Raw genomic sequence first — 144,179 nt, forward strand, 5'->3', positions numbered from 1 at the left:
CCAGCGAGAGCTGAAGCAGGGCGAGGCATTGCCTCACCTGGGAAGCGCAAGGGGGAAGGGAGTCCCTTTTCCTAGCCAGGGGAACTGAGACACACAACACCTGGAAAATCGGGTAACTCCTACCCCAATACTGCGCTTTAAGCAAACAGGCACACCTGGAGATCATATCCCACACCTGGCCAGGAGGGTCCCACACCCACGGAGCCTCCCTCATTGCTAGCGCAGCAGTCTGTGATCTACCGGCAAGGCAGCAGCGAGGCTGGGGGAGGGGTGCCCGCCATTGCTGAGGGTTAAGTAGGTAAACAAAGCTGCTGGGAAGCTCGAACTGGGTGGAGCTCACAGCAGCTCAAGGAAACCTGCCTGTCTCTGTAGACTCCACCTCTGGAGACAGGGCACAGTAAACTAAACAAACGCAGCAGACATCTGCAGACGCAAACGACTCTGTCTGACAGCTTTGAAGAGAGCAGTGAATCTCCCAACACGGAGGTTGAGATCTGAGAAGGGACAGACTCCCTGCTCAAGTGGGTCCCTGACCCCTGAGTAGCCTAACTGGGAGACATCCCCCACTAGGGGCAGTCTGACACCCCACACCTCACAGGGAGGAGTACACCCCTGAGAGGAAGCTTCCAAAGCAAGAATCAGACAGGTACACTCGCTGTTCAGAAATATTCTATCTTCTGCAGCCTCTGCTGCTGATACCCAGGCAAACAGGGTCTGGAGTGGACCTCAAGCAATCTCCAACAGACCTACAGCTGAGGGTCCTGACTGTTAGAAGGAAAACTATCAAACAGGAAGGACACCTACACCAGAACCCCATCAGTACACCACCATCATCAAAGACCAGAGGCAGATAAAACCACAAAGATGGGGGAAAAAAGCTGGAAATTCAAGAAATAAGAGTGCATCTCCCCCGGCAAAGGAGCGCAGCTCATCGCCAGCAACGGATCAAAGCTGGACGGAGAATGACTTTGACGAGATGAGAGAAGAAGGCTTCAGTCCATCAAATTTCTCAGAGCTAAAGGAGGAATTACATACCCAGTGCAAAGAAACTAAAAATCTTGAAAAAAAAGTGGAAGAATTGATGGCTAGAGTAATTAATGCAGAGAAGGTCCTAAACGAAATGAAAGAGATGAAAACCATGACACGAGAAATACGTGACAAATGCACAAGCTTCAGTAACCGACTCGATCAACTGGAAGAAAGAGTATGAGCGATTGAGGATCAAATGAATGAAATGAAGCGAGAAGAGAAACCAAAAGAAAAAAGAAGAAAAAGAAATGAACAAAGCCTGCAAGAAGCATGGGATTATGTAAAAAGACCAAATCTACGTCTGATTGGGGTGCCTGAAAGTGAGGGGGAAAATGGAATCAAGTTGGAAAACACTCTTCAAGATATCATCCAGGAGAACTTCCCCAACCTAGTAGGGCAGGCCAACATTCAAATCCAGGAAATACAGAGAACGCCACAAAGATACTCCTCGAGAAGAGCAACTCCAAGACACATAATTGCCAGATTCACCAAAGTTGAAATGAAGGAAAAAATCTTAAGGGCAGCCAGAGAGAAAGGTCGGGTTACCCACAAAGGGAAGCCCATCAGACTAACAGCAGATCTCTCAGCAGAAACTCTACAAGCCAGAAGAGAGTGGGGGCCAATATTCAACGTTCTTAAAGAAAAGAATTTTAAACCCAGAATTTCATATCCAGCCAAACTAAGTTTCATAAGTGAAGGAGAAATAAAATCCTTTACAGATAAGCAAATGCTTAGAGATTTTGTCACCACTAGGCCTGCCTTACAAGAGACCCTGAAGGAAGCACTCAACATGGAAAGGAACAACCGGTACCAGCCATTGCAAAAACATGCCAAAATGTAAAGACCATTGAGGCTAGGAAGAAACTGCATCAACTAACGAGCAAAATAACCAGTTAATATCATAATGGCAGGATCAAGTTCACACATAACAATATTAACCTTAAATGTAAATGGACTAAATGCTCCAATTAAAAGACACAGACTGGCAAACTGGATAAAGAGTCAAGACCCATCAGTCTGTTGTATTCAGGAGACCCATCTCACACGCAGAGACATACATAGGCTCAAAATAAAGGGATGGAGGAAGATTTACCAAGCAAATGGAGAACAAAAAAAAAGCAGGGGTTGCAATACTAGTCTCTGATAAAACAGACTTTAAACTATCAAAGATCAAAAGAGACAAAGAAGGCCATTATATAATGGTAAAGGGATCAATTCAACAGGAAGAGCTAACTATCCTAAATATATATGCACCCAATACAGGAGCACCCAGATTCATAAAGCAAGTCCTTAGAGACTTACAAAGAGACTTAGACTCCCATACAATAATAATGGGAGACTTCAACACTCCACTGTCAACATTAGACAGATCAACGAGACAGAAAGTTAACAAGGATATCCAGGAATTGTACTCATCTCTGCAGCAAGCAGACCTAATAGACATCTATAGAACTCTCCACCCCAAATCAACAGAATATACATTCTTCTCAGCACCACATCATACTTACTCCAAAATTGACCACGTAATTGGAAGTAAAGCACTCCTCAGCAAATGTACAAGAACAGAAATTATAACAAACTGTCTCTCAGACCACAGTGCAATCAAACTAGAACTCAGGACTAAGAAACTCAATCAAAACCGCTCAACTACATGGAAACTGAACAACCTGCTCCTGAATGACTACTGGGTACATAACGAAATGAAGGCAGAAATAAAGATGTTCTTTGAAACCAATGAGAACAAAGATACAACATACCAGAATCTCTGGGACACATTTAAAGCAGTGTGTAGAGGGAAATTTATAGCACTAAATGCCCACAAGAGAAAGCAGGAAAGATCAAAAATTGACACTCTAACATCGCAATTAAAAGAACTAGAGAAGCAAGAGCAAACACATTCGAAACCTAGCAGAAGGCAAGAAATAACTAAGATCAGAGCAGAACTGAAGGAGATAGAGACACAAAAAACCCTCCAAAAAATCAATGAATCCAGGAGTTGGTTTTTTGAAAAGATCAACAAAATTGACAGCCCACTAGCCAGACTAATAAAGAAGAAAAAAGAGAAGAATCAAATCGACGCAATTAAAAATGATAAAGGGGATATCACCACTGACCCCACAGAAATACAAACTACCATCAGAGAATACTATAAACACCTCTACGCAAATAAACTGGAAAATCTAGAAGAAATGGATAATTTCCTGGACACTTACACTCTTCCAAGACTAAACCAGGAAGAAGTTGAATCCCTGAATAGACCAATAGCAGGCTCTGAAATTGAGGCAACAATTAATAGCCTACCAACCAAAAAAAGTCCAGGACCAGATGGATTCACAGCTGAATTCTACCAGAGGTACAAGGAGGAGTTGGTACCATTCCTTCTGAAACTATTCCACTCAATAGAAAAAGAGGGAATCCTCCCTAACTCATTTTATGAGGCCAACATCATCCTGATACCAAAGCCTGGCAGAGACACAACAAAAAAAGAGAATTTTAGACCAATATCCCTGATGAACATCGATGCAAAAATCCTCAATAAAATACTGGCAAACCGGATTCAGCAACACATCAAAAAGCTTATCCACCATGATCAAGTGGGCTTCATCCCTGGGATGCAAGGCTGGTTCAACATTCGCAAATCAATAAACATAATCCAGCATATAAACAGAACCAAAGACAAGAACCACATGATTATCTCAATTGATGCAGAAAAGGCTTTTGACAAAATTCAACAGCCCTTCATGCTAAAAACGCTCAATAAATTCGGTATTGATGGAACGTACCTCAAAATAATAAGAGCTATTTATGACAAACCCACAGCCAATATCATACTGAATGGGCAAAAACTGGAAAAATTCCCTTTGAAAACTGGCACAAGACAGGGATGCCCTCTCTCACCACTCCTATTCAACATAGTGTTGGAAGTTCTGGCTAGGGCAATCAGGCAAGAGAAAGAAATCAAGGGTATTCAGTTAGGAAAAGAAGAAGTCAAATTGTCCCTGTTTGCAGATGACATGATTGTATATTTAGAAAACCCCATTGTCTCAGCCCAAAATCTCCTTAAGCTGATAAGCAACTTCAGCAAAGTCTCAGGATACAAAATTAATGTGCAAAAATCACAAGCATTCTTATACACCAGTAACAGACAAACAGAGAGCCAAATCAGGAATGAACTTCCATTCACAATTGCTTCAAAGAGAATCAAATACCTAGGAATCCAACTTACAAGGGATGTAAAGGACCTCTTCAAAGAGAACTACAAACCACTGCTCAGTGAAATAAAAGAGGACACAAAACAAATGGAAGAACATACCATGCTCATGGATAGGAAGAATCAATATCGTGAAAATGGCCATACTGCCCAAGGTAATTTATAGATTCAATGCCATCCCCATCAAGCTACCAATGAGTTTCTTCACAGAATTGGAAAAAACTGCTTTAAAGTTCATATGGAACCAAAAAAGAGCCTGCATCTCCAAGACAATCCTAAGTCAAAAGAACAAAGCTGGAGGCATCACGCTACCTGACTTCAAACTATACTACAAGGCTACAGTAACCAAAACAGCATGGTACTGGTACCAAAACAGAGATATAGACCAATGGAACAGAACAGAGTCCTCAGAAATAATACCACACATCTACAGCCATTTGATCTTTGACAAACCTGAGAGAAACAAGAAATGGGGAAAGGATTCCCTATTTAATAAATGGTGCTGGGAAAATTGGCTAGCCATAAGTAGAAAGCTGAAACTGGATCCTTTCCTTACTCCTTATACGAAAATTAATTCAAGATGGATTAGAGACTTAAATGTTAGACCTAATACCATAAAAATCCTAGAGGAAAACCTAGGTAGTACCATTCAGGACATAGGCATGGGCAAAGACTTCATGTCTAAAACACCAAAAGCAATGGCAGCAAAAGCCAAAATTGACAAATGGGATCTCATTAAACTAAAGAGCTTCTGCACAGCAAAAGAAACTACCATCAGAGTGAACAGGCAACCTACAGAATGGGAGAAAATTTTTGCAATCTACTCATCTGACAAAGGGCTAATATCCAGAACCTACAAGGAACTCAAACAAATTTACAAGAAAAAAACAAACAACCCCATCAAAAAGTGGGCAAAGGATATGAACAGACATTTCTCAAAAGAAGACATTCATACAGCCAACAGACACATGAAAAAATGCTCATCATCACTGGCCATCAGAGAAATGCAAATCAAAACCACAATGAGATACCATCTCACACCAGTTAGAATGGCAATCATTAAAAAGTCAGGAAACAACAGGTGCTGGAGAGGATGTGGAGAAATAGGAACACTTTTACACTGTTGGTGGGATTGTAAACTAGTTCAACCATTATGGAAAACAGTATGGCGATTCCTCAAGGATCTAGAACTAGATGTACCATATGACCCAGCCATCCCATTACTGGGTATATACCCAAAGGATTATAAATTATGCTGCTATAAAGACACATGCACACGTATGTTTATTGCAGCACTATTCACAATAGCAAAGACTTGGAATCAACCCAAATGTCCATCAGTGACAGATTGGATTAAGAAAATGTGGCACATATACACCATGGAATACTATGCAGCCATAAAAAAGGATGAGTTTGAGTCCTTTGTAGGGACTTGGATGCAGCTGGAATCCATCATTCTTAGCAAACTATCACAAGAACAGAAAACCAAACACCGCATGTTCTCACTCATAGGTGGGAACTGAACAACGAGATCACTCGGACTCAGGAAGGGGAACATCACACACCGGGGCCTATCATGGGGAGGGGGGAGTGGGGAGGGATTGCATTGGGAGTTATACCTGATGTAAATGACGAGTTGATGGGTGCAGCACAGCAACATGGCACAAGTATACATATGTAACAAATCTGCACGTTATGCACATGTACCCTACAACTTAAAGTATAATAATAATAAATAAATTAAAAAAAAAAAAAAAAAGAAAGTCAAGTGATGATTTCTCAGTTTTCAAATGGGGAAACTGAGTCTCAGACAGATAAAGAGATTTGCTTAAATTCAGCATGTAAGAGCCAAGGTGGAATGTGTAAAACACTTAGTTATGTCTGTATGTTTATATCTTATTGTCATTTCTCTTTGATCTCACTTATTAATAAAAGGTCTGGATTAGAGGCATCTGTTGGAAGAAGTAACAGTATTTCAATTAGGCCATATTAGTCCGTTCTCACAATGCTATAAAGAACTGCCAAAACCTAGGTAATTTATAGAGGAAAGAAGTTTAATTGACTCACAGTTCTGCATCACTGAGGGTGGGGGAGTTCAGGAAACTTACAATCATGGCAGAAGGGGAAGCAAACATGTCCTTCTTCACATGATGGTTGGAAGGAGAAGAATGAGAACCAAGCGAAGGGGGAAGCCCCCTTATAAAAACATCAGATCTCATGAGAACTTGCTCACTATCATGAGAATAGCATGGAGGAACTGCCTTCATGGTTCAATTCCCTCCCACCGGGCCCCTCCCATGACACATGGGGATTATGAGAACTACAATTCAGGATAAGACTTGGGTGGAGATGCAGCCAAACCATATCATTCTACCACTGGTCTTTCTCAAATCTCATGTCCTCACATTTCAAAACGCAATCATGCCCTTCTAAATGTGCCCCAAAGTCTTAATTCATTCTGATATTAACCCAAAAGTCCATGTTCAAAGTCTCGTCTGAGACAAGGCAAGTCCCTTTTGCTTATGAGCCTGTAAATTCAAAATCAAGTCAGCTACTTCCAAGATACAATGGGGGCACAGGGATTAGGTAAATGTTTCCATTCCAAATGGGAGAAATTAGCCAAAACAAAGGGGCTACACGTTCCATGCAAGTCCAAAATCCAATAAGGCATTCATTAAATCTTAAACTTCCACAACGATCTCCTTTGACTCCATGTCTTTGACTCCAGGTCACGCTGATGCAAGAAGTGGACTCCCATGACCTTGTGCAGCTCCACCCCTGTGGCTTTGCAGGGTACAGCCCCCCTCCTGGCTGCTTTCATGGGTGGTGTTGAGTGTCTGCGGCTTTTCCAGGCACAGAGTGCAAGCTGTTGGTGGATCTAGCATTCTAGCGTCTGGAGGATGGTGGTCCTCTTCTAACAGCTCTACCAGGCAGTGACCCAGTGGGGACTCTGTGTGTGGGGGGGTCCAATCCCACATTTCCCTTCTACACTGCCCTAGAAGAGATTTTCCATGAGGACTCTGCCCCTGCAGCAGACTTCTGCCTGGACATCCAGACATTTTCATACATCCGCTGAAATCTAGGCAGAGGTTCCCAAACCTCAATTCTTGACTTCTGTTCCTGTGCAGGCTCAACACCATGTGGAAGCTGCCAGGACTTGGGGCTTGCACCTTCCAAAGTCACAGCCTGAGCTATACCTTTACCTCTTTTACCCACAACTGGAGAGGCTGGGATGCAGGGCACCAAGTCCTGAAACTACAGAAAGAAGCAAGGCCCTGGGCCTGGCCCAGGAAACCACTTTTTCCTCCTAGGCCTCTGGGCCTGTAGTGGGAGGGGCTGCTGTGAAGGTCTCTGACATGCCCCGGAGACTTTACTTTGTCTTGCTGATTAACATTTGGCTCCTTCTCTATCGCATCACCAGGCTGCACACTTTCCAAAGTTTTACACTCTGTCACCTCTTGATTGCTTTGCTGCTTAGAAATTTCTTCTGCCAGATACCCTAAATTATTTCTGTCAAATTCCAAGTTCCACAGATCTCCAGGGCAGGGGGAATATGCCACCAGTCTCTTTGCATAGCAAGAGTTACCATTATTCCAGTTCCCAACAAGTTCCTCATCTCCATTTGTGATACCTCAGCCTGGACTTCGTTGTTCATATCACTATCAGCATTTTGGTCAAAGCCATTCAACAAGTCTCTAGGAAGTTCCAAACTTTTCCACATTTTCCTGTCTTCTGAGCCCACCCACATCTCTAGGAAGTTTCAAACTTTCCCACATTTTTCTGTCTTCTTCTGAACCCTCCAAACTGTCCCAACCTCTGCCTATTACCCAGTTCCAAAGTTGCTTCCACACTTTCAGGTATCTTTATAGCAGTGCCCCACTCTCTGTGGTACCAATTTACTGTGCTAGTCTGTTCTCACACTGCTGTAAAGAACTGCCTGAGATTGGATAATTTCTAAAGGAAAGAGGTTCAGTTGACTCACAGTTCCACATGACGGGGGAAGCCTCAGGAAACTTACAATCATGGCAGAAGGAAAAGCAAACATGTCCTTCTTCACATGATGGTTGGAAGGAGCAAAATGAGAGCTGAGCACAGGGGGAAGCCTCTTATAAAACCACCAGATCTCATGAGAACTTGCTCACTATCATGAGAATAGTATGGGAGAATCCACCCCCAGTGATCAATTACCTCCCACTGGGCCTCTCTCATGACTTGTGGGGATTATGGGAACTACAATTCAAGATTAGATTTGGGTAAGGACACAACCAAACCATATCATAGGCTTTGTATTAAATATGATGCCAGTAAACCTATTCTTTCCATAAGCCCTAATATTTTTTTAATCAATATAAAGAAACAATAATGGCTTAGAGCTATACATTCATGTAGTAGAACATTAGTGTTGGAAGGGACTTTTGAGATTTTATTTAACCTCTAATACACAACAGAAGCATCTTCTAGAGTATTTCTATGAGATGGTGGTCCTGGATAGTCCATTTATAGTGTCCACCAGTTATTCCCTCTTAAGAACTTCCTTCATATAGGTTGCAGTGTTTGCTATCTTGTGACCCTAATGTTCTGGTCACAGCTGAGAGGATTATGGCTGGGTAGCTGCTACAAAGGCAACTATTTGGAGAAAGAAATTTGTAAGATGGCCTGGTGAGAGGAACTTAAGAGTGATGCACTGTATTTGATGTTGACAGGACAATTAAATAAGATTATCTAGTCTGGGTGTGGTGGTTCATGCCTGTAGTCCCACCACTTTGGGAGGCTAAAGTGGGTGGATTGCTTGAGCTCAGTAGTTCGAGACTAGCCTGGGTAATATGGGGAAGCCCTGTCTCTACAACAAATACAATAATTAGCAGGGTGTGGTGACATGCACCTATGGTCCCAGCTACTCAAGAGGCTGAGGTCGGAAGATCACTTGAACCTGGGATGTCAAGGCTGCAGTGAGCCTGCACTCCAGCCTGGGTGGCAGAGTGAGACCCTGTCTCAAGAAACAAAAAAGATTATCTAGCAGGGCATTTTAAAGTAAGTCATGGAGAAAAATCAGCAGATAGCAGAGATGTCAGAAGACAAAACACCATAGGAAAAAAAAAAAAAAAAAAAAAAAAAAAAAAACTAGTGTGGAGAAGTCATGGGGCAGGAGAAGCCTAGAATAGGAGTAGCCATGAGAAGCAAAGATGTCAGTTGCTTGTGGGGCAGTTAAATTATTTAGAGCAGAAAAGAGAAGTGAGATCTCAAGCGTAGTTGATGCCATTGAGTCAAGACAGCAGTTCTTTGATGACCAAAGATGCTATTGAATTATGGATATCCATCCATACATTTCCATTTCTTCTTTAAATTCATCTATGAGATTTCTGATATTTCCTTTTTTACTAATAAATTTCCAGGGTAAGTAAGGTAAGTTAGGTAACTGGACAATGCCTCTTTTCTGTGGCAAGTTCTAAGAGACTATTTAATTTGATTGGATTTTCACTAATTTTCATCAGCCTATTTTCTTCTGAGACAGCTTGTTGAAACATTTTATTTATGTTAAACCTAAACTTAATTCCTTATAATTTGTTAGTCCTAGTCTAGGACTCTAGAGAAACACCAATTAAGTCTACATCCTTATTTTAATGGCGATCTGTTAACTATAGGAACATAAGTATCACATCTTAGATACCCTTAACAACCCTAAACCAGCCAAGTATTTATGTCAATTAAAATATTATTTCCAGTTTCTCCAGTAATATTATATAATATCGTTTCTATAACTTTCAACTTAATTGCCAATGTCTGCTCCTCCTTTTATTTGTCAACACTCTATTTAAAGGCTTAATTCAGAGCCAGACATAAATCTTAACTTCCCTTGATATAGACAGTACACTTCTATTAATTTAGCCTAAGATTTAATTAACCATCAGTTTCATCATCATCTTCTGACTCATGGTAGCCCACCTCCAGGGCATTTAAAAGGCACTCTTGGCCTGAATTTTGTTCTTGAATAATGGGACTTTAAAAATATCAATGCTAGATTTAAATTTGTCTCTATTAAATTTAGTGTTAGTGATTTGGCTCTATTATAGCTTTTTGCTGTCTTTCCAAATTGTGTTCTGTGGAAGATTCATGTCCACAAAGGTAGTAATTACACACACACATTTATACACACATGCACACATACACATAGTTCCCACCATGTTATAAGTTTGATAAGTTTTAGGGTAAAGAAGGATTTAAAAAGTTATTTCTGTACAACCTTAGAGCCTAATCTCTAGCTGAGAGAAATAGTGTTGGCTGTTTCTCAAAAATTTTATTATGGAACTATTTTGTTGAATGCCTACTAATATTTACAGGAACAGAAATACCCTTTTGGCCTTAAACATGCTATGAATCTTCCTGAATCATAGCTTCCTAATCCATAACATGGGGATAATATTTGTCTCATAAGGTTACTGGGAATGTTAAAGGAGATGATGTATTTGAAGCACCTCTTTTAGTGCTTGAGCCATATAAAGGGCTCAAACAATGTTTATTCTTATTACTATCTTTTAAGATTTTTTATTTCACTATGTGATTTTTCTTGCTATATTTTTATATTTTGTCATCAAAATTCACAAAAATGCTTATGTACATCTTCATTTTTAAATAAAATTACCAGACCTCTTCTCTTCTAAATTATTTATTTATTCTTCATATTATGTACTTTTACGTAGAATTATCTTAGTCTCTTATTCAAATACCAAACTAAAATTCCAGTTTACCAGCTAGTTTTGATTAAGTTCAATTCAACAGCTGTTTCTTGAGAATTCTTGTCATTCACACTGACCTTGGCTTTCTTTTGCTATGCCTCATAAATCTTTCCTCTTTTCCATCCTTTTTCTCACTTCTCTCGGTGTCATCACATCGGGTCTAGGGGTTTTTAGATTTTGTTGACTGTCTCAACCCAACCTCTAAATCAGACACACAGCTTTTGCCTACTGAGCCTGTTGAGATGATGGCTGTTTATAATAAATACTCCAAATGAGAATTCAATCTCAAAATAATCTTTTCTGATATTTGCAAACGTTTTTCAGTTTAAAAATTGTTTTGTCTCTTGCTATTTTGCCTGTGGCAGAAATTGAAAGAATTAAAGAAATATATGAAAATGACACCAAGATTAGGACCATATTTGTAACTTCTCTGTTTCGGTGTGCCCTTTCTTCATGCAAAATAGTAATGCCTCCCCTATATCTCTCCACTTAGATGTCTGGGGGTAGTCCCAGGGAATACCCTAGCTGCCTCTTTCACCTGTGATGTGAACTGACCCAGAAATGGAAAAGACAGGGAAGAATAAGAGCTGGTGGGGAAAAATATGTGGCTAAGACAGAACATTTGTTTTAGGCATCTGTGTCAGGAATTGGAGCCCATGGGGGACAGAGCTAACACTAAAGATACTGAACAAATAGAGAGGGCAGAGAGAAAACTATGGCTTTTGCCTTTCTTGCTCTCTGTGTTCCAGCAAACCCCTATCTGTATAATTCAGCTGACATAGAAGCCTAGGACATGCAGCCCCAAGTAATCCAGAGCAGGGAAAGATGAATACATTTGAAGTCAAATAGGTTCAGGACTTAGCACAGAAGTCATTGGCAGGGTACATAGACCATGAGTCCTCAGGTTCCTCATCTATGAATTAGGAATAATAAAAGTACTTGCTCATGATTAAGTAATACTATATACAAAAAGGTTCTGAACAGATTGTGTAACCTGTAATGGTGATACAAATAATGTAATAGAGTACCTAGAGCAGACTAAATTTTAATTTTTGTTGTGTCAGGCTATTCGTTATTTTGCAGGCTTAACTTTATTAAAATTTGTTACTTGGGAGGTGAAAACGGAATCTTTGAGGCAGAAATTGCATTTATTCTAGGAAGGATTGCCATAGTGAGCCTGGCAGATGCAAGTCATGCATGCATCTACTCATTGCTTTGGGAAGACTGAATCAGTGAAGTCATCTGAGTGTTGATGTATCACAGAAATGTTGAATCCTACTTAGTAATATAGATAGCATACATTTTAGCTTTATACCTAAAGACTTAAAGACACTCCTTTCCTAAGTCTTGATCTCGTCCACCTTTTGACTAAAATATTTGTTTGTTCTGTGGTGATATGTGGGTCTCTGCATTCAAGTCCTCAAGATTTGGAGGTAAGTCTGAACACCATCTGAAAGATGTGTTGCTTACCATCTCTCTGTATCAATTCGAAGGTTAAAACAATCAAGTAAGCCAGATAAAACTTGACGTAATACAGTGTGATGTAATACAACTAAATGTTTGGTACATCTCACTTGATTGTTTAAGACTAAGACTGGGAAATGTGCTGTCATATATGATGATTTTCTTTTTGTCTGGCCTGGAGTAAAAAACACACTGTAAATACAGATAGTGTGTGATTTCCTCTAAAGGAAATGGACATTCCCATTGTCAATCATTTTAGAGCAAGAAAGAAAGCAAGTCTGAAATCAGGATGTAGACTAACCTGCTTCTCTGTCTGAGATTTACAGAATTATGATCAGGACCCTACTATGGAGGGATGTCTGGATATTCCCACTCGTAGGGACAGAGTGGACTCCCTGTGACTTGGAACAAGCCAGATCCTAAGCCTGGAGAGGGAAGTTTGGTGAAGATTGGTAGTTCTTTAAGAGTACTTATTTTTTTCTCAGGATATTAAGCTTCAAGCATTTTCAAGCTTTTAATAAATATAGCCTGGGGAATTAAGAACTGAGCCTCATTCCATGTTTTGAAGGCAGGACAGTGCAAACAGCATTTGTTTTGAAGACTTCATTTACAAAATAGCAAAGTGAGACCAGTGGGAAAGCTTGAGTTGGGTCTGAAGGTGCTAATCAATCACACCACTCTCTGTGCCAATCTGTCCCAACTAAGAAACAGTCGCAGCAGTAAGACAGGCATGAAAAGATCTACTTCATTGTTATTATATAATGGAGAATGTGTCTTGAATCAAAGGCCAAATACGCTTCTTGCTACCTTCTCTTGAATTGAACTTACATACCTAGGTAGAAGCAGAACAGCTGGACAGCAGTAAATTTCCTCTAATGACAGGAACAGAGAGAGAAGAGAGAGAGGTGTAAAGGAAGAAGGATTTGGAAAGAAGAACATATTCAGTCTGCAAGAAGGGAAGGTCCTGAAGTAAGAGAGGAGAAAGGCAAGAATAGATTGGGCTACACATGCTTAGTTTCATCTCCTCGGTGTCAACAATAAAGGCATTCCTCCAGAGTGAGTCATGGGGGAGAAGATAAGGCCATCCTCCCAAACTGCTTTCTCTTAGGAGAGGTATGGAAGTTTGTTCTCGATGGGAACTGAGGAGTGGTGGTAATAAGCTGTCCCACTAAACGATAATGATAGTGGGCTTTCTTTCTCCTTACTATTTTGTTAGTATTTCTGAAAACTGCATCCTAAGGACTTTTAGAACTTCATAAAAGCATTCTTGGGGTAGGAGAGCCTGTTGTGTTTTCTCCTAACGCTTTGTTTGTTGGAAGTGTGGCACAAATGTAGAAAGGAAAGTGTGGCACAAATGTAGAAAGAGGGTATGTTTCAGAGAGTAAACAGAAAAAGAATTTGACTTACAGATACTGTGAAGGAAGAAAACTTTGTTCAGAGACATGAAGACAAAAATAATCTGAATATAAAATGAACATACTCTAGAGTGCCTCTATCTGCAATAAGGAAATGACAACATGCATTGCTGGTCAGAAAATTTCAGAATCACTGATTTCTGTAAGGAAGCTTTTTTCAGACAGCCAATTATTCCAAACTTTGTTTTCCTCTAGATGGAATCTTGTCATCTTTGAGCAAGCCAAAAGGATCATAGGATATTTCTCCACGACCTGGTTATACACACATGGGGGAAGTGATATTTGCAGAGTGCTCAGGCTTATTACATTTCCAATTGCTGTTGGTCGGTGGGAAGTGTTGTTAAAGAGCTCCAGGAGGTGCGACTTTCTTGAACTGGATAAAAAAGCAATAGTCAAAAGTTAGTGGTAAAAAGAAACCACAGAAGGTGAATAGAAAAGCAGAATTTAAACAGCAGTTTAGGAGTCTGAATGACAGACCATTATAATTGGAAGCCCTTTTTTTTTTAATGGTTTCTGGAGAAGGAAAAAGGCATAGTATCCATCTTTCATTCCCATCATATATATATAAGCATACCTTGGAGATATTGTGGGTTTTGTTCCGGACCACCACGATAAAGCAAATATCACAATAAAGTGAGTTGCACTTTTTTTTTTTGTTTCCCAGAGCATATACGAGTTATATTTACACTATACTGTAGTCTATTAAGTGTGCAAGAACATTATGTCTAAAAAATGTACTACCTTAATTCAAAAATACTTTATTGCTAAAATGCTAATGATCACATGCAACTTCAACCTGAGTTGTAATGTTCTTGCTGGTGCAGTGTCTTGCCTCAATGTTGATGGCCACTGACTAATCAGGGTGGTGGTTGCTGAAGGTTGGTGTGGCAGTGGCAGTTTCTTAAAATAAGACAACAATGAAGTTTGCCGCATCAATTGACTCTTCCACTCATAAAAAATTTATCTTTAGCATGTGATGCTGTCTGACAGCATTTCACCCACAGTAGAATTTCTTTCAAGATTGGAGTCAGGCCTCTCAAATCCTGCCACTGCTTTATCAACTAAATTTATGGAATATTCTAAATCTTCTGCTCTCATTTCAACGATGTTCACAGCATCCTCACCAGGAGTAAATTCCATCTCAAGAAACCACTTTCTTCACTTATCTAAAAGAAGTAAGTCCTCATCTGTCAAAGTGTTATCATAAGATTGTAGCAATTCACTCTCAACTTCAAGATCCACGTCTAATTCTATTTCTTTTTCTGTTTCCATCACATCTGCTGTGACTTCCTTCAATGAAATCTTGAATCCATCTGATATGGTTTGGCTGTGTCCCCACTCAAATCTTATTTGAACTATAGCTCCTATAATTTCCACATGATGTGGGAGGGACCCAGTGGAGATCATTGAATCATGGGGGCAGTTTCCCCCATACTGTTCTCACAGTAGTGAATAAGTCTCACAAGATCTGATAGTTTTATAAGGGGTCTCCCCTTTCACTTGGTTCTCATTCTCTCTTCCCTACCACCATGTAAGAAGGGCTTTTTGCTTTCTGTCTTTCTGATTATGACTCCTTCCCAGTCACATGGAACTGTGAGTCAGTTAAACCTCTTTTTCTTTATAAATTACTCAGTCTTGGGTATGGCTTTATCAGCAGTGTGAAAACGGACTGTTACACCATCTAAGTCATCCAGGAGGGTTGAAATCAATTTATTTCTAACTCCTGTTCATGTAGACATTTTGACTTTCTCCCATGAATCACGAATATTCTTAATGGCACCTGGAATAGTGACTCCTTTACAGAAGGTTTCCAATTTTCTTTGCCTAGATGCATCAGAGGAATCACCATCTATGGTAGCTATAGCCTTATAAAATACATTTCTTAAATAATAAGACTGGATACTTTGAGAGGTCAAGGCTGGAGGATTGCTTGAGCCCAGGAGTTAAAGACCAGCCTGGGCAACATAGTGATGCCCTGTCTCTAGGAAAACAATTTTTAAATTAGCTGGGTGTGGTGGCAAATGCCTGTAGTTCCAGCAACTCAGAAGGCTGAGGAGAGAGGATAGCATGAGCCTAGGAGGTCAAGGCTGCAGGAGGTTGATAATAATACTTTCGAGTCAAAATTACTTCTTGATCTATAGGCTGCAGAGTGAATGTTGTAGTTGCAGACATGGAAAGAACATAAAATTCCTTGTACATTTCCATTAGAGCTCTTGGGTGAACAGGTACATTGTCAAGCAGCAGTAATGTTTTCAAAGGAATCTTTTCTTCTGAGCAGCAGATCTTAATAATGAGCTTAAAATATTCAGTAAATCGCTGGGTGTGGTGACTCACATCTGTAATGCCAGCACTTTGGGAGGCCGAGGCAGGCAGATCGCCTGAGGTTGGGAGTTTGAGATCAGCCTTACCAACATAGCGAAACCCTGTCTCTACTAAAAATACAAAATTAGCCAGGCGTGGTGGTGCACATCTGTAATCGCAGCTACTTGGGAGGCTGAGGCACGAGAATCACTTGAACCCAGGAAGCAGAGGTTGTGGTGAGCCAAGCTCATGCCGTTGCACTCCAGCCTGGGCAACAAGAGCAAAACTCCATCTCAAAAAAAAAAAAAAAAAAAAGAATCAGTAAATTATGCTATAAACAAATGTGCTGTCATCCAGGCATTGTTGTTTTATTTATAAAGCACAAACAGAATAGATTTAGCAAAATTCTCAAGGGCCCTAGAATTTTTAGAATGGTAAGTGAATACTGGCTTCAAATTAAAGTTACCAGCTGTATTAGCTCCAAATAAGAGAGTTGGCCAGTCCTTTGAAGCTTTGAAGCCAGACGTTAACTTCTCCTCTTTAGCTATAAAGTCCTAGATGGCATCTTCTTCCAGTGAAAGTCTGTTTTACTTCCTTATCATTCATGTTTTGAGTGGAGTAGTACTTTTAATTTTCTTCAAGGTATTTTCTTTTATATTTACTACTTGGCTAATTGTTTGGCACAAGATGCCTAGCATTTATCGGTCTTGGCCTTCAACATGCCTTCCTCACTAAGCTTAAGTATTTCCTGCTTTTGATTTAAAGTGAGAGACTATTCCTTTCACTTGGACACTTAGAGACCAACGTAGGGTTAATTGGCTGAATTTTGATACTGTTTTGTCTTGGAAAATTGTGGATGCCCAAGGAGCTGTTGGGGGAGGGGAGAAATGGCTGGTCAGTGGAGTAGTTAGAATACACACAACATTTATCAATTAAGTTCACCATCTTATACAGGTACAGTTTGTTTGTGGCACCCCAAAACAATTACAATAGTAACATCAAAGATCAGTGATTGTCCAAGCGTGGTGGTGCATACCCTGTGGTCCCAGTTACTCTGGAAGCTGAGGCAGGAGGATCATGTGAGCCCAGGTGGTTGAGGCTGCAGTGAGCCATGCTTGTGGCACTGCACTTCAGCCTGAGTGAGAGAGTGAGACCCTGTCTCAAATTCTCAAAAAAAAAAAAAAAAAAAAAAAAAGCAAACAGACAGTAAAAAAGATCACTGATCACCATAACAGATATAATAATAAAGATAAACTTTGAAATATTGCAAGAAGTACCAAAGTATGACACAGAGGCAAGATATGAAGTGAGCACAGTTGTTGTTAAAGAGGTGCTGATAAACTCGCTCCATGAAGTTTCCCCAAACCTTCAATTTCTAAGAAATATCTGCAAAGAGCAATAAAGTGAGGAACAATAAAACAAGGTACGCCTGCATGAAGCAACAGTAGCAGCATTTGAATGTTGGAGTTGTTTTATCATCAAAAGTTGCTGGAGATGATATTTAACAGCTGTTAAGAGTTGAGTATCTGATTGGACAGATGAGGAAGAATAGTGGCTTCCTAAAGCAAGTGATAAGCTGATATTAAAGACAAGTTAATATTTCTTTTACTATTCTCAAGCTTTCTTAAGATTCGCTTTTTGAATAACACCATTATGGAGCTGGCTGGTATAGTAGAAAGAAATGGATTTTCCCATCCTACAGACTTGAATTTTAACCACACCCTGCCCTTCACTAGTTCCATGACCTGGAGCAACTTATTTAATTTTCTAAGCTCAGGTTTCCTACTCCATATGATACAGTTAATAAGACCTATCTTATTGGGCTGCTGGGAGGATGATGGGAGAATTCATATATAAAGGGAAAATCAGGGCTTGGCTTTTCCCAGATTTCTTCCTGAGGGCAGATTAGATGGAAGACTGGTTGAATGTTTGAACCATCAGCTGGCAGTCAGCCAGCCTGATAGTCAAAAGTTTCAAAATCTAGGCTCCAATGGACGACCTAGCAAGCCAGACAAATGTTAGAATTTTGGATTCTAGCCAATTGTGTATGTATAAGTATGTGCTTGTCAGTCATCTGTGCTACTTTTTAATTAAGGGCTTTAACACCAAGAGTCAGAGATAAAGGAAAAGTATAGAACTAGTTGAGAGGATTACATAGATTTAGAGAAGATGCTAATCAAATGGAATTGGTGTGAGCTCTACAAACACAGCTTCAAGGGCAGAACATTTTAAATCTACTGTTAACTTGCTTACTTCTGCAGCCTTTGGGTTCCTCTTTAGATATTTTAATGGTAAATAATGTTTCTCATGAATATTGAAATATCTCACTCAAGAATTCTGGAAACATTTTGCATACTGTATTGGGCTTAGGACTTTGAACAACTTTCTTTGTGATCAGAAGGTAAAGATATTATTTTCCCCTTTCTATTCGTTATATAGAATGTAAGTTCTTCAGACATTAAAATATCAAGAACTCACAGGCAGAGAAAGTGGATGTGGATAAGATCCTTGAAGAGAAAAGTCAAAAGGTCTCATCTCATGACTGTTGGTAAAGACTCTCTTTATAGGATGTGTGTTGTCATGGCATTGGAGACCAGCGACTGAATTGGGAAGAAATTAAAGACATTACACTGTGGTAAAGGGACTTAGCATATATAAGCTATGGAGAAAATTATATTTCCTTTATCTGGTCTTGACATCACACAGCCAGCTTACAGGATGCTGGCAGACATTACGGAAATGACAAATAGCTAAAGATTCTGTGATTCAGACTGGTCTCCACATTATCTCAGCTATAACTTCAGAGTTGAGAGGGAAATTGGGTGGAAAATGCCCTGGTAGTGTTAACAGCTGGAGGTTCTTTGAGAAGAGCAGGGGAGGCACACATACATCAACCACAAACATTTTTGACACACCTAAATGTCAATTCAGCACATTTGAATATTTACTTAGAAACACTTGTGCACTCAGCCTTCTAATAGATGCTGTAGAGCATATAAAGAAGGTAGATATTACCCCTAACCTAGAGGAAATAAAAGTCAGATATCAAATGCAAACTTTCTTTTTATAGTGAATCTTTTAAAACTTCTGTATGAGAAGCTTCGAGAATCATGCTTAGGAACCTGTAAAGCACAAATTTTTCAAAGACTTATTTTTTAATAATAATTAGTAAAAATATAACTTCATTGATAACAGGCAAAGAGATTAAAAAATATGTATATTATATTTAGACTGTTTCCTCAATCTTCCATATACTAACTTTATAATTTTTGCCAAACCTCAAATCACCTGTAATACATTTACTTATTATCTAAAACAAGTTATTTCTTTTTATTTAAATTAATTCATTTGAAAAAGAAATGGGAGGCAAGAGCATCGCTTGAACTCGGGAGGCGGAGGTTGCAGTGAGCTAAGATCATGCAACTGCACTCCAGCCCAGGCAACAGTGCCAGACTCCGTCTCAAAAAAAAAAAAAAAAAAAAAAAAAGGGAACTTGAAAAGAAATATTGTCTGCCATAATAAAATATAATTGTAAAAGTAAGTACAATTAAAACAAAATAATGTAATTCAATTCAAGAAAAATACTTCTGCCTGCTGAAGGAAAGCCTGTTACCTACTCTTCCTTTGCTTAAAAGGGAGAATAGTAAGTGCTAGAAAGTGTGAAACCATACTGGCACCAAATAGGGATTTTCCTTTTTACGTAATTACAAGGATTAAAATAAAATTGAAGTAATTTTCATACCATGTGATTTAATATTATTGAATACATGTCCAATAGTCATCTAAAATCATCATGTTCCACACTTTGGTATTCACTGCCTTAAGGCTTCCAAGGTCAAGTGTATGTAGTTAATTTTGTTTAGCCTTACAAGAATAACAACATATTCATTTATTAATCCAATTTTACAGATGAAGAGACAAAGGCACAAAGAGGTTAAAAGGCACCCATCTGTGTTTAATCAGTGGTAGATATGGACACAAACCCAGATTTTGGAGGGACAAAAGTTGTTTCCCATTATACAATCATTATATCATTATGTTACATACTATTATGTCTTATATATTGTACAGCTATTATTTCATGCAATTTTATTATTAATGAACTCAAATAAGTGAGTAATAACAATTACTGAATTTTTTTAATCAAGCTATAGGGAGCTGATTTTTCCATATTTTAATACCCTGATGATAAGCATTTTATTAATTAGAGAAACAGCCTCTGCTAATGGTGTGCTTTAAGAGGGATGTAGTTTGGTAAGTAAATTTTATTCATCTGTTTTTGTATATTGTAATGGATATATGGAGAGGAAAGAGATGTGACCCTGGGTGGCAGTATAGAGAATGAACTCCAGTGACCTCAGATTTAGAGCAATGGAAATGGGGTCTCCTAATGTTGAAAAATACAAGGCAACTATAGAGGGAGAAGCAAAGAACTGAAGATAAGATTTAGGAAGACCAAAGTATAAAATGGGTTGCAACTTTTGATAAAGCCAATGATAATCAGAAGACCCTAGTTACATTAGGGTAAGAATAAGATCATCAAATGAATAAACTCAGTGCTGTGGTTTAGAGTGTAAAGTTTGATGGCTGAAGTAGGAGAGAACTCTTTAATCTCTATTTTGCTTTGTCTTTTCTCTTAAAGAGACTGATTTCAACACTAAGCTGTGTAGAACAAACATTGATTGGGAGGAACAGAAGATGAAAATGGGATAAAATATTATAAGAGATAATCCTACTGCTAAAAATGAGTTCAAGTTTCATCCTGTGAGCAAATTTAACCCCAGAATATAATATTCTAGGGTGCAAATGAGGACAGTGATAGGTGAAGGAGAAAGGGAAAATGGAAAAGAGGAAAATGTAAATGTAGATTCACATTTTAGAGGATAAAAAGATATATGTTGCTATTCAGGACTAGAGAGCTTTAAGTTAACCCTGGGCAAGGTCCTAGAATGAACTATTAAAGACATGATTCATAAAAATCTAGAGGAGATCCAGCAAGAGATCACTAAGATTACTTCACAATGGAATAACATCATTTTGTTCTTTAGCAGGAAATAGTGACTGTTGAATGAGTGTATCTGATATTCCACAGGCATTTTGGGAACACTTTCACGATATTTCTGGAGAAATCATGAAGAATGGGTTTAATGCAATAATAAATACCCAATTGGAAGATGGTTCCTATGTATATGAACAAGGTCTGCTTAACAAAATGACAGCATTCAAAGAGGAGGTTCTTAATGTTGCTTCCCAGGATTTTTCCATGTTTAAAATTTCTTGCAGGCTAGATCTGCTGGTAATGACGCTTAGTTTTTGTTTGTCTGAGAAAATCTTTATTTCCCCTTCTTTTATTTTTATTTTTATCTTTTTGAGATGGAGTTTCACTCTTGTTGCCCAGGCTGGAGCCTGCCTCGGCCTCCTGAGTAGCTGGGATTGCAGGCACCCGCCACCACGCCCGGCTAGTTTTTGTATTTTTGGTAGAGATGGGGTTTCTCCATATTGGTCAGGCTCGTCTCGAACTCCCAACCTTAGGAGATCCACCTGCCTCGGCCTCCCAAAGTGCTGGGATTGCAGGCATAAGCCACCGTGCCCGGCCTTTTTTTTTTTTTTTTTTTTTTTTTTTTTAGATGTGGTCTTGCTCTGTCACCCAGGCTGGAGTTCAATGGCATGATCTTGGCTCACTGCAACCTTCGCCTCCTGGGTTCAAGCGATTCTCCTGCCTCAGCCTCCTGAGTAGCTGGGACTATAGGCATGTGCCACCATGCCTGGCTAATTTTTGTATTTTTAGTAGAAATGGGGTTTTGTCATGTTGGCCAGGCTGACCTGAACTCCTGACCTCAGGTGATCCCCCCGCCTCGGCCTCCTAAAGTGCTGAGATTACAGGTGTGAGCCACCATACCCGGCTCTCCTTCACTTTGGAAGGACTATTTGGCTGGATATAGAATTCAAGCTTGTTGGGTTTTTTTGCTTTCAAGACTAAATATTTTATGTGACTCTCCTTTTGTTTATATAGTTTCTGATAAGAAGTCTATTATAATTGTTATGTTCATTCATCTAAGGCAAAGTTTTCTCCCCCTCTAGCTTCTTTCATAATATTCTCTTTATGTTTGGTTTTCTGCAGTTTGTTTTGTTTTTGGTATTTATCTGGCTTGATATTCTCTGATATTCCTGAATTTGTGATGTGGTGTCTGTCACTAATTTTGGAAAGTTTTAACCATTACTACTTCAGCTATTTCTTTTTCTCTGTTCTCTTTAAATTTTTTTCTTCTGATATTCCAATTACATGTATATTATACCTTTTAAAAGTGTCTATAGTTCTTAGAGAATACGTTATTTTTAAAAAATTCTTTTTTCTCTTTGCATTTCAGTTTGCTATTAATGATCTTCAATCTCACTGATTGTTTTTTCTCAGTTGTTTTTGTTTTTTATTTTGATCATCTGTTTTGCTTCTTAGAGTTTCCATCTCACTGTTTACATTACTCATCTCTTCTTGCATGTTGCCTACTTTTTCTACTAAAGCCCTTGACATATTAATTATAGATATGATATTGCAAATTCCATGTCTGATCATTTCATCATCTGTGTCATAGCTAAGCCTGATTCTCATGATTGCTTTGTTTCCTTAGACGGTTTGTGTTTGTTTTTTCTTGGCATGCTTTGTAATTTTTTATTCAAACCAGACAGAAAAATAGACAAATAGGCAAGTAGGCCTTTATTGTGAGGATTTATGTTAATCTAGCTAAGTGCTGGGCTATGTTTACTGTTTGCTATTGGTGTGGGTGTCAGAAGCTTCAAATTCTTCCTTAATTTTGTCTCTCACCTTGACTTTAGGCTTCCCTAAGTACTTCTCAGAATCTCTGTTTTGCAGATTTTTCAACTGTAATCAACTGTCATACAGGAGCCCTATTGCTGAGGTGAGAAGGTTCTGGGAGGGAGAAGCATTCCATAATCTTGTTAAAACTCCATCTTTTGGGGGGCCCATGTTTCTTAACTGTCAGCTGCACAAGTGTTTCTCCAGTGTCATAGCTTTTTAATTTTTCCCTTAGAGGGGACTAGAAGGCTAGAGAAGACAGGAGAGAGAGGAATACTTTTCCTTCCTTCCTTCCTTCCTTCCTTCCTTCCTTCCTTCCTTCCTTCCTTCCTTCCTTCCTTCCTTCCTTCCTTCCTTCCTTCCTTCCTTCTGGAATAAGGCCCTGGAAAAGTCTTTCCCCTGCAAAGTAGGCCTTTGTTATGGAGAATTCTCCAAGGGGATTTCATCCTCTTTTCCTGTCAAATCTGGGGGAAGATCTTTCTCACATCCTTACTATGAGAATTTGGACATGTTCTTGGAGGTGAAGCTCACAAATGTGTGAGGGTACCCTTAGAACTGTGGCCCCCCTGAACTTTTTTTCTCACATGAGTCCACACACACAGCCTCCACACAATTGCCTCCAGCAATTTGTCAATATTACCAATATTACCATGCTCCTAACAATTTAAGGCTCCAGCACCTTCTTTTCCAGGTAAGGAGATCCCAACAGCTTCTTTTCCACATAAGCAGATCCCAGCTGTGTCTCTAAATACACCTGTCTCTCCAAATTTGGGGGTAGTGTTTTGCCCTGAAAACTCAGTTATTTGATGGGTCCAAGAAAAGTCATTGTTTTTGTTTATCTAGCTTGTTTTTCTTGTTGTTGTAGGAATGGAAGGGGTGACTTTTCATCTCATTACAGTTATGTGCATCCATGTGAAGAGACTACCACACAGGCTTTGTGTGAGCAATAAAGCTTTTTAATCACCTGGGTGCAGGTTGGCAGAATCCAAAAAAGGAGTCCACAAAGGGAGATAGGAGTCAGTCAGTTTTATGGGATTTGGGGAGGGAGTGGAAAATTAGAATTAAAGGGGGTTGTTCTCTTGCAGGCAGGGGTGGGGGTCACAAGGTGCTCTGTGGGGAGCCCCTGAGACTCATTGTCCAGGAGAAGGAATGTCACAAGGTCAATTGATCAGTTAGGGTGGGGCAGGAATAAATCACAATGGTGGAATGTCATCAGTTAAGGTAGGAACTGCCTATTTTCACTTCTTTTGTGGTCTTCATTTGCTTCAGGCCATCTGGATGTATACACACAGGTCACAGGGGATATGATGGCTTAGCTTGAGCTCAGAGGCCTGACATTCCTGTTTTCTTATATTAATAAGAAAAACAAAACAAGATAGTGGTGAAGTGTTGGGGTGGCAAAAATTTTGGGGGATGGTATGGAGAGATAATGGGCAATGTTTCTCAGGGCTGCTTCAAGCAGGATTAGGGGCAGCATGGGAATGTAGAGGGGAGCTATCAAACTGGAGAAAGATTTTGGGGTAAAGGATAATATTGTGGGGTTGTTAGAAGGAGCATTTGTTGTATAGAATGATTGGTGATGGCCTGGATTCAGTTTTATATGAACTGAGAAACTAAACAGAAGACACAAGATTTGAATAAGAGAAGGAGAAAAACAGGTATTAAAGGACTAAGAATTGGAAGGACCCAGGACATCCAATTAGAGAGTGCCCAAAGGAGTTTAGCATAAGTGTTTGCTTGGTTGGCGAGTTTTGGGGCTCTATCCTTGAGGTTTTTATGTTGTCATATACCAGGCCAGACAGATTTAGGTAAAAACAATATTCTTCATTTAAAAATATACAGAGTCTTCCTTTTTCAGCAATGAGTAAATCAAGGCCTCGGTGGTTCTGGAGGACAACTGCAGCTAAAGAGTCAACCAGGGCTTGGAGGACAGATAAAGTTTGTGATATATCTATAATGCTAGCAGAGAAGTCATTATAGAGGCTGTGGAATCTTGTGACAGAGATTGATATGCCTGGTATTCCAGTTGCAAGTGCAACAGTGGAGGAAGAAAGTCCTAGACCCACAAGTAAAGCGATTACTGGGATGACTTTTTTGTTATGTTGGTGTCATGAGGGGGACAGGAAGTTGTTCATTCCCATCTGCAAACTGGATTTTGGGGGTAAGGAAGACTAGAGTACATGTGCCCATCCAGTTGGCAGGTAGGCACATGTAGGTGGAAGAGTCACATAAAAGAAGAGACTTTGTGTCAGGTAGAACTGGAAATGTAAAGTGAAAAGGTGAGAGGGTGTACTGAAAGAGGAGTCCTGCACCCAAAGTCCTAGAGCTCCAGCAAGGGCAGCAGCCATTACAGGTTTTAATGGGGATTGATGGTGCAGCTCATAGAGGGAGAGGTTTGGTTTTCATGGTGTATGAGAAAGCACATTGTGTCTATGAGTAACCTTTCACTGCTATTCATGGGGCTGGGTATAAGAAAGCAAGAGGAGGGGCTAGGAGGAGATTCAGACGAGCAGGGGGAGGGTAGCCAAGGATGGAGATGCAGGATAAGTGTCTTCCTAAGCAATAGTGACTGCCAATGTTTTTTAGTTTGTCAATAATGATAGGGGGCTTATCAGTAATGCAAAGTTGGAATACTCCCATCTGTTTGGTAATGTATGTGGCTGGGTTCTGGAGATAGAGTAAAGGAACATTTGGATGGTGGAAGGTTGCCTAAAGGGATTCCAGTAGGCTGCTGTTGGGAAATGCATAAAGGAGCAGCAAACAGGGATAGTTGTTTGTGTCATGAGGGGTCCAAATATTGGGGGGGTGGAATTGATGTAAGGAGAAAGTTGCCTTTCTTTCCTTTTGGAATAAGACTCTGTGACCTGCACATATACATCCAGATGACCCGAAGCAACTGAAGACCCACAAAAGAAGTGAAAATAGCCAATTCCTGCCTCAACTGATGACATTCCACCATTGTGATTTGTTCCTGCCCCACCCTAACTGATCAATTGACCTCGTGACATTCCTTCTCCTGGACAAAGAATCTCAGGAGCTCCTCACCGAGCACCTTGTGACCCCCACCTCTGCCTGCAACAGAACAACTCCCTTTAACTCTAATTTTCCACTATCTACCCAAATCCTATAAAACTGCCCCACCCCTATCTCCCTTTGCTGACTCCTTGTTTTGGATTCAGCCCACCTGCACCCAGGTGATTAAAAAGCTTTATTGCTCACACAAAGCCTGTTTGGTGGTCTCTTCACATGGACATGCATAACATTTGGTGCTGAAGACCTGGGACAGGGGACTTCTTCAGGAGACTGGTCCCCTGTCCTTGCCCTCACTCCGTGAGGAGATCCACCTATGACCTCAGGTCCTCAGACCAGCCCAAGGAACATCTCACCAATTTTAAATCAGGTAAGTGGCCTCTTTTTATTCTCTTCTCTAACCTCTCTTGCTAGCCCTCCACCTTTCAAACTGTCCCTTTCTTAATTTTGGTTCCTTTCCCTTTATGGTAGAGACAGAGGAGACACGTTTTATCCATGAACTCAAAAATCTGGCGCTGGTCACGGATTTGGGAAGGTAGTCTTCCCTTGGCGTTTAATTACTGCGGGGATGCCTTCCTTGATCCCTCACGTTGGTGGCAAGTACCACCTTCCCTGGGTGGCAATTACCACCTCCCCATCCCCACCCCCCGCACCACGCCCCCACCCTGCACCATGTCTCTACCCTCTCTTTTCTCTAAACTTACCTTTCAACTATGGGCAAACTTCCGCCCTCCATTCCTCTTTTTTCTCCCTTAGCCTGTGTTCTCAAGAACTTAAAACCTCTTCAACTCACACATGACCTAAAACCTAAATGCTTTATTTTCTTCTGCAATACTGCTTGGCCCCAATACAAACTTGACAGTGGTTCTAAATGACCAGAAAATGGCATTTTTGATTTCTCCATCCTACAAGATCTAAATAAATAATTTTTGTCAAAAAATGGGCAAATAGTCTGAGGTGCTTGACGTCCAGGCATTCTTTTACACATTGGTCCCTCCCTAGTCTCTGCTCACAGTGTGACTTGTCCCAAATCTTTCTTCCTTCTCTCCTATCTGTTCCTTCAGTCTCCACCCCAAGCTCTGAGTCCTTTGAATCCTCCTGTTCTACGAACCCATCTGACCTCTCCCCTCCTCCCCAGGCTGCTCCTCACCAGGTCAAGCCAGGTCCCAATTCTTTCTCAGCCTCTGCTCCCCGACACTATAATCCTTCTATTGCCTCCCTTCCTCACACTCGTTCTGGCTTACAGTTTTGTTCCGTGACTAGCTCTCTCCCACCTGCCCAACAATTTCCTCTTAGAGAGGTGACTGGAGCTGAAGGCATAGTCAAGGTTAATGCTCCTTTTTCTTTATCCAACCTCTCCCAAATCAGTTAGCATTTAGGCTGTTTTACATCAAATATAAATACCTAGCCCAGTTCATGGCATGTTTGGCAAGAACCCTTAGGCGCTTTACCACCCTAGACCCAGAGGAGCTAGAAGGCCGTCTTATTCTCAATATGCATTTTATTACCCAATCCGCTCCCGATTTTAGAAAAAGCTCCAAAAATTAGATTCTGGCCCTCAAGCCCTACAACAGGACTTAATTAACCTCGTCTTCAAGGTGTACAATAGTAGAGAAAAGGCAGCCAAGTGGCAATGTATTTCTGAGTTGGAATTACTTGCCTCCACTGTGAGGGAGAGAAACCCTAGCTACATCTCCAGCACACAAGAACTTCAAAATGCCTAAACCGCAGTGGCCAGGCATTCCTCCAGGACCTCTTTCCCCAGGATCTTGCTTCAAGTGCTGGAAATCTGGCCACTGGGTCAAGGAATGCCCAGCCTGGGATTCCTCCTAAGCTGTGTCCCATCTGTGTGGGAACCCACTGGAAATTGGACTGTCTAACTCACCTGGCAGCCACTCCCAGAGCCCCTGGAACTCTGGCCCAAGGCTGTCTGACTGACTCCTTCCCAGATCTTCTCAGGTCAGTAGCTGAAGACTGATGCTGCCTGATCACCTCAGAAGCCTCCTGGACAATCACAGATGCTTTGGGTAACTCTTACAGTGGATGGTAAGTCCACCTCCTTCTTAATCAATACGGAGGCTACCCACTCCACATTACCTTCTTTTTCATGGGCCTGTTTCCCTTGCCTCCATAACTGTTGTGGCTACTGATGCCTAGGCTTCTAACCCTCTTAAAACTTGCTGACTCTGGTGCCAACTTGGACAACATTCTTTTATGCACTCCTCTTCAGTTGTCCCCACCCACCCAGCTCCCTTATTAGGTCGAGGCATTTTAACTAAATTATCTGCTTCCCTGACTATTCCTGGGTTTTGGCACCAAATGTCATGTCTGTCTGTGTGAAGAGAGTCTACCAACAGGTTTTTTGTTACTCTCTTCACATGGATGTGCATGACATTTACATATTAGACCTGAAACTGGAAGTCCTCAATTCTTCTATGTTTAACATTTATGAATTGTCTAGGTAAAGATGTAAAGAATTTGGTCAGCCAGTTGAAGATGAATTAAACCAATAAGAATAGTGACAATATAAGGTGGCAGGTTTGTGATACTATTAAACTGGACAATGACATGAATTTAACCAAATGTATCATATGAAGGATAACTTTAAGTTCCTGCTTTGGTTTCAAAACATATCTTTCATGGATAGGAAAGAGGAGTGGATCCTTAACGATGACATTCATGGAAACAATGTGGGGCTCTGAGTCATCATTTTTATTATCGTGAGTCAACAGTAGGGATTAGCTTCCAATATAATTAAAGCATCAGTTTGCCAAAGTGCTTGTGTCAGAGGTGTGTGAACCAGAGCAACTGTATCTTAAATAGGAGCTAGGTAAAATGAGGCTGAAATTTACTGGGCTGCATTCCCAGACGTTTAGATGGTTAAGGCTTTCTAAGTCACAGGATGAGATAGGAGGTCAGCACAAAATACAGGTCATAAAGACCTTGCTGATAAACAGGTTGCAGGAAAGGGGCCGGCCAAAACCCACCAAAAGCAAAATCACTATGAGAATGACCTCTGGTTGTCCTCACTACTACACTCCCACCAGAGCCATGACAGTTTACAAATGCCACGGCAACGTCAGAAAGTTACCCTATATGGTCTAAAAAGAGGAGGCATGAATAATCCACCCCTTGTTTAGCATATCATCAGGAAATAACCATAAAAATAGACAACCTGCAGCCCTCAGGGCTGCTTTGTCTATGGAGCGACATTATTTCATTCCTTTACTTTCTTTTTTTTTTTTTTCTTTTTTGAGACAGAGTCTCGCTCTGTTGCCCAGGCTAGAGTGCAGTGGCCTGATCTCAGCTCACTGCAAGCTCCGCCTCCTGGGTTCATGCCATTCTCCTGCCTCAGCCTCCTGGGCAGCTGGGATTACAGGCGCCCACCACACACCTGGCTAATTTTTTGTACTTTTAGTAGAGACGGGGTTTCACTGTGTTAGCCAGGATGGTCTCAATCTCCTGACCTTGTGATCTGCCCGCCTCAGCCTCCCAAAGTGCTGGGATTACAGGCGTGAGCCACCGCGCCCGGCCTATTCCTTAACTTCCTTAATAAATGTGCTTTCACTTTGCCCTGAGGACTTGCCCTGAATTCTTTCTTGCGAGAAATTTAATAATCCTCTCTTAGGGTCTGGCTCGGGACCCCTGTCCTGTAACACTTATAGGTATTAAACAAGAAAAAGACCCAATCTCAAATACACTGGGTTAAACCTCTTTCTTTAATGAAGAACTTCTTAGAAACTTTCATTGCTCAATTTCATCCATGCTTTTTCAAGTGAATAAAGAACCTGTATTATTTTTCAAATTTATTTGACCATAAATCTGTTTTGGAATTCTTGTTCTGCAATTTAACAATTGTGAAAACACTAGGCAAGACACTCTGAGGATCTTAGTTAGCTTATTTATAGAGTAGAAATAATGATTCCTATTTCACAGTCTTGCTGTGAAAATTAAATAAGGATAAGGTTAAAAACATGCCATAATGCTGGGCAAATAAGCAGTTCTGAGTAGATGTTGGTTGGTTTTTTTTAAGTTTTTTTTAAATTGATTTCTGGACAAAATATTTAAAAGGATATTTAGGAATGAGTCTGACTTATTTAGTAACTGGTATGATTTGGGCATTTACCAATGAAAAAGGACATTGGTTCAGGAACAACCCCTTGGTTATTGGTCATAATGATGTCAGGAGGGTCCTAAGTGATGGGCATTTGGTGAGAGAATTAGAACTATGGCTTTTTATCAACTTTAGTAAAACCATTTCCATATTTTAATTCACATTATATCTATCCCAGTATGTATCTGTCCACTATCAGCTTTGCATATAGGCAAATAAGAGTATGTTCAGAGAAGAATATTTAACAGGGTGAAGACACTCACTATAAAGGTATATGAGGATCTGTTAAAGGAAGCAGAGATGTTTATTCCAGAAAGGAGAAGACTTGGGGGAAGGGGGTGGGCATGAAAGCTGTCTTCAAATATCTGTCTTCAAATATCTGATTGTCAGGTGGAAGACAGGCTAGACTCATTCTGTGTGTCTCCAAAGGGTTCAATCAAGAACAATCAACGTGTGAAAGCTTTAGAGCATGAAAGTTCAACTCTACACAAGTAAAAGTTTTCAGAACTCACAGTAGTTCAAAGAATAGCTGCCCCCATCAAGTGCTGAATTCCCCATTACTTTAAGATGTTCAAAAAGGCAATAGTCAAAATGCCTGGAATGGATGTTGTAGAGAAGATACAATTATCAGATAGTCAGTTTTATAGACTCAACTCAAAGATCCCTTAGTCCCTGAGCATCTTTGTTTCTATGACCAAAAGGTGGAGGTTCTTAGTGGTAATTCTCTCATTTCTGTAAACTATATGCATTATGTTGAGTTTATTTGCATCTTTAGCCATAAAAAAGAGAGCTAAGAACTACATAAATTAACTAGCAAGACAAGCTGCTGGTAAATTAGAACATGAGTTGAGAGCTTCTTCATTTGTCAGGGCTATTAATCCAAAGAGAGACAAATAAAAACAGTTCACTATCACAGAGGAGTACGCAACTCAAACCCGAGGTCAGTTTATTTTTTAAGGAGAGTTTTAAAATGCCGACATTTGCCTTAATTCTACACATAAACACATTTTACTTACATATTAATACTAGTTACTTTAGTAAAGAAGGAACCAGGCCGGGCACGGTGGCTCAAGCCTGTAATCCCAGCACTTTGGGAGGCCGAGACGGGTGGATCACGAGGTCAGGAGATCGAGACTATCCTGGCTAACACGGTGAAACCCCGTCTCTACTAAAAAATACAAAAAAAAAAAAAAAAACTAGCCGGGCGAGGTGGCGGGCGCCTGTAGTCCCAGCTACTCGGGAGGCTGAGGCAGGAGAATGGCGTGAACCCGGGAGGCGGAGCTTGCAGTGAGCTGAGATCCGGCCACTGCACTCCAGCCTGGGTGACAGAGCGAGACTCCGTCTCAAAAAAAAAAAAAAAAAAAAAAAAAAAAAAAGAAGGAACCAAAGAAGCATAAGAAAGACTCAGAGACATACAGAGAAAGAAGGATGAGAGACACCTAGAAAAAGGAGGGAAGCAGGCAGAAGGAAGTTCTCTTTTATTTTCCTGACTCCCTTGACTAATCTTCATGCCTTCACTGCTGCCTCATTAAATTTTCCACCTCTGTGAAGTCTGGGTCTTTCATCTATAAAAGGAAGCAGATGGGTGTGATACTTTGTTTATTCATTCAACAAACATTTATGAAGTACAAACTTGGTAAGCAGGCACTGTCCTAGCTCTCTGTGTGTGATGCAAAGACACAGGTCTTTGCTCACCCTCAGCTTCTCTAAGCCCATGTCATGTCAATGACAAGACGTCTGTGATCCTGGGCTGCCAGGTGTTGCCTTTGAATAGCTCACGATTGCCTTCAGCCTGAAATGATTTGCTTCAATCATCTCAAATGAATGGCTGGTTGTGAAAGGGCTGTGAAACCTGGAACACGCCATCTGCATGCATATTATTATTATCCGAAAGTCTGTGCAGAAGGAGCATGGGGGCTTAGACATGGGAAAGAAAACAAATCACTTTTGAATTGCCACGAATTTCTTCTTAGGAATGACTGTGAGTTCTGATTCCTGCCATTCTCTTACTTCTTTTCCTCTTTTCCCTCAGGATTTTGGATGGAAAAAGTGGCAAGTCACTCCTTAAAATTTGTTACAAAAGTCTGCCCTAGGCATGGATTTTATTCTTAGGTATAAAATCTCATGAGAACATAGCCTGGGAGATGCTACCCATTAAATGATATTTCTTATTGTAGATGCTAAAAATGAGCTTTAACCTTTAGGCTTTCTGCTGTATGTTATTAATTTCCCTCAAAACTGGCCTTTTATAGAGGTTGTGATAATATAAAAAAAGAAGCAGAGACCATCCTAATTCAGATTAACTAAAACAACACCACACACACACACACACACACACACACACAATGGTAGAATGCATCAGAAAGAGAGTCAGTGACTGCCATATTAGTTACCTTTTCTCCCGGGGCTACCACTAAATAGGAAAGCACTGCAGAAAACTTGGCCTCTTATATGGAAGAGGTCTATGTGATTTGGTGAGGCAGTGAATTCTGCTATATTTTTAATGAAGTACAGATTCGTGTTTAGGAGCATAAGCTCTGAAGCTGGACTTCTTTGATTCAAATCCTGGCTTTGTCCATTTCTATATAGATGACTTACGCAAGGTGCTTAAACTTTCTGTGCCTCAATTTTCTCATTTATAAAATGATGAGAATAAGAGTACCTGCCTCAAAAAGTTGTTGTAAAGATTAAAGGTTATTGTATGAAAAGCTCTTTGACCAATGCTTGAAATATAATAAGTGCTAGATGTGTGTTATTATTATTAGTTATTCCTAGAAGTTTATTGTCACAAGGCTTTAAGTTCTTAAGTAATATGAATGAAAAAAGTTTTGTCTTCAAGAGAGTTGCTTTCATTTGTCTTTGTTTGGGTTGAAAATTGCAAACTGTAGCATTGCTTATTAGGATTTGTACTAGAATCACCTAAGTGCTTGTTTATAATGCACATTTTGGGCCGGGCGTGGGGGCTCAGGCCTGTAATCCCAGCACTTTGGGAGGCCGAGGTGGGCGGAGCATGAGGTCAGGAGATGCAAACCATCTTGGCTAACACGGTGAAACCCCATCTCTACTAAAAATACAAAAAAATAGCCGGGCGTGGTGGCAGGTGCCTGTAGTCCCAGCTACTCTGGAGGCTGAGGCAGGAGAATGGATGGCGTGAACCCGGGAGGCGGAGCTTGGAATGAGCCGAGATCGCACCACTGCACTCCAGCCTGGGCGACAGAACGAGACTCCGTCTCAAAAAGAAAAAAAAAGCACATTTTGGTCTGCAACAAAATCAGAATATCTGGGAGGGTAATCTAGAAACGTGTATTTTAAATGAGGTGCCCAGAAGATCCTGAGGCAAATTGGAGTTTGAAGACAACGGAGTAAAGCAAGCATGGCCGATATTAGCTTAATCACAGCAACAAGTCAATTTCTGGAGGGTAAATTATACACCAGCCACTGGGCTCTTGGGATATAATCTTATTAAATCTTCACAAGAGGCCTCTGAAGGCAGGTTCTATTATGAACTCAGTTTTTCAGATCAGAAATTGTGGCTTTCACAGTATCTGGGTTAAATGATTTGCTCAAGATCTGCTGGTGAGGGGCACATCAGGAATGGAATTGGGTTTACCTGTTCAGAATTGGTATTCCTAAACATTCTGAACATTTTACATCCTGTCTGAACCCAAGCTCCTCCTCTATTGAGGCTTTCTGTTTTGGGGAATGTGACGCATAATATTCACCTCCCAGTTAGTCAAAGATGACACAGATCCACCTCCACATGAATAATACATTAGCCAATGTACATCTTCCTGAGCACCGGCTGTCCGCAAACAGCCAGGAGGGTGGGTGAAGAGCAAAGGCTGGGAGAACCATCTTCTGTTGGGTCGTGGTTTATTTCATTTTCTAACATCAACTCTGCCAGTAGGGGGCGTCTGCTAAATCCACACCCCAATTCTACAACGTAGGAAGCTCGATCCTTAGACTCTGAATCCCTAATATATTTTTTTAAACAGATAGAAACAGATTTATACAGGAAGAATGGAAAATAGGGCAAGGAATATGTTCAGATAAATGTACTGTCACACTATAATGCTGGAAACCTCTAATTATTGCCAACTCAAAGCATATTTATATAACATAAACCATGAACCAGGTGCTATGCTTGTCTACGCTGGAATGCAAGAATGAATCACACAAAGTCTGCAAAGACCTGACAACATATTAATAAGTAGTGCTGTTACTATTATTCAGCTCTCACTAGGTGTCAGGCACTGTACCAGATGATCTACATGTATTTTGTCATGCAATTTAATCCTTTTAAAAATTCCACGAGGTAGGCATTTTCCAGATGCCCTGAGGCTCTGAAAATTTTAAAAATTGCCTAAGTTCAGGTGGCATTTCAGTGGCAGAACTGAAATTTAATCTGAGGTTTTTCTATTGCAATATAAGCTTTTGTGGTAACAAAGTAAGACAATTGCTTAAATAATAATGGAAGACCAAATGATGAGTATCATTAAAACAACATAAAGATAAATTACTAAGGGGGCTCAAAGAAAAGTACAAGTAGAGCCTTTGGGTAAAAGTGTCATGAAGTACATAGTAGAGGTTGTAATGTATGAGCTGGGCCTTGAAATGTGGCCCTGGCTTTGGTAGAGATGGTGAGAAGGATCCTAGGTGATTGTGACGAGGCAGACATTCCAGACATGAGGAAATAATAAGCCAAGACATGGAAATGGAAACCATGTTTGGAGATACAAAAGAGTTCACTGTGGCAAGAGTAGAATAAAGGGACTGGGCAATTTGGGCGATAAACCTAAATGGTAGTTAGATCCTGTTGTAAGGAGTTTGTACTTAATATGACAAGCAATGGTGGAAAGGAAAAAGCTGAGTTTTTAAATGTGTCTGTGTGTGTGTGTGTGGGGGGGGGGAAATTTGGGCAAGTAGAGAATCTTTTAAAAATTATTTTTTTAATCAAACACTATGAACCAGATAATGTGCTATCAGATTTATAATAATATCTTAATTATTTTTTCTTCCCGTGTTTAGAAGCTTGCTGTCAGAATATATGAAACTGGTGGTAGTGGGAATGATGGACGGAGGTGGGGAGAAGGGGATTAGAGATCGGAAGTGGGAGACCAGTTAGATGACTATTACAATGGTGCAGATGACCAATTCTGAGAGCTTCCATTTCAGTTATTGGGTAGATCCCACTGAGTGTGCTGCTCTTCCCACGTTTCTCTGAGTGGCATGACTCCTGAAGAGCATTTCTTGTCTAGCTTCAAGTTCTTGGGGGTGAGTAAGCTAATTATGGAGTATATAGGTTTAAAAATCATTGTTCTCCCATCCAAAATGTCAGTAGAATCTGCACAGCTGTCCAATGTTCCTTTCTTGGATTCAACACAAAAGCTTGACAAGAGATCCTGATATATCTGCATTTATTTCACTCACGGAGAGTGTATGAATTTTTCCTACTTACCCTAAGACAAAGTTTACTCAGCTGAATTTTCAAAGATATCCTAGGAGAAATTGTATTTGTTCATAGTCACATTACTATCACTTTCTTACAAAGCAGGCTCACAGCAGACTTGCTTTCTCTTTTTTTCCCTTAAGGAAAAATGTGTTTAATTATTTTCTTGCCTTTCTCCTCTGAAAAACAACATGTTGCCTTAACTCCTAGTGACATTCAAAATAGTTTGGGAGGAATGACGCTGACAGTGATATCACTTTCCTACAGTTCTGCTTCCCCAGGCGGACTGAAAATGCTTTCAAACGACCAAAGAGCGTGTATGCATATATAATTCAAAATTCTCTTTCTGTGGTTTTATAAATACCCACACAAATTCCATTTCTATCTATTTAACACTTATGGAGTCTCCATGAATAGAGAAACCATTCTTTCTATTTAAAGTGCATCAAGAAATATCCCATTGTAAGTAAAACAGAATTATAATTGCCTAGCTAAAAGCTATAGAGAGCCCAGTCCACTGGGGACACTCCTTTATCCATTTAGGATGATATACTCTTAATATTATGACCAAGAGAGTGAGATGATTTTATTTTATGGGAATTTAGCCTTTCTTACGTGTACAATTGCTCTGCAACAGTTTAAAATACAATTCATTCTCTACCTGCATGGATTCTTGTGAGAGACGGATCTATAGGTCAAGGTCTACGGAGTCACCTCACTATTTTATACTCTCATAGGGTCAGTTTCTACCAAGTCCATGCATTAGGATGTTTGTGGTGGTCACAGGCCAGTGCTCACACACGAACCTCAATCAGAGATGAGAAGGTGAAGCTGTGTTACTTGCCTGGGTGTGTATTATTAGAGGGAATAGATGCCACTCACCATTGTTTTCAGTGACCCCCGACCACAAGCCATTCTAAAGGGTGCCAGTGACTGAAGCTTTCCCCAGGACTACAGCAAGGAACAGGACTGAAATCATATTAGATGTGAACTCCACATCAATGGGCCAGTGTTAGGAGCAGGCGCATCTCTGCAACTACCCTGCTTCTTACTGAGTAAAAAGAGCTCTTTAGTAATCTAACCCTAGACCATCTCAGAATTCAAATTTTAGAATTTGGCTTGTAAAAAGATCCATGAATATGTAGATGAGACATGTGTATCTTATTCCTTCAGGAGACTTTCCTTCTCAAATAGCAATAAAAATAATATCATGTATCCACAGGTCTCTACCATCTGCCAGTCCTGTGCTAGGTACCTTGTGCCTATTAACTTTCATTGTTTTGCTGCAAGGTGTGTGTCATCAGCCCTTTGAAAAGAAGAAGAAATGAGTCAGGTGGGTAAAGTGACTTTCCAAAGTTACATGACTAGGAGTAATAATAATAGTAATTAACAGTAGTAGCAACAGTAACACAATAAAAACACATATTGAAAGAACACCTACTATGCCACATTGTGCTAAATGCTTTCCCTGGACTAATTCATTTCATTTTTACAGCGGTCCTAGGGAGTATATCATATTATCCACCTTTAACAGCTGAGGGATCTGAGTTTGTTAATGTGGTGGGCATCTGCTTCTTTTCAGTTTGTTTATTTTGTTTGTTTGCCCTACAGTCTCTCATTTTCTATGCCCGTTTTTCTGTTCAGGGGTGGACACTGTCCTAGACCTGGACAATTGGAATATTCTATCCTTTGTAGTCACAGCATCTGGCTCGGGGATTAACTCATATCCCAGACTAGCTCAGTGAGGGCCATCCCAGGGACTTGGGCTGAAATTAATGAGAAAGAAAGGCTCCTTTCTTTTGAATCACTAGTTATCTTGCTAATGTAAGCTTAGGGATGCCAGAGGAATATTTGCCATGACCTAGGGAGAACCTACTTGAGAAAAATCCAATATAAAAGAAAGTAGAACAATGAGAGTGGTGAGAGAGAAAGACAGACAGAGAAAGAGAGAGAGAGAGAGAACTTCCCAGAAGCCAGATTAAGTCCCATTTCTGTTTAATCTGTTTTGGATTAAATCTCTTTCACTGTCAACCAATGAAACATTGTGTATATATATAAAAAAGGGACACCAAGGATGGGATGCAGATTACAGATCCAAGGATGGGGCTGGCTCATTAGAGGCACAATGGGAAGCGGTACAAATTCACCCACCCCTGCTTCTGAAAGCTGATCGTAATTACTGTAAACGGTCTTCACGAATCTTGATTCAAACCACTTCCTACTGAAGGGTAAATTTTAGAGACTTGTTGGAAAAATATCAGGATGCTGGAGGGTTTGTGATTTTCTTATACCTTTTATAAACTGTTATAAGTAAGTTTCAGTCAAACCTGGACTGTCAGAAAGCTGAGAGAAAAAACACAACCTTGCAAAGAGAGGTGTTTTCAGTGAACAGAAAGCAATCCAAGATAGCTGAGATTCAAAAATACATATCCTGTAAAAAGTTGGAAAAGCTAAATTTTCTGGCCTTTGCTAGTCCGTGAAAATGAAGGCAGAGGCCGGACAAGGTGGCTTACGCCTGTTATTCCAGCACTTTGGGAGGCCGGGACAGGCAGATCACGAGGACAGGAGTTTGAGACCAGCCTGACCAACATGGTGAAACCCTGTCTCTACTAAAAATACAAAAATTAGCTGGGCGTGGTGGTGTGCACCTGTAATTTCAGCTACTCAGCAGGCTGAGGCAGGAGAACTGCTTGAACCTGGGAGGCAAAGGTTGCAGTGAGCCGAGATCGCGCCACTGCACTCCAGCCTGGGCGACAGAGTAAGACTCTGTCTCAAAAAAAAAAAAAAAAAAAAAAAAAAAAAAAAAAAGAAAAGAAAAGAAAATGAATGCAGAGAAGCAGGAAACTAGTAATTAGTTTCCTATTACTACTGTAAAAAATTACCACAAATTTAGTGACTTAAAAGCAGTACCACCCCATTCAGTTCTGGAGGTGAGAAGTCTAAAATCGAGGTGTTGGCAGGGCTGCACTTCACACAGAGGTTTCAGGGGAGTACATTTCCTTGCCTTTTTCAGCTTCTAGAGCAAAACTTGTCCAACTCATGGCCTGCAGGCTGCATGCAGCGCAGGACAGCTTTGAATGTGACCCAACACAGATTCATAAATTTCCTTAAAACATAAAATTTTTCATGATTTTTTTTTCTCTATCTCATCAGCTAGCATTAGTGTATTTTATGTGTGCCCAAGACAGTCCTTCTTCTTCCAATGTGTCCCAGGGAAGCCGCAAGATTGGACACACCTGTTCCAGAGGCTGCTCATGTTTGTTAGCACATGACCACTTCTTGAATTACTACAACGTCTTGCTTCCGTGTCACATTTTCTACTACTGTCTTTGACCTTCCTGCCTCCCTCTTGTTAGAACTCTTGTGATTATTACATTGGATCCCATCCTATAATCCAGGATAATCTCCCATCCTTAATTTAATTAATCCCATTTGCAAAGTCTCTTTTACCAGGTAAGGTAACAATTCACAGGTTCTGGGGACGAGGATGTGGACATCTTTGAGGGTGGTCATCATTTAGCCTATAACAGTCAGCTAGAGCCATTAGGGACCCTCAGATTCACCCAGGTATCTCCTAATATGCACTTTCTTTGTGATCAAAAAAGACCGGTTACCTGGTACACTGTTTAAATCTTTGTTTTTGTTTTGTTTTGAGATGGAGTCTCACTGTGTCGCCCAGGCTGGAGTGCAGTGGCACAATCTCAGCTCACTGCAACCTCCACCTTCCAGGTTCAAGCCATTCTCCCCTCTCAGTCTCCTGAGTAGTTGGGACTACGGGCACATAACACCACGCCCAGCTGAATTTTGTATTTTTAGTAGAGGTGGGGTTTCATCATGTTGCCCAGGCTGGTCTTGAACTCCTGACCTCAGGTGATCCACACAGCTTGGCCTCCCAAAGTGTTGGGATTACAGGCATGAGCCATGGCGCCCGGTCTTGTTTAAATCTTTGGATCCAAAAAAGTACAAAACCAATTCTGAACTTACCAGTCAAATTAGGTATTGAGTTCAGAGTCTATGATTCTTTGAATTAAGTTTCTGTAATCTCTAACCCAAACGTGCCTGATTTGTATACTTGCCCAAGGTCATATAGGAGCAGGCTAAGACTCTCCTCTTTACCCTATGAGGGTCACTGATGAGAATGCTTGTTTGTCCACTATTCGAAGGGGACTGTTAACTGTCAGTTAGTACTCTCCCTCTCAGTCTCCACTTCTACTCATCTTGGCCACAGGGTCCTATGTTCAGGGCCACACTCTCCTCTTATCCTCACCAAATACTCAGCCTATTTATTTCAGTGCTCTTCTTTAAAATGGTATTCACTGGATCACTGGAAGGCCAGGCTGCAGATGCTAGAACCACAGAGATATACGTTTCCTCAGGTATAAGAAATATTTTATCTTTAGAGGGAGAATAGATAATTCTCCCCTCCCCTGCCTCCAACACTGAAAAGCATGCTTCTTATAAGATGCAGTTAAATTTTGAAATTCTGTTACATTAAATCCTTAATACTCATGAGCTACCCATAGACTTCACTATTGGTTTCCTGGGAGAAACCATTATTTACTTCGGGAATCTGTATCATCAGAATGGCAGCCATTATTCCACTCTTGGCATAAAAGTAAAAGCAAAGCGGGGCCTATCATGGGGAGGGGGGAGGGGGGAGGGATTGCATTGGGAGTTATAACTGATGTAAATGACGAGTTGATGGGTGCTGACGAGTTGATGGGTGCAGCACACCAACATGGCACAAGTATACATATGTAACAAACCTGCACATTATGCACATGTACCCTAGAACTTAAAGTATAATAATAAAAAAAAAAAAGTAAAAGCAAAGCATGAACATGGCACAGGATAATCAATTTAATCTGATTTATACCAGGTGGCAGGCAATTATTGTTTTGTGAAATAAAATATATGGCTGTTGATTGATTTTATTGTGTTATGATAGTCTGTATTTCCGTAGCAGTTCACTTTAGCTGGGATGTCCCTTCAATTTGGAATTTTAATCCATGAAGTGAACCAGTTGGGATGATCCTGTCTCCTCAGGCTTGTTTATGGTTGCACATTCCCTGGGGCTTTGCTCTATTCCTTATAGAAGATTCTGTGGGTTTTTGGTAGGATTGTGACTGTTGCATATCAGTCTGACTAGGCTAAACTATATTTCCTTGAATTTTCTTCCCTGAATGTTTCCTGAAAAAGACACGTGAGCCAAAGTAAACATTGTTCTGTGAACTTGGTGGGGCAGAAGTGAAGCAGCTATTTTGTAGCTGGCACACACTGCTGCCCGTCTGCTGTCTCACCTGGTGCATGGGCAGCAGCTGGGCCTGCAACTGTTCCACCTCCCTGGATCTTCCTCCAGCTTCTATGATTCCTGGGCCCAGCTTCTTTGGGAGGGCATTCCATTTGCTAAGGTCAGAGGCACTGAGAGCCGACACAGGTTTCAGTTTGCCCCTGTGTGTCCAGCTTACACCTGGGAATGCAGTTTATTCTTGCTCCCCGCCTTTATGTTTCTATCCATCTTCCCTTCCCAACTTCCTGCCCTGCAGACTTCAGGCCTCAGCATCAGATGCAACAGCAGACATATAGAGGCAGCTTCACTGGCACCCACTATTGTGTAAAGTCAAATCCCTTCTGACTGATCAATCAATTGATCAATTGATAGATGGATTGCTCCATCTCTTAGTGGTTCTACCTTTCTGTTTCAACCCTAATTGAAACAATACCCCTGTCCCAACTGTGTAAGTCAATGTTTGTATAAGATTGACTTCAAGCTGCCAGGATCAATGTTTTCCTTTTAAATGTATTTCTTGTTTTTATTCAGTACTCTGTGACCATATCTTAGCCATAACATTAGCTTGTGGCTTTTCACATATGATTAAGATTAAAGATCAAGATTTTATGACTTTTCCCCAAATCCTGATTCTGGACCTAAGATAGCCTTAACATTAAGCATTTGGCATTGGACAAATGGAATGTGAATATTTACATAATTTTATTTTGATTCTTTACATTCTTATATGAAGATCTTTTCGTTATCTTTTTTTGACTTTAGATTTAATAATGGCTACATTTGTACAATGTCCTTTAGCATTAAGAATAATAACTAGGGGCCAGATGTGGTGGCTCACACCTGTAATCCCAGAATTTTGGGAGGCCAAGGCAGGCGGTACACCTGAGACCAGGAGTTTGAGACCAGCCTGACCAACATGGAGAAACCTCGTCTCTACTAAAAATACAAAAATTAGATAGGTGCCGTGGTGCACGCCTGTAATCCCAGCTACTCAGGAGGCTGAGGCAGGAGAATCTCTTGAACCCAGGAGGCGGTGGTTGCAGTGAGCCAAAATCATGCCACTGTACTCCAGCCTGGGTGACAAGAGCAAAACTCCATCTCAAAAAAATAAAAAAAAGGATAATAACTAAGGAAAAAGCCACATGATCCAGTAAACTACATAAAACAGTCATGTTTCATACAGTGAATATTCTGCAATTGTATTTAAAGTAAGGATCATAGGGCAAATTCTCACATACTTTCTAAGTCATAGGTTGTTACAAATAATGGGGGACAACTTACCTCGTTATGAACAAAATAGCCTATGTTTATCTAGTAGATAGACTCATCTTGTTGCTAAATGTGTCTCATGTTGCCATCTACTTGCAGGAAAAAATAATACACATTACAAACCATTTACCTGAACTCCATTATTCCCTAGGGCAGCATAAAAGCGTGTTTTTAAATAAAGGTAAACACATGGTTAGCCAAGGCTGACAGAACTCTGGATCATTTCTCTATCTTTCCAAATCTGAAATAATTTTAAGGCCATAAAAAATGTCAGAGCATTGTTTTAGAAAGAAGGCAATCCAAAAATAAAGACACAAATTTCCATAAAAGCTAGGCTATAGGTATGAGGTACGTGTTGCCATGGGGTAACAGAAATCTAGGAGTAGGAGAGACTCTCTCCTGTGAATGAATCTGAACTCTCTCAACTTTGCTATGTCCCTGGATTGAGGTACTTGGCAGCCCCAAGGGAGTTGGGAGTGGTTGGAGGCATGTCCTTTGGAGCTAATGCATTTCTATACTTCTGTGTGTATTGCAGGGCATTTGGTTGAATTAGTGCCACTTCCTGCCCTAAGGATCTCACAATCTAGTATGTCCCTGTTTGTTCCTAGGCTTGGTCTTAGTTTCTGCATTCTCCCATATGATTCCACTCAAGATTTTCTCAGCAGTAAGCTTGCTACTTGAATTTCTTGGGAGGACACTCCCACAACAGGGTCCTCAGCAGCTGCAGTGTGTCTCTGGGGCAGGTCTTGAGACTGCCTTAGGCTCTCTGCTGCTCTCTCCTGGCCACAGCTGTCTCTACTGCCAAGGTGCTAATCCTGAACTCCTGTGGGATCTCTGGTCCAAGGAAACATCAGCACACAGGCCAGGGATGGTGCTTAGCTTCATCTGTGCTGCAAGCTCTCATCAGTAGGCTTGCTGGCTCTATGACCTTACTAGCTGAGCTCCTTAATCTCTCTGCACTTCATTTTTCTAGTCTATACAATGGAGATAACAACAGCACCTACCTCGGAAGACTGTTATGAAGGTTAAATGTATTACTGTTTATGAGTCAATTAGGACAGTAACTTGCACATAATAAGTGTGATATGAGTGTTTGTTAAAACAGTTAAACAATCAAACAAACATAGAATTAGTGTGCTGACTAGAGAAGGGCTGGTGATGACGAGGGAGGGAGATCTAGGATCTGCTAGAGATGTCTTCCAAGGACAAGGGAGAGGGGATTATCCAAGAGTGAGGGGTTGTCCCTGACATAGACCCCAATGGACTCAGTCCTAGACACAATTTTAAAGGTGATACACTTATTACTACTCTCCAACACCTATTCTTCTTCTCTTTAAAAATGATCTGAAATGTATTCTCTTGGGGATAAAATTTATTTTATATATAATTCTTGTTATATATGTGTATATATATAATTATTTGTGTGTGTGTGTATATATATATATATATAAAATTATTTTTATTGCGTGCTATTATTTCAAGTCAGATGCCTAGAGCTGGGGACACATGTAAGCAAGTTAAAATGGCCCCCGGCCAGATGAAGCTTAGATTGTAGTTGGTGAAACAGACATTACAGAGATAATTGTGCAGTTGCTTATTTAGTTACAACCATGAAGAATACTCTGAAGGGCAAAGACAATGTGTAACAGAGTCCTGTCCTAACCCTGTGGGTTAGAGATAGTGTAAAGAGATGACATTTAAGCTTAAAAACAGAACTTAGGGGAGCTAGTTAGCCCAGGGGCTTGGGCTTGAGGAAGAGAAGGGCATTTCACACAGAAGGAGCTGTGTGGGCAAAGGCTCTGGAACCATTTTGTACTATGAGAAATCCAAAAAAGAAAAAGACTTAAAAAGGAAGGAGTGGTCAGTAGCAGTCATTTAACACAATCGCCTTTTTCTCCCAAGGGCAGATTGCATTGGCCCTCTACATTTTACTAGCATCATGCAATATCAGTATGGAATAGAGAGGATTCTAATTCTGATTGGGGGAGGAGAAAACTTCGTGGCGATAATTTTATTAGGGTTTTAAAGGATTGGTTGGGCTTCAGTGGACATAAACTAGAGGACAAAAAGCTGTAGACTAAGTAAATGACTCTGAAATTATAAAACTTTTGGTATTAGCAAGTTGGTAGAATTTGTTTTTTTCTTAGGTCCCCTCTGCAGCCCGCTGAAAGCACACCGTGAAATCTGCAGCCAGAACCATTTACAGTAAAGTTGTCCTGTTTATAGCTTTTTTGATAAGCTGTTTTTATTTTTTATTAAATAAAAAACGATGCCATTGTCCTTTACAAAATAGCTGAGGTTTTACTTGAACAAAATCTGTTTGGAAATGTTAAGCTGGTTACACAGAACTAATATGCCTCAAGGTGGTCATTCTCTCTGGATTAAAGCTGTGGGACAATTGTGGCTCCTGTTACAGGGAAAATTACAATGGGCCATTATGAAAAGGGACAAAAATCTCTGTTCCCAGAGGGGGACTGACAAGCTGAAAGTCCCTCTCTACATGCCAACACAAAAGCCTGATTGCTTCAGATTGTTTGTTTATGTAAATCAAAAGGGTGCCTTTAACTCTGCCAGGGGACTGGCAAGCAACAAAGAAGGTGGTGATTGGCTGGATTCTTGCTCATGGCTCCTGGCAGATCTCACAAATCCTCTTGCTTTTGCTCTAAGCTCTGTCTGGATACTTTTAGGAAAAGAACCGTGTTATTATGTACAAAAGTGAATAATTTGTGCTCTTAGAGTAGGGGTTGGAACTATAGGACTTGAAGGCAAGAGCAGGTATCTTATCAAGGATCTACTCACTCAGTTTCCCTAAAACTCTCTCTCCAAATCAGATTCATCTGCACATCATGACAGATGTTCCAGCTACATTTACCCAAGCTGAATGTAATGGGGATAAACCACCTGAAAACGGTCAACAAACAATCACTAAAACTAGTGAGGAATTGACTGATGTGGACAGCCACCTGCCACACTACAGGGTAGAACCCAGTCTTGAAGGTGTACCCAGCAAAGGAAATCAGGAGGAAAGAAGAAAATTACAAGGGAACATGTTGCTCAACTCATCCATGGAGGAGAAAATTCTAAAAGGTAAAGTGTTTCCTGTCTCCTTAATTTTCTTGTTTTGACTTATAAATTTGCCCTGGATTTTTTTTTTGATAAACTATTATAAGAATGAGCTGGACACCCCAAAAATGTAGCCCTTTATTCTACTATGCATAGCATAAGGACTAAACCTCTTCCTCTGGTGAAATCCAGGCTTGTCTATTTGATAGCTCTGTGACCCCAGACAACTTTCTGTCTCCCGAAGCCTGAGTTTTTTCACTAGAAGAAGACAGAATACTAATAATAATACCTACAAGTGTAGGGTAAGTATTGGCTAAATGTTCACTACTGTTATTTATTATGATAATGGGTAGCCCCACTATTATTTGAACAAAGAGAATTCAAAATTTTTAAATTTCCTCCTAAATATACCTGAAGTCTGAATTTATGGTTCTATATCTTATAGATAGATATATCTTACATAAATATTAAAGGAGAGATTACCAATCAATGAAGTGATCATTAAGTAAATTAATTGAATTGATAAAGAATGAATCTGAAGAGTCAAATAGTAATTTTTAGTGATCAGATTTAAAATTAAAGACATCTAACTAGAGGTTAAATTGGTAACTTATTAACCGTTGAACAGTAAATATTTTAAATGTTAAAATACTAATTTTATTTTTTTTCTAGAAAACTCAGAACAGAAATTCTTTATTGTTCATAAGGCTATCACAGATCTTTCTCTCCAAGAAACAAGTGCTGATGAAATGACATTCAGAGAAGGTAACAAGAACTACAGTTTTGTACACAGAAATTGTTTGACTGAATATGGATGACAGTTTTTCCATGAAATGTTGCATGAATGTGGCATTGACAAAGCAATCCAGGCAATGACTTCAAATTTTCAAAGCTGCTGTAGGCAGATAAGAGAATATAAACTTATCTGTGGGTTCCACCTTATAAAGCATTCCAGACTGTTCAAGGCTGAGGCTGCATGGATTGGCATAGCTGATTGGCATGCCAACGTGATGTCTATCTCTTAAGTTAGTCCACTGAGTCAACCCTACTTTTTGATTTGGTGTGTCCAAATCTGTGTGTGCACCTTGTGAGATGTAAATGTTTCAAAAACGGGTCTTTCCTAAAAGTCTACAATTAACATACAGGTTTATTTATTTATTTATTTATTTATTTATTTATTTATTTACTGAGGAAGAGTTTCACTCTTGTTGCCCAGGCTGGAGTGCAATAGTGCAATCCTGGCTCACTGCAACCTCTGTCTGCCTCCTGGGTTCAAGGAATTCTCCTGCCTCAGCCTCCTGAGTAACTGGGATTACAGGTGCCCCTACCACGCCCAGCTATTTTTTTTTTTTTTTTTTTGGTATTTTTAGTAGAGATGGAGCTTCACCATGTTGGCCAGGCTGGTCTTGAACTCCTGACCTCAGTTGATCCACCTGCCTTGGCCTCCCAAAGTGCTGGGGTTATAGGCATGAGTCACTGTGCCCGGCCAACATACAGTTTAAAGTAATCTCATGAAATGATTTACTTATAGGCCTCTAATGTAAGTACAAAATTGTTAACTATTTCATGCCAAAGAAAGACAGGTTGATAAAGTTAATTTTAATTGTGTTCTTTAAGATAATGGAAGAATAAAAGAAATATTGAAGTGATTATGTTAAATTTTAAATAAACTTAATAGACTAAGAGACACAAAATCCTTTAGATTTTTCTTCTAAGAAGACACCTACATTTAAACAGTTTCCAAATAAAGTGTAGGATAAAATCTATTAATTAATCATTTCTTTCCTCTCTTGTAGCCATACACATCTTATGTCAAATTGAAGTCAGCTTGCTAAACCTAACCAATTTAGCTTTGTTAGGACTTTAACAGGCAAAATATTGAAGAGACTATTGGTTGAAATATTAGAACATCACATAAAATAGTAGATGTCAAGGAGGACAGGAATGTGATTGGCTATTTCCTACATCTGCTCCCTTTGCCTGAACACCTCTCAGACTATGTCTGATTAGCAGTGTATCACCACTTAAGGAAATATGTAGCAAGCAATAGCCAGTGTCAAGCTGTTACATTACCAGAGATAATTTGTAAGACTTAAGACTTCATAATGTGAACTAAATAACCTATTTGCCCTAATTTTTCTTCTTCCAATGTAACAAGCTCTCAGAGGCAGAATCTCAACCTTCTATCATCTAGAGCATCTTTCAAATGTTTGATCAGGAGTCCATTGCAGATAACAGTTGTCTAGATTTTTCATTTTCATCAAATGGAGAATGAAAGCAGTCTGTAGTTTTCAGCTAGATGGTCTTGCCGGTTAAGTTTTCCCTCAATGAATCCTTTGCTGTTTGACGGAGTATGTTTTTCCTCTATAATAGAGGCACAGATTTTGGTGTCTTTTATCTTCACAGTGGCAAACAGCTATAAAATCTTCAAAAAGAATGTTACTGGATTAAAACATATAAAGATGCTAAAAATATTTAGGAAAAACTATAAATTCAAGGAGTAATTTTATATGTGACAATCTCATGCCTGAATCATGAATATAAACAAAATATCACTTACTTTGCTACTTGTGGAAAACAAAATAAAACAAAACAAAGCATAAGATTATAGCAAACATTCTAATGTGTATTTATGGATAAAGTTAGGAACATTGACAGGACACTAGCAACCTGAGAGCAGCTGTGTGTAACAAATTAGGGTGATCACCCGTTTTTACTTCTATCTCTGTAAGTTTACTATGTATTCCCTAGAGTGAGAAAACAACAAAAAATAAAAAGAGAACTAAACACCTTGGATGAAAATGGACTTGTGAACATCTTTCAGAGAGAGTAGAATATTGTGGAGGAAAAAGACAAAAAGGAACGTTGCCTCTCACCTTGCTTATAGACTTTCATGGTGTCAAAAGAAAATGGTGAACTGTGGCCTGACAAGGGGTGTAACCCAGACAGATTTCGGAGTTGTGTACACCACAGACTGAAACTTCCCACAGAAGCCTTGCAGGGATGAAGGCTCAGAGAACAACCTCAGCTTCCTTACAATTAATTCTTACCAAGTTCAATCAATATTGTTAAGGGTATATGATGGTATGATCTAGCTGTTTGAAAAGTGACCAGTCATGGACAGTCATCATTTTCAGTATTGGAAACAAGGATTTTTTTCTTTCTGAAATATTTTTCTAATTTTCCTTGAGGTGTGAGTGTGTGTATGTGTGTGTTTGTGCGCGTGTGTGTATATGTGTGAGAGAGAGATAAGTCCAAACATTTCATTTTATATGTGCACATATCCAGTTGTGACTGGCTAGACAAGATTTTTTTGTTTAAGTGTGTCTCAGGGAATACAAGTCTCACTAAATATACTAGTCCACAACAGAGTTCCACAGACAAATGAAGTTAGGTTGTTGACTTTCTTACAGATTTAAAATACTCATTAACATTTCAAAGGCTTGTAAAAATTCTGAAGATGCTTATTTAACTGTATTTAATGCAGTGTTTTCGAAATTACTTCGACTGTGTAGCCTGTTGTGCAAAACATATTGGTAACCCACAGAATCATATCCCATAAAACACGTGTTGGGAAGTGATTAGCAAGAAAAATTATTTGGAGAATAACAGACTAATGGCTGGGTATTTTGGAATCTCTACACATCTCATCTACCAATTGATTTTGCTACAGGGCATCAGTGGGAGAAGATTCCTTTGAGTGGCAGTAACAAGGAAATAAGAAGACAGGAGAGGATTGCTGAGCAACCTCTTGAAGAGGAAGAAGATGAGGACAGGAAGAACAAAGGTCACCAGGCAGCTGAAATTGAATGGCTGGGATTTCGAAAACCTAGCCAAGCTGACATGTTACATTCTAAACATGAAGAGGAGCAGAAGGTTTGGGATGAAGAAATTAATGATGATGATGATGATGATAATTGCAATGATGACGAAGATGAAGTTCGAGTGATAGAATTTAAGAAAAAACATGAAGAGGTTTCTCAATTTAAAGAGGAAGGTGATGCAAGTGAGGACTCCCCACTGAGCAGTGCCAGTTCCCAAGCCGTGACACCTGATGAGCAGCCAATCTTAGGGAAGAAGAGCGATATCTCCAGAAATGCTTATTCCAGATACAATACAATATCCTATCGGAAAATCAGAAAGGGAAATACCAAGCAAAGAATTGACGAGTTCGAGTCTATGATGCATTTATAAACTAACTGGAACTGAGAAAGTCTCATGCCCACTAAAGGAAAAGCTAATTCTATTGTCCCAGGGTGCATATTTCTATGCCTTTTTTGAGTTATCACCTGGGGGGAGGTGGAAATTGACTCTCTTTTTCACTGTAGAATAATGTGGAAATAACTCTAGATAAAATTCAGTCTGATAACCTCAAATGAAAAAGCTTTAAATTCATTCTTGGGCGTTTCTCTTTTAAAACTTCACTAATACAGCATTGTGTGATCAGCACTAAGCAGTCAGTCCCCTGGGGGAATGTGGCATAATTTGGCTATAAATGTAGCAGTGCTTGGAAAGGTGGTCATCAAATGAGACTATTTGAGGGGACTATTTGAAATGATTCCTGTGTTTCTTTTGGCGTCTTCCTTCCTGTACATTGGAGTGATGGAAAGTCTGGTATTAAAACCTTTCTTACTTTTAAACATGGTTTTACAGACTCTGGCAATAAGCCTTCCAAAATTCTACGCCTTTTCTGTTATCACCAAACAAGATTTTAAGTGGCTTTCCTTGGCATCTACAGAGAGAAAATTCTATAGCCCTCCTTCCTAGGTGTTACCATTCACTGAATCTTCTCACAGAGGGAGATGAGCAATTGTCAGTCAGGAGAATTCTGTTTGCTAAATGTTGCCTTTATGCTTTCAAACTGAATTAAACCCATTGTGAGGTTGACACTGGGAGGGGCTAGAAGATTGGTGGGCAGCAGACTAAAGAGTTATGTTGGATAGTTTTATTTTTGTGGCTGAAAATAAAATCTTGTCTAGCACAGTTAAAGTCATTAAAAATAAAAATGACAGCTTTAGCACAATTTTAAGAAAATGCCCCTCTCTATTACCACATTTTCTCTTATTAACAGTATCTCAGAATAATTTTCTTTCCTTAGAAACCTGAGACAACGCTAGTCATAACTGTACTAGTTACTATGAAAATGGAAATAATTATCTTAGAATATTTTCAAAGTAGAGCGTGAGCATGTATTTTTAGTGAGAGAGCTCTGATAGTTGTTGGGAATATATAATTTACTGGACCTCAGCCCAAATCAAGATGCTTAAAATTGTACTTGTGGAGCTTCACTCAAACCAATGTGTCAAATAACGTATTGAATATTTATGAAAAGAGAGACTATATTTATATTCTTAGATAGTTTGTTCCACAATTTTTCATTTCATGCTTCCATATATATTACCCTGAACTTTCTATCACCACAGATAAAGATTTTGTTTTGCCCTGCAAATAAAAAGACAATTCCTTATTGTCTGAATGTAATACAGTCTTCATTGTACTATTCAACCCTTTGTTTATTTCTTTTTCATTTCGTGAAAAACTCCGGGTTAGTCCTCTTGGATGACTGCTTATTTATGTGTAACATAAATCCCACATATTCTAATGACAACTTCTTTAATCCTTCTGGGTCATATATTATATTTCCATAGTATCACATACTATTATTTAGTTGTTTACAAGACTCAAATTTGAATTCAGGATTACAGTGCTCCTTTTATTCTTTCAAACAGATACCATATAAAAGTTCTGTTACCCTCATTCTATACAACCTATAGATTTCGTGTGTTACAATGTCAGTTTCCAGAATAAAAGTGAGGGAAATCAGATCTTTATTGATAAAGTTAGGGAGATTGATGCAATAGGACAATTTCCAGTTTAATTTAGATCATCTAATTTTTCTGCCTGGACAACCTGTTTTCCGGGTTACTGATAACCCCTACAATTTTCTACTGAATTTCAAAACCTGTTATGTGTTATCTATCACATAACAGGACCATGTTTTTAACCTACTGTCAAGAGCCTGTATTTTGAGTTATTCCAACAGAAATGATGGATTCCTGTAGAAGTAGTGGTGGGTGACCTATGGTTACGTGGCACAGCAAAGCAAGTAGCTCTTATGGGACTCTAATATATGCTAACGCTGGTCCTCTTAGCTCTGTGCTCTCACCAGTCAATGAATGAACTATGAAAGATTTAGTCAACAGAAACTATTTTAGGGTATGTTTAGTTGGTAAATGCTTCACGTTCATGGATGATGCAATGTTTTTGCAAAAAAAAACCCTGAAACTATTCTTTGGCTTGGTGTCCATGGCCCTGTACCGCCATCTTACATGAAAGCCACAGAGTTAAGTGACCTTAGGTAACATAATGGTGATGGTTGGCGATTTGAGCCTCTGTAACCTAGGAAACACAAAGGTCTGATTCAGATTGTGTGGGGGGATTTTTAACATATTTGAAACTCAGGGGGAAGATGATTAATAACACAAACTGTTAGCTACACATGAAGGTTTACTTGAGCTTTTGTGATTCAAAGCTCAGGGGTGGTAAGGACTCTAAAACCAGGGAAGAGGGAGAATTAATATATTGTGCAAATGCTGGTATTTCTTACGTGACTGTTTGCCTTTGTTGCTAGATGAACAGAAACTATTAATAGCTCTATTTCTCTGCCAATATAAAATCTACCTTTCATATAATGCTACATTGAAGGCACAGAATTTGCTAGCATCTCTCTCTCCCCCTACCTACCTATCTATCTACAATTTAAATAAAGAACTGCTGTGTATGACTTACTCTCAATAAAAGTTTGTCTCTATTTCTGGTTTCTAGACTTTATTTTCTTTAGCTGCCTTTTAAACTTTAGAAAGAATCCTTGTATATCAGCAGCTACTAAGATAATTAACGAATGCCTCTTCAGAAATCAAGAGAACACTTTATTTTAATTCATTTGCATTATTTATTTCAAAAGGGTCTTAAAATGATTGTATATAAAATTGTAAAAAGGATTTCTGGTAGGTAGATATGTAATATACATGAAAAATTTTTATTATTTTTTTAAGGAACTGAGATACTGTTTAAGATGCATCTTAACATGAACAACTTGAAAAAAATCTCTGTAATCATCAAAGTAATACATTTAAACTATGCTGACATTTTCATAGTAATTGTTTCTGCATATTTACATGGGACAGTACTTTTGGCATGTTTTCAAATGGAGAACGGACATTTAAGTTTTTCAATGTGATAGGGAAAACATTTAAAATAAGTAATAATAGAAAATTATGGAGAAGGATAAAGCACCAGAGTATAATAAAGAAAAAATATGTTTGACAGTATGAGAAAGGCAACCACTTCTCTTAAAACTTGAACTTTCATCACTCTAAAAACCAATGGGATTGTAAAATGCAATGTTAAAAACTATATTTGCCAACATTAAAATATCAGACAGAAACATAACACAATGAATATGGGTTTCTGATAACCCGTACAATATTCTACTTAACTTAAAAACAGAGTATTGTTTAAAGACAATGAAAATGTGTATATAGCTCACGAAGAACATGAGATAACTGAGCCAGGCAATCAATACAAACACAATGACTTGGGTAGCAGTAAACAGTTGAAGTCACTCAGAACATGGCAAACTGCAAAAGCAAATGATGATCTCTAGTAGCTAACTGCCAGCACAGGAGAATTTTGGAAATGAATTTAGAAAGTAATTTGGGTGTTTACCTAGAATTTAAAGTTACATACTTGATTCCTTCTTTATAATAACTTCAGTTGGTCAGATGCAGAAAAAAAGTACTTAAAGATGTTTAATTCCAACATCCTTTATACTCCATAGTTTTAGTTTTATTCTCCCCTTAGCAAACGTTTTCAGGCAATCCTTAACACAATTCACTTACTTAATCTTTGACTTCTCTTGTTTTTAAGCCAATATATATAAAACTAGCAAATTTGGGGTAGTTGTTTGAAGCAGAAGACGTGTGTAATCTTCAACTAAATAACAAGCACCCTGATAATTGAGAATTTGATTATTCCTTGAAGTTTGGAAAACGGTATCCAGAGTGAAAGTTCACTTGAGATACTTTTGTACAGAAGGCCAGATGCAGACAAAGCTATACAACTGAAAGAATTAAAAATATCCAAAAACATTTAATTTTCTTTACGTTGTGAGTAGAAACTCTTGATATTTCTTTCTTCCAGATCAAAGCATCGACAAATATTTAGATCAAAGCATCGACAAACATATCAAAGCATCCAGATCAAAGCATCGACAAACATATATATATATATACACATCTACACACATACAGTATATTTACAAAAATTGCTGTTTTTGAATGGTCACTTAAAAATCTATTCATGCTATCAAAAATTTTAATTTAACATCTAATATAAAGGCTTTATTATATAGATACTTATGGACAATATCCTTAAACTGGTAAATACCTGTCAATCAATAATAAAACAGAAAGCTCTTGTTTTCAAAGAAATTATTTATTACTTATTTGATGGCAACTCATTATTAGAAACTCAGCATAATAGAAGTTGCTGTATTTGCTGGAAAATGAGAATTTTCCCTTGTGTTTTGTGTTTTTACAAAGCAAAGAATCACATAAACTTGCAAAGGGACCCTAATTGAAATGATAACTCTTGTTCCATTAGGTTGAAAACAGAGGCATTAATTCTGTTTAGTGTGATGTTATTTTTTTTCTTTCTTTGAGATACAGACACCACCAACACCTGGAATACCATCCATTAAGCCTTATTAGGGATATACAATACTTCATATGGCTTATTCAAAACTGTCAAAAAATAAATATTTTGTACAATATCTCTGGCTAATATTATTTTTTCTGATTGTAAGGCATATTGTCTTGTAGCAACTATTGAGTAACCCGTGCAAAAGTTGTTGCAAAACACAGTAGTGACAATCTACACAATCAGTAGAAATAAAAAGTCATGGTTTGTGTTTTAAAGGACTCCAACTTTTTAACTTTTTATTTCTATTCAAGATGAGCAATCTGCTAGCTTTGTTTAAAGGTTGGAGGAATCAAGAGAGTTGGTAATATTAATACAGGAGTCATTAAAAATTTATTTTAGGCCATTAGAAAGGGTAAAATAGTTCTCGGTGAATTTTTCCTTTAATAAAAAGCAGCCCCCAAACCATTTGTTTTCTAACAAAAAGGAGCCTGAAAAATCAAGTTGCAAGCTAGAGGCTCGCATATGTAAAGTTAGCAGCTGTACCTGGAAGCCAGGCACATTGAATATGGCAATTCCCGCTCCCTTTTCCTTGTCACCAGGTGTGTGGGTGTCATGGTGCCAGTCAAGTAAAGCCACGTGTGCAAGGTCATGGTGACAGCCAGGTAGAAGCTGCGTTTGCATAATAAAAGATTAGGGTGGGAGGGCCAGTCTTTTCACTGGCTGTGTAAATAGTACACCTGGTTAAACCAATCCCCTGGGCTCTATGTAAATCAATCACCACCTCCTCAAGCCTCTGTATAAAATCCATCAAATCTTGCCCCAAACATGGAAAACCCTCTCTTGAGCAACTCGCTTCCTCAACATGTGTAAGCTTTCTTGTTCTCTTCTTTATCTATTAAACTTTCCACTCCTAGACCCACTCCTCTTGTGTGTCTGTGTCCTGAATTCTATCTTGGCATGAGACAATGAACCATGGGTATTTCTCCAGAATATGGAGCTGTTTCAATATTATTCACGGAGGAAGAACCTTCCACATGTCCACTTCCTTCTCTCATATTTGGTCCAGGAGATGAAAGAGAATAGGTTCTGCACGAAGTTAAAGAGACAGATCACAGCAAAACATGTGGGGGTAGCCATGGTTATACCTACCCATCAGTTGGTTACCACAGAGAGACCTAGTTTCTTTTTTCTGTTTATGCAACATCCAAAAGAGACCAAAGAAGTTTAATTCAATCTCATTTCAATACTGTGGCGTCAGTAATCTGAGACCAAGAAACTTTTAAATGCACCCACCTGAGATGACAGCCTTATGTAAAGAAGAAAATTAATTATATAGCAGCATGGTATAGTAAGAGAAATGATTTTTTGAGCCAGATAAAATGGAAACTGGGCTTTGTCTCTTACTTGTGGGATGACCTTGGGCAATTTGCCAAATTCCTCATCTGTATATGGGAGTTATCCTTCTTCGTATAACAGGGAGAATGAGACTCACTTCATGAGTTGTACCCATCAGTGAGAGGGGACACATATAGTGCCTATACAAATAGTGCCTACACATACTCAATGATAATTAGTTCCTTTCTTTTTTCCCATCACCCATTGTCATTTTTTCGTTTTTAATCCAAGATTTTGGGGCTTTCTTCTGAGGTAAAAATTCTTCTTCTTCTTCTTCTTCTTCTTCTTCTTCTTCTTCTTCTTCTTCTTCTTCTTCTTCTTCTTCTTCTTCTTCTTCTTCTTCCTCCTCCTCCTCCTCCTCCTCCTCCTCCTCCTCCTCCTCCTTTAGATGGAGTCTTGCTCTGTTTTCTAGGCTGTAGTGCAGTGGCACAATCTCGGCTCACTGCAACCTCCACCTCCCAGATTCAAGCAATTCTCCTGCCTCAGCCTCCCAAGTAGCTGGGATTACAGGCGTCCACCACCATGCCCAGCTAATTTTTGTATTTTTAGTAGAGATAGGGTTTCACCATGTTACCCAGGCTGGTCTTGAACTCCTGACCTCATGATCCACCCACCTTGGCCTCCTAAAGTGCTGGGATTACAGGCGTGAGCCACTGTGCCAGGTTGGTAAAATTTCTTTCTTGTATTCTGAATATAGGAATTCAATCAGAGATGTTAAAACAAAGAAAGATGGTACTCTCTGGTATGTTTAAACCTCATTCTATTGCATGAGTGCCCACTAAAAATAATTACAAGCCATTCATGAAATCAAGGTTGGTTGGGAATATTGGACTCCTATACACTGTAAATGGTATCTTTGCCCCTCTTCAGTCCCAAACTAATACTAGAAGCAAGGTGTTTTAATATCTAAGAGAATGTTTCCAAATTAGTGTGGGGAAGCTAATAATACATTGTGATCATCGCACATGGTGGTTTGCTGTGAGTGACAGCTGAGGGGATGTCAGCAAGCAGTATTAAGCAAATTTGATGCTGGTGATAAAACACGGTTGTACCAACAACAGCTCTGTCAGCTTACAAGAGAGTAGGGCAGAAGTGCTGGGTAACTGTTGAAAAAGAAAGAAATTGTGCAAACTGAAAAGTCTCAGAAGCACTTAGATGGCTTGGTAAGTTGGTTAGTCCTGTCAAATACTATCAAGACCACCCTTGTATTCAAGGTCACAAGATGCATAGACTTTTTTTTTTTTAAAAAAAAAGAAAAGGCAATGACCTAAGCTAATTCAGGGAAAAATCTGTAGCTCCTATAACACAGTCTCCTATTGAAGAATTCAGTACTGATTAGTACCTGTCTCATCCAAAGGTTTATCATTAGAAGTACCAGAAGATCGAGTAGCATTTATACCTTTATTCCAGTCTCCTGAAAAAAATTTAGAAGGTTCTGCTTGAGAAAATGTTGGTAGTGGATTTCATAATAAATCAATACACTCAAGTTTAGGCCCATATAAATTCCCAACTAGTGATCAGTTCCTTGCTTCTTAGAGTAACAGCAAATATATGACAGAAGCAATGTATAAAATTCTATCCAAGAACAAATTTGTGATGTTTGAAAACAATCCTTTGTCATATTGACAATAGAGATTTAAATATAGCTTTATATAATAAGTTGGTCAAGGTAAAGTCAGAAAGGATGTGAACTGAGAGGACTGCAGAAGGTTCTGTTAAGGAAAAAAATCCAACTTCCTTTAGCTGATATACCCAAAGATGAGTGTATTCAAAACACAATTCATTTTTTTTTCAGAACAGAGTTGACTTCTTTGTGGAAAGTATTTTTGGATAAAAAGAGAGCCTATATACCCGGGGGGAAAAAACCTCTGAACATTTTTTAGTTACAAGAAGAATTACGTGAAGCACCTAGCATATTCAGTGTGTCACTAACTCAATTAGTCTTTTGGCAACTGACTTGTGTCCCCCGACCCCCCTTGCCCCATATGGCTCTGTTTTGAAAAGAATTACAGTCATGCATCATTTAATGACACAAATACATTCTGAGAAATGTGTCATTAGGCAATTTCATCATTGTGTGAACATCAGAGTGTACTTACACAAACCTAGATGGTGTAGGTAGCCAGCTACACACCTAGGCTATATGGAATCCCTGTTGCTTCTAGGCTACAAACTTGTACATGTTACTGTATTGAATACTGTAGGCTATCTTAACATCATGGTGAGTATTTGTGTATCTAAACATATCTAAACATAGAAAAAGTAGAGTAAAGATACCATACTATTAATATAATCTTTTGGGACCAATGTCAAATATGTGGTTCATTGTTGACTAAAACATCATTATGTGTCATATAACTGTATCTCATTTTCTAGTCATTCTCTTACTCATCTACAATTTTCAATTATTTGAAGAAAACATCTTAAATATGTTACAAATGTGCAGAAATAGTTCTTTTTCCCATTCTTATAGTTTTGCTTTTACGTTAACTCACTAGAAGTTGAAATTAAATGTTAAACTAGAAGTCAGAATGAAATATATCTAGTTTCACCTTCATCTCAACTGAACCAAGGTTTAACTTAAAAAAAAAATATTAACAAGAATATAGTATGGTTGTCCTCCAGGGACCCAATCCCAGCAAAGAAATTTGTGTACCTCTTTCTAAGGAATTCTGTGAAGCAGATTTGTTCAGGCCAGCCAGTGACCTGAGGCAGCAGAATGAGCCCTGTCTCTGGAAACCTGAATTCTAATCTTGATTCTTTGACTGACTTGCCTGGGTTTTAAGATTTTTAGGTAATTTGTCCTCTCAGCATCAGTTTTCTTAATGAAATAAATGCAAAGGCTATCCTGATTTCTAAGGCCTCTTCTGGTATGTCAATGTATTGGTATACTTAAGATTAGAGGCTTTATTTGGATGAAATCAGTATTTAACTTTTCCCAAATTTTCAGTGTTTTCACTGGGTTCACACTGAGGGCTTTACTCTTTTTTCCTTCATAGAGATACCAGATCCCCTTGCTTCTCTGGTTAAGTCCAGGGGAATTTTTTCTTAACTCTATTCCTAAGACTTGTTTACCTCACTCCTTTCCCGTTTCATGGTGTTTCCTTCACTTTACTTTCACTCTGAAATATTTTAGAGCCCATTTTTAGCATATTTCATTCCTGTGACTGCTACTATATCTAAAGTCGAATTTTATTATTTTTATATAAAAGAAACTTTCAGCAGTTCTATTTCTGCTTTACTCATTTCAACTCCTCTTATTTGGCCCTGCACTAGAGTGCATTCAATGCTTAAATGCATTTTTGGTTACTACAGTGTGTTATAATCCAGCCTTTTTTCATTGCCTTTAAAAAAATCCACATGAATCTAGGAAGTTATTGGTATTGCAAATCTTTAAAATTGTAGTTTTAAAAGCACAAAATGAGCTGAAACAGTGTTCATACCTAGAATTAAATAAGCATTTGAAGCCCTCTTCTTCCTCACTTAAATTTTTTTCCACTGATTCAGATTGGGAAAAACCATTATGTAATTTAGATCAAAATGCTGCCATCAAGCAGGGTTACCGGCAGTAGATCAATCCCATTTCAAACTGTTAGGTAAGTATGCATGTAGTCTGGAGGGATTTCACAAACGTGATAGCTGTGGGCATCCGAGGTATTCTAGCCATAAGAACTCAAGAAATTTTTGTTTGATGAAAAAATCTCCAAATAAAGGACTAAGTTAAGTTCTCATTGATCATTCCTACTTGTGGGCCAGAAGAGCTGATTATTATCAAACACAGTCATTGGGAATACCCTCATGCTTTCTCAAGTCCTTCTGTCTTCATTTCCGGTTACTTGTTAGCTTCATAGAGAAATTTGCAGGATGAGTTCTAGCACAGGGTGGAAAGCAGGCAATTCAAAAGGCCACCCAGTTCTGAAGAAGGACTTCAGTCCAATGTTGGACTGTTTTCCTGAGTTATCTTTTGGTATTCCAAATATTGTGATTTATAAAAAATCTTCCATTCAAATTCTATTAAAATTGAAAATTTAAACTACTGCTGAGAAATACAGTTAACAAGTTCAGTGTTATTTTCACAGTATTTAATGCATTTACTATATAAAAACATCAGTTCCATTTCAGGCTTCATAATATTTTTCAAATTTCCACTTTTGATATGGCTCCACTGGGTCACAGACAGCTACTTTCAGGATCTTTTGAGAAAAATTTCCTTCCAAGCATAATAATTGCTGATTGTTTTCAAAAACAATGTGATTCACCTGGAGAGAAAGAGGATCTGGGAATGAGGTTGAATTTGATAACTGCGATATAAAGAAATGAAAACCAATTTAAAAAAACTGACAGGCAGTTATATTTTTGATTTTTAAGAACTCTTCTGAACTAAATTATTAACATAAACACAGACTTTGAAAAGTATTAAATTTGTCTCTGTCTCAGACTAAGTAATCATCCTCCTCCAAGCTATAAGACTTTTAAGTCCTCAGGAGGCAAAATAAAAATTTTTTGATGATGTGGCTGAGAACTATATACTCTTTAAAGAGAAAACATTACAGATGACATTTATTGGATTTGATAGATGATAACTACTTCATTGACGGTAAAGAAAAAATACATACTGCAACAAAAAGTTAATTAATTTTTAAAGTAGGTGTCTTTGTGAATTTGGATTACAAAATTCTGGAAGTGATGTATTTTATTTGTGAGCTCTTTACCATAATCTCTGACAATTCATAACAACTGATGTCCAAATATTAAATAAAGTTCTATTATTGCTTAATATTTAGTGAATATCCTAGAAATGATAGATAAATTACATAGAACTTACTAATGGCTTATATATTTTTTTATCTATAAATTCTCTCAATTACTTATGACTATGACAAAGACGATCTTAATTACACATGTTGTTTTTAAACCTTAATAAGTTATCAAAAAGGGGTGACTTTCATAATAATTTATTTTAAAGATTGTTCCTCAAAAGTATCGTCACCTTTGCAGGATTTTGGAAATATGATGCTTGAATATTGTCAAGGATTTGTAAAGAAGTCTCATTTTATACTTCTCTTGTTGTTTAAGACTTACATGTACTGGGGGACCTAGGAGGTACAGCATGAAAACTACTGAAAAACTGAAAAAAGAAGAAAGCTGATCACCAAGCTTCTAATCTCCAGGACATTTGGTAACATCAAAAAGGAAACCCAAGACAGAAGGCAGCTGTGTCAAATGTCACAAAGTCATAGGTACAAACAAGGTAGCGAAAGGTTTTCCAATTTTTGCTATCTTAACTAAATTACCTCCTTTACCAAATCAGCTTACTGCTTAAGAGAAATTGCTATGCTTGAACTCTTTCCCAAGATTCAATTCTGGAGATGAAGAATGTGTTTTAGTTCTCGTTCTTATTCATATTCTCTCTCTCTCTTACTCACTTTCTCTCTTTCTCTCCTTATCCCACTCCCCCTTTCTCCTTCCCTCCCTCCTGACTTTGGCACAGGGAGAAGGTAAGATGTAAGTTATTCACTACACTGCATGTATATGGATTTCCTAACACTATGCAAAAATAAAATTAGCAGCATATATGCTAATAATTCCTAATCTTTCTGAATAACTCAATAATAACCATTATTACTAAAGAGAAAAAGACTGTCCAGAAAGAATTGAAATACAACAGAGAGGATCTAATGGGAGAAAGGCTGGAGAACACATTACTCAGGCCCCAGTTTTGGCCTTGAGCAGGAAGAAAAATGTTGAGAAGAGAATAGCCATTGGCTGTGTTGTTAAAAGGAACGGAGGTACCTCGAGGAAGAAAAGGTGCTTACTTTAGGGACAGCCCTGGGCAAACTGAGAGTCTCCAAATACCCAGATATTTACTGTAGACAGTAGATTTGGTGGCTACCTGCTAGAGAGATGGTAGAAAATTTAAGAAGGCAGTTCTGAGACTATTCTCGCCAACCTTAAGCTCCTACACCAAGGCTTATGACTCCATATTCTGTTAAAATGTAATTTGGAAAAATGGAGAGGACTTTTGAGAATGAATACAGTAGACCAGGAATGTTCTGGTAAATAGAATAACTGGACCTTCAGAAAAGTATCCCTGATCCAGTAACATCTTCCAATTTCTGTGGTATAAATACTCCCAATATGGCCAGTTTCAAGCTACCAATGTGGTAGGATTGAATGCAAAGTTAGCAAGTGTACACACAAGCGGCTCCAGCGAGCTGGTGAAAGCTGGGTCCAGCAGACCGTCAGAAGCCCCAGTCTCTGGGTACCGTAGGGGATGAAAAAGTCTCCTTCTATGGAAAGGGGGCAGAATGAGGAACCAGATTCATTCTCAAGTGCAGGACTTGTAGGAGACATGCGGCTTCCTATGCTGCCCATATCCTCTCCTTATAAGCATTTCTGATAACGAGTGGGAACCAGTTCTAGCCTTTAAGCCTAACTTTTGGTGTTGTCGATTGACTGAAGCAAATGATAGCAATGTAACTACAAGAACTTGGTGACTTCTATTTAAAATAATTCATTTGAAATAAATTTTGAAAAAGAAAAAAAAGGACTTGCCAACTTTCAAAAGATACCCATGTATCTCTGTGAGTGAGCTTTTACATAATCCCATTGTCACAAACACACAAAACTTCTGACTGAGGAAGCTGATAATGAAAATTTTATGTCCTATTTGATCAAAAGTCATATTTGTGGTAAAGAAGAGGTACCAATCTTTTGCTTACCAGTTCTGGATGAAAGACTGATGTTGATTTATGCAGCCATTTTAGCTCTTTGTTTCTGTTATCACAAGGGTGCAGGCATATGCCTCCTTTATCAGGGGTGGGGGCTATACACCATTCTCCACATTTAATAAGTCTTAACCAGGTGTAATTAAATTGTTGAAGCTGTGGGGGAAATGAATAAAGGGTCACTTTAGGCAGCAGACACAGGCAGGGGCTTTGTCAAACATTTTTGTTAGCAATAGTTAAGAATATAGGAACTATGATCTGTCATTTTAGATTCAAGTTCTGGTATTATCATTTGTAATTCTGATAGTATGGGCATATTATTTACCCTGTCTAATCTTATTTTTCTAATTTTTAAGTTGGACAGCGATTGTATCTATCTCAGAGGGTTGGGGTAATGACTATCAAGTGTTTAGCACCCAATAAGCCTTCAATAAATGTTAGTTACAATAATAAAATTATTTAGTGCAATTAGTTCTGTCTGCATATGGATGTCATTTCAGTGTTCTGAATCCCAAACAAGCCTGGTGCTTAAAGAATTGGAATGTTCAGTCTACCACATGATTAAGGTTCTAAACCACGGGTGGCTATAGGGAGATAACAGTCACAGCCCTAAATTTCTTGGGTGGATTTTTGATGCTTCCTTGTATAAAACTATCATAAAGGCTTTGTCCAATTGTGGAAAAGGTGGAAGTCTTTCTTTGCTACTAGCACGAGGAATCATCAGGTTGCTACCAGGTTGGCATCCCCCAGTTCATAGAAACTGCTCTTGGAGAAGTTGCCAGTGTCTAAAATAAGCACCAATTCTGGTAATGAAACTACGTTTTTAACCTTAAATATTTTTCTTCAGTTGTTTACAACCTAGTATTATCTGCCTGGTCAATTTACTCTAATGCTCTGGGTCTGTGGGAAATTTATTGTTTTGTACTAACATAAACATATTTGAAAAAATAGGCTTCTGGTAAAATCTATCTAAACCTTTACCTCATGAATCATTTGTATTGTAACTGAAGTTCAACTTTGATTATCAGGTTAGATCAAAGTCATTGTGTTGGAACTTGACATTGGAATGGTGGTCCTTGGACCAACATCCACATCACCTGGGAGCTAGTTAGAAGTGCTGAGTCTCAACCACATCACGGACCTACTGATTCAGAATCTGCAGTGTAGCAAACTCCCTAGGTGATTTGTGTGAACATTAACATGTAGGAAGCATGGAAGTATGGCATAATATAAGGAAGTTATGTGCTACTAAGAGAAGCTAGATGTTACCTTGGAAAAATATGTCTCAACTGCTTGAAAGGTTAATAACCAAGGAGATATTTTAGGTAGAAGGTAAAGGGATAGAGCTGGATGATTCAATCTAAGGGTCTTATTCTTGTTGAGCCTTTTTGGATGAATGTTGTAGTCATTGGCTTGGTATTAAGCCTCATTAATTCTGCCGAAAATGAGTTAACTTCCTCCACATTTCTTTACTTTTTATTACCCAAGCAAACTATGAGAGGCAGAAGCTAAAAATGAGCAACGAGACTAAAAGATGCTGGGGCTTTGTGGAAGGTGAAGGCTGAATAATTTATACTTTTGCCTCCCAGCATCCAGTTGAGAAAGACTCAATGGTCATCAAGAATAGAACTTGGGTTTTCAGATAAAATACTGGTTACTCCGGCACAAAAAGTCCCTGCAATGATCATTCCCCCCTCCAAAAAAAAAAAAAAAAAATGCATAATTTAATACTTTTCCTTTTATATAATGTGAAATAACTGTGGTTTTGTTTTTACAATTTATGACTTTATTTCCTCTTTGTTAGTAACTGAAAGTTATTTCTTTTAATGGGTTTTAACACTTTTTCACTTCCCTTTGACTCCTTTCTTTCCTAATTAAAAAAGAGTGGCCTTGGCTTCAGGTTTACAATTCATAGCTAAATATAGCAACAGAGATACCTTTTCTTCTAGTAGCAGCTTTGAGTTAAGAGGTAGAGATGGGATGCACCAAAAAATATAAACAGTATCTTGAAGTCAAAGCAAAGATGTAAGACTTGACAAGCCTAGATTACTATCGCAAAATAATCTCTGTACCAAAGAACAATCTGCAATTTTGGGAACTGATTTCTACTCATGAATCTATTTTCCTCTGAGTCCTACTTGCCACTCAAACCAATAACTGTTTCCACAAACACAGAACTGTTAGGGAATGTATGTTAGTGAGGGAAGTGTAATCACTCAGAGCTCACCTCCAGCACTGTGGAAGGAGTCTCTATTCCCTGCTTCCTGGCCCTACTCCCTCTACTAACCATTTCGCTCTGAGTTTGTGGAGTTTTCCTATAGACGTTTCTACCATGGATCATGGATTTGGTTATTTCCATTATTCCCTTAAAATGCGGGAGAATGAGGGGAAAGGGGAATGGAATCAGAGAAGAAGACCGCTTCCTTAGAATGATTATTTAGAAATATGTTCTCTCTTTAGTATCTTTACCTATGTTACGCATTTTTTACATTTTTATCTTTATTATTATTACAGCAAACATTTACAGAGCACTAAGCATTAGGTATTGTTCTGCAGGCTTCATAGGTATTACCTAACTCCAGCCTCACACCAGTTCTAGAAGTAGGCATGATTATTACTACCATTTACCCAAAGGTTAATGAATCTGCAGAAGTTAATATGCTTTGGCAAGTGATGGTGGCAGGACTGTATTCTTTCTGGATCCAGTGAGTTGAGTGCAGGACCCACACCTTTATTCCCCCAGTCACTGTCTTTGTGTTTAGTGGTGGATTCTCTAATTACAAAGAAATTTAGAAAATTATTTTTCTATTGGGGAAAGATGAATTTCTCAATTGAGCAATGAATGCGTCATACCCTGCACCTGTCAGCTACCATGAGATAGAAAACAGTTTAGCATACCTCTTTGCTCCCATCACAATCTTCCAGAATGACTGTAGTGTTTTCAATGGAAATGCATTTACCCAAAGCCACATTAATAAGCTAAGAAGCAAAATACGAAACAGGAATTAAAAAACAATTTAAAGTAGAACAAGACATTCAGACACATTTAGAAAATACAGAATATAAAACTATAATAAGGTTAAAAGATAGTTAATAGCTTAACATTACTTAGCACTATCCAGTTTTATTGGTTGCTGTCTCTAACAGAGACATAATGTAATCTTGTAATAGTACAGCTTCAATCTGTTAATTTTGGCCTGTGATCAGCCATAGAGCCAACACACAGAAACTTTTAATTAACCTTTGCCTGGAATGCTAAATAACAAATGAGCAAAGGTGGCAAGAAAAGTAGTTATTTTCTGGTCTTAAGTTTATCTAATGCAGATACTGAAAGTCAATGCACATATAAGAATTATGAGCTATGTTCCCTGACTGACCCCTTCAAGGCTTTTGACTGCTTAAGCACTGAATCATAGATAAATTGAGTCCTTCAAAGAACAGCAGATTCCAGCTGATTCCCTGTCAGAATCTCCTTAATGACTCAAGCGAGCTACAATTCAGTATAGGAAAGTCACGAAAGCTAATCTAGAGCCAAGCATAAAGGCACTTTCTGGCAGGCCCCCAGGTTTTTAATGGATTTACAGGGTCAAATATGGAGGTAGCTTTCTTTAAGTCACCATTTATTGCAGAAAAATGTTGATTTCCTTTCCTCCTTTGACATCCTGGGCAGGGCTAACAAGATGATGGGTTAACAGTGCAACTTAGGGTTTTCAGATTTCTAGAACAGCCGTGCAGAGCCGAATCTATATGACATGTCCCGGGAAAGCCTCCTGAGCTGGGAGGAACTGAAGTCTTTGTTGCCAGGGACACTATTTGTGCCTTTCCGGTTCTATGACGCCTAACAAAGAGCTCTAACTCAGGGTGCTGCACTGATGGCAGCTGGATGCTTACAGAGTTGCCAGACTTCATAAAAGGGCGCTCAGTACGTTGGTCCTCACTTTTACATGCTTAGCTTAGTGGACAAGAAAGTAAAGGACATCTTCAGGGATCAGAATACGCAGAAAAAATTAAAGGCTACAGGGAACCATGCAAAGGTTGGCAAGAAAGACTTGCTCCTTCATATGGATGGAAGAAAAACAGAGGTGTGGGTAAGCCAAAAAGCTGGAATTCAGGTCTTCCACGTAACAGCGGAAAAACAGACCTTCAGTTGAATGCTGCACTAGGAAAAACAATTTGCCCGTTAGCACAGGGAGAAAACAAGGAAGCTGGATTCTCCTTGAGAATCTGGAACTTTACACCAGACTTCATTTGGGTTTGAGATGAATATTTACACCACCTGCTTTGGACAGGAACCATCACAGACTTTCAAGGCATAGAAACAAACGCTAAAAATAGTACCAGGTTGATAATGACTTCTGAGGTGCCTGGCACGGACAGAAACAAAGCAACTATGGAAGGATGGCATCTCTATCAAAAATCCTCAGAGAAAGCTCTATTTGCAATTTAAAATGACAAATATGGGAGAGACAGCTCGTTGTTAGTAAACGTGGGCATCACAAGGCACAGAAGGATTTAGTGCCCCCCAGTCCCAGCCCTGAACTTCAGAGAGGAAGGTGAATAGAAAGACGTGAGGGTAGAATAATCTCGGGGCTTAAAAGAAGGAAAGCATGCTGCAGTTGCTCTCTGTACTTCAGCACAGATAAATATTATATAAGCTCCTATATTTGTGGATCATGCAGAAATATTCTATCTTCAAACAAATTTGGAAAATGCAGGTTTCCACAGAGCTGAACAGGTGGTTCTACTCCAGAACTTCTCAAAATCTTCAGGGTGTGCATGTTCAGCTTGCTGCTCAGAATGTTGTACGAATGTTTCTCAAATGTACTTGACCATGGAACTCTGAGACAGCACAAGTAACATTGGTCAGGACAGTGTTTGAGAACCCCCTGGTTAACTGATATTTGTGTTTATTTTGTATAATCCCTCCAAGAACCGAAAAGCATTGGAAAGAAAGATAAAATTTTCTGTCCCTTACATGCCCCTCTCTCACTTGACCTGAATGTTTTTTTTTTTTTTTCCCTTCTTCTTAGGAATTACCAAGGAAACTATTTAATTGTGGTTTTTGCCACTGAAGGAACTTTTACACCAACCTAATACTTTTCTTCGTATAGACATCGTCTCTGAAGTGCTTTGGAATTGTTATTCTTCATTTCATTATTAACCATTTTTAGAATTTTTCCTTTTTATTTAAAAATAATTGATCCATGTTTTTACTGTAAACCATTTTAATCTTTAAAAAAATCAGGCAGTGTATAAATGTCAAATTATCCATGTTGTATTATTTCACTTTCCAATTTAGGAAGTAGATATTCCCCACAATTTATGACAGAATTGTTAAACATTAGGCTATTTGCTAGCAGTTTAATCCAGTGTAAAAATACATTATTGGTGAGATTCTTTTATTAGCTTCAAATATTGTCGTTTCAATAAGAAAATATTTCTTCTTATTACAAAAAACACGAACTTTCACTGGATTTAAATTCCTACACATGGAGGTTGAAAAAAGGGAAACAGAGCTATAGACTGTTTGCCAGCAGTTTAATCCAGTGTAAAAATACATTATTGGTGAGATTATTAGCTTCAAATATTGTTGGTTCAATAAGAAAATATTTGTTCTTATTACAAAACACAAAACTTTCACTGGATTTAAGTATCTACGTGTGAAGGTTGAAAGAAGTGAAATGGAGCAAGATACAAAAAGAAGTTGTGGAGTTTATTTTCTTGGAAATTTCCAAGATTATCTATCTAAAATAATGATCTACTTAATTTGCTCCAAATTACCTGGAGAAAGGTCCTAATTTTTTAAAAATGGTAATAACGCTCCCTGCTGGTTGCTTCAGAAGGGAGCAAACTACATCTTCACTGAAATTTGTTCAAGGAAACAACAAAGGAAAATAGAAGGAATTTGTTAAAATCAGTTTTTAAACTACTTGCTGCATTTTGATATGTTATAGCGGAGACATCGGCAGAAGGCTGTTTCATTAGGAGAGCTCTTCAGAAATTTCGTAGGAACTCACACAAGTTAGCCTACCAGTGGAGCCAAAACGTAGTTTTCTAGTGCCCTCTGGTGGTTAAAGTTCAGTATTACTCTTACTGAGATTGTGCTGTTGGAATGGGAAAAATTACAATAGTGGGAATTCCTTCTTTCTTTCTTTCTTTTTTTTTTTCTGCTCAGGGGTTGAAATTAAAAATTGTAAATTTATTTTACAGTTATATTTGACATGTTGTCATTTGAACAGTGTGTATATAAATCCAAACTGTTTGATAAATTACCAGGTTGAGCCATCTAAATTAGCTGCCATTCTATTTGGACCTATAAAAATGGCAATTTTATAATATAGTGCATTACCTAAAAAGAGGTCGCATATGTTTATTTATCAGTTGAATTTTGTAAAAAACAGAATCACTTTCTAAGACTAGTTTCTTGTCTTTCATAGCTTTCCTGGATTTCCCTAATACTTTCAAGGGGAGTATTATAATAAGTTTTTGCTATCAGGAGAATTTCCAGATAGAAAGCATGGTATAACCCGCTCTCTAGAAGAACTGAAAAAATTTGGCCTAAAAGGGCAGGATAACTAATGGTCACATTTTAAAATAATTTCTTGGATGAAGAAAAAGGAAGCTGAAATAAAACAAAAACACTGGGGATAGTTATAAGTCAAATCAAATTGGAAATAAAAGATTAGAAATAAGCATGAAAGGCAAAGAACCCCAGCTGAAGGCTTGGCTAATCATATTTAAACCCACGTGTCTTACCATCCTCTTCAAATGCAGCTTCACTCCTAGAATGGGTTTGAAATGGCTTTTCCCCAGCTTTTCCTCTTCCTTGATGTTTTCTTAGTCTTGTACTCTGGCCACCTTATCTGGCTTAGCTTCTTCCCTTCGGATACTATCTCTCATGTCCTGGAATGTTATCTGCTATTCTCTGATATTTTCTGTAATTTTAAGTCCCTCTTTGAAATCTTTACAAATCCTAATTAAATCTTATCACCCCCTTGCTTAACTCTGCTCAGTAACTTCCCACTACTTTCAGAAGAAAGAAGGAAGCAAGGAAGGAAAGATGGAAGGAAAGAAAGAAAGAAAATCCTTACTTTGGTTACAAGGACCTGTGTGATCTGGCTCCTTCCTTCCTCTTCACCTTCTTCTGGCGCCATTCTTCCCTCCTTCACACCCTGACAACAACATTTGCCTTCTTTCCAGTGCTTGGATGGAGAACACTCACCTGTCTGAGGGCTTTACATGACCTTCACCCTCTGCCTAGCACTCTTCTTTAGAGCTTGGCTGACTGACACTTAGTGTTTTAGGCGTGAGTTACAAAGTCTCCTTCTCAGAGAGGATTTCTGTACCACTCTGAGAATTCATCAACTGTGGCCTGCTCCCTAAATGAGAGCTATTATATTTTGTATTTACACTTGACTTGCTTATTTGTTTATAATCTTTCTTCCCTACCCAAATTAAGCTCCACAAGGAAGGGATCAAGTCTGCTTCATTCATCGCCCTGTAATCCAAGTCTGAAATACTCCCAGATCTATGGATATTCAATAGATATCTGTTGAGTTAATCAATGAACATGACCACTTGGTAGCCTTCCTTAAGTTTACCTATATTTAATTCTCAGCTATGCTTTGTCCCATCTATGCTCATACTTGATGTTTATTTATGATGTAATTATTCATTCTTTCCACACATTTTTGAAAGAGATTTTGTGTTTTGTTTTTATGGAGTAAGATTTTAAATTGTCACTTGAACTTACCACACCACTGGCTCTCACAATGGGAGCCTTTAAGTCAGGAAAGACGTTCTCCAAGTACCATTTGAAACTTTTGCACTTCAGTTTCTTTCGCAGCTCCCTTTGCTGGGTGAGGTTGCCAACATCTAGCCCTTGGTCGATGAGGTGGTCTCCATGGCCATAGAACAGCTCCTTATACTCATCCAACCAGACTTCAGCAACCCGCACCAAGTTCCGCTCTACTGTCTTCATCCGGTCTTTGGGGAAAGAATACGGATTGTCATTTCTGAATATATGGCCCACTCGGGAGCAGGGAATGATCTCAATTTCACCACCACACATCCACACCTGGAAGAATTTGATGATAAGCATCAATTATCAAATGATTATCCACAAATCATGGGCACTTAACAATGACAAGAAACCACCTGGCTGGCGACCTTGTATCCCCTTACCTGAAGTAATACTCAACTTCAAACACACTTTTGAAATAGAAAATCAAACTCAACAGGCTTATTTAATTTTGTGTATTGCTGTGGATCATTTTAGGATTAGTGAAATGTAGTTTTTTCATTTCCTAACCTGCAATATAAGTTTTTTATTTATTTGTAAATAAATCTTCACAGAATCCCATTTTGTAAAATATGAGTTCTTGTTTTGGTTGAATCAGGGAAAGAAGTGTAGATGTCCATTTGTTCACATTCCCCTACTCTCATTTTGGGAAAAACCAAAAGGCTTGTGGTACACAACTCAAAACCATTTTTCTTGATCAGCAGCTCCAAAATTATACCCTTTTGCCTACATACAGAACACCCACCCAATAGGAAAGCAATTACTTTTTGGACACTCTCTACTACTGCTGTTGCCAAGGCTTTCTCAGAAGTTAATTGGTGATTGTATAATAGATGGTATAAAGTATCCAAAGGAGCTGTACTATGAGCACACCTGACCTGTCGGTGATCTGCTTTAGAGGTATTTTTATGTCCTTCTGTCATTTGTGTTCTCCAAGATGATCCAATACAGATTGAGTCTATTCCTTCCAACATACTAGACAGATGTCCCAGAAGAGTTATTCTGTATCACATATGACTCCCACAGCATTTACTCTGAGTGGCAGAAAGTCATTTCCCCCATATTTACAAGCAGAAATGGTGTTGTGAAAGACTAGGGAATGCTAATAAATTTCACGACAGCAATGGATTCCTCCAAATTCGATCTGAGATATGAAAAAATTAATCCAGAGACCCTAAAATTTCCGTGAAATTTCCTCTTAGTGGCAGTCACATATCTGATTATAGTAGTAAAATCAAACCATTTAAATTGATTAACTCATTATTGTAAAGAAAATTTGGGAAACACCTGGTAATACCTTGAATGAGAGCTCCATATTTTCTCCACCCCAAACATCAAGGCCAGGGTCGTATGTTCCAAGTTCAAAAAAGTAACTTTTGTCAATAGAAAATAATCCACCAGCCATGACAGGGCACCTACAAAAAGAAAAGTTTGTTTTTTAAACTTACATTTCATGAAAGTTCGACTTTTAGAGTTGGTCCTCTGTACATTTGTACTGGAGGTAGAAGGCTTTTCAGAATAGCTATCCGATGCAGGGAAGCCCTGGGACAGAGTCACAAATAGCGCTTAAGTGATGCCATCCCTGGATCATGGTGGTAGAGCTTGATTAGGTTCAGCAAAGATGCATCCTGGAACTAGTATTATTTGCCCTTTATACTGTGACACAAACTGTCCAGGAATGTTATTTTTAACACTTATTCAGGGCTAAGGGAGTATCAGGCACTATTGTAAGTATTATATACATACCAGCCCAGACTTCACAAAAAATCTTGTGAGTGTGTATGATTATTAAGAATCTGCAACACTGGGCCAGGCGCGGTGGCTCAAGCCTGTAATCCCAGCACTTTGGGAAGCTGAGACGGGCAGATCACGAGGTCAGGAGATCCAGCCCATCCTGGCTAACCCAGGGAAACCCCGTCTCTACTAAAAAATACAAAAAATCTAGCCGGGCGAGGTGGCGGGCGCCTGTAGTCCCAGCTACTCGGGAGGCTGAGGCAGGAGAATGGCGTAAACCCGGGAGGCGGAGCTTGCGGTGAGCTGAGATCCGGCCACTGCACTCCAGCCTGGGCGACAGAGCGAGACTCCGTCTCCAAAAAAAAAAAAAAAAAAAAAAAAAAAAAAAAAATCTGCAACACTGGATGTGAGGGCGATCTGGCTGCGACATCTGTCACCTCATGAATTGCCAGGGTTGATTCGGCTGATCCGGCTGGCTAGGCGGGTGTCCCCTTCCTCCCTCACTTCTCCGTGTGCGTCCCTCCCGGAAGCTGCGCTCTCTGTGGAAGAGGACCACCATCCCCGACAGAGGAGGGCCGGTCTTCCCTCAAGGGTATACGAGCAGCTGCGCTCCCTGCTAGAACCTCCAAGCAAGCTCTCAGGAATCGGCAACACAGAGAAGGTAAGAAACTTTCCCAAGGACAGTTGACACCTTGGGTTTGCTCTGGGCAGTCTGAGGGGACGCTGTGCCACTCACTCCACTGTACTGCCTCTCGCGGTTACCGGAAGGAAGGCCGTGAGTGTGAGTTATCCAGGTTCTAGGTAGTTTGAACAAAGAATTGAACAAAACACACTAACAAAGGAACGAAACACATGAACGAAGCAGCACAAGCAGGGATTTATTAAAGCGAGAAAGCGCTCCACAGGGTGGGAGTGGGCCGGAGCAAACGGGTTACAAAGTTTTCTGAGTTGCGAGTACTCCTTTCGAGGTCCCTATCGGCTGCCCCTTATCTGGATGAAGGATTTGTTTGGCTAATGAAAGGCTGAGGTGAATTGGCGCCCTATGCAGATGAAGGGAAGGTCCCTGCTTGGCCAGTCCAAGGCACCCTCCCTTTCCCTCTGAGAGGTGGTGGAAGGGGAGGGCTGTAGGGAGAGTAGCCTTTGATCCTTTTTTACTCGGATGTGGGGAAATGGAATTTTCCTTCTGGTTTAGCTTTAGAAAGTGGGTGTTATTCGGCCTTCGATCCCCTGCCCCTAGACCCAGGTGTTTTCCTTTTGATCCAGCTTTGGGAAGTCAGCAGGAATTGGTCTTAGATTTCCTGCCCCCCAGACCTTGGTGTTTTTCCTTGATTCGACTTCAGGAGGTCGGCATGAATTGGCCTCAAGGTTCTTGCCTCCAGACCCTATTCTCCTGCCTCACAAGCACACACAAACTTTACCGACAGCATGTTATATGGCAAGCACCTTTCAAAGCACTTTATGTATTATCTGATTCAGTTCTTAAAACAATCTAAGTAGCACCTGCTTTTATGAGTCTTCATGTAAAAATGAGGAAATAGAGGCTGAAGATGAGAAGTAGTCTTTTCAAGCTCATACCACTTCTCAGTAGCAGAGTGGAGATTCAAACTGTCTCCAGAGCCTTCACTAATAATGTTGATTATGGAGAATAGAAACTATATTTTAGTCAGCAGTTAGCGAAGACTGGAATCACTTCCTATGGTGGTCACCACTCAGCCAGCTGAAGTAGTTTCTGTGGAGAGTCTGCTTTGTGCTTAGTGTATACAGTAATCTCAAGGGGGACATAATTCCTGTCCCATACCTCTCTCCCCTCTGCCACCATTTATGTTCGTGTTCTTTCTGCACTCCAATTTTCCTACTAGTCTATCCAGAATGCATTCTCTTCCTAACATTATGTTGAATGTAGTCTGAATTCAACCACTGTATTGGCCCTCAACATGAGAGTTTGGAAAAAGCAGAGGTTCTTTAGGTGTAGGTGCAGAATAAGAGTGTTAAATCCAGGTAGTTCTGGGTTTGAGTCTCAAATTCTTCTTTCATTAACTGTGGATCTCTGGGAAAATTACTTAATGCTTTTAAGTCTCAATTTCCTCACCTCTTTAAGGTGAATACTTCCACCTGCCTCCTAGAGTTAGGAAGAGAGTTAGGTGCCTGGCACAGAGTGCTTAATAAATGGTAGAACCTTCACTTCTTTGCTTGGTAGAACAATTCTGAAGGCATCACACCTGGCAAGGAAGGTGGTATGATTGATTGAGGGGTAAGTTTGGGGAAAACATGCTTCAATGCAGTCTGGGCTTGGCTTTCTCTTGGGGCTGGCTTGCTTGTGTCTGCTTAAGTGGTCACTACAACAGGGAAAATTTAAGCTCCCTGCTGCTCTTTCTGTGGCTGGCTGAATGCTTGTCCTGCAGGCCTAGATTCTGAAGAAGTAATGGGAAGCCTCCACTTCAGCTTCAGGTCTAAGCTGTGTTCTTTAATGCAGTTTCTTGGGAATAAAAGCCCAAACTTGAATTCATATCCAGCTTCTGAATCGATTCTTAAATTTATTCATAGAATTTGGCACTTCTCTCATGGAGGGGGTAGGATTAGGCTGTAAAAGAAAATCCTAACCATTGCTATCATTAGAATGATATTTCTATTACTATTATTTACTTTTAATTTGCACTTATGTTTACTTTAATATTATGTGTGTTTATATAGTATGTATGCAGCACATTTTGCTAGTTTGTGTTTCTTAGGTTGCAAATCCTAGGGGACAGGATAGCATTAGTGAATTTTTGTGTGTTCAGCCCTGAGTAAGGTACAAATGACCAGTGAAGAATTAGTTTTGGGAACAAATTTCTCAGGAATATTGTGTTTGCTTTGGTAATCTATTGGATAGAACTGTGATTCTTAATGTTCTATAGAATAATAAGCTGTTTTGTAGAATTTTTTATGCTTTTACAAAAAGATATATGACTGCTTTCTAGTCTTAAATTGCACACACTTACTTTATTGCATCAGTTTCTTTAATTCTGTTTTTTGCAATGACATCTGGAGGAATTGTTCTCCAACCAAAGTTCATGGGCCACACAAAGATGCCTCTTTGAAAGTTGTCCACTGTCATGTAACTAATCCAGGAAGAAAAAACCAAAGTGTTATCTGGGATTATATAAATCTTTATGTACTTTATCAATTTGGTTTCACAACGTAGTCAAATGAATGAAACAAGTGCTTATGATGATTTTAGGGCACCACCTTTTAATAATAGTTCAAGAACATTTACAAGTACAATTTGCTTTAGTAACTAATTGGCTTGATTATTTGTGCTTAACTTATACTTTTATTTTAATACTGTTCTGGCCAGTTTTGAAGAAAAAAAAAGTACAAGGGCAACTTAGAAGCACATACGTGTTTCCCACAGAAATAAGAACTAAACTTGAGGCAAATAAATATTTGTGGGTTCAGCTAAATATAAAGGGGAAAAAACAGATAATAACTATTAGGATTTATTGGTATTTAGAGTTAAGAATTTGTAGTGACCAGATAGATTATTGCATCAGCAGACTCTGATCCCAAGATATCGACCATGCTTTTCCATTTATTTAAGTAAGCTGTATATGTTTTGGATTTTCAAAAAATGCACATATTGGGCATATACTCAGCACTTTCTGCTGCTTGTGTTTACATATGTGCTTAGAAGTATCTTGTGGAATGTGTCAATATTACCTCATATCCTTATCATTGATGACTTCGATTACTGGACAGGCCACTTTCTTTCTACTTAAATACACTCTTTCCAGAAGAGGTTCCAACCAACCAACGTTACATTCCACGTGAGAATCTAAAAATGTCAACACATCACCTAGAGAGCCAAAAACACAAAAATCTTTGAAAATACAGTATACTGAATGTGTGTACTTCATGTTCTAAAGTATTGATGATTGCTCCAGAAATGTAGCTGTAAATGTAGTAATCTTTTTTTTTTTTTTTTTTCTGAATTCGTGGTCAGCATAATTTCATTTCATACTGAAATGAGAGGAACTTTGCTCCTAGGAGTCCTGTGGTGCAAACATAATTTATGTTTGGAAAAAATTGGTAAGCCATTTAGAATGGGTAAAAGAATCTGAAAAGAATACTTGGTATTAAAGGTAGTTGCTGAAGTCCCCTCTAAGAGAGTGTGCCCATTAACGCTGGGGGTGCAGGATTTGGGACTTTGTTTTTAAGAAGCAGAGAGACTGAGATGACAAGTTTGTCCTTAGGAATGATGAAGAGGAAAAATTACTTCACACAATAGGGATGAAAGAAATTAAAGTAGACGAACCGGCAAGGCTAGGAGGTACTGGAAAAGAGTTACAGGAGACGGGAGTAGGGAATGGGAGGTTGCTGATGAATGGGTATGGAGTTTTATTTTTGCAAGGTAAAAAGAGTCATGTAGACTGCACATCAATGTGAACGTATGTAACACTATGGGCCTGTACACTTAAAAATGGTTAAGATGGTCCATTTTTATATTCTATGTATTTTACACAATTTTTAAAAAGACTTAAGAGGAAGAAAAAGAAAATAAAAGGAAAAGAAACTTGGAGACCAGAAGTAGTATTAAGAACTCTTTTTTTCCCTGTTAGTTGTGTGAAGTAACACTCTTTCCCTCCCCAGTGAAACCTCAGTAGCATCTACATTGCTCCAGAGGATCTTATACAAGTGAAGTATGTGTATGTGTGTGTGTGGTGTGATGTGTGTGTGAGAGAGTGTAACAACCTAGGAAATAAGCTCCTGGTCCAGATCCTATGTGTGATCTTTCAGGCCCAACCACAGGTAAAACAAAGGCTCTACCTAGTGGGGCGCTCATGGGGGAAACCTGCTTTCTCACTCAGACTTGGTGCCCAGCCAGTGTGTTGAAGTCTCTAAAGGGAGTTGTGGTCCAGGACTCAGACCCTCCACTCGGCTGCAGGACTTGCTCTTCTGCCTGTCTGCATTCCTAACCCAGGTGCCTCCATTCAGGCCAAAGCCTCTGCCAGGACCACTTTATTGGAGAGGGAATGGGTCTCGAAGACACTTTGCTCAACTCGGACTCACTCTTCAGTGCTTTCCCACTCCTAGCCTTTCCCTTTCTTACTCTGGATCCCAGGGCCACATAACAGAAGAACCCTTTTGTGCTGCGTTCCTTGGGCAGGCAGTGAGCTGCCCCTCTTGTCTGCTCTGCTCTGCTCTGATCCACTACTCAGCAACATTCCAGGGGGAAAAATGGAACACAGGAGGAGCCAATGCCTTCTCCTCTTCAGCCTCCTGCTGATACTGTTGCAGTAAGGGATTAAGGCTTGACTACTGCTTTCATTTTGGTTTATCATTTTAATTGACTGTGTTGATACCTGGATGCTCAGCTTAGCTCTTGACACACCTGTAAGAGCAACCATCATCTAAGTGCTTGTTCTATGCCAGCCTCCGTTCTAAACATTCTTCATGGATGTTTTGTGTCGTCCTTACAACAACCCTGCAGTATAGAACTAATTTTTATTCCCACTTAAGAGACAAGGAAACTAAAGAACAAAGACCTTAGGTAACTTTTCTATGGTTGCACAGTTAACAAACAGCAATGTGATATTAGAAAACAAGTAGCTCATTCCATAGATTACGTTCCTTAAAAATTGCTAGAAGGAGGCAGAGCTTTGGGTATGGGAAGGCTTAGAAAACAAAATGAGGACAGTTATCTAGATGATAGATCATTATCACCGAAATCTGCAAACTACCTCTCAATTAATGGAATTTAGCATCATATTAATTACTTGGTTAACAATGGCATTTTTGCATCAGGGTAAGGTATTGGTGTGGAGTGTTCTTGAGGAGTCTGTTTAGTGAAACCATCTGTGAGAGGCAACTCCCCCACCATGTAGTCTTCTGTTCTTGGAGACAGCAGTTTCATTTCCTGACCAGGCTGGAAGGGTCCTATTTTCAGGGCATTAATGCTTGTTTGACAATGACAGGGTATTGTCCCCTGCATGGTCTGAATGTATGTGTCAATCCAAAATTCATATTTTGAAACCTAACCCTAAGGTGATAGTATTAGGAGGTGGGGCCTTTGTGATAAGATCATGAGGGTGGAGCCTTCTTAAGTAGGATTAGTACCCATATGAAAGAGGCTGGAGAGTGTTTGTGAGTCCCTTTTGCCCTTCCACCGTGTAAGGTCACAGCAACAAGGTGCCACCTTTGAAGCAGACAGTGAGCTGTCACTAGACACCGAATCTGCTACTGCCTTGATCTTGGACTTCCCAGCCTCCAAAACTGTGATCAAGAAATATATGCTATTTATAAATTATCTAGTGTAAGGCATTTTGTTATAGCAGCCCAAAAGGACTAAGCCATCTCCTAAGGGTGTCCTTTGGGGATGGCACCTTTGGGACAACCCTCTCCCCAGTCATGGGAAGACCCACAGGGTTATGTAGGTATATGAAGCATGGCCTGCTAAAGTCCACTTGGCTAGTGGTATACAATGTGGTAAAAAAAAGATTCCTGGCCGGGCGTGGTGGCTCATGCCTGTAATCTTAGCACTTTGGGAGGCCGAGGTGGTAGGATCATGAGGCTGAGAGATCAAGGCCATCCTGGCCAACATGGTGAAACCCCATCTCTACTAAAAATACAAAAATTAGCTGGGCCTGTGTGTGTGCCTGTAGCCCTAGCTATTCAGGAGGCTGGGGCAGGAAAAGCACTTGAACCCGGGAGGTGGAGGTTGCAGTGAGCAGAGATCGAGGCACTGCACTCCAGCCTGGTGACACAGCGAGACTCCGTCTCAAAAACAAAAAACAAAAAGCACAAAAACAAAAACAAAAAATAAGATTTCTACTTGTGGTCCATTCAGACCTAGAGTTTAAAGAGCAGTGTTTACTATACCACCTGTCCCTATCCCCATAGCAACCTTATGAAGTCAAAGGGGCCTGGATTATCTTTCTCAGTCCCCAGTGGCAGCAGGATGGGTTCCCAAACCTACATTCACTTCCCACCTGGCCCAGATCCCTATGAAAATTCTCATTCATTTGCTGCCAGGACCTAAGGGAAGCAGCATCTGCTCAAAACATAGTCTGGAATTTTATATTGTTTTATTTTGGGGAAGAGGAGAATCCTCCCATGCATGCATGCTATTGCTCTACTTTCAGACATTTTGTTTTAAAATAAGATCTTAGGACTAAGGTGAGAAAACAGGGAGCTTTCTGTGTAGCTGACTCTTGGTGGGATTTCTGATTGGTGTGATTATTGTCTATGGACATTGTACACACTGTTCCTGATTTGGAGAGGCTGAGAAGCACAGTGAAATAAGCATAGCATTAAAGTTACATACAATAGCCTTCAATCCGAGCTCTGCTTTTCCTAGCCAGTTTAGATAAGTTACTTAACCTTTTTGAGCTTTGCCTTGTAAAGATATTTCTAAGATCTACCTCATACCTAAATTCTTTAAAAATGGCTAGTATAATTTACTGTCAGAATAATCAACCCAATCACTTAAAATTTTTAAATTGACACATAATAATTATATATATTTATAGGGTACATAGTGATATTTGATACATAAAATGTGTAGTGATCAAATCAGGGTAATTAGCATATCAATCACCTCAAACATTTATCATTTATGTGTATTGGGAACATTCAAAATCCTCTCTGATAGCTGCTTGAAAACATATAATAAACTATTGTTAACTATAGTGACCCTATAGTGCTATAGAGCACTAGATTTGGAAAGGGTAGGGGAGAGGGGATATAGGGAGAGGTTGGTTAAAGAATATAAAATTTTAGTCCAATCTTGATTGCTACCTGGTAGGATTTTCTGTTTCTAAGGATAGGTCACAATAATACTGGATTGTTTACAGATGGGTTTCATTTGTAACTTAAAAATTTGGAGGGTGGGGGGCAACATAAAACTGTTCAATGTGCCAAACAATTTTGGGTCCTTGTTGAGCATGGACCCCCACTTATATCCAGTGTACCAACCTGGAATATTGCTGCAGAACCAGTTAATGCTGGATGGTTATGTCAAGGGTTCCTCGAGGGATGTTGGCTTGGCATGCCATTTAATTTTACATAATGCCTCCTAAGTAACGCTAAGGAAATAATTTTTACCTGCAGCAGATACAAGTTATAAAAGTTTGCAGAAAGATGTCTACTGTTGCTTTTTAGGAGACCTTGGAGTTTGCTAGGAGTTAGATGTCACCTGTCCAGTTACTTAAAGTTAGCCAAGTGATTATTTAGAATGCTCATAGAAATGTCAGGAATTTTGCTAAACGCCATGTCATGAAGGAAATGAAAACCTAATATTTACTCTGACTCTCTACTGCCTGACTGTAACTCCTCTTGGCAGGGCAGTAAATCACTTGGTCTGTTCCATACTAGGAAGGAATGTGGGTGATCTACTTGTTCCCTGAAATTCATTTACTGCATCTTTTTAATTCTGTTGGCTTCATAGAGTGAGCAATTCTTAGAGATCCATTGCCCCTGGCCTACCTGTCAAATTTTGAAATCCTACTTGGGCCTCTCAACCTCCTCATTCACAGCAAGCAACTGATTGGACCTAATCTTTTTGCCTGAAATAGATTCAGATGAAGAACTAATATGCCCTGGAAACGGAATGCATAGTAGACATCGCTAACGGTAAGGCAGATCAGTGCTTGGCCCCTTATTATTTTGCAGATGATTGCAGACTTTCAGAGAGCCTCCTGCAGACCTTCAGAGAGCCTCATAATACAATGGGACCAAAATAGGCCATCTGACTTCTATTTTTGCATGTCTTTGGATCTCTGGATCTCACCCTTGCCTGTTAATTCCCTTTTGAGTCCTAAAGGGCAAATCTGTAGGGAACAGTTGCGCCAAGGCCTGTCAGGTTCTGGACTCAGATTCTTATCTTTAAACTCTTTGTTTGGTGAGGCATCCTAGAGAAAATTTTTGTCTGCTGTCTTTGCTGACCTCTAATTTACAGGAACTCTTCAGGAGGCCCTTAGTCTCTTACTTATCTCTACTCTTGAGAGCTGTGGCACACCCAGGGGAGTTTGAGAGGACCCACCCCGCCTGCCATCTCTGCTCAATGCCAGTCTCTGAATTACATTCTCTGCTAAAATTGATCCTGCATTGCCTTGAATTCCCCACAGGGGACAGGTGTACTTCCTGGCATTGGATGTATCCCTGGGCAAGGATACATCGAGACACATCTTTCTTCTTTCCAAACTCTCAAGTACCTAAGCTCCACTAATGCTGCTCAAAGTGTAGGTCACAGACCCTGCTGTCTACAGGGAGATAGCAATAGAAATTGAGAACAAATATTTTGAAACTTTATAGCAATTTGCCAAATTTATAAATTTATATATATATATATATATATTTTTTTTTTTTTTTTTGAGACAGTGTTTTGCTCTTGTTGCCCAGGCTAGAGTGCAGTGGTGTGATATCACCTCACTGCAACCTCCGTCTCCCGGGTTCAAGAGATTCTCTGCCTTAGCCTCCTGAGTAGCTGGGATTACAGGCACCCACCACCACTCCTGGCTAATTTTTTGTATTTTTCGTAGAGACGGTTTTGCCATGTTGGGTAGGCTGGTCTCGAACTCCTGACTTCAGGTGATCTGCCTGCCTCAGCCTCCCAAAGTGCTGGGATTACTGGCGTGAGCCACTGCACCCAGCCATATATAATTTATATATAATAAAAATGGGTTTGTGTTTTATATATCTACTTTCCTTTTTGAGTAATTAATATTTGTTATAATTTACAAAGGGGTAGGTCAATAAAAAAATGGAAATTAGGGGAAAAAAGTCCTTTTTAGATAGTTTGGGAAGCATCACTCTACTAGGCAGTGGCAAGCAATTAAGATACACCTAGCTGGGGTTTTTCAAACTGAGAGCTGTAGATCCTCTTAGTGAATCAATCACTAAATCAATTTATTGAGATTGGCCAGGATCTAAAAAATAAATAACATAGAAAAGAAGATATTAGAATCTATTCCACATGTTATTTGATAAAATGTCTACTGTAGTTATATGTGTGATTACACATGTAGTGAATTGTGATGAAAAATTTATTTCTACATAAGTCATCATCAAAATGGTTTGAAAGTTACTGAGCTAATATTCTCAAGGGTGTTAATGAATCTGAATTTACATTCAGATTTGCTAAATTCAAAGAAATTACTTTATGAATGTAACTGCAAACACTTGAGCAAGCAGTTGCAACTGCTTTAATCAAGCTCATAACACCCCTTCTAAGACACGCCACCCATGTCGTCTAATAGTTTGGACTGTGTTGGAGGCCATTACTAGCATACTCTGTGCTCCATGCAGGCAGAGAGAATATTTTTAAATAAGTAATCCATATTTGGTTCTGTATTCTACTTTCTGCACGTGAATATCTAATTTTCATCTCAAATTTATATGGACAAAATCAAAACTCAACTGCAATTCCAAACCTGCTCCTCCAATTTTGAGCCTACCACCCACCAAGCTGTTCAGATACCAGTCCTAGAGTTTGTTTCTGATTGCTCTCATTCTCTTCACATCCTATCTGATGGCAAGTCCTATACGTTCCATGTGCACAATCTATGATGAAGCTGACCATTTCTCCCATTTACCCTGGCACCTCCCTGGTACTTGGACAACTAAAATAGCCTCCCTGCTTCGTTTTTCATCTTCCTAATATCCATTATCTACACAGTGGCCAAAATGAACTTTCAAAATGTACATCAGACAGTTTTGTTCCCATTTAACATTCTTCACTGGCTTCACCTTATACTAAGAATAATGCCTACAATCTTTAAGTGATGCACAAAACTTTAGAAAAACTTGCTTTTTTCTTTCCCCCCAAATGAATCTTTTATGACTCTCCCCATGGTCAGCACCCATGAGTCAAAATGAACTTATTTCTTTACCTTGAATATGCCAAGCTCATTTCTTCATTAGGACATTTGTACTTCTTGTTCCATTTGCTTGGTAATAGTCTTCACCCAGACCTCAGCTCAAAAGTTACCTACTTAAACTAGTTCTTGAGTATCCTATTTGTACATCATTTATAGATAATTATTTTCCAAAGGAAATTAAGCATGGAATGCCATTAGATTTTTCTGAATGCAGTCTCTCATTGAGAATCTTAACTGTCACTGCAATGCCAATTTTGGTGTGATGTATTTGTTGTTCACTTAAAATTTCCTCTACAAAGAGAAGACATTTGTTAGCAAACCAATGAAATGAGAAGAGCTTCAAATATGGGGTCCAGTTACGAGAAAATTAAACTCACGTAAGCAGGTAATTTCCCATCAGAACATGCTTGAATTTAAGCTGGTGAAGAACTGTAAAAGCAGGGCGTACAGGACCGGAGTAGTGACTAAGTGTCTAGAGGCCTCAAGGTGTAGTAGATAAGAGGATGGCCTCTGGAGTCAGGGCATTCAGGTGCCAGCTTTGGATTTACCACTGACTAGATGGGTGAGCTTGCATAAGGCACAGCCTCACTGCACTTCTATATTCTCATATGTAGAATGAGGATGTGATTGTACCCATCTCATAGAGTTATTGTGAGGATTCAATCAGTTAATATATGAAGTATTCAGAATGGCACCTAGCATATAAGTCAGCTACTATCACAGGGCACAGATTCTTCCTTAGAAACTTATGAGCATGAACCCAAATGTTTGATGTTGTTTGTAGAATACTCATAAAATAGACTCACTTCTCATTCACTCACCAACACCTGCACACTAAAAAAAGGAGGGGAAAAGAAGGCATATGGCCTTTGGGGAAGGCAGAAAAAACCTAGGAAGAACAGACATGGGTCAGAGAAGAGAGGGGTGAGGATTGTAGAATTAAAACTTTATGAAATCTTGAAATACTGATTGGTCAGGTCAAAAAGGTGCAGGCTTGAAGAAGCTCCTAGTGACCAAATTTGGGACAATTTGAACACCAACAAGAATAATGGTGATATAATACACATTTAACTTCTAAGCCATAAATCCATATTGGTGAGGGGATGAGAGGGAGGGGAGAGGGAGGTTGAGGGGGAAGGGAGGAAGAGTTAGAAAACAGGAGAGGGAGAGATAGAGATTTTTTTCCTTACACATGAGTGCCAGCTAAATAAAAAAGAATGAATTATAGAAAAGCAACTTTTCAGTCCTCAATGTAATAATTGATTTAAGCAAGGATCATCAATGGATACTAAAAACCATTGGGTAAAACATTGTAAGAAAAACAGAATATTCTCATGGGTTAATGTATCATTCCACAAATTACTTCTTACTCCCAAAGTAAAGATCTAGCTGTCAACATCTTAACTAACTTCTCAAAGTTAGTATCAACAATACTGGTAATATTATGTTATATTATATGACTCTTGATGAGATGTATACCGTTTCTATCACCTATGTAGTAGCATTCTATATAATATTTTCACCCCAAAAACATTTATCCTGCAGGTAACAAGAAGAAATTGAAAATTTCAGAACATGGTCAGTTGTACCAAACAAATGGCATGAACTTAAAATACACACACACACACACACACACACACACACAAATGTTTAAGCAAAGTGTGAGGAGTTGAGTATTCTAGACTAAGAAGACCAAACTATCAAATGCAGGGTATGAAACTTAATTAGTTTCTGAATTTAAAAAAAACGTTTTGCGGCCTGTAATCCCAGCATTTTGGGAGGCTGAGGCAGGCAGATCACGATGTCAGGAGATCAAGACCATCCTGGCTAATGTGGTGAAACCCCATCTCCATTAAAAATACAAAAAATTAGCCAGGCATGGTGGCGGGTGCCTGTAGTCCCAGCTTCTTGGGATGCTGAGGCAGGAGAATGGCCTGAACCTGGGAGGCGGAGCTTGCAGTGAGCTGAGATGGCGCCACTGCACTCCAGCCTGCACTCCAGCCTGGGCGTCAGAGCGAGACTCCGTCAAAAAAACAAAAAAACAAAAAAAATCCAAAACCAAAAAAATTTTGGGAACAATGACAAAACTTGAAAATAGCATATAGTAGGTATTATATTTAGTTATGAAAGCTGTGCTTATTTAAGAGAATGCTCCTGTTCTTCAGAGATGCCTACTGAGGTCCTTAGGGGTGCAGTATGATGATGTCTGTAACTTCTTTTTCAAAGGTTCAGGAAAAAAGTATCTACAATAGGTGTCTATGTGTGTTTATGATAGAGCACATATTATAAAAACTTTAAAACTGATGGAACTAAGTGATGCATATATAGGCATCATTGTGCTAGTCTTTCACATTTTCTGTATGTTTGAGAAACATTTTAAATTAAAACAAAATGTAACATACAAAAAAATGAGTAGCTTCTTACCTGTTGCATTCTGTGCTCCTGCCAGCCTGGCCCTTATTAAGCCATGTCTCTCTTTGAGGTGAAGAATCCGAACTTTTGGAAACTGGGACATGTATTTATCCAAATTATCTTTTAGGTAGTCTACATCAGAGTAAAGATAAACCAGGAACACTTGAATTAGCTAAGTCTAGATAGTATCAGAAGTGCCTTCCCGAAGTCAAATGCCAAAAACTATGACATTACCATCATCACTGAATTTTATTCCTTGGGTCATAATTTTATTTTCTGATGTCATTTTCTTGGAAGGATTCTGTCTCATTTCAATATTCAAAGCTGTCTGATTTTTCAAACCCCAAATCTTTGTTTTCAGTGTTGCAAGGTGATACAGTGGAGGGCACACCTTTCTGAGTATTTGTCAAGGTAGGGGAATATTTGCCTTAAAATAAATGTAGCTCCGGCTTCTGCACAATTCTGCTTCTACTCTCAACCCCACCTCTTGCAAAAGCCCTTTCCATGACCCAAGGAAGAGGCTAAACAATGTGTGCAAATAAGACCCTTTCATTTCCTACTCTGACATCCCCTTCCATTACACCTTTTCTCTCTTATTAGATGGCTATGGAGGGATCCAGCTAAAGGAACAGTTTTCTGGGGGCTTTATGAGCCATGTTTATGTGACTTATAGTCACTTCTGTGTGTAATTAAGCTATTGACAGCTATCCTAGGTCGGAATGGCTTCCAGAAAACTTTCTAAGAAAGTTTTTCTTAGGACCCTGAAAACTGAATAAGCTTCAGGTCCCACAGAATCTGGACCTACCCCTCATGAAGGGACTCTTATCTACTTTCTAATTGGGTGCTATTTTTGTTTATGCTTTCAAGGCCACGTTTTATGTTTTCAGCCAGTTTTTCTCTGTCATCCCACAGTTTCTTGAGCTCAATGTGATTATGGTAGAAACTCTGAAGCTAAAGAAACTTCCCATGTTGCTGTGGTCACAGCTCAAGGCTAAGACTTAGCTTAAGGCTAAGTATATTAGCATTGCCAAGTCTTTGCTATTTTCTAAACTTTTCTGAAAAATGGGTTCCATTTTGGGAATTTGTAATGTGGCTGTCAGACCACCTACATACACAAGTTATTTGACAACCTAAAGAGTGAGATTCTTCACTGTAATAAACAAAAATGAATGTAAAGGCTATGGTGGATTCTTCTTTTGAACTTTATTGGAATCACCTCATCTCTCTTGTCCTATTGGCAATTTGTCTTCTTAACACTTAACTGAACACATCATATGCCTTGCTCTCAAGGAAGAAGCCATAAGACCTCAATTTCTTTGCCTTCCATAAAGTCCAACTGTAACTCTAGTTATTACCAGTAGGCAAGGCCTCCCTTTAATTGTGATTCCATTAAAAGGGATTTATGCAATTGTAGAGGACATCTAAACTCCAGTACTTCAAAGTACCCATCTCCAACGAGCCATAGTTAGAAGATCATTCCAACATGGTAGGAGAGTTACAACTGAGACAACTAACTGAATAGAGCTCCAGATGACTTTTAATGTCCACAGATGCTTAGACTTATGTCTCTGAGGCTCCACGTCAAACAATGCATTTGTACAATGTTTATGCTTCATCAAATTATCTTGTAATTTTGCCATCCAAACTGCTACCAAACTTTGCTTCCACCAAACTTTGAAATTTCAAGAGATAGCCCGAGTGGTTTTCTTACCTTTGGTGCTGAAGTCATCTACCAGCAGAATCTCCTTGATGAGGTATGGAGGAGAGCGATTGAGGACACTGTGAACAGATCTCAGGAGAGTGGACCACACTTCATCCACAAAGCACATGATGACACTGGTGGTTGGGAGGTTATTGTGAACTAGCTGCTCTGTACATCTGGGCCGGAATATAAGCAGAACACAAGAGATGTGCTAAGGAGATCCACAAGATAGTTTTAAAAGTCACAGAGTGTGATGGTGTGCATATACACACACAGTCTGTCATCGATCTGTCTGGTCTATCAATCATCTATTTATATATACCAATGATGATTTTATTATTTATCATGTACCTTTTCTTGAGGAGGGGTACATGCAAAATAAAAAAGCAGAAGGATTACCTGTAACAGTGGTTGTTGTAAAAGGACAAGAGATGCAAGACATGAGAATGTTCCATGGAGACATCACACTGCGGTGGAAAGGACATGGGCTTTACAGATAGTTAGACTCTATTTTAAATCTCATGGCCAATATTTCTCAGGTCTTTAACCATTAATGCCTTCTTTAACTTCTCTGTGCCTCAATTTCCTCGTCTGTAGAATGAGGTAATAAATGGTTCTTATTCAATAGAGTTTTGTAGCCTAGTGATAATGTACATACAAAGCCTAGCAGGGTTCCTGGCACAGGAATTTATGAAATGGTAGTTACTGCTATCATTACTAGTTTATATGTTAGAAGATAGCATTCTGACTTATTTAATGTTCCCAAGTAGTTTATGATTGCCTTTCCAACTGGTCATCTGCCAAGTGCCACGGGATCTATTCTTTTCTCCCATTCTGCTTGTGTATGTACTTATGGCATAATATATATGTGCTAAATAATTAAACTCTTTTCAGCTTCCCTATCTGGGGCTCCCTTGCTGATACTCTGCTACAGAATAGCCACAGTTGAAAAACCATTTTGCTGGCATAGGAATGCAATCCAGGCTACAGTGGGAGTTAGTATTCACGCGGGTTGCAACTGGCCTGGGTTTTTTCCCATGCCCTGCGGAATACACTGCCTCACTGCTGGCATTCTTTCACCCCCTGCCTGTGCCACTCTTCATAGGCAGTGTCTAGTGGAACCTCACAAAATGTATTTGCCATCTTACTAACACAGCTACTGTCAGTAATGTGATCATTAATGATGATGACCATAAACATTATAAGCATTCCATATTATTTCAATGTCGACCTCAAATTACCAGCATCTCTTTCTCTTTCTATTGGTGAATAATCAAAATCATGGAAAGACTAGTCCATGATTCTACTGTTAGTAAATGGCAGAGCGGGGATATGAACACTGATCCAGTCTGGCTCCAAAAGTAACCATTGAGGAAGCCTTAGATCCACAAGAATAGAAGCAGCTGGCAGTAGATGTAGCATTTTGTGAGAGCTGGCACTTCTGCCAAATAACATGGTTACACTTTACTTATTCCATAAATAAAAATAGGTAAGAGCAAAAACCATAGTAAAGCAAATCACATTTGCATGGCACTCTAGTGTTGCCAGAGTGCTATTCTGTACATAATTGAATTCGGTCTTCATGACAACTGCTTGAGATACATATTATTATACACTTCTTCAAATAGAGCAAACTAAATCTTGGGAAGTTAAATGACTTACGCACATCATCCACCTAGAAAGGATATATAAGGAAATGTGAACAAATAATGTTTTCACTTTACTGCTGGTTTTTCTGTAGGAGAATGGGTTTTGGAAATAGATATGTGCTCAAATATCAGTTTTTCTAATTACGGATTTGGAACAGCTTTACTACTTCTTTGAACCTCAATTTGCCAACTACAAAGCTGAAATTAAACATGTACCTGTAAGATTACATATAAATATATGTAAAGCTCATCTAATATATATCTGACACATAGGGAGTACTTAAGAAATGGTAGACAAATCCAGCTATGCTTCATAATATCAATGGTTTCCTAAATGGTTGTTTATCATAACAATTGACAAAGCCTTAGAAAAATATAAATATCCAATCCTCAGCACCAGAAAATCAATGTACAAGGTTTGCAGAGGGCCCAAGAATCCATGTCTTAAAATACAAACAAATAAAACAAAATGCAAAGAAACCAACCAACCAACAAACAAAAGAACGACTCACAAATCATTGATTGGTGAGTTTAAGAACTTGAGCTCGCCGGGCGTGGTGGCTCAAGCCTGTAATCTCAGCACTTTGGGAGGCCGAGACGGGCGGATCACGAGGTCAGGAAATCGAGACCATCCTGGCTAACACGGTGAAACCCCGTCTCTACTAAAAAATATAAAACTCTAGCCGGGCGAGGTGGTGGGCGCCTGTAGTCCCAGCTACTCGGGAGGCTGAGGCAGGAGAATGGCGTAAACCCGGGAGGCGGAGCTTGCAGTGAATAGAGATCCGGCCACTGCACTCCAGCCTGGGCGACAGAGCGAGACTCCGTCTCAAAAACAAAAACAAAACAAAACAAAACAAAAAAACTTGAGCTCAAAATAAAGTTAATTTATTATTATTGTTTGAGGCTAATATTAAAAAAAATAAATTGAGGGCTGATAGAAGCATGTCCTAAATGTTCAAGTGACATAGAATTAAAATAACACATTTTGATTCAGTATCTTGATGTAGTGATCAGGTATCTAATGCTAACTTAAAATAGCAGACTGTCTAAACTAATACTAGTCTACACAAAGGATCCATGCATTGGCATTTCTGAATAATATGAGAAGATATTCCTCTCTTCACTTAAGAGCTTTATCAGTTTACTTTGGTTACCATAACAAATTACTGAAAATTCTACTTAACAGTTCCTTCCTGAATGTATCTATTTTCTCTCACATTTTTACTCTGAACAGAAAGAAGATAACAGTCCGCATCCTCAACATTTTGCTTGGTACTCTCCTCAGCTAAATATCCGAGTTAATCATTGGCAAGTTCTGCTAATTTTCACATGACTATAGGACACAATTAAGCCAAGCTCACTGCCACTATGTAACACGGATCATTTTTCCTCCATTTCTCAATCATGTGCTCTGTATTTCCTTCTAAGCCTGTACCAGAAGTACTTACAATGCTCATATTTTTGCCAACATTCTGCTCAAGATAGCATACATATTTTCAAAGACGACTGATAGAAGCTTGCTTTCTATTTTTTTCTGAAACAGAGTCTTGCTCTGTTGCCCAGGCGGGAGTGCAATGGCACAATCTTGATAGAAGCTTTCTCTACTGTGCCGCTCACTTCCTTCTGAGCCCTCACCAACAGCATACTTGATATCCACATTTCTACCACCAGTGACTTCAGGGCATTCTAGGTTTTTTCTGTGATGCTTCACAGAATTCTTCCAGCCTCTACTTATTACCTAATTCCTTGGTGTATTAGGCCATTTTTGTGTTGCTCTAAAGAAATCCACCTGGCCAGGTACCTGTAATCCCAGCAATTTGGGAGGCCGAGGCAGGTGGATCACTTGAGGTCAGGAGTTCGAGACCAGCGTGGCCAACATGGTGAAATCCAGTATCTACTAAAAATACAAATATTAGCCGGGCATGGTAGCAGGTGCCTGTAATCCCAGCTATTTGGGAGGCTGAGGCAGGGAGAATTATTTGAACGCTGGAGGTGGAGGCTGTAGTGTGTAGTGAGCTGAGATCACACCACTGCACTCTAGCCTGGGTGACAGAGTGAGACTCCATCTATAAAAAAAAAAAAAAGAAATACTTGAGACTAGCTAATTTACAAAGAAAAGAGGTTTAATTGGCTCACAGTTCTGCAGGCTGTACAGGAAGCATGGCTCTGGCATGTGCTCAGCTCCCAGTGAAGCCTCAGGGAGCTTTTACCCATGGCAGAAGACAAAGCGGGAGCAGGCATGTCACATGACAGAGCAAGCAAGAGACAGCAAGGTGAGGTCTCCCACCCTTTTAAACAACCAAATCTTGTGTGAACTGAAGGAGAACTCACATATCACCAAGGGGATGGCACTAAGTCATTCATTACAGATCTGCCTCTGTGATCCAATACCTCCCACCAAGTCTCACCTCCAACACTGGAGGTCACATTTCAACATGAGATTTGAAGGGGACAAACATCCAAACCATATAACTTGGACATTCCTTGGATGATACTTCTGTATTTTGGGGTATTTGTTATAGTAGCACCTCACTCCTTGATACCAAATTTATATTAGTTTCTTCTGACTACCATGACAAATTACCACAAACTTGGTAACATATTCTGTCACATTTCTGGGGGCCAGAATTCTAAAACCAACATGTCAATAGGGCCTCACTCCCTCCACAAGCTGTAGGGGAGATTTAGTTCCTTGCCTCTTTCAGTTTCTGCTGGCAATCCTTGACTTGTTACATCACTCAAATCTCTCTCTCTGTCTTCACATCACTTTCTCCTCTGTCTCTCTCTGGGTGAAACCTCTGCCTGGCTCTCTTTTTTATAAAAGTGTTTATACATGTGATTTAGGGCATTTGGGGCCTATCTGGGTAATTCAGGGTAAATGTCTCCTCTCAAGATCCTTCATCACATCTCTTGCTTCAGAAGGTAATATTTACTCTTTTTCCAGGTGAGGTAACAATCACAGTTTCTGACAATTAGGAAGTAAATATAGTTTTGGAGAACCATGTCTTTTAGCCTGACACAAGGGCTTATTGAGTTAAGGCAAGAAATAGGCTGGGTGAGGTAGCTCATGCCTGTAATCCCAGCACTTTGGGAGGCCAAGGCAGGTGGATCACTTGAGGTCAGGAGTTCGAGACCAGTCCAACCAACATGGAGAAACCCCGTCTCTACTAAAAAATACAAAAAATTGAGGTCTGCTCCAAGATGGCCAAGTAGGAAGAGCTCTGGTCTGCAGCTCCCAGAGTGATTGACACAGAAGATGGGTGATTTCTGCATTTCCAACTGAGGTACCTGGTTCATCTCACTGGGGCTGGTTGGACAGTGGGTGCAGCCCACGGAGGGTGAGCTGAAGCAGGGTGGAGCATTGCCTTACCCGGGAAGCGCAAGGAGTCTGGGGATTTCCCTTTCTTAGCCAAGGGAAGCTGTGACAGATTGTACCTGAAAAAATGGGACACTTTTGCCCAAATACTGTGCTTTTCCCACTGTCTTAGCAACCGGCAGACCAGGAGATTCTCTCCTGTGTCTGGCTCGGTGGGTCCCACACCCACGGAGCCTTGCTCACTGCTAGTGCAGCAGTATGAGATCAAACTGGGAGGCAGCAGCTAGCTAGGGGAGGGACGTCCACCATTGCTGAGGCTTGTGTAGGTAAACAAAGCAGTCGGGAAGCTCAAACTGGGCGGAGCCCACTGCAGCTCAGCAAGGCCTACTGCCTCTGTAGACTCCACCTTTGTGAGCAGGGCATAGGTGAACAAAAGGCAGCAGACAACTTCTGCAGACTTAAATGTCCCTATCTGACAGCTCTGAAAAGAGCAGTGATTCTCCCAGCACAACATTTGAGCTCTGAAAATGGACAGACTGCCTCCTCAAGTGGGTCCCTGATCCCTGTATAGCCTAACTGGGAGACACCTCATATAGGTGGGTGTCCCTCTGGGACAAAGCTTCCAGCGGAAGGACCAAGCAGCAATATTTGCTGTTCTGTAGCCTCCACTGGTGATACCCAGTCAAACAGGGTCTGGAGTGGACCTCCAGCAAACTCCAACAGATCTGCAGCTGAGGGACCTGACTGTTAGAAGGAAAACTAACAAACAGAAAGGAATACCATCAACATCAACAAAAAGGACATCTACACTAAAACCCCATCTGTAGGTCATCAACATCAAAGACCAAAGGTAGATAAAACCACAAAGATGGGGAGAAACCAGGGCAGAAAAGCTGAAAACTCTAAAAATCAGAGTGCCTCTTCTCCAAAGGATTGCAGCTCCTTGCCAGCAATGGAACAAAGCTGGATGGAGAATGACTTGGACAAGTTGATAGAAGTAGGCTTCAGAAGGTCAGTAATAACAAAATTCACTGAGCTAAAGGAGCATGTTCCTTCCCATCACAAGGAAGTAAAAACCTTGAAGAAAGGCTAGATGAATGGCTAACTAGAACAGTGTAGAGAAGACATTAAATGACCTGATGGAGCTGAAAACCTGATGGGCAAGAGAACTTTGTGATGCATTCACAAGCTTCAATAGCCGATTCAATCAAGTGGAAGAAAGAGTATCAGTGATTGAATATCAAATGAATGAAATGAAGTGAGAAGAGAAGTTTAGAGAAAAAAGAGTAAAAAGAAATGAACAAATCCTACAAGAAATATGGGACTATGTGAAAAGACCAAATCTACATCTGACTGGTGTACCTGAAAGTGATGGGGAGAATGGAACCAAGTTGGAAAACACCCTTCAAGATATTATCCAGGAGAACGTCCCCAACCTAGCAAGGCAGGCCAACATTCAAATTCAGGAAATACAGAGAACACCACAAAGATACTCCTTGACAAGAGCAACCCCAAGATAAATAATTGTCAGATTCACCAAGGTTGAAGTGAAGGAAAAATGTTAAGGGCAGCCAGAGAGAAAGGTCATGTTACCCACAAAGGGAAACTCATAGGACTAACAGCAGATTTTTTGGCAGAAACTCTACAAGCCAGAAGAGAGTGGGGTCCAATATTCAACATTCTGAAAGAAAAGAATTTTCAACCCAGAATTTCATATCCAGCCAAACTAAGCTTCATGAGTGAAGGAGAAATGAAATCCTTTACAGACAAGCAAATGCTGAGAGATTTTGTCAACACCAGGCCTGCCTTACAAGAGCTCTTGAAGGAAGCAATCAACATGGAAAGAAACAACCCATACCAGCCACTGCAAAAACAGGCCAAATTGTAAAGACCATTGATGCTATGAAGAAACTGCATCAATTAATGGGCAAAATAACCAGCTAACATCATGACAGGATCAAATTCAAACATAACAATATTAACCTTAAGTGTAAATGGGATAAATGCCCCAGTGAAAATACACAGACTGGCAAATTGGATAGAGTCAATACCCATCAGTGTGCTGTATTCAGGAGACCCATCTCATGTGCAGAGACACACATAGGCTCAAAATAAAGGGATAGAGGAAGATCTACCAAGCAAATGGAAAGCAAAAAAAAGCAGGGGTTGCAATCCTAGTCTCTGATAAAGCAGACTTTAAACCAACAAAGATCAAAAGAGACAAAGAAGGCCATTACATAATGGTAAAGGAATCAATTCAACAAGAAGAGCTAACTATCCTAAATATATGTGTACCCAATAGAGGAGTACCCAGATTCATAAAGCAAGTCCTTAGAGACCTACAAAGAGACTTAGACTCCCACACAATAATAATGGGAGACTTTGACACCCCACTGTCAATATTAGACAGACCAATGAGACAGAAGGTTAAAAGGGATATCCAGGACTTGAACTCAGCTCTGCACCAAGCAGACCAAATAGACATCTACAGAATTCTCCACCCCAAATCAACAGAATATTCGTTCTCCATAGCACAGCATCACACTTATTCTAAAATTGACCACATAATTGGAAGTAAAGCACTCCTCAACAAATGTAAAATAACAGAAATCACAACAAACTGTCTCTCAGAACACAGTGCAATCAAATTAGAACTCAGGATTAAGGAATTTACTAAAAACCACACAACTACATGGAAACTGAACAACCTGCTCCTGAATGACTACTGAGTAAATAACGAAATGAAGGCAGAAATAAAGATGTTCTTGGAAACCAGTGAGAGCAAAGACACAACATACCAGAATCTCTGGGACACATTTAAAGCAGTGTGTAGAGGGAAATTTATAACACTAAATGCCCACAAGAGAAAGCAGGAAAGATCTAAAATCAACACCCTAACATCACAATTAAAAGAACTAGAGAAGCAAGAGCAAACACATTCAAAAGCTAGCAGAAGGCAAGAAATTACTAAGATCAGAGGAGAGCTAAAAGAGCTAGAGACACAAAAAACCCTTCAAAAAATCAATGAGTCCAGGAGCGGGTTTTTTGAAAAGATCAACAAACTTGATAGACTGCTAGCAAGACTAATAAAGAATAAAAGAGAGAAGAATCAAATAGACACAATAAAAAATGATGTCACCACTGATACCACGGAAATACAAACTACTGTCAGAGAACACTATAAACACCTCTACTCAAATAAACTAGAAAATCTAGAAGAAATGGATAAATTCCTGGACATATACACCCTCCCAAGACTAAACCAGGAAGAAGTTGAATCTCTGAATAGACCAATAACAGGCTCTGAAATTGAGGCAATAATTAATAGCCTACCAAACAAAAAAATCCAGGACCAGACAGATTCACAGTCAAATTCTACCAGAGGTACAAAGAGGAGGTGGTACCATTTCTTCTCAAACTGTTCCAATCAATACAAAAAGCGGGAATCTTCCCTAACTCATTTTATGGGGCCAGCATCATCCTGATATCAAAGCCTGGCAGAGACACAACAAAAAAAGAGAATGTTAGACCAATATCCCTGATGAACATCGATGCAAAAATCCTCAATAAAATACTGGCAAACCAGAATCCAGCAGCACATCAAAAAGCTTATCCACGATGATCAGGTCAGCTTCACCCCTGGGATGCAAGGCTGGTTCAACATACACAAATAAATAAACGTAATCCATCATATAAACACAACCAAAGACAAAAACCACCTGATTATCTCAATAGATGCAGAAAAGGCCTTCAACAAAATTCAGCAGCCCTTCATGCTAAAATCTCTTAATAAACTAGGTATTGATGGAACGTATCTCAAAATAATAAGAGTTATTTATGACAAACCCACAGCCAATATCATACTGAATTGGTAAAAACTGGAATCATTCCCTTTGAAAACTGGCACAAGACAAGGATGCTCTCTCTCACCATTCCTATTCAATATAGTGTTGGAAATTCTGGCCATGGCAATCAGGCAAGAGAAAGAAATAAAGGGTATTCAATTAGGAAAAGAGGAAGTCAAATTGTCCCTGTTTGCAGATGACATGATTGTATATTTAGAAAACCCCCTCACCTCAGCCCAAAATCTCCTTAAGCTTATCAGCAACTTTAGCAAAGTCTCAGGATACAAAATCAATGTGTAGAAATCACAAGCATTCTTATACACGAATAACAGAGAATCAAATTCCTATACAGGAATAACAGAGAGCCAAATCATGAGTGAACTCCCATTCACAATTGCTACAAAGAGAATAAAATACCTAGGAATCCAACTTACAAGGGATGTGGAGGACCTCTTCAAGGAGAAATACAAACCACTGCTCAATGAAATAAAAGAGGACACAAACAAATGCAAGAACATTCCATGCTCATGGATAGGAAGAATCAAAATAGTGAAAATGGCCATACTGCCCAAGGTAATTTATAGATTCAATGCCGTCCCCATCAAGCAACCTATGACTTTCTTCACAGAATTGGAAAAAACTCCTTTAAAGTCCATATGGAACCAAAAAAGAGCCCACATTGCCAAGACACTCCTAAGCAAAAAGAACAAAGCTGGAGGCATCATGCTACCTGACTTCAAACTATACTACAAGGCCACAGTAACCGAAACAGCATGGAACTGGCACCAAAACAGATACATAGACCAATGGAAAAGAACAGAGGCCTCAGAAATAACACCACACATCTACAACCATCTGATCTTCAACAAACCTGACAAAAACAAGAAATGGGGAAAGAATTCCCTATTTAATAAATGGTGCTGGGAAAACTGGCGAGCCATATGTAGAAAGCTGAAACTGGATCCCTTCCTTACACCTTATACAAAAATTAATTCAAGATGGATTAAAGACTTAAATGTTAGACCTAAAACCATAAAAATTCTAGAAGAAAACCTAGGCAATACCATTCAGGACATAGGCATGGGCAAGGACTTAATGACTAAAACACAAAAGCAATGGCAACAAAAGTCAAAATAGACAAATGGGATCTAATTAAACTAAAGAGCTTCTGCCTGGCAAAAGAAACTACCATCAGAGTGAACATGCAACTTACAGAATGGGAGAAAATTTTTGCAATCTACCCATCTGACAAAGGACTCATATCCAGAATCTTCAAATAACTCAAACAAACTTACAAGAAAAAAAAAACCCCATCAAAAAGTGGGCAAAGGATATGAACAGACACTTCTCCAAAGAAGATGTTTATGCAGCCAACAGACACATGAAAAAATATTCATCAGCACTGGTCATCAGAGAAATGCAAATCAAAACCACAAGAGATACCATCTCACGCCAGTTAGAATGATGATCATTAAAAAGTCAGGAAATAACAGATGCTGGGGAGGATGTGGACAAATAGGAACGCTTTTACATTGTTGGTGGGAGTGTAAATTAGTTCAACCAGTGTGGAAGACAGTGTGGCAAGTCCTCAAGGATCTAGAACTAGAAATACCATTTGACCCAGTGATCCCATTACCAGCTATATACCCAAAGGATTATAAATCATGCTACTATAAAGACACATGCACACGTATGTTTATTGTGGCACTATTAACGATAGTAAAGACTTGGAACCAACCCAAATGTCCATCAATGATAGACTGGATTAAGAAAATGTGGCACATATACACCATGGAATACTATGCAGCCTTAAAAAAAGGATGAGTTCATGTCCTTTGCAGGGACATGGATGAAGCTAGAAACCATCATTCTCAGCAAACTATCACAAGGACAAAAATCCAAACACCACATGTTCTCATTCATAGGTAGGAATTGAACAATGAGAACACTTGGACACAGGGCAGGGAACATCACACACTGCGGTCTGTTGTGGGGTGGGGGGCTGGAGTAGGGATAGCATTAGGAGAAACACCTAATGTAAATGACGAGTTGAGGGGTGCAGCAAACCAACATAAACCTGCACATTGGACACATGTACCCTACAACTTAAAGTACAAAAAAAAAATACAAAAAATTACCCAGGAATCGTGGCAGGCACCTGTAATCCCAGCTACCCGGGAGGCTAAGGCAGGAGAATTGCTTGAAGCCAGCGGGGCAGAGGGTACAGTGAGCTGAGATCGTGCCATTGCACTCCAGCCTTGGCAACAAGAGTGAAATTCTGTCTCAAAAACAAAAACAAAACAAACAAACAAAAAGCAAGAAATGTGCTGTTTTCAAATAAAAATTTAAAATGGTTTCTCGGCCGGGCGCGGTGGCTCAAGCCTGTAATCCCAGCACTTTGGGAGGCCGAGGCAGGCGGATCACGAGGTCAGGAGATCGAGACCATCCTGGCTAACACGGTGAAACCCCGTCTCTACTAAAAATAGAAAAAGAAATTAGCCGGGCGTGGTGGCGGGCGCCTGTAGTCCCAGCTACTCCGGAGGCTGAGGCAGGAGAATGGCGTGAACCCGGGAGGCGGAGCTTGCAGTGAGCCGAGATCGCGCCACTGCACCCCAGTCTGGGCGACAGAGCGAGACTCCATCTCAAAAAAAAAAAAAAAAAAAAAAAAAAAAAAAAAAAAAAAAAATGGTTTCTCTACCCCTCAACAAAAGGTAGGTTTATTTTGAATTTACAGAATTGTTAGTCATGCTGGTTTTTTTCCTCTAAATTTGAAGCTTCTTTGTAGTTTTAGGAGTTTGCACATTGAAGTCCATGAAAGTGTTAATTGGTGATACCAAATTATGAACTATTATATTGAAACTCAATTTTAGAAAAGAAAGATAATTAGAAAAAAAAAGAAGAAAGAATATAAATTGAGGAGCTTCCAAGAAGTACATAAAAAATTGGTCTATTTGGTTGCATGATTACCAACAATTCCAACAATTAAGGGACAATTTTGGAACTGGACAGACTTTAAACTCTGAAATGTTTTTCATAAGGCAAAAGAGGAAACATCTCCAAAATAAGATTCTAATTCTCAGAATCTCTTGTGGTGAACATTAAAGACCAGAGTGATGAGACTAAAGTTTCCCAACGAGAGATTGGTGGGGCGAGAGCACAATGAACTACAAAGTAAAAGGTAAATGAACAATGAAACACCATCTCATACCACTTAGAATGGCAGTTGTTAAAAAGTCAGAAAACAACTGTTGCTGGCAAGGCTGTGAAGAAAAGAGAATGCTTATACACTTCCATACTGTTGGTAGGAATGTAGTTCCTACCAATTACTTTATGCACTGTACAAGGCAGTTTGGAGATACCTCAAAGAACTTAACATAGAACTACCATTTGAGCAAGCATTCTAATTACTAGGTATATATCCAAATGAAAATAAGTTGTTCTACCAAAACAATTCAGCACTGTTCACAATAGCAAAGACATGTAATCAACCTAGGTGCCCCTCAATGGTGGATTGGATAAAGAAAATATGATACATATATACCATGGAATCCTATGAAGCCATAAAAAAGAATAAAATCATTTCCTTAGCAGCAATATGAATGCAGCTGGAGGACATTATCCTTAGCAAATTAACAGAGGACTAGAAAACCAAATATCACATGTTCTCACTTATAAGTGGGAGCTAAGCACTGGGTACTCATAGACATAAAGATGGCAACGATAGGCACTGGGGTCTACTAGAGAGGGTAAGGAAGGAGGGGCAAAGGTTGAATAACTGATTGTTGGGTACTATGCTCAGTACCTGGGTGACAGAATCATTTGTAATCCTAAACCTCAGCAGAACGCATTATACCCCTGTAACAAACCTGCACATGCACTCCCTGAATCTAAAATGTTGAAATTATTTAAAAAAGGAGTAAAACGTAAATGTGGGAAAGGATAGTATTTTGCAGACAATTTTGGGAGAAAACCTAGAAAAGAAAGAAATAGGAGGGTAGATAGGTGGGATACAAGGAAAATTTGTCATCCCTGTTCTCCCTTCCTCTCTTGAGTAGAAATGGACAGAATCATTTTTATGAGCATCAGAGAAGGTACAGATAGAACTAAGAGTTGAAAAAAAATCAGTAATTGATAGGATTATCAATAAAGCAAGGTCTCCTTATGTTAACCCACCTTACAGTGGCAGTTGATGCAATTAACAAGTCTAGTTTCTTTTGGCCACTGTCCATTTTTAAATTTTTTGTCCCATGAGACACTACACTCTCCTAGTTTTCACCCATCACTCACTGGCTTTTCACCTTCAGTTTCCTTCTCAGCTTTCCTATCCTCTTAACAAACACAAGATTCTCAGAGCTGGGTCTGGGGCTTTGTTTTCTTCTATGTATGATATGACTGTATGAGCCCATCATGCCCACAGTTTTAAGTGTGATAATATCTTCCTAGTTTATATCCAGGTCAGCTTTCCCATCTGAATTGCAGATTTACCTTACATCTAAACAACTTTTGAACATCTCCTCTGCATGTCTCACAGGCATCTCACTCATAATGTGTCTGAAACAGAAACCTTAACTTCACCCCACTCAATCCAACCAGCTCCTTTGCATTTCCCTCATAATGGCATCACCATCCTCCTTGCTGCAGAAATATGGATTCTCGTCTAGAATTCACCCTCTTCCTGACTGTAAATATAATCAATCCATCAACTTCTATTCTGTATATTGCCAACAAATATCTCAACTCTAACATCTTTATACCTCCACAGTTGCCTCCCCTGGCTCTTGAGCATCCATTCCCTTTCTCCAGGATTATTGCTGGAGTCCCATAATGGGACACTACTTCCACAGTTTTTCAGATCAACACCACTCTCCTGTCTAAAATCCTCAGTCTATTTCTATGGGACAAAGTGAAAAGGAAAAAAAAAATCCACATTCTTTAGTTTATAGGACCCCTGCTCACCTTTCCAACTGCCTGTCATTCCACTCTCCCCTCACACACTCCACCTTGGCCTTCTTTCAGTTCCTAGAAGAATGCTCCAGCTTTTGTTATTTGCTTAACTTCTAGCATTTTTGCTACCCTTCCCATATCTTCGTGGCTGGCTGCTTCTGTTCATTTAGTTCCTATCTTAAATATTCCCTTCACAGAGATGCCGTCTCTGACTACCCTCTCAAAATTTAGGTATTCTTTTATTATTCCCTATTGCAGTCACCTGTGTTTCTGTCATAGCATTCATTTATCAATCTTATTTCCTTATCTTCTGCATCCAAAATTTTCTGAGGGCAGGACAAATCTGCCTTGCCTACTGCAGTACCACAAGCTTCCAGCACAATTACACAATAAATATTTGATAAATATGTATTGAATGCATGAATGGATGGATGGAGATGAGATGGAGCTTAAATTTAAAGCCAAAATAGTGGAAGAAATATTTCCCTTTGAGATAGAAAGTACAAAATGGTGGTAATGTATACAAATATATTTATGCACATGGGATGAGAAGTTGAAAATAGCCGTAGCTCATACTGGAGGAAAGGTTATCTGTTAATGTAATAAGCTAGGGGCTTGAGGAGAATGGAGAATATTTTAGACATATACTATGGGCAATGGGAGAGAATACTAGCCAGCTAGCTAGGATTTCAGATGGGCAGTGAGCGCTTTTCTGAAACTGGAGATGCCAAAATTTTATGAAATTTCAATATATGATTTGCTCCACCAGTGCCTGCCAGCCTGAGTGTAAGAAGAGATAAAGCAAATTGCTGGATTAATATGAGTCTAAGGGACATCAAAGCACATGAAGTAGAAAGAGAATGGGTAGTGAGGTTTGAGGGGACTGGTGTAAGGTGGTTGAATATTCTGGGATGAGCTCTGGGTCAGGGAAAGAGGAAGTAAAGCTAAGAGAAGTATAATAGCCTGAGTGAAAGGGAGGGTACAGAAGAAAACAGCTACGGCCTATGACTTCCTCTTCTCTAATTTTAGAATATAAATTAATGAGAAATTATTTCACACATTTCACACTTAAATTTTTTTAACGGTATTTGGTGCTGAAAAAAAATCTAATCAATTCTAAAAAGAAAGAGTCAATTACACAAATTCTGCATAAACCAACAAGCCCCGCTGTGAAGTCCTGAGAGTTGCTTTGTGGTTAAAATTTGGTTGATCTTAGAAACATCCAGTGACAAAAGGAATTGTATGAGAAGGAGTTAACTAAGCAGGCTCATGCAAATGACTCTTCCTATATTTTAAATTAGTAGAGTTTTTGTCTTTTTTAGAAGGAAGTTCTAAAAATTGCTAGACAGTCTGAAATTGGAGGTAAGAAAAACTCTCAGAAATTTGACAGATTTGGGGAAGACACCTCTAATCACCAAATATCTAATCCTCCATTCCCCCAATGTGTCATGGTGCCTTAATTTCACCATTAGTACCCTACATGGGTAGATCATGAGGGATTGCACTAGATGCTAATATCCCAACAAATAAGTAGCACCTCTGCCAATTGTTGACAAATTTATATCTTAGATGTGTTTAAAGAATTACAATGAAGAAAATTCTGTGGAAGATTATATAGTACAGATCATATTAGTGCCTGGTAAAAGCAATATTATAGGATGACAGAAAGAGATGCCAGAGATTTCCAATACAAAGTTTCAGGGTGTGCCTTGCTTTGGGGTCACTGACATGTCAAGGCATTCTAACATTTACAGAGGCCTGTTCTCCTGCATTACTAAACAGATTAAACATGTTTCCGGGTATCTAGAAAAACTAGTGTGCTTGTTTCATTCAAAGGAACAGTGGGAAACCCCAGCAAAGTTTTCAGCATTTTAAACTCTTACTCCAGTCTTTCATACTGGAAGGAAGGTTACTTGCTATTGTAATAGGGTAGGGGCTTGAGGCGAATGGAGAATATTCTGGACAGACACTACGTCATCTAGTTGGCATAGGTTGTAAAAACCATTTCAAGTTATCCTACACCAACTTAATTCAAGCAAGTTTCCTTTATTCCAATTTTCCCTTAATTTCTGCCTATATCGTGGGAGGAGGAATTGCTGCTAAAGTCTAATTTGAATGCCAGATATTTCTAGGTTTGTAACTTTTTTGAGGCTAGGAAATCACATTTATATTCTATATGCCTATTTATTAAACAGATTAGGTATTTAGAGTCTACTGGTCCCATGCTATACTTAAAAATTAATCTAATCTGTTTCGTGTGGGGGGAATCTATGCTTAGATTACTGTAGCCAATCCAAGTTCTAAAAACAAATGGGGCCTCTAATGTGGGGAGTTTCACTATCCTACACTTAGCTGACATACTACTGTGGTGGACAGAAAGACCCTGGACTTGAGAAAGATGACGAGGGACTAAGTTTTCTGTTCATTCTAGCATTTATTGGCCCTATGGCCATGGGCAAGTGAGTTAGGCTCCTAGAACCTTAGTTTCCTCACTTTTAGGATGAAGATTACAATGCCTTCATCACAGAACGGTGATGAAGATTTGATGAGATAATGGATGTAAAAATATTTTGTAAGCTTCATGCTGAAAAACTCATGTGAGAACCTATGATTACCCATAATGCAAATACACACATTTTGACGGAGCACATGAAAGGACACAAAGATAGATGTGTACCTGTCCCCCACCCGCTACACCCTTGTTCTGCTCTCTAATCTTTGCACATACCAGAGATTTCGTAAGTTCTGTGAGTACCTGGTTTTCTGCACGTACCAGAGATTTTGTTTTGCACATACCAGAGATTTTGTAAGTTCTGAGGCAAGGTCACAAGACGTGTTTAAGTAAGATAAACTCTTGCTGCCATAAACCTGCTCTCCCGCCTCAAAGTTTGAACCAAAATATCAGAAATGGCGGGAACCAATCATAGTTAGCCAAATCGCCTTGTTCAAACACTAGCCAATCATATATCTGATTTGTATAATAACTCTATGCCCACTTTTCTTAGACTATATAACACTGCTCGGAGCTCAGTGGGGGAGCTCTCCTGCCCGTCTCGTTTCACGAGCGAGGGAGAGTTCCAGGTTCGAACCTGTAATAAAGATCCTTGCTGCTTAGCTTTGACTCTGGACTCTGGTGGTCTTCTTCGGGGAATAAACGGTCTGGGCATAACACACACTGCCCTTTTCTGAGGCAGTCGTCTAATCTGAATCTGTCAAGTGCTCAATCATTTATCGAGAGACCCAGAAAGTGACGTGTCCCACCCTCCTGGCTTCTGTGTGCTGTATGCTGAGCCACTAACCTGATTTGAATGTAGCCTATCAAATAGAGAAGGTTTTAAATCCTAAGATTGAGAGAATGATAACATTCTCTCATTTCTATGAATTTTTCATTTTATTCCGAGACAGTCAAGATGTACTATGTGGGTCAAGTCTCAGGCTTCACAGGTTTGAACAGAAGGTCAAGGAGAATATTTTCTTAACTTCTATTTGCAATTCAACTACTGCCTTGATGTGAGCCTTCAGGGGCCTTCACTCCCCAAGCGCTGGTATCTCAGGAACATCAGGAGGAGAATTGAGCACACAGCTGAAGAGCTCTGCCTGGAATTGTATTCTTTTCTCCCAGACCTTAGAATTGTTTGGGGCCGCTTTCCCTCTCACTGATAAGATGGTACAGCGATATAAAAATTGTACTTTCATGTTTTGTTCTTTCTAGGGTAGACTATCCGTGACATTCAGTCAAAATCACCTGGCTACTGACTCAGAAAATTTAAGTCACACTCATCACTTCTACTCCAAAGTTCTTAGCCAACTGCGGCCGTGGTTGCCGTGGTAAATGTAGAGTCATCAAAGTGACAGGACTCAGGCTTAGAAATATAAGCCACCAGCATCAACATTCACCACTTCAACAATAGTCTATTTTGAGCAGGAAGCTGTCACAGTGAAATTGGGATGGCAGGGAGAAGAGGAGGAGGTGGTGTGATGTGACAGAAATAGTACTAGGTGGGGATGTTCTGTCTTTCCTGCTGTGTATGACCTTGGGCAAGTCATTTTTCTCCTGGAACCTTCTCTGTAACATAAAGGACTAGATTAGATAACTTTCAAATCTTCACCTAGTATTAACATTCTGTGGTTTTCTATGCAACTTTAGCATTTACCTGTAAGTGCTTTCCTTTGGGTCATAAGTCCCCTGAGAAAAGGCAAATTAAATTGTTATTTCTATGGTTTTAAATCCCTTAATGATTTCCCACTGGCCCTTAGAAGAACTTGAACAAGGTCCTGAGTGATCTGGACTCTACTTACTTCTATGGCCTCATTTACATCCTCATTGCTCTCCTGCAACCCATGTCAGATTTCCTCAGTTTCTCAATGGATCATCCTTTTCACTGTTTTCTCCATTTCTCTGACTCTCTACTCTTTCAGGTTGCAGCTCAAACATTTCTGTCTCTCCCAGTTCAGGTTTAGCCTTTTATCTCCTTTTCCCCAATAGTCCCCTGTGTTTCTGCATCACATTTTGCTGTACATGCCTTGAAGTCTATGACCATGCTCTGATGCCATACTGCGCAGTAGCAGTCCTGAGAGCTTTGTTCACTGCAGGGCTGTGTTATGGCCCAGTTTTAAAGAATCACCTTTGCTTAGTGCTGTATAGGAAATGGTTTTCTATATTTTTTTCTCTGATGAGGTACATGTCATGCAAACTTAACTCCCCTCATGCATCTCTTACCCATGTATAAGGAAGAGAGGTGTTTTAATTTCTGCCAAAGTCATATGACTATAAGGAAACAAAGGAAGGAGGAGCTGTCACCTGTGGAAAGAATTAAAAATTGGGAAATTTTCTTTTGAATCCCAAATTTGCTATTAGCTTGCTGGGACAGTGGATAAATCATTTATTCTTTTACAGTCTCACCCTTCTCAACTGTAAAACATATGAAAGTTAATATCTCATAGTGTTGCTATGAGGATTGCTTAGAATACACACACACATGCAAACGTAAGTCTACATGCATACATATATGCATACACACACATCACTGACTGAAACAAAACTAAGCACTTCTTTTGTGTGTGAAGCTGAGCAGTGGAGGGATTCCCCTTTATGCACAGGGCCTTGGCAAGTCAAGGAGAGGTGCAGGTGATGATGGTCACTACATGGGGAGAGTTGCTGGGGGTGGAGAGGGAACCAGACTGGTGCAGTGGAATTATTACTGAGTGAGGAAGAATCAGAAAACTAGAGGTTGGGTCCCAACTTTGGCACTTGTGAGCTGTGAGGCCTTGGGCAAGTTACATTACCATTTGCTCTCTTTCCCCCTCTCATCTGTTAATAAAGAGACGTAACACTTTGCTAATCTGGCATGGCCAGAAGGATCAGATGAAATAATATGCCTGAAGGATAAAGGCCTCAACTGCCCGGCATGGTGCACCGCTCCTGATTGATAGGCAATGAGCAAATATCATGTGCAATGAAATGAACTGCCACTGTCTGAAATATCTGCTGTTACCTGAAACCTCAGCTTCCTCTGTCTCAGTTTTTCTATAGGTAAAGCCGGGATGATGATAGTATCTACCTTGAGGAATTGTTTTAAGGATTAAACGAGAAGGCAAGTTGTGAAGACCTTTGTAAACACTGTTTCCTCACATTGCTGCTTCTCACACTTGTCCATATTATCAACATTTTAGAAGCAAGGCCAACTGAGAAGGTACGTGAGTTTGGTATGATATAGCTGTTTTTCCAGGAGACTCTAAAAAGCTCCTTTCATTTCGAAAGCAAACAGCAAAATACAGCTTCTAAACATTGCTATTTTCTCTGAATTTTCTGAACCTTGAGCAAAAAAGTTGTTTCTCTCTTGAGAAGCTCCGTTCTGATTGGATCAGCCAGAAAAGCCCAATAGGAAGTTATTTTCAGGGCCAAGAGTACCAGGGCAATATTACAGCAAGAGTTTGATATATTATGCTGATGGTTAAATTGGGCCCTGTGTTCAGTATATGAAAAAGTATACTTCTTTCAAATTCCTGCATTTATTAACTACTCTCTCCCAGGAGTGTTTCTAGGGCTTTCACAGTATTTAGGAGGAAAAGTCAGGAATTCGCTTTAACATTTCTCAGTTTTATATTCATTAGGCACCGTTTAGCTGTTTTCTTCTCTTTGAACTAGAGGCAGAATTGTGCTTTCCATTCTTTTCCTCTGATCTTTGTTGTCTTTGTTACTCCCTTTGTTATAAGGAGAGTGGGATAAAGAAAAGTATTTAAAGGCCCAGTTCATTGTCCCTTGGCCATATTTCACCTTCATTATGTTACAGTCTAGTCTGAACCTTTTAACAAGTTTTCCTTTTTATTTCCTGATCTCCTACATGACTTTTGAGTGAAATAGAGCACTGTGCCCTAACACACAAACACATGCATATGTTCACAAATGCACGCACGTGCCCACAAAAATGAACACGTACACACTATTCAAAAGGCACCACTGCATTGCTTTTACCCATAGAGGTGAAAGCAGGAAGTAAATCCTTTTGAATTCATCTTGTGAGGTTTTTTTTTCCTGCCTCCAATTAGTTTCTCAAGGAGATCTCATAGCTTCTCCAATGAATTTTAATTAATATTCTCCAATCGCTATTAGTCACAAAAGCATGTTCGTTTCATCAATTAAGATTTGTATCCCATCTTGGGATAAAATTAAATCCCAAATTTAAATTTAATTTAACTTTAAAGTTTCTTTTTTTCTCTCAGTCTGATAAACTTTTAGAAGCTCAAAGTTTGGGAGGATACCTGATCACTTTATTTTCTCTCTTCTGTATCCTCCTGCTCCTCCCCTTCCTCCTCCAGTAACTCATCAGTTATAGTTTCTGACCCTACTAGGATCAAAATTAAGGTTCCAGAAAGTTTTTCTTTCCCCTCAGTAATTTAGATTGGTTTGTGGCAAATGCATGGTGCTATCTTTTGCTTTTCAAATGTGCCAAAAAAACCTTTCTTTAGCTGTGTAGGAAGGAATCAAATTATTGGTTGACAGTCCTGGCTCTGGGCTAAGAGAATAAAGACCCATTTTAATTGCTTTATTGAGGGGCTTGCCAGAGTTTTGTAGGGAAAGCAAAGCATTAAATTAAGCAATTGAGTAACATTATGAGGACACAGCAGTGGCAGACAAGCACGCCAGAATTCTTATTGTACTTTAAAAACTGAATGCTGGCAGCAAAAATTCCTTTGAGTCATTTTTCTCTAAATTCAGATTCAGGAAGTGCACTCTTAAAATAAGTTCATTTTTGGAGTTCCATCTTAACTATAGCTTCAGGCCAGAAGACAGACTTCTCCAAGTAGAATTGCCCTGCACAGGATCACATTTTAGCAAAACCTGTGTTTACATATGTGTGTGCATGTGTGTGTGTGTGTATGTGTATGTGTATGTGCGTTGATTGTTGCTGACAGAAACAAACTTCAATCATTAGGAGCAAGAACTGAAAAGATTAGCTTTTAATTAAAAAAAGATTAAATATGGAACTTTAACTGTCAAAAAAGCATTTTATTTCAAGCAAATTTTATAGGCAAAATTTCTAGGCAACAATGAAGTTGTATTTTACATGCTGACATAAAACATTCTTGTAAATAAAATAGGCTTTCCTCTCTTGAAAGCCAAAACATTAAAATTAAGAACCAAAACAATAACAAAAATATAAAATAAGGAATAAACATGAATTAATGAATAGATCATAGCGTTAAACAGAATGTGTTTGCCTTAAATCAGATTTTAATATATTCCATATATTCATAATGAAAAATTAAGAAGTCATTAATAATTTATAAATAGACTTGTTGCAGGTTTCATTTGAATTGCTACCTTTTGATTATTTTCAAGGTAGTATCAATGTTCAAAAATCATTTCAGAGAAACAAATTCAGAGAAACAAATTTTAAATTCATACTGTGTAAACCTGTTGCTTCTGAATGCACAGCACTGTGATCAGTGCTAAAGGAGTACAAAATAAAGCTAAAGACAGAGTTTCCTTCAGAAGCTTATAATTTCACTAAGGAGACAAAACAGACGCAGTAAAGAGTGTTTCAGTAACTAGGATGCCTGTGTACACTAAGAGTAATTGCAATTTAGAGGTCACAGCGACCTCATGGTCCAGGTGGAGGGAAGCCACAGTTGAATTTTGAGTAATGTTGGATTAGAATGTGTGCAAGAGAATGGTGAGGATGGAGGGAGGTTGTGGGAAGGGACCAGTGAATGTAAACTTCAGTGGATGGTTACAACCATAATGGGTGGAGAAGAGCAAAGAGATTAGCTTTTCTCATGCTGAGGGCCCAGCTTGGAGAAAATGTCATGTGCGGGGTGCTATTGCTATACCACCAAGGGGAGAAACATGGGCAGACAGAAAAGGACAGTGTGAGTAACCCTGAGAACAGAAAGGAGTTCTTGTGCTTTAGAAAAGAGGTATGAAATTGCATCTTAACATTTTAGCAATGGTCCTTTGGGACTCAAGAGAAAAAGGAGGAAAGAGTAGGTTTGGAAAAGAGAATCTGATTTTAGAACTAGAGTAAGAGAAGTTGTCCTGGAAATCCCTGCCTGTCTCCTCTGCTTTGGTTGTTGTTGTTGTTTTCTGCGACAAGGTCTTATTCTGTCACCTAGGCTATTGTGCAGTGGCACAATCTTGGTTCACTGCAACCTCGACCTCTCAGGCTCAAGTGATCCTCCCACCTCAGCCTCCTGAGTGGCTGAGACTACAGGCATGCACCACCACCCATGGGTAATTTTTAAACTTTTTGTAGTGATGAGGTCTCACTATATTGCCCAGGCTGATCTCAAACTCCTGGGCTCAAGGGATTCTCCAACCGTGCCTCCCAAAGTGCTGAGATTAGAGGTGTGAGCCACCATGCCTGTCCTCTACTTCTTAATGGTAACCTCAACCTAGCACATCAGCTAATTCATCTTTAAATGATGTTAACTACTGACTAGTTATTATCTTCACTGGGGGAAGTTGAATTTAAATGATTATACCAAATCTGTGTGTGTGGTTTTTGTTGTTGTTGTTGTTGTTGTTTTTTACATTTTTTGGTGCATTCTGTATTCAATGAGCAGTAGTGATATGCCAGTTATGTGTTAATTCATCTATAACAGTGGATTTTGGGGAAATGAATAGGCCAATAAGGAAGATATTCTCCAAAACTCTCAAAATTTAAAGGTTGCAGTAGGATGCTACTTCAGCTAATTTTAAGCTAGCCCTCTTGTGTTCTTATAGTTGTTTCTCTCTCTCTTTCACACACACATACTCATTTTCTTATTCTGTTTTGTAACAATTTCCCCTTATGCTGACTTTGAAAACTTATCATCTTAAAAAATCTTATTGCGTGCGTTCCTGTAAGCAGCTACCTCAAACACATTTTGAGCAAGGCTGAAAATAAATAAATCCAAAGTAAAAAAAGAAAAAAAAAAAAAAAAAAAACCACTCCAAATCTTGCCAACCTGATGAATCAAATGTTTTTTGATCGTATTTTCTTTAACCTTTATCTGCATGAATACATAATTTACACATATTTATAGTCAAGGTGTTTGGATAAAAGAATAAAAAATGATTTATCCTCTTTCAAAGAAGAGGGCTACAAAAGGACTGAAAAATACTTTGGGAGGCCCCAGGTCCAGGATCCCTGGTGGTAGACTCCTGAGTGGAGCGTAGCATCCGCCAGGCAGCTTGAGAACACGCCTATATTTAGCCAAGGTGGGTTATGTGATAAGAGGGAGGAGGCCTGGCCACATGCTCTCTGACTCATCCTCTCAAGCACACGTGTCAGTTTTTCCTACAGTTGGGACAACCTCCTTCAGAAGACAGAGGACAGAGCCTGACTATAACTTTCCTGGGCTGCAATGCTTACCTTCTACAGACCAAAGTATAGAAACTAAAAAGCACTGGGAGCCACTGAGCCTTCAGTGAGCCCCACTGGTGATAACATTGTTATTACTTGCTTTGGGCACCCTCACCCCGCCACACATGTGCCTTTTCTCTGGTTTGGAACTGGAGCTTGTGCTTCTGTGCAGTGTCTAATTCCTCCCCAGACTCCCTAGCAGCCTGCTGGGTCAATAAGGGCATGTTAAAATGAAACTCCTTTAACAGCTACTTCATTTCCCTGCACTTTCTGTTCAAAGCTGGCAAGTGTAATCCTGTGATACACAGGACTTTAGATTAGAGCTGGGCCAACATAATTTTTAGGATCCTTTTTGAGGGGAGATTGGCAAGAGATGGAGAAGAATGCAGCATAATTTTGAGCATGAATTTTAATCATTTATCTACAATGACTAGCTTTGTGACCACAGGCAATCTAGCATCCCAGGGCCTCAGTTTCCTCATCTTTGAGTATGTCTGTGTTCTCCTCAAGGCTGTGATTATCACCAGGGTGAGAAGCGTGAATGGCACAGTGCTTGACCTAAGCAGTGCATGGCTGATAGCCATTTGCTGACGGCTAAGAGATGGAAAATGACCTGGTTGTAGCGACGTCACAATGTAGAGACTCTTCTTTCTAATATGGATAAAGCTTCCCCTGTATCTGCCTTCCTCCTAGTAACACCGACTAAAGTGTAATGCTGACTACCTAGATCACAAAGAAGAATTTTCTACAGAAGCCACAAGGCCATTGTTTACATGCCACGTGTGCTAAGTCTCAATCTTGACATTCCCCAATCCGACTTCCTGGCAAATATTGTTTGACTCAGGGAACTGAGTTAACAGATATTGAAATACGGCTATTGAGTACTTTCACTTATCAGTGGGCCAAGAAAAAAAAATGCCAGGAACATAATTATATTTGAATCAGATTAAATATCTATATGCTTTGATCCACATCTGGTGATACAGGAATTTAACTTTTTGAAGGACTGGTTCCTGAAGGTCCACTGGGCAGCTTTAGAACTGCATTACTTTGAGAAAGTGTTGTAACTTCTGAGCGCCCTTGCCAGCTTGTTAATTTGAACCATAATGCCAGCCTCCTCCTTTCCAGGGCTCATAAGGAGTTCATCTATATGTATGCAGGTTCTTTGTGAATAGTGAATGTCTACAAATAGAAGTGATTATTATTATGCTTTTTATACCTCCTGTAGGTGTTTGCTGGTATGGACTGATTGACTTTTTCCAACATTATTATTCCTATGTAACTGATCTCCTGAAATGTCTACCATCTCCATCTATAAAAGACATTAAATTTTAGGGAGTAAAGTCACTTCTTCTCTTGCTATCCTGGTTATCATTACTCATGATTAGGCAGAATTCTGCTGGCTGAGATATGATTCCAGGGAGGCCTAGAAGAGTCCTTCTGTGTGCTTCTTTCCCAAATATATTCCTGACAAACTTGCTAATAATGAAAAGCTCCAAAATTGGGAATTCACTTCCTTGTCACCATTCTAATGGAATTACACTTTAAGCTCTACCATTTATATATACGTTATTATGAACTGAGTTCATCTAATCATTTTAACAGGTTTTCAACAGAGAGAAGGAAATTGAACATGAGCTAATGGTGGGGACCAAAGTCTCAGAGAATGAGAACTCTGCAACTGCTGATATGAGAATTTTTTCTCTGTGTAGTTGGTGAAATATTTGAATGATATCCAATGATTAATGTTTCTTTAATTCTCTAGGTGACAAAAAACCACACGGAATTATCTAGCAATAAATTCTCTCTATATAAGAACCAAAGCACTTGGGGTTGAGGAAAGAGAAGAGAAATAGGTCTTACCCAGCAGGTCTGGTGTCTTCAATGGCTCTATCCACTGGGATCAAATCGCTAAGGTAGACATTGAAGTTCCCTTCTTTCCATCTTCTTTCTGCCTCCTTCTCCTTTCCATGGGGGACAACTACAGGACGCCCAAACTGCCCTGGAGCTTTGGGGTCCCTTGGAGAAAGCGTCACATCAATTCTTAACACCTGGTGCATTCCACTGTCTTCAGGTAAAAGGGCTTTTGTATGACTCTGGTTGTATTCTGTAAAGGGGGCTTTGGCAGTTATGTTGATTTTTGCCGGCTTTAGCCCTCCAGCTAAAGCATGGTTAGTTTGGGACAGTGGTACTCTATGTGGAGCAAGAGAAGAGAAAGACATTTCACTTCTATTCCTGGAAATGTGTTTACCTTGGCTTTTACCCAATACTTTAGGAAATACAGTTTTGGTTTTAGAATTGGAGACCTCCTTGGGGTCTGCCTTTTGCTCTTCTTCTTTGGTTATAATCACAACATGGCTTTCAGAGAAATTGAGTTTCTTCCCATGAGCCCCTCTAGCTCCATCGTCCTTTGACAGACTTCCCAAATGTGTCTCATTAATAGATTGCTTCCTTAAGCGATTTGAATTGACAATGAACTTAAGAAAAGGAAGACTCGTATTGGCCTTGTGTTTATTTGCATTGACTTCTTTGCTCTGAGACTTAGTTTTGTTTAAGGCCATGACTTCCCCAGACTTCGGCTCTGCTGTGCTGGCAGGGTGTGCCCTCTCTTTTGCTACTGCCTGTGATCGCTTCTTTGGTCTGTCAGTACTAAGACTGATGGTCACATTCAAGTCCCTTTCAGCTGCTAGTTTTGATGTGTCACTGCTGGGACTATGACTCTTCAGGGGCTCCTGTTTTAAACTGACACGTCCCATGTGTGCTGATATTTTGACTAATGGAGTTCCTTTTGCTGCTATGAATGAGGTTTTTGGAGCCCCCTGAGCTGTCATTTGCTTTGGTGTCCCCTGGTGAGAGGAGGCTTCAGGGTTGGTGCCTCTCCCTTCTGTCTTCTGCTTGTGAGGAGGCACAGGGAGGGTCTGCAGATGTGCAGGATGCCACAACGGTACAACCTTGCCCCTTCCCAGGGCATTCTGCATTTTTCTTTCCCTCTGGGTTTGGTCCAAGTCCACCTCAACCTTGAGCACACTCTCCTCAGTTTTTCTAAAGTTCTCTTTGCCCCGTGCCCCTTTCCCATGTCCCTTTAGGGGAGGTTTCATCTCTTTTATGCTGCTGTAAAAAATTTTCACTTGGTCTGGCTGAACTCTGAATCCTATCCGCTCCCTCCTCACAATGTCTTCCTTGATGACCCGAGTGTTGATCTCATTGAATGAGAGGCGGAGAGCTGCCATGTCAAAGAGCAGCCAGATGACAGAAGCTACAAAGATAAATGCCAAGACTCGCCCACTTCCTCGGAAAAACTTTCGGATCCTGTTCATGGTACAAAGCTTTCCCTAGCAGCCTGCCCTCCCTTAGCCTGCTTACCTTGAGTGGAGAGGGAGTTGAAGTAGCAGCAGCAGCAGCAGCAGCAGCAGCAGCAGCAGCAGCAGCAGCAGCAGAGTTGCCAGAAAGTGACCCCCTCCCCTGAACACAGCAGGAAGCAGCAGTCCAAGGGGAAAGCTCAGCTCCTACCGCTTGTCAGTCTCTGCCTGCGTGGCATTTCATAGCAGAGCATCTGTGCCTGCTTGGCTGGCCCTAGCTAAGTTCTGGTAAACACTGGCCTTAGGTTACTCCAGGAAAAGTTGATTCCAGCCACCGAACAGTTCAACGTATTACTTGTCTTGTCTCCGGGAGCCCATGTCCACCTTCCTACAAGCCCAAGAAAAGGTGGGGGCCAGATTGAGGCTGCTGTTTCTCTCCTCCCCGTTCTCCGTCTGCACGCTGTAACTCAACACCACTTCTCATAAGGAAAACATTTCATGCCATTACCCAGAAAACTTCATTCAGCTCTCACCTTCTGTGTTATGTGAGAGCGTGTGTGTTTTAAGGGCAATTAAAGAGAAAAAAAAGCTATCTAACTTGGAGGGCATGTGTTCCTGGTTTGTAACCCCACCTACCCCACTCCTGCTCTTTAACCCTGTTGTACCCAGGTGCCAATGCTCTGCCTGAGGAATTTATCACTGAAGTTAATATTTCAGCTTTAAGACACAACAGCTTAAAGAAGGGGCCCAGTATATCCTCACTTCCAGAGATGCATATGTTTAGTGATTTAGACCATTCCTTCAGGGGGTTTCAATGTATTTCTTTATAAGCCAACTATTGTTTTTTCACTAATCCATCTGTTTTTATTATTCCATTCAATTAAGAATAAACTTAATTTGTCATATTGCTATAAAAGTTTCTGAACACTTTGTTATGGTCTGAATGTTTATGTCCACCCCAAATTCATGCGTTGAAACCTAGTCATAAATGTGATAGGGCTTCTGAAGATGATGTGATTATAAGGATAGAGTCCTGATGAATGGGATCAGCACCCTTACAAAAGAGGCCCTATGGCCTTGCCATTCCACAATGTGAGGACATAATGAGAAGGTGCCATCTATGAACCAGGAAATGGGCCTTCACTACTCAACAAATCTGCTGGTGGCTTGATTTCTGACTGCCCAGTCTCCAGAATGTGAGAAATGAATTTCTGTTGTTTATGAGTCACTTAATCTGTGTTATTTTTCTAGAGTAGCCTGAAGAGATTAAGACACACTTACTCTCAGTTTCAGTACTTATCTCGTCATGAACCAGCTAGAAACAGTTTGAGCCACACCAGGACTTGGACTAGATTTTGAGTGATGCTGGTTGACTGGTAGGGTAGTGGCTCCCCCACAGGCTTTTCATTAGAACCACTTGAAAGAAGATTCCCCCAAACTAAGATCAATTGATGAGAGAGGAGGCAGAGATGATAGTTGGGTTGATATTTTTTATATATATATATATATGTGTGTGTGTGTGTGTATATATATATGTGTGTGTGTGTGTGTGTGTGTGTGTGTATATATATATATATATATATATTTTTTTTTTTTTTTTTACAGAGCTTCCCAGGTCTTTCAAATGTGCAGCTAAAGTTGAGAAACACTGGTCTAGAAAAAAAGTCTCATTTTTTTTTTTTTTTTTTTTTTTTTTTTTTTTGGTTTTTGAACATTGCCCATGAGACATTTAATTTTAGGTGTCTACTTGACTGGGCTAAGGAATACCCAGAGAACCAGTAAAGCATTATTTTTAGGTATATCTGTGAGGGTGTTTCCAGAAGAGATTGGCATTTGACTCAGTGCACTGAGCAGAGAGGAGATGCCCTCACCCAATGTGGGCAGGCACCACTAATTGGTTGAGGGCCCAGATAGAATAAAAGGCAGGGGAAAGGTGGGTTCTTTCTCTCTTAGTGAGCTGGGACATCTTTCTTCTTCTACTTTTGGACAAGAACTGCCCCCACAACTCCTACATCCTCCACCAGGTTCTCAGGCCTTTGGCTTCAGACTGAGAGTGATGTTATTGGCTTCCTTGGTTCACAGGCCTTTGAACTCGGAATCTGCCATGTTACTGGCTTTCTTGGTTCTCCAGCTTGCAGGTGGCCTGGCCTGAGGTTTCTCAGCCTCCATAACCATGTGAGTCAATTCCTCTAATAAGCTGCTGCTCATTTATCCATCTCTATGAATCCTATTGGTTCTGTTTCTCCAAAAAATCCTGGCCAGTACAGTCTACAACTTGTGTAACATTCCTTCCCTGACAAAGTGCAGTCTAATAAAAACTGTGCATTTCCATAACAACCAAATCAGCATGTACATTTTGACATTGCCAAATAGAGTCCGTTTGACTCTATGGACATTGTCCATAGAGTTTGAGAAGCACTGCTCAGGACCACTGTCCATCTCTCTGAGGAACTCTGAGTGATTTGTAGACAATACTGCCATTCATTACTCTAGTGTGGGGCGGGTCTAGCTTCCATGCTTTGAGGTAAACTTAGGTTTCCAATGACTTGAGAGGGGAAGGAGAGATTCCAAATTCTTTATACATATGCATTGCTTTCTACAGCTTTTGGCCTTTGCCCCATGGGAAGGAAAGCAGATAAATGCAGCTACCATAACATGTTTGTTGAGTGTCTCTTTTCTGTTCAGTGCCTGCTCACTTCAACTTGGAATATCCACATGGATGGCAGCATCAATGGCTCAACTATTTCCTGTGTGCATCCCTGTCTCAATTTGTCCATCCTTCCAATATATATTGCTTATATTCCACAGCTCAGGCCATGTGTTGGGTGTTGAGGGACACTAAGTAAAAGGATATAGTTCTTGTGCTTGAGGACCTCACAGTTTATTGATTGACACAGACAAGTAGGAACATGTTATATGTTACAATATGCAATAAGTAATTTGGGAGAAATAATATCCTGGATTCTATGGGACAGAGCTTAGTTTTGGGAGGCAGGGATGATTTTGAATAAGCTATTCTTAGACTTGAAAAATGAATAAGAGAATAGTTATCTTTGCCCATATTGTAGTCTGAGAAATGAAATATTAGATGGTGAAAGGCACATAAATTAGCAAAAGCATAGATATGAAGAGAGAGCATAGTACCTTAGGAGAATCACAAGTTTTTGAGATCTAGCATGACTGGAAACACAGGCCTTAGTGTTTTTCTACATACATGTATGTGCATGTGTGTATGTATATACATATGTGTATTTATTTTATATATATATATAACTATATATATACCTTAAAACTCCCCTCAGTAGAATGCCACCAGCAAAAAACAGCACACATCTTTAGCATCCATGATCTAAAATAAAGTGAGAATTTTTTTAGCATCATGGATAAATGGTTTGCATTGCAATATTGTTTTAAGCGTTTTATATATACATCTCAATCACTTTGCTAAGTTCTTTCCATTGACTATCTCACTCAATCCTCACAAGAATCTAATGGGAAAGAGAAAATTACAATATGCATTTTGTAGTCAGTAAATGAAACCTTAGAGAGGTAAAGCAACTTCCAGTAGAAATTGGAGGAGTTGGGTCTTGAATACACGACTGTAGTCCCTGTGCTTCAATATCACACAGTACTGCTTCTCTAGCTGTGTGACCTTGCAGGATAGTTAATTTTATGTGGTTGCTGAGCAATAAAAAAATATTCTGCTTTGCAGGTTAATGTGAGAATATTTACAAATGGTTTAAGTTATCGTTACATTTGAAGGTACTCTGTAAATGTTAGCCACTGCCATTCATATTGTTGCTAATACTTTGCTGTAATAGGAGTGTTGGGTGCATGTAGGAGGCAATGTACCCAGCTCTTCCCAGAAAACAAGTAGAAAACTAGTGACTAACATGATTCTGGCAATGGGGAAGAAACATATCTGAGTATTTTATTTTATTCTTGCCATTCTTATTTCCTCTAATTATAGATTTAACGAGACCATTGTTCACTGAGAACTCCCTACATGCCCCAAACATGAAGTAGGTGACATTGTCTCTGCCCCTAACAACCTTAAAACTCCCCTCAGTAGAACGCCACCAGCAAAAAACAGAGCACACATCTTTAGCATCCACATTCCAGAATAAAGTGAGAATTTTTTTTAGCATCATGGAAAAATGGTTTGCATTATAATGTTGTTTTAAACGTGAAAATAGAATACTTTAAAATTATTTTACTCTGCGTGATTCAATCTTGTCCAGCGACCATCCCACCCCAAATGGCAGTTGGAATTACTCAAATGTCTTTTAGGAAAGTCAACACTTGTTACATTCTATGCCTGATAGTTTAAAACACTCCTTGAAATATATTCTTGTTTCCATATAACTGTTATCAAAGAGTACTGATTTCTTTTTATCCCTCTCTAGTTTGTCCTTACAACCAAAACACAAATTACTTGCAACAGGAGAGCAACATGTTAAGAAAATTAAAAGGGAATCTTGGCTTATCTATTATGGGTAAGGCAACATATTAACTCTGGCTTAGTCTTCAGTCTATCTGACATATAATTCAGAATGAGATGTGAAGAGTAGGTAAGAGAGTAAGTAAACGTTGATTAAATATCCTAGAAATAGAGGAGTAGATTGGTTGTCAGACCTGGTCTCAAGTACTGACTTGGCCACTAATAGCCATATGACCTTGGATGTGTCACACATGGAAAAGCTTGTGTAAGGTTCTCTTCCCAGCCTCTTCTTGGTCTTTTCCCTTGTGAGTTAATGATAATCTGTGATGATGGCAGAAGTTGGTTATAAGCCATACCACTGATTCAACACTATGGGTCTTCAGGGACTCAGTAACAATTTCTATGGCCCCCATAGCTATACAGCTCTCTCCTTTTTCTTCTCTTTTCTGACACACATGCTGTTTCACATCTCAGATCAATGAATTTTATAGGTAAAAGAAATAAAAAAAGAAAAGGATATTAGGAAATTCTACCTTTTCATCAACACACATATTGTCCAACACATGACCTTTATATATTGGTAAATGATGGTGCTTCTAAAATTTTAGTTGTATTAATTTCCATGTTATCAGCAGGAAACTAAATATGCAAGTTGGTTGGTTATTTGAGGTACCCCACAGTTAGGAAGCCTGACTTGTCATCCCAAGTGGTAGAATGCAAGTACCTTTGGCTGGTCAAATTTTTCAAGAATCTGCACGTACTTAGTTGGAGATGATATCCGTCTGAAAATCTGGAGTTATGAATTATCCTTGGGAGACGTTTGGAGGGGTTATTCCAATTATCAGTCTCACTCCAGTTGGTACTATAAATTTAAAAACAGATTTTAGTTTCTTCTTCTGTAAAACAGGTATAACAGTAGGAGGACTTGCCCTCTACTCTATTTGGTTGTTCTCAGGATAATCATATTAATAGCAACCATTCATTGGGAATTTACTGAGGGCCTGCCACTAGTCACTTGACATTATCTCATTTAATCCTCAAAATTTATTTTCACAGACTAGATCATAAACTGTTCAGTAAAACGGATCTGCATAAAGTTAGCATGAAAAGTATATTTGTGTAATATTCTCATGGCAAATATCTTTGAATTGTCCTCATTGTTAATCAAGTAGGAGCTCAGTAAACACTGTTTTATATCTAGCCTTAAATCTCCCAGATGGGAATACAGAATCTTAGAAACATCAGTTACAGCTCTCTGGCTGTGCATCTAGCATTACTTTCTCTGGGTATTTGAAAGTTTCTTGACTATGTGAGTATATCCTGAGTAAATAATATTTGTTTTATTTTATGATATTCACTCAACTACTCACCCCTAAGTAAAAAGAAAGATGTAAAAGGAAAATTAACTTAAATGTATATTTTACAGAGAATAATGATTATCCATAGATGCATCACTTAATTTCTTTTCCCTAGATTTATTGAGCTATAATTGACTAATAAAATTATATATATTAAATATTTAAGGTGTACAACATGACTTTTGATAACCTTATACATTGTGATATGATTGCATCAATGCAGCAGATCTCCATTATCTCACATAATTATCTTTTTTTGTGTGTGGTGAGAACATTTAAGATCTACTCTCTTCACATGTTTCAAGTATACAATATATTATTATCAACTATGGTCATCATGCTGTATAATTAGCTCTCCAGAACTTACTAATCCTGTATAACTGAAACTTTGTAGTCTTTGACCAATATCTTCCAACTTTCTCCATCCCCGAACCCGCAGTAACCACCATCCACCATTATACCCTCTACTTCTATGAGTTCAATTTTTTAGCTTCTGCATATGAGTGAGATCATGAAGTATTTGTCTTTCTATGCCTGGCTTAGTTCACTTAGTGTAATATCCTCCAGGTTCATCTACAGTGTTGCAAATGATAGGATTTTCTTCTTTCTTTGAGGTGAAATAACATTCCTCTGTGTGTGTGTGTGTGTGTGTGTGTGTGAGTGTGTGATGTATATATGTTTGTATGTTGCATTTTCTTTATTCATTCATCTGTTGATGGACACTTAGGTCAATTCCATATCTAGGCTATTGTGCATAATGCTGCAATGAACATGAGACTGCAGCTGTCTCTTCAAGGTACTGATTTAATTTCCTCTGGATATATAGCCAGAAGTGTGATTGCTGGGTCATATGGTAATTCTATTTTTTAGTTTTTTTGAGGAAACTCCACACTGTTTTTCATAATGGTTGTACTAATTTACATTCCCACCCTCAGTGTACACGTGTTCCTCTTTCTCCACATCCTTACAAAACTTGTTATCTTTTATCTTTTTCATCATAGCCATTGTAAAATGTATGAGGTGATATCTTATAGTGGTTTTGATTTGTACTTCCTTGCTGATTAGCGATGTTAAGCATTTTAAAGATATACCTGTTGGCCATTTGTATGTCTTCTTTTGAAAAAGGTCTACTTTTTTTTTTGCCTATTTTTAAATCCAGTTGCTTTCTTGATACTGAGTTGAGCTCTTTGTCAATCAGTAGGAGTGCAATAAACATGGTTATATATTTGAGATATTAACTCCTTTTCAGATGTATGGTTTACAAATATAGTCTGTCATCCATAGGTTGTCTTTTCACTCTGTTGATTGTTTTCTTGGCTGTCCAGAAACTTTTTAGTTTCCTGCAGTCTCATTTGTCTATTTTTGTTTTAGTTATCCGTGCTTTCGGAATTGCAAATAATCACCACTCAGACTAATGTCAAGAAGATTTTTCCCTATGTTTACTTTTAGTAGTTTTACACTTTTAGGTCTTCTGTTTAGGTCTTTAATCAATGTTGAGTTGATTTTATACCACAGAGAAATTAAGCAAACAAGCCTATTTACAATAGCATAAAAATACTTAGGAATAAGTTGTTTTTTAACTAAGGAGATGAAAGCATTTTTAATCAAGAAGGTGAAATATTTGTGTACTGAAAACTATAAAGTATTGATGAAAGAAATTGAAGACATAAACAAATGGAAAGGTATACTGTGTTCACAGATTGAAATAATTAATATTGTTAAAATGTTCATACAAACCAAAGTCATCTATAAATTCAATAAAATGTCTATCAAAATTATACTGGCATTTTTCACAGACATAGAAAAAAAATCCTAAAATTTGTGTGGAACCATAAAAGATATTGATTAGTCAAAAAAATCTTGAGAAAGAAAAAGCTAGAGGCATCATAGTATCTGACTTCAAAAGTATACTACCAAGTTATAGCAATCAAAATACCATAATACTGTCTTGAGACAAGCCTGGGCAACATTATGAGACCCCCATCTCTACAAAAAATTAGCAGGGCATGACGGTGCACCTCTATGGTCCTAGCTGCTCAGGAGGCAGAGGTAGGAGGATCACTTGAACTCAAGAGGTGGAGGTTTCAGTGAACCGTGTTTGTACTGCTGTACTGCAGCTTGGGTGACAGAACAAGACTCTGTGTCAAATATGTATATATATATGATGCTGTCATAAAATCAGACACATAGACCAATGGCACAGAACAGAGAGCCCAGAAATACATCCACAAGTTTACAATCAGTTGTTCTTTGACAAAACAGCCAAGAATGCATAAAATGGAAAAGGTAGTTTCTTCAATAAAGGGTGTTGAAAAAATGGGATATCCACATGGAAAGTTAATTTCAACTTATTGGGACTTTGAAAATGCAAAATCCTGTGAAACAAATCCATAAAAGGAAAGAAAAGTTTTAAAATCATATACTAAAAGGCAGGCATTATTGCAATATCAACAGGTAGAGTAAAAATACAAATGGAAACATTATTCCATTTTAACTAATTCTTCCAATGAAGATGAAGAGTTACAACTTCTGGCAGTCATTAAACGTTGGTGTATGTCTCTATTTAAATAAAATTTGGAAGCTGATGACCTTATTTCCTAAGACCAAGAGAATCAGGATACTCTTTAGACATTTGTTATTGAAAAGGGTTGCCTATATTAGTCATAAACCAGAACTGATTAAGCCTAAGTTTAAAAAAAAACAAGAACCCTATCATTCAAAGACAATGTATTGTGTTTAGACCTCAGTTTTCATTGATTTTTGAGTAGTGAGGCTAAGCCAACATTTGTGCTATACTACTTTATAGGTTCCTAGCCAATTTTTACTTAAAAAATACTTTAGTTTAATTAGGAAAAATTTTATAAATTTAAAAGAAAAACATTAATTGAGTATCTTCCTTTGCCAAAGAACTGTGCTAGTTATTAAAATGAAGAAAGCGTGTGGGTTCCTGAAGGACAAATTGTCAGTGAGCCCAAAACTGGCAACTCATAATCTTAGTTAACTGAGTGATTAGTATTGGTTAATTATAGATTTGGGGATAAAAAGAGAAAATAGCTCAGGGTGGCTCTGTAAGGACTTCAATAACTTAAACAGCAGGGAACAATGATAGTTTGAGAGACAAGAAAAGTTCAAATTTAAATATGTTGTATTTGAAATATATGAAGATTTTGTAACTAGGTGTATATTTAAAAAATATTTATGGAGTACTGACCACATACTAGACTAGGCCCTGTGCTAAGCTTTGGGAAAATAAAGAAGTCAAAGCCCACAATTGAGTGCAGTTGTTTTCATTTGTGTGTGTGTCCATCAAACATTTCATGAGGAAGGGTCACTAAAATATAGATTGCGACGTTCGCCCCTCAGAGATTTTGAGGTTGGGTTAGGGCCTAGCAATCTGGATTTTAACTGGAGTAGATAATGATTCTGATAGAGTTGGACCACCAACCAACCATGCATTGAGGCTCACAGGTTCAGCGGCAGAAGCATATTAATATCAAAATAAGAAAACTGGAATAGCTTATTTATAGGGGTGTTTGGAAGGGTGTCCTGGGGGTAATGACTGAGTGTTAATTCCTCTTATGGAGAGGGAGAGGATAATTTAGGAAGAGTAGTCTATGCAGAGGTAAAAGCAGGCTCAAAACATTGAGGGAGGAAGGCATGAGAATAACATGAATGGATAATTAAGATTTGTTTGATAGTACTAGATTTTACAGTAGATTGGCAAGCAATGAGGTAAAGATTGTTGGCTGAGCTTCGGTTGTGTTTGTTCAAGATTTTGGATTTTTACTGTTCAAAGGATAGAAGCTTTTTAAAGTTGGAGTGTTATACTCGCAGGGTTTTGGATAGAGAGCGGGTGGGTGTATGAAGAATAAACTGGTAGTAAGCAAGCTGCAGGATGGGAGACCAATTAACATAAGTGCTACATATTTACTGCCCTTCTTTCAAGCAGTCTAATCACACATGGAATAAAATCTGAGCTTTAATTGTACGTGTTAATCTGTTTAAGAGATATTTTTCTAGATCAAGTGGGAAGACTGGAAGCAGTTCCATTTCTACCAATAGAGTGGGTCTTCATTAAAGACACAGTCTCTTAGAGTACACATAGGGCACAAATATACAAAGCTATGCCCTCTGTTTCTAAACCTAAGGTGTGTTTAACTTTTAAGAAACTGCCAAAATGTCCCCAAAGTGCTTGTATCATTTCATATTCCCACTGACACTTCCCCACATTTTCATTAACACTTAACTTTTTAATTGTAGTCATTTTTGTGGGTATATAGTGGTATCCATTTGTGTTTTAATTTACATTTCCCTAATGACTAATAATTTTGAACAGCTTTTTCTGTGCTTATTTGCCATCTGTCTACATTCTTTGGTGAATTATCTCTTCAAATTTTTGATCCATTTGTTAATGGATTGGTTTTCTTATCATTTAGGGACACAAAGAAACCTTTAAGGATGATAGATACGTCTACTATCTTCATCCTGGTGGTGGTTTCAGAGGTATGAACACAGTATCAAAATGTATTCAATTGCACACCCTAGAAATGTGCACTTTGTTGTGTATATATTATACCTAAATAAAGCTGTTTTTTTTTTTTTAAAAATCTAAGGAAAGAATAAGGACAATTCCTGGACCAAAGAAAGAGTTCCGTGTTTTAGTTTCTTACCATTCCAGGCAGGAAAAAAGTGGGCGATGCCATTATTACAGATTGTAGATTCTCAAGAAATGAGGTCCCCACTTCTTTGGTCCTAAGGAGGAGCTTCAGTTCTGGTCTCCACAAGGTCAGTACGGAGTCTCTGGTTTGTGCAGCGCTGCCTTAGGCTGTTAAAGAGAGCAGGTCATTGTGTGCTCCCTGGATGGGCCCAGCCAGATGCCCTTCTCACTCTGTACCCCGGGCACAAAGTACCCACCAATTCTTTTAAAATATTTACAGGGAAGGCAGTCTCAAACCTAGACTTCATCCCATTGCCTCTACATTCAAATTGTTATGTTATCATCGAGTTGTATAACATTTAAAATGAAGGCCTATAGGCTTCAATTACAGTATTGTTTGAAGAAAATCTTTATAAAATATTGATATTTGCGGAGCAGAGTTGGGTAGGAGCTCCAAACTCCAGGTCCAGAGTCAAGATTGTGCCAGGGGCTCTTTCTAAGAATGATGGTGAGGGCTTTGGTAGTATAAAGAGAGTGGATACGGCCTAATCAGATAAAAGCGTGTCCCCAGAGGAGACAGGAAATGAGTTTACAAACACAGGCTGATAATTTAAGTGTAAAAAAAGATTAGAGACACCTTTTGTTTTGAAATTGTACCAGTTCCAGGACAGATAAAAATGAGTGGAAGAAAGCGAAGTTCAGAGTTCGGACCTGGTGACTTCTGATTTTCTCAGAGAAGTACAAGATAGACCAGTGGTGAACAGTGAAGAGTTGATGAGGGTGAGTGGTGTCAAAAGGCAACACTCTAACAAATTTAGTTTAAAGATTTAACAGGAATTGGGGCAGCATCTCCTCCACAAATTTAGAAAAGGTGCTCTGATTGGCATGGTAGAACAGTTGGTTTTTATAAGACAGTCTAAGCAGGACCAAATATATAGCATAATACAAAAAGCGGATGGGTGAGCATCAGGTTACTTTCCTTGCGGGGTTAAAAGATAGGATGTTTCCTGACTCTACCAGCTAAAACTGGCCTGTTTGGGTACTCGGCAATGGTCTTTTTCTCCTGATTTCTTGAAAGGCGAAATAAACAACTTTTTTAGTTTGGTACCAAGGAACTTTAGCACGAATGACTCCATTTTGATGTGGTCTGTTGGGGCCTAGTTCAGGAGCTCCGTCCAAATCAATGGCCTCATGTAAATTTTATTTAACGGTGGGTAGGGGGTGGATGCATTTGGTAAAGTTTGGAATCAGCTGTTACCAGGAGAGAGAAATGTGCTACCTCAGAACAAGAGTAAGGATTTCTCAGAGAGCTTCGAGAGTCCTGCTGGCATTTTAACCAATGCCTCCAAGCAAGGAGAAAACACAATGAGTGACAGTAGAACAAAGAAGGCATGTGGACACTCCCACAGCATTCCTGAGACAGAGTGACAAAAGGTGACAGGGAAGCAGATATGGAGTAACGATTTCTGACAAATGTGGAAAGAAGGGGATATCATGAAAGGATTTTAGAAAGCGGAATTGCCATATCTAAAAGCATTAGGAGAAATTCTACAGGCTAGAATAAAAAGAAGGCACTAGAGATTTTTGTTGTTTGTTTTATTTGTAGAAAGACATTCTTTAATGACTGCAGGCATGTTAGGACTTTGCCCTTTGAAAATCTATTAGTAATGATATAAAAATCTTTCCTTTGTCTCTTTTGGCAGAAGCTGAATTAAATCTTCAGCCGCTCTCTGAATCACTCATTTGAAAGTTTCAATGATTCATATGCAAAGCTTGAGTTAAGAGAACAAAGACCTGGGCGAGTTTCTGTAGGGCTTGGCCTGAGCAAAGTGGTCATGCAGAACAACATGAGTGCTGGGTCCCCGACCTCTGGCCCTAACAACCTCCTTCTGAGCAGCGACCCCTATCCAACTTACTGCTGCCCTGCAGCCTCCCAGGTGCTGCCCTGGGAATGCCCTCAGAATGGGTCATGTCATCTGATCCTGACTCTCCTTCCTCTTCTCATCCATCCCCCTGAAATGATCCTATCCTCTTTATGGCCTCCATTATAGCAAAGAAAAGAGAAGGAAGAAGAGAGGAGTAGAAAAAGAAGTCTCATGGGAGGAGCAGACAGCAGACAGCAGGTGCTATGGAGGGCATTTGAGGGCTCTTTTCATGTGCTGTGAAGAAGTGGGATGAAATGAAAATCTTTTTGAAAAAGCTGGAAGCTGTTTCAGATCTCCCCCTACCCTGCTCCCCACCAACTCAATTCCTGCTCCAGGGGAAAGTGCAAAATACCTTTCTGTGGGATGATATGATGACAATGACTTTGGGATCCAATAACATTATAATAACCTGGAAATAACCCTTCCATCTGAGGCTTGCAAAGGCACTGAACTGTGAAACTCAGACTACGGTCAGAGAAATGAAAGAGACTTGAACTCAGGGCCATTTGGACATTTCCTTCAATATCAGAGAAAAGTTTTTATTTCTCTCCTCTGAAAATAGGGTGGGAAATGGGTAAGTGATAAACAGAGAAAAACGCAGAAGCAATACCTAATTAGAAATCAAACTACGAGAGGAGAAGAAAAATGGGTTCAGATTCATGTCAGGTTGGGTTATTGTAGGCTCTCAACTTCTTTGCTGTTATCACATACTTTCAGAGGCATTCAGGTCTTGTGATGCCAAGTGCTTGAGTGTTTTTCTTACTCTTGGAAGCTGAGGATTAATACTCAGGGCTGGATGCACAGGAAAAAAGGGTGTGTTAAGCATCCACTCCTGGTTAAGCTAAAAAATGTACATAGAACTTGAAAGCACCCAACTCATTTCCAGAGGGATGAAATAAGCCTGAAAATAGGTGAGCTCTGATTGTATTGGGGCTGGCCTGGAAGCACACAAGAAAGGAGCACTTTAAAGAGAAGGAGAGAGAAGCAATGTGCATATTTTACATGGATGTACACATTTGTGTCTATATATTTATATACAAATGTACAAACTCCATGTGTGCTTCATGTTTGTGTGTGCGTATTCATATTTATACACCTGTGTATATGCAGAGTTCGCATAGCATACCTACACAAATACACACCAGAGGTGCTGACTTTGAGGTCTGTAAGAAAAAATTTGCTACTCAGGAAGAAATGAAACAGGCCTTTTGAGGACATTGGCCATATACTACCAGGTATTCTACTTTTTGGAGGGCAGATCATATGTTTTGCATATGTTTATTTTGGGTAGGAGGAGACTCAGGAGCAACATAATAACTGCTTCAAAATTTTAGAGGAATATCATGAGGAAGAAGGGTTTAACTCATTCCATATGGTTCCAGAAGAGAGAACTGAGACTGAAGCATAGCAGATTTCTGTTCTAAATGAGGATGACTTTCTAACAATTAGTACTAAACAAAAGACACGTGGATTTCTTCTAAAAGTGGTTAATGATATGCCTGCTCTTGTAAATGACATGTGGCAGAGGATGAATGGCCATCTGTCATAGAAACTGTAGGGGGTATTCTTCCATTCGGCGGGGGTTTGGACTACAGCATTAGCTGGACCAACTCCATTCTGAAATTCAATGGTTCTCTGAAATATGTAAACAAGTTTTGAGGCAAGGTAAGTCTGATAATGGTTTTGGTTTACTGATTGCTTTTTCTTCATTCAGTGACTTAGGAGCAGATAACTCCTAACTCAATAGTTCCTAAAGATATCTATTTTTTTGCCTTTTGTTTGATTTCTATTCTTCCCCCTTTTCTCTTTACCTTTAATTTTTGTGTTTCTATTATCTTTTCCTTTTCTTTTCTTCTTCCTCCCCATGCCCTCTAGATATATGGGATGGAGTAAAGGCAATGTTTGTCAAGAAAGCAATGAGAAAGAAAAAAGAATAGAGAAAGGAAAACTTTGAACTCAGTTAACTTTTGTAGTTTCACTTCGAATCTTGGCTGTGTGTATGTGAATACATATATGTATACTGAATTGTGTGTGTGTGTGTGTGTGTGTGAGAGAGAGAGAGAGAGAGAGAGAGACAAAGAGAGAGAAAGAGAATGTGTGAGTAGACCCTCAGATGTTTGGAAATACTGGAGGTTAGGTACCACTTCTTGTTGTCACGATGCCTAGGGGGTGCTAGTCGTAATTAATGGCAGAAGGGGAGGAATGCTCTATGTCCAGCAATATGCATGTCAGTGCCATCCAATAATGTATTATACTACCTTACATAACAGGGTCCCACTGAGGAACACTAGGCAAAGGCTGTGGAGACAGATTGTCTGGGTTTGAATCCTGGTTCTGCCACTTTTAGCTTTAGGATTTTGGACAAATACTTTAAGCTTCTTGGGTGTTTGTTTTCTCATCTGTAATATCAAGGGTAACAAGAGCACCGACCTCAAATTATTGTCAGAATTAAATGAATTAATATGAGTCAAGTGCTTAGAAAAGCACAGACACATAAAACACATTCAACAGTGTCATTTGTGATTTTAATTTTTCTGAAGTGGCTGGAAATGGACTACCTGGATTCATCTTATGTGCTGAGTATATGAAAGTTTCTATATGTGTTAACTGATTTTTAGGGAACTAGATCATAATGAACCAGTACTTATGAAAGTGTGGCTTATGGACCCCTTGATATTGTGAAATTTTGTGATATCACATGAACACACCTGTGTGCTAAACTTAGGCAAAATGAAATTAATTTGCCTTGTTCTTTTTCTCTTCCTCACACATATGCAAACATATAGTCACATACCACATAACTACATTTTGGTGAGGAGGAGACATCATATATGACAAAGGTCCCATAAAATTATAATGAAGCTGAAAAATTCCTATTGCCTAGTGATATTGCAGCCATCTTAACTTCATAGCTCAATGAATTACTCATGTCTTTGTGGGGATGCTGGTGTAAACAAACCTACTGCACTGCCAGTCATATAAAATTGTAGCACATGTAATTACGTATAGTACATAATACTTGATAATAATAGTAAATGATTATGTTTCTGGTTTATGTATCCACTGTAGTAAATTTATATTTACTATAATTTATTATTGTATTTACTATACCATACATTTTATCATCCTTTTAGAGTGTACTTCTACTCATTAAAAAAAGTTAACTATAAAACAGTCTCAGGTGGGTCCTTCAGGAGGAGGTCCAGAAGGCGTTGTTATCACAGGAATAAAAGCTTCATGTGTGTTCTTGCCCCTGAAAACCTTCCTCTGGGTTAAGACATGGTTGTGGAGGATGGTGATGTGGGTGATCCTGACTCTGTGTAAGCCTAGGCTAATGTGTGTGTTGTGTCTTAGTTTTTAACAAAAAGGTTTGCAAAGTAAGCCATAAAAAATTTTGAAAATAGAAAGAAGCCTGTAGAATAAGCATATAAAGAAAGAATATTTTTGTACAGTTGTACAATGTGTTTATGTTTTAAGCTAAGTGTTATTACAAAAGATCAAAAAGTTAAAAATTTAATAAAGTTAAAAAGTTACAGTAAGCTAAGGTTAATTTATTATTGAAGAAATTTTAAAGTAAATTTGGTGTAGCCTAAGTGTACAGTGTCTATGAAGTCTATAGTAGTGTACAGCACAGCCTAGGTCTTCATATTCACTCATAATTCAGTCACCAACTCACACAGAACAACTTCCAGTCCTGCAAGCTCCATTCCTGGCAAGCGCCCCATGCAGGTGTACCATTTGTTTTTTATCTTTTATACAGTATTTTTACGGTACCGTTTCTATCTTAGATGTATTTAGATACACAAATACTTATCATTGTGTTACAATTGCCTACAATATTCAGTATAGTCACATACCATATAGGATTGTAGCCAAAAGCAATAGCCTAGGTGTGTAGTAGGCTATACCATCTTAGTTCATGTAAATACACTGTATGATATTTACACGATGACAAAATCACCTAAAGGTGCATTTCTCAGGACGTATCTCTGTTGTTAAATGACACACGACTTTATACTCAACCATTCCCCTATTCCACATACACACGGACAGATGCATTTGTAATAATAAAATGTAAGTCCTAGGATATTTGTCACATGTATTTGCTTAATAAGTGGGCACAACAAATGCATTTACAATATGTGGGAGGCTATGGAATTTTGAAAAAGTTTTTTCTTTAATTCCTTGTGCTTGATAAGGTTCAAGCTTCATACAACAGACCATTCTTAATCCTACATTAATACTGAATATTGTTTTATCTTTTAAAAGATTGATTTAGTAAGCAATTCAAGATTTTGCCACAATCCAAGTACATAATCACAGACTGTAATGATCATTCTGTCATAAGTCAGTTCTAAAAGGCACATCTGATTAAATGGAATCTGTTAAAACATTGTAATTCCATAGAAATTACTTTTAGAAAAAAATCACCAACATTAGCTTGTTTACTTTTCATTTTTAATTTATTTTATGAAAACAGAGTCAAGATTCTTCATAATAGTGTGTGCTTTGGTATGATGAACAATATTTCCAATTGATTTTGTCCCATCTGTTTAAATAATTTCTCTTTCCCATTTGACCAACTCATTTGGAGGGAAATGCAAGTACATATGCAACATGTGGACAGAACCATACGATTCCCCCATGATATGATTATTAAATTTTTCTACTAATACATATGGAGAAGTGTTAAACTTTTTCCTGCCATTCATGGACACATTTGTTGATGAACATCTGGCACATGTAAACTGCATAGGCTGGATGCCATAAATTACATGGAAAGGCAGGAGGCATCTCCCAGTTTATTAAAATATGTATACTCATGCATTTTTCACTATTTGTTCTAAGGATTAAAGTACTTCATGTGGGTCAAGTGCTTAGAAAAGCTCAGATGCATAAGGCATATTCAGAAAATGTCAGCTATGATTTTGATTTTCCTGAAATGACTGGGAATGGGATATTGGGATTCATATTACAGGTTAGTAGCTCAGAGTTTCTATACGTCTTAATAAGTTTTTAGGGAACTAGAATTAGTACTCAAAAGTCCCATGGAGAAGAAGGAGATGTCTTATAATTTATTAACCCTTTTCCCGTTTGCTCCGAGAATACTTGCTGGCAGAGCTTATGGCTGCAGCGTTTACCCTAAGACAGCTTTGCCGTGAAATATCTCAGTTTACTTATTGTTTTTGCATCATTTTAATGTATCAACTTTGGACACAAAATACATCATTCTATTTACAGCATTCTGTTTTTAGTAGTGGTATTTCCATTTACAAAATGTAGTAATTCTTGATTGTGGAAAATGTCAAATCCTAGAAAACATAGCATTCCTATGTGTGATGTTAACATTGTTCACGAACAGTTGTTGGCCGAAGATTCATTTGATGAATCTGAGTTTTCTGAAATAGATGATTCTGATGATTCAGACGATTCTGATGTTAGTTCTGTTTAGAAATAACTCCAAGAACAGCTTTTATATTTTACTTTCACATCGAAAATCAGTCAGATTTGCTTCAGCCTCAAAGAGCATGTTTATGTAAAATTAAATGAGCGCTGGCAGAGAGCTGCACTTTTTTGTTTCTAAACAGGAAGAGGGTTAAAATATGAGTGCTCAACTTACCACCTTGCTGCAGGATATTGATACTGGGGGAGGCTATGCATATTTGGTGACAGGGAATACATTGGTACTCTGTATTTTCTATTCAATTTTTCTGTGAACCTAAAAATTCTCTAAAAAGTAAACTTTATTAAAGACTCAGAAAAATACTATTGGCATTATAAAATAATAATCATAATAATATCTGAGAAAGTCAGGGTCCATAAAAACAAACTTTAAATTACAGCCTTTCTCTCATTTATAGCCCTACCCACAACACCAATAGGTGGGTTACCAGAATTTGACTTTATGAGGAATTTCATTTATCGATTTGTGTTTGTCTGCCTTTGAGGTAGCTCAGCCTGGAAAACAAAGCTGACAGTCCTTTGTGGCGGTGTGATTGGCCTACTCAGGATACTACTGACTTGCCTAAAGTGCTCCTGTTACATTAGTTTATACAGTAATGATCTGGGTTATTTTCTTCTGATCTGCATTATTTTCTCTTGTCTTAATTCTTTTGTGTTTTGTGTATTAAAGATTTATCACATAAAAAATAGGAGTACTCACCACCCATTCATTCCTGGTTATCAAAGACACAAAAGCATTGAATAGAGAACCACGTTTGTAAAAAGTTCTGTCCAGGAAGGCATGCTGTAAATAGAATGATGTCTTTTGTGTCCAAAGTTGATACATTAAAATGATGCAAAAACAGTAAGTAAACTGAAATATTTCACGGCAAAGCTGTCTTAGGGTAAACGCTGCAGCCACAAGCTCTGCCAGCAAGTATTCTTGGGGCAAACGGGAAAAGGGTTAATAAATTGTAAGACATCTCCTTCTTCTCCATGGGACTTTTGAGTACTAATTCTAGTTCCCTAAGGTAATAAAAAGTAGAGTTTGAGACAACCAAATCTTAAACTCAAATCTCAACCCCATTATATTCTTGTGATGTGTCTAAGGCACCCCGGTATCTTCACTCAGCTTTAGTTTCCTCACATGCAAGTTATGGACTTTAAGCCTATTTTGTTAGAGTTGGGAAAACAGGAGATGAAGACAGTAAAATCACTTAACTCGGTTTCGGGTATATAGTAGATGCTTATAAAATGTTAGGTAGCAACTAACAGCCATGGCTATTACTATCTTTATGCTGACATTATTTTTAATTTTTTGATTTTTAATTTTTGTAGGTAGGTACACAGCAGGTATATATATTTGTGAAGTACATGAGATATTTTGATATAGGCATGCACTGTGAAATCATCACATTACGGAGAATGGAGTATCCATGCCCTCAGGCATTTATCCTTTGTGTTACAAACATCACGATTACACTCTTTTAGTTATTTTTAAATATACTGTTGAGTTATTGACTACAGTCACACTGTTGTGCTATTGAATACTAGGTCTTATTCATTCTTTCTAATTAATTTTTATACCCATTATATGTTGAAATTTTTGATAAATGAATACTATTAAAGCATTGTCATTTGTTTTCAATTACAATATTATGAAGTAGTGCCTACAGCAATAATGGCAATGAAAAGATTGAGGACTAGGCCCAGTGATTTGCTATACAGTTAGCAGATAGAAACCTAACCTACAGTCTTCAACAATATAGGCTACAGACTTTAGGGACAAGATACAAGAATGCCCTATGTGACTGAAATGTACACAAAACTGCTCAGCATGCATGGAATTAGTGTGTGTTTGAAAGTTTCCCCAAAGTAACCAACATGGGTTTGTGATTTGGATATAGGTAACAAATGAGTGTTAGGTGTGTGTATATGTATGTGTGAATGCTCCTTAATTTATAATTAGAAGGAGCAAGGCTAAAGTGTGATACAAATAAATTACAAACCAGGACTTTATGAATTTATTTAACAACTATTAATGGCACATGTTATGTGACAGATACTGCGGTATATGCTACAAGTAGAGGTGTGGAAATTTGTAAGACATAGTCCTTAAAATCAAGTTTTTTTAGGCCAATAAACCAGCACTTACAACACAGATACATGATAAATGCTATAGAGAATTTTATGCCACAACTAATAATGTACAAAGGACATCTGCTTTGCTTGAAAAGATCAGGGGAAATGGAAATGACTCTAGGAATGAATAATAAAGATTAAATAATAGCTATCCAGGAAGACAAAAAGATTGGGTATTCTAGTCAGAAGGAATTGTGTGTGCAAAGGCAGAGACTTAAGAAAATGTGGGTATGTGATAGGGCAGGGAAATGCAAGAAATAAGCCTAAAGGGGTAAAAACAGACCAGATCATCACATTGTTTGTATAGAATATTACAAAGCAAAAGAAGAGGCCCAACAATCAGCAGTAGCAGGAAGAAATTTATCAGTTGCCCCTACAAGTTAGTGAACTAAACATTTCAAGGGCTCTGTATCATTTGGGTTTTTATTACAGGTTCTCTTTTACAAGTTCTTCTTTCCCTATCCTAACCCTCCTCCCCGAGGGAGTCCACACATTGTGACCACACTGATTGTGTATTTGTGTGCTCCATGTAGGGCACAGACTCCTTAGAAGTGAAATTTTTGGTGGGAGAACAGAGCTTGTATTTGCGTAATGCAGTGGAAGATCTATTGGTGAGCAGACAATAGTTACAGCTTGTTCTGCAAAATGATCCTGGAGCCCCCTCACCCATCAAATAACAACTTTACTTTGATATCTAACTTGATTTTCCCATTTCTTACATTTATTTCAGGAATTAAGAACCCTTATGATGTCTTCCTGTGTCTCAAGTCTCTCCCCGCTGTGATTTCTGACCTGAGATGACTGTTCTTGCATGATTGGGTTCCCCATGCTGGGTTTCCCCAATCTTTCTCAACCTTTCATGACAACCCCTAGCTGAAATTATCCTGTATACCTTAATGATGAGTTAGATTATCTGACCAGTTAATTTACCCTCAGATACTAATGGCTTACCATGGCTCAATTGATTGACCTTTTCCAAGAGGAAGATGATCGTACTTCATGTTTTCATCATTATATTTCCATTGCCTCACTTTTCTTGCCAAAGCCAATTTATGTTCTTTGCAGTATTATATGTGTATTTGTAAATCCTTTTCAATGTTTTCCTTTTTTTATTTTTTGAAACAAAGCTACTGAAATAAAGAATGGGCAAAATGCAATACCGTTACTATTGAAGGGTGCTTTAATGTTGAAGCTGAAGATGGGCCTTCGTGGTGAAATGGTACGAAAGTAGGCTGACTTAGGTGACATTTTGAGCAGAGGAGTCTTTGGTCTCTCAAGTTACATAGCCCAAGGATGTTACTAATTTTGATACACCAAGGAAGTTCTTTGCTAAAATTCAATTGTTCTCACCCTTTTAAATTTTAACAGTTTGCTTAAAAGAGTTATCAGGGACACCATAACACTGGACAAACCAGCAATCTCTACTTCAGTGTAGCAATGTTCCAGTATATCTACAATATTAACTGCAATTATTGAATTCTTGATTTTGTCACTCTTCTTACCCTTTTTCCTTTTAGATGTAACATTTACTGTCTTGACCTTGAGTTTGAAAGGGATAGTTCCCTTGATCCTTCATGGGACTTGTGAAGGGGGTGGCTCATTTACTCAGCCCACTGTTCTTAGCCCCTCATGGGAGTGGGAGCATGCAGGTGAGTGAGTGCAGGCGCCAAGACGAGTGCTTCTGGTCACTGGCAGGAGTAGAATTTTGTGCTACCCGACAGCAGCATCTGGGGAGTATCCTTGACCCCTGGAGCAACAGAGGGCATGTGTTACAGTGTGCTCTTTTAGATTTGCCACCCATGGATGGCTTACGTGTTTAATAGCTCAGAGTGACAGCCCTCTGTATCCCGAACTCTTGTTTGGCATCCAAGAAGAATCAGGTGACACGAATGAATTGAAGATGATAAATATGGAGGATTTATTGCTGATGAAAATGGCTCCCAGTGTGATGGGGAGCTGGAAAGGGGAAGGAGTAGGAAGTTGGTCTTCCCCTGGAGTTTGGCCATCCCCAGCCAAACTCTTCTCCAAAGTCCCCCCATCAAGCTGTCCCTCTGAAGTCAAGCTGCTCCTCTCTGACGTCCTGCTACTTCTCTTTTCTCCTGCTCTGCTACTCCACTGCCAGTGGAGCAGGGGGTTTTTATGGATGCCGGATGGGGGGCAGGCCAGGCCAGGGTGGTTTTGGAAAAGACAACATTCAGGTGGAAAAACAAGAATACATGTTCTTACTTTGGGCTGCAGGTCCAGGCTTGATGCTGGGGCTTCACTAGGGACCCTGCCCTTCTCTGCCTAGTATTTCCCTGCCTCCCGTCCATATTAATTTCATATATCCTCACCAGGCATAGCTCTTAGGTGAAATGCATTGCATAATTCCAGCAGGCACCATTATTCTTTGAGAAGTATTATCATACTTAATGTTTTCGTCATTATATTTCCAAAGGTATTCTTATACCTTCGGAGTTGTGCAATACTGCAGCTTTGCACATGTGTAAGCACACAATCTTTTCTGACTTAGCTTGGTGGTTACTCTGTGCTTCCTTAACCTGTGATTTTCACCATCTCCTTATAGTGATGTTCATCTCAATGTTCATTTTGACAAACCACAGTAACATTGTCCAAATTAACTAGAATAAAACGAGATTTTCTTCTTGATTTAAAGTCTGTCTTAGCATTGAATCTTAGAGAATGGGACTGGGTGGGTGGAGAATACTATGACCATTTGTGCTTTGATAATTTTGCCCTGATTACATGCTCTTATTTATAGCAAAAGTAAATTTTACCTGTAGAGTAAAAGCTATTTATATTAGTTTTAAAATCTTTTGGGGAGCATGATCCTGCTTGCAGGCAGAGAATTTATACACTAGGATATCAGCATTACCACTGATGATCATAAACACTTTAAGTTAAGATACATGGTCTCTTGTTCTCTTTGTGTTACATAAAATACTGGGTCACCATTTTGATTTCCCCTCAATCATTAGCTATAGGAGTTTTCTGGCAACCCGGAATAATTTGTCTTGTTCTGTATTGTCACTACTTTGAGGAGTATCTCAACACTTAAATCAGAAACTCCTCATTTTCGAATGTTGAAAGTATAGCACTTTATGCTATTTTAAAGAAGTTAGAGTGGTACAGACTTAACTAGTCAACTTGTCCACACAAAAGTCACTATCTTCTCAAGGGAGGAAGTGCTGTTCAAATAGGAACATGTGTATTTGTAGAGAAACTCAGTCTAGTTTATAGTGCTTGGAGTAGGAATGTTTAGCCAGGCTAATAGAAATAATTTTCAGGTTCAGGTCAAGAGCACAAAGTTTAAAAGTATAGAATATTGTCTTGGGAACTCCTTGTGAGAAGCTATGGATGATCAGCTATCCAGATGAGCTGTGACAAAGAGTGGACTTCATTATTTCTTTTCTTTTTTTTTTTTTTTTTAATTGTACTTTAAGTTCTAGAGTACATGTGCAGGTTTGTTATATAGATATACATTTGCCATGTTGGTTTGCTGCACCCATCAACTCATCATTTACATTAGCTATTTCTCCCAATGCTATCCTTCCCTAGCAGCCCACCCCCTAACAGGCCCCGGTGTGTAATGTTCCCCTCCCTGTAAGGACTTCATGATTTCTAAAGGCTTCTTCCATCTCTTCCAAAAGTAGCTTTTTTTTTTTTTTAAATGAAAAGACAGTGACATAATAACTAATTCCTATTGGAAATTTAATTTAGAGATCTTTATATTGGCAAAAATGAGTACGCATATTTTTTCCCTCTTAAAAGATCTTCTTGTTTCATTTTAATATATAATAGCTACCTTATTTGATGTCAGGATGTTCCAGGTTGTTCTAAGCCAGTTTTAAGCCTCTAGTCTCTGTGTATTCTACCACTAAAGAAGAGAATAATTTAACAGTAGATTATTTTATGATTCCCTAAGTACCTGAAGTATTTTTCTTCCTTTTTCTCTTTTTCCATTCATCCATTCACAGTACTATGTACCTGGTACCATGGCAAATGCTGGGAATATCAAAATGGAATAAGTTAGTGTCCTGGCTATACAGAAGTTCTTTAATAGTGGGGAAAGCGGACATATAAATACAGTTAAATAAATACCAAGAAAAGTGAGCATGAAAGGGCTCAGGGGAACTGCTGAGGCAGGAGAGGTGAACTGTGTCTCAATGGTTGACTTTGCCTTTCTGCTTACTCTGTGACCAAGAACTCCTTTATCATCCTTGATTGTGAATTGGCCACAGGGCTTAACTTTACTTTTTCCAAGAGTTCTTCTCTGGCTTTATAAATTCTGGCTTCCAATACGTCATCCTCTTATCATCTGTTTACTGTCTGAAGTTTAGAAATTAGCACACAGAATGCAGAGGTCTAGCTATTACTTGCTTAACTGAGACACTTAAAACAAATATTGAGTAGATTGAGTAGACTGAACTTATTAATTCAATTACCAAAAAATATAGAATACTACTGAAGAGTTAAAGCTTTTGAAAAAATGTATAATTCTAAGAAGTCATGCTCCCACTCTTTATGTCTGCACATAAAGCATGAACTCAAATGTCAATGGTTGGGTTTGAATCTTGGCTATGACATTTTGGAATTGAGTGACTTTGGGCAAGCTGTTATTGGGTTTTTGTGAAAAAGAAATAAGACAGTGCATAAAGGATACAGCACATTACTGGTCATATAGTAAATGTTCAATAATCATTGGCTACTATTACTTCCTAATTGGCATCATCCTAATCTTGCTCCTGCTGTTAAAAGATAGTACTTTTTCTTAGGAATGGACTGAAGTATTTACTTAAGTAATGTGATTTGAAGGAACAATGGAAAGAAACATCAAACATATTATTTCACAAGTCTATAATATCTTGAAGTCCTAATGACTGTTATTCAGTAAATTATTAATTCTGAAGTTTTCCTCACATTTGGTATTCTAATACATTTATGTCCTTACATGCAGAGAAAAAAGAAAATTGGCTTGACTCAAGGTACCTCCTCCAACCTTCTTTGACATAATTGACAACTGTGGACATTGGAGGAGATAATCCTAAAGGGCACTAAAAACAACTTCACCTATTTTACAACTTTATGAAAAGTTGGATATATTTGCCTCTACTATTTCACATTGTAGTCATTAGGTCTAATGCAAAAAACCAAGGGCATCAACCAAAAAATACAATTTAGATGGTTTTCCAGTTTCCTGATGTGTATGTCTTCTCAAAGTTGAGGAAGATGATGCAGCCTGTGGGAATGTATTGCTTAAGAATGCATTAATTTTTCTTTTACATACCATAGGCACAAAGTGATGATGGTTGAGATATATCCAATCCATCATTTTGCTGAGAAAAAAAAATTGGATAATATATTAAAAAGAAACATTTACTTGAATTCTTTTGAATTGAAACAAGATAGAGAGAAAGCCGAGCAAAGTGGATGAAAACAGAGGTGAGGCTGAGTTCAGTGAGGCAGTGGTTAGAGATTATTTTCCCCCGGAATTGCTAAATTTAGAAAGAGGCCACAGTGAGGCTAACCAGCTGAGAAGAGCTTTAGACATCCGCGCTCAGAGAGGTGAAAGATTAGAATGTATTCCAAGTCTTTGCTATTGTGAATAGTGTTGCAATAAACATACGTGTGCACGAGTTGATGGGTGCAGCACACCAACATGGCACAAGTATACATATGTAACAAACCTTCACGTTATGCACATGTACCCTACAACTTAAAGTATAATAATAATAAATAAATTAAAAAAAAAAGTTTAAAATTTAAAAAAATTAAAAAAAAAAGATTAGAATGTATAGAAGGGAAGGTAAGAGACACAAGGAATACAGTGAGAAGGGCTAACATACATTTAATCAAAGTCTAAGAGGAGAGAAGAAAAAAATGGGGCAGAAGCAACTGATAAAAGACAGTAAGCCAAAGATTTGAGAAGCCCTACAAACCCCAAGCAATACAAGGAAAAAGAAAAGAACACTTAAGAAATTTTTAAAAAAGAAAAAATATCCAGAAAAAGATGAAAAAAATTTTTTTTAAATGTAGCGGAAGAAGAAATGCTGGTATTTTCAAAGAAGCAATAATTAGACTGACAGCTGAATTCTCCAAAAACAACAACAACAAAACAAAATAAAAAACAAACCAGAAAGCAATGGAATTAATTCTTTAAAGTATTAAAATGAAAACAACTGCTGACAAAAATTCCATAGTTGATGAAAATATCTTTCAGAAGAGCATCTTCAGAAAACAAAAATAGGCCAAGAAAATTATGACCAGTAGACTCACATTCACAGTAAAAAAAAAAAAAAAAAAAAAAAGTCAAGAGTATTCTTCAGGGAAAATAGAAGAAAAATCTAAATTGAAGCTTTGAGATTCAGAAAAGAACAAGGAACCATAAAAATAGTAAAATTCAAAAATGTGTGTAAATCTAAATGGAAACTGACTGCATAATACGATAGTAATAATAATGATGTCTTACAAAGTTTAAAATACAAATAATTAACATATTAAATAAAAATGGCATATAATGTGGGGGTTAGGCACTTGAATTAAAACGTTGCAAGTTTTTTACTTTGTTTGGAAGATGGTGAATGTATCAAGTTGGACTTAAATTTGTCAAGAATGTACATTGCAATTTCTAGAGTAAGCACAAAAAAGTAAACATACGTAAAAATTTCATATTGATGAATGGGAAAGCAAGAATAAAAAAAAATCATCAATCCTTTAGGAGAAATTAAAACACTTGCACACTGTTGATGGGAATGTATAGTGGTGAAGTTGTTATGGAAAACAGTATGCCTGTTCCTCAAAAAACCAGAATTGCCGTAAGACAGCAATTCTATCTATGGATATGTACTCCAAGAGGATTTAATACAGGATCTACAAATGATATTTGTACATCAATATTCATAGCACCTATTCACATTAACTGAAACATGGAAGCAATCCTAGAGTCCATTGACAGATGAAAGGATAAGAAAAATGTGGTATATATGTACAATGGAATACTATTCAGTCTTAAAAAGAAAGGAAATTCTGACACATGCTATAATAAGAATGAACCTCAAGGACATTATACTAAGTGAAATAAACCAATCACAAAAAAGACAAATTTTGCATGATTCCACTTATATTAGGTACCTAGAATAGTGAAAATCATAGATACTGAAAGTAGAATGGTGGTTGTAAGGGCATGGGGGAGGAGAGCAGAAAAGTTATTATTTAATGGGCATAGAGTTTTAGTTCTGCAAGATAAGAGTTCTGGAGATAGATAGTGATGATGGTTGCACAACTATATGAATGTACTTACAATCATTAACTGTACACTTAAAATGGTTATGATGGTAAATGTTATGATACATGTATTTACCATGATAACAAAAATTTAAAGAAATGAATAAATCAATGCACTTGAAAGTAAAGTGTAAGAAAAAGAATAATAGAATGGGCAAAACAAACAGAAAAACAATTAGTAAAATAATATACTTGAACCATGAATATCAGTACTTGCATTAAATATAAAGAGATTAATATATCAATTAAAAATATTTTCAGATGATATGCTGTTTACAAGAGACACACTATTATAGACTATGTTTCAGATATTTCAAAGGAATGTAAACATACAGCATGCTACTGAACTACAATACAGTTGAGCAAGAAATCAGCCACAGAAAAATAACCAGAAAATTCCCATATATTTGGAAATTAAGTAGCATACTTCCAAGTAACTCATGAGTTAAGAAAAAAAATCACAATGAAAAATAGAAAATGTATACATAAATGATAAAAGTACTGCACATCAAAACTTGTGAGATGTAGCTAAAGCTGTGTTTGGAGAGAAATTTACAGTTTGAAATAGATATATTGAAAAAGTAAAAAAGCTAATAATCAGTGAAGTAAACATCTAACTTAAACAATAAAAGATAAAGATAACATATTAGTCCTAATAAAAATAGAAAACAGTAAAAACTAAAACAAATCTGAAAATAATATAATAGAAAACATTCATAAAAATAAAGATTGGCTGGGTGGAGTGACTCACATCTGTAATCCTAGAACTTTGGGAGGCCGAGGTGGGTGGATCACCTGAGGTCAGAAGTTCGAGACCAGCCTGACCAACATGGTGAAACCACATCTCTACTAAAAATGCAAACATAAGCTGGGCATGGTGGCATGTGCCTATAGTCCCAGCTACTAGAGAGGCTGAGGCAGGAGAATTGCTTGTACCCAGGAGGTGGAGGTTGCAGTGAGCTGAGATCATGCCACTACACTCCAGCCTGGGTGACAGCAAGACTCTGTGTCAAAAAAAAAAAAAAAAAAAAAAAAGAGAGAGAGGTTGACAAGGGGCTTCAAGATAACTAGAAGTATCCAGCACTTGCCTCCTCCACAAAGAATAACCAAAATTACGTAAAATAGAGCATCTAATAGAGAACACTGGACTTTAACACAGAAGTGACAAGAAACACCTGAGGTGTGCAAGGAGAAGGAAGCAGGCAGCCAGCCTGGCCAGGATTGGTTGGGAACCGGGAGAGGTTCCCCAGTGTAAGGAAAATGTAAATGAGAGACCCCTAGCAGTCCACATTCCCACTGTGGACTCCTGTAATCCTAGCCCCTCTGGAGAGCACCTCAATCTTAATGGGCTCTGAAACTAGCATAGGGAGCTACCTGGAGATTTTGTGATGGCATTGCTACAGAGAGGGAGCTCACACCGGGTCCCACCCTCACTACCCCCTGAGTCCTAAGCAGCTGTAGCACAATGCCATTTTCAGAGCCCACTCCTCACCAGACTGCATCCTGCCCTGAGGCCCAATCGTCCCTATGCATCCACATCCCTAGAGCCACATTGACCTATCTCCATGTCTACCTGAAAGGCTGCAGTGATTCAATATTGGTTAGATGAGTAGAGTTCTCATATATCAATAATAACCTTAAATGTAAACAAGTTAAATTTTCCACTTAAAATATATAGATTGGCTGAATGGATTAAAAAATGACCCAACTATATCTAATGATATATCACAAGGAACTAGAAAAGCAAGAACAAACCAATATCAAAATTAGTAGAAGAACTAAATGGAGACCAAAAAATAATGTAAAGTGTATCAATGAAACTCAATAAACTGCTAGCTCAACTAACCAAGAAAAAAGAGAAGACCTAAATAAAACCAGAAACAAAAAAGGCAACATTATCACTGATATCACTGATAACATACAAAAGATCATCAGAGAGTATTATAAACAACTGTATGTGAATACATTGGAAAACCTGGAGAAAATAAATTCCTTGACACATACAACTTCTAAATCAAGTTTAGTTGAAAGCTGCCTCCTTGCAGTTTGGCCTAAAGGTTTCTCTGTACATCATGAACTAACCTAGATGGAGTTGTAAACAGACAGTAGCATACTCTTGTGACAATCAGAGTTTTGGTTAATTAAAGGTGGCCAATTTTTCAAACTGTGTTCAAATAAGGCCAAGGCTGAGCTGTAATGAATCCAGCTATTTCTGTACATCACTTCCATTTTCTGTATATCACTTTCCTTTTTCTGTTCATAAATCTTCTTTCACCACGTGGCTATGTTGAAATCCTGAGCCTACTCTGGCTCGGGAGGCAGCCCAATTCATGAATCACTCTTTGCTCAGTTAAACTGTTTAATTTAATTCAACTAAGCTTTTTCTTTTAGCACAGCTTACCAGTGAAGAAAAAGAAAACCTTAGTAAACCAAAAACAAGTAACAAGATTGATTTTAAAAATTTCCCAACAAAGGAAATCCTAGGATTGGATGGATTCATGGCCGAATTCTACCAAACTTATAAATAAGAATTTACACACATTTTCTTCAAACTACTTCAAAAACTTGAAGAAGAAGGAGGTTTGCCGAACTCATTCTCTGAGGCCAGCATTACCCTGATACCAAAACCAGACAAGGACACAACATCCTTCATGATTAAAACTTGAAACAAACTAGGCATCAAAGAAGCATAACTCAATAAAATAAAGGTGATATATGACAGACCCACAGCTAATATCACACTGAATGGGGACGATATGAAAGCCTTTCCTCAAAGAACTGGAACAAGGCAGTGATGCCCACTTTCATCACTTCTATTCAACATAGTACTAGAAGTCCTAGCCAGGGCAATCAGGCAAAAGAAAAAAAGAAAAGGCATCCAAATTGGAAAAGAGGAAGTCAAGTTGTCTCTCCTTACAGATTACATGAACTTATATTTTGAAAAACCTTAAGACTCCACCAGAAAACCACTTAGATTAAATAAATAAATTCAGAAAAATTGAAAGATACAAAATCAACATACAAAAAGCAGTAGCATTTCTATACATCAGTAATGAAATGCTGAAAAATAAATCAAGAAGACAATCCCATTTATAACAGCTGCAAAAAGAAATATCTAGGAATACCTTTAACCAAGGAGATGAAAGACCTCTACAAGGAAAACTAGAAAACACTGATGAAAGAAATTAAAGAGGACACAAATAAATGGAAAAGCTTCTCATGCTCAGGAATCAAAGGAATTAACATTATTAAAATGACCATACTAAGCAATCTAAAGATTTGATGTAATCACTATCAAAATACCAATGTCATTTTTCACAGAAATAGTAAAAACAAACCCAAAGTTTGTATGGAACCAACAAAGAGCCTGAATAACCAAAGCAATCCTGAGAAAAAAGAACAAAGCTGGAGGCATCACTGTACCTGACTTCAAAATATATCACAAGGTATGATAACCCAAACAGTATTGTTTGTATTGTTTGGGTATAAAATGGACACAAACACCAATGGAACAGAAT

At 38.9% G+C, this 144,179-nt stretch overlaps 2 protein-coding genes across 3 annotated transcripts; one reads left to right on the forward strand and one right to left on the reverse strand.

Moving 5' to 3' along the window:
• The first annotated feature begins 44,599 nt into the window (after positions 1 to 44,599).
• Positions 44,600 to 51,990, forward strand: ERMN (ermin). The gene is made up of 3 exons (XM_050751760.1): positions 44,600 to 45,204; positions 45,853 to 45,945; positions 48,854 to 51,990. Exons 1-3 carry the CDS (start codon positions 44,964 to 44,966, stop codon positions 49,372 to 49,374), a joined length of 855 nt encoding a protein of 284 aa, XP_050607717.1. The 5' UTR covers positions 44,600 to 44,963; the 3' UTR covers positions 49,375 to 51,990.
• On the reverse strand, positions 46,967 to 113,992 carry GALNT5 (polypeptide N-acetylgalactosaminyltransferase 5). Of its 2 annotated transcripts, none has more exons than XM_050751747.1 (10): positions 111,977 to 113,992; positions 86,521 to 86,687; positions 84,822 to 84,941; positions 75,241 to 75,376; positions 74,523 to 74,642; positions 71,105 to 71,222; positions 69,760 to 70,083; positions 64,905 to 64,985; positions 62,001 to 62,162; positions 46,967 to 47,605 (listed from the first exon to the last, which is right to left on the reverse strand). In XM_050751747.1, exons 1-10 carry the CDS (start codon positions 113,428 to 113,430, stop codon positions 47,597 to 47,599), a joined length of 2,691 nt encoding a protein of 896 aa, XP_050607704.1. In that variant the 5' UTR covers positions 113,431 to 113,992; the 3' UTR covers positions 46,967 to 47,596. The 2 variants fall into 2 exon arrangements, with proteins under 2 accessions (XP_050607704.1, XP_050607703.1); XM_050751746.1 differs by lacking the exon at positions 46,967 to 47,605 and adding an exon at positions 53,667 to 59,537.
• Positions 113,993 to 144,179: the final 30,187 nt, after the last annotated feature.

Source organism: Macaca thibetana, chromosome 12 (genome assembly GCF_024542745.1).
Source record: "Macaca thibetana thibetana isolate TM-01 chromosome 12, ASM2454274v1, whole genome shotgun sequence".
NCBI lineage: Eukaryota > Metazoa > Chordata > Mammalia > Primates > Cercopithecidae > Macaca > Macaca thibetana.

What these genes read in the sequence shown, in the direction of transcription:
- ERMN (XM_050751760.1), top strand. Translation starts at nt 44,964, where the DNA reads ATGACAGATGTTCCAGCTACATTTACCCAAGCTGAATGTAATGGGGAT. An exon ending in GGAGGAGAAAATTCTAAAAG is followed by an intron (nt 45,205 to 45,852) that starts GTAAAGTGTTTC and finishes TTTTTTTTCTAG; the next exon opens with AAAACTCAGAACAGAAATTC. An exon ending in TGAAATGACATTCAGAGAAG is followed by an intron (nt 45,946 to 48,853) that starts GTAACAAGAACT and finishes ATTTTGCTACAG; the next exon opens with GGCATCAGTGGGAGAAGATT.
- GALNT5 (XM_050751746.1), bottom strand. Translation starts at nt 113,430, where the DNA reads ATGAACAGGATCCGAAAGTTTTTCCGAGGAAGTGGGCGAGTCTTGGCA. An exon ending in AGATGACTTCAGCACCAAAG is followed by an intron (nt 84,942 to 86,520) that starts GTAAGAAAACCA and finishes ACTCTGATGTAG; the next exon opens with ACTACCTAAAAGATAATTTG. An exon ending in ATTGTGATGGGAGCAAAGAG is followed by an intron (nt 62,163 to 64,904) that starts GTATGCTAAACT and finishes TTTCCCCCACAG; the next exon opens with CTTCAACAATTTAATTACAC.